Raw genomic sequence first — 141,984 nt, forward strand, 5'->3', positions numbered from 1 at the left:
TCCCAGGTCACTGAATCTGACTGTGCAGGTGTCAGAGGCCGCTGAGGCCCCTCATGGACACACACCCAGTTAGCATCCACATCGTGCATCCTGCCCTAGATGACCCATGGCCAGGGGGCCACTTCCAGACCTTATTAAGGACTGCACATACTCAAGCAGGTTCCTCAGTCCTCTGACCCCTTGTCTGGGAGTCAGGGGCAATGACAGCATCCCTCTTGCAGAGTTCTGGTAGGCTTGACATGAGACAGAGTGACACACAGATCAAGTGCGGGCAGTCAAGGAAACCAGCTTACCCCACTAGCCTGCGACTTGAGGGTCGTCCTGTATCTCAGCATATGTGCTGTGCCAGGCTGGTGTCCCACTCAGGAGGGGTTGAATGTATGATGGGTGGATGCAGAGTGGGGGAATGGGGGGATGCAGGGTGGGGGGATGGGAGGGTGCAGGGTGGGGGATGAGTGGATGCATGGTGGGGGATGAGTGGGTGGAGGGTGGGGGATGGGGAGATGCAGGGTAGGGGATGGTTGGGTGCAGGGTGGGGAGATGGGGGATGCAGGGTGGGGGATAGGTGTGCAGGGTGAGGGGATGGGTAGATGCAGGGTGGGAGATGGGTGTGCTGGGTAGAGGGATGGGTGTGCTGGGTGGAGGGATGGGTGGATGCAGAGTGGGGGATGGGTGGATGCAGGGTGGGGGATGGGTATGCTGGGTAGAGGGATGGGTGGATGCAGGGTGGAGGGATGGGTGGATGCAGAGTGGGGGATGGGTGTACAGGGTGGGGGAATGGTGGGTGCAGGATAGGGGGATGGGTGAGTGGAGGGTGGGGGGATGGGTGGGTGCAGGGTGGGGGGACAGGTGGATACAGGGTGTGGGGATGGATGGATGGATGCAGGGTAGGGAATGGGTGGATGAAGAGTGGAGGATGGGTGGATGCAGGGTGGAGGGATGGGTGGATGCAGGGTGGAGGGATGGGTGGATGCACAAACAAATGGATGGGTGCTGGTGGGTGGGAAGGTAGATGGATAAACTAGTCAACTACTTTGAAAAAGGCAATTTCTCAAAAAAAAATAAACAGAATTTCCATATAATCTCTCAATGCCACTGTCATCAGGTCCATACTCAAAAGAACCCGAATTGATATCGACACACCCATGTCCAGAGTAGCATTATTCACAAGAGCTGACAGGTGGGAACAGCCCGAGTGTGCATCAGTGGATGAATGGATAACGTGCAACGTGCGGAGCCAAAGTTTCACCTCGACCCTTCTGACTGGGCTGAGAATTAAATTGGCATAGTCAGAATAAGAGAAAAATGTATAAATATCTTGAATTCGAGTTTTTCCTGGCATAAGAGCCTTCATAGGGAAATGAAGATCCAAAGAGAGAGGCAGCTGAATTCTTACGCACTGACGGTGAGCATGTGATAAGGCAGAGGCCGTGTCTCTGGTTGAAAGACCCCAGCCCAATAACTTTAGGCCCAGTAATAAATCACCAGGGCTTGCTTCCACACCTGCACAGACGTCAGATGTATTTTTCAGAAAATCAGTTAAGTGTAACCGATTAAGAAAGGACAGGATGGTTGGGAAAGGAACCAGCACGATTGGGCAAACGGGATCATACAATGAAAAACCATACAATGAATAACAAATGTTTTTTATGTGGTTTTTCCAGGAACCTATAGTGAAAAACAAGTTTACCCTTTAAGTGACCTATATGCTGGATTCAAAAGAGCCAATGAGATACCTGTTACTGTGCTAGGAGGGAAACTGACCACTGTACCCTATAAAAGATCTGTACCCCAAAGCCCGGTGTGCCAGTTCACCGAAGCTCCAGCTGAGGTTTCACTGAGCACCCGCAGGCGCCTGTGTATCAATAAATCGCCTCTTGCGTTTGCAGCCAGTGCCTCGTGCGTCTTTCTTGGACAGGGAATCGGTGGGTCTTTCATGGTGGCCACTGGGGATAAGGGTTGGTCTAACCGGGTTGGCTTGCACAGATGCCTCAGCCCCAGTTCCTATCCTTGGTGAGAGGGGTCCGGCTGTCCTCTGGGGTGGGCAGGACATTCTTTGCAGCAGAATATCATTTTCTGTTTTTAATGAACAGAACTAAGGTCAGAGTGATCTTTCTCATCTGCTGTTCGTAAAATGCCTTTAACTTAAAAACAGAGTGCCCAAGCAGGTATTTCAGAATGGTATGTTCTAAACTCTCCCAAGAAGCAAATTTGGCCCGTTGAAACAATGGACTTTATATATATATATATAGTTTTTTAGTTGGACACAATACCTTTATTTTTATGTGGTGCTGAGGATCAAACTCAGGGCCTTGCACGTGCGGCGAGCGCTCTACTGCTGAGTCACAACCCCAGCCCCCAAACAATGGACTTTTTCCCCCTGATTTTTGGTTCTAGGGATTGAATTCAGGGGTGTTTTACCACTTAGCTACATCTCCAGACCCAGACTTTTTTTTTTGGGGGGGGGGTACTGGGGATTGAACTCAGGGGAACTTAATCCCCTTTATTTTTGTATTTTATTTAGAAATAGGGTCTCACTGAGTTCCTTAGCACCTGGCTTTTGCTGAGGCTGGCTTTGAACTCGCAATCCTCATGCCTCAGCCTCTGGAGCTGCCCCAGACCTTTTCATTTTCTATTTTGACACAGATATCACTAGGTTGCTCAGGGTCTCACTAAATTGTTGAGACTGGTCTCAAATTTGATATCCTCCTTTTTTTTTTGGGGGGGGGTGTATTGGGAATTTAACCCAGGGACAATTTACCATGAAGCCACATTCCCAGTCATTTTGTTTATTTTTATTTTGAAACAGGGTCTCACCAAGTTGCTGAGGGTCTGGTTAAATTACTGAGGCTGGCCCTGAATTTACAATCTCTTGTCTCATCTTCCAGAGTCACTGGGATCACAGGCTTGTATCACTGCTGCCCAGATTAACAATGGACTGTTATTCAGCCTTAAAAGTGAAGCAAAGGACTGGGGCTGGGGTTGGGGCAGAGCGCTAGCCTAGCATGTGGGGGGCCCTGGGTTCCATTCTTAGCCCAGCACACATAACAAATAAAATGCAGGCATGCCAGTGCCTCTGCAACTGCAAAATACAAATAAATAAATAAAGGAGAAACCAGGTGTGGTGGTGCAGGTCTGTGGTCCCCAATGGGGTGTCTGAGGACAGGCCCCAGCGTCTGGGTGGCTTGGCCACCTTCTGTGTGAGTCTGCTCCTCAGCTAGGAAGAGCGCCCCATGCTTCCCAGGGCTGCAGGGGGGCGGGTGGTGGGGAGCTCTACTGCTACACCCACCCAGATCCTCCCTTCCTCTCTTGCCTTCCCTTCTCCCTGCTCCCTTCCTCTCAAATCAGACCCTCTGCTTGCGTTTGGCTTTCTTCCTGCCAAGTGTCCTGCCCTCTCCTGCAGTCCAGCTCAGCAGGAGCTGGACACAGAGCTCAGGCAGGCGGGCAGGCAGGGGCCACGACTTGGGCAGGGCGTCTTCTGGGTGTCAAAGCCCAGAATCACAACAATGTAGTTCAAGTATCTTATTTGGCTTTCTTTTTAATGCTAGAATCAGGCAACACATTCATTCCATAAAACAGGTGGAGTGTACCAGTGAGCCCAGCAAAGGAACTTGGCTTCACTGACAGAAGGACTGAAAGAGGCAGAAACGGGGTGGTACATACCTGGGTTCCCAACTACTGGGGAGGCTGAGGCAGAGAATGGCAAGTTCCAGGCCAGTCTGGGCAACTTAGTGAGACCCCCATCTCAAAATAAAAAGGGAAGGGGTATAGCTCAGTGGTAGAGCACTTGCCTCCTGTGTGCGAAATCCTGAATTTAATCCCTAGTACTACAAGAAATAAAATTTTTAAAAATGAAGCAGAGGGGCTGAGGCTGTGGCTCAGTGGCAGAGCACTTGCCTAGCATGTGTGAGGCACTGGGTTCGATCCTCAGCACTGCATATACATAAATAAAAAATAAAGGTTCATCAACAACTAAGAAATATTTTTTTAAAAATGAAGCAGAAACAAATTACAAAGAATAGATTGGTCTTCCCCCCCCCCCCCAATTTGGTACTGGGGATTGAACTTGGGGATGTGTAACCACTGAGCCACATCCCCAGCCCCCCCATTATTTTTTAATTGAAATGGGGTCACACTAAGTTGCTTGGGGCCTCACTAACTTGCTGGGGCTGGCCTTGAACTTGGGTTCTGCCTGGCTCAGTCTCTAGAGTTGCTGGGATTGCAAATGTGCACCACGGTGCCCTGCCTGGATTGGTGATTTCAAAGTGACTTTCCATATGAGGCAGAATAGGGACACACAGAACCACAGGAAAGTGAAGTTTGGTCAGCATCGGGTGCTCCAGGTTTCTTTTTTTGGCTCCCAGCGAGCAGGGAGCCCATCGTGTGATTGGAACTGGCCTGTCCTCTCTCTAGTCCATCTTGCCTTCCCTTCTCCCTGCTCCCTCCCTTGTCAGATCAGACCCTCTGCTTGCCTTTGGCTTTCTTCCTGCCAAGTGTCCTGCCCTCTCCTGCAGTCCAGCTCAGCAGGAGCTGGACACAGAGCCCAGGCAGGCGGGCGGGCAGGGGCCACGACCTGGGCAGGGCGTCTGTCTTTGCTGACAGTGGATGGAATCAGCTTCTCTGCGGGTCATGTGACAGCTTGGAATCTGGTTTGGAGATGTGAAGCTTTAGCACAGAGACAGCAAGAAAAAAGTATTTTTATTGCACAGTCACCAGAGAGGCCGAGAGGATGCTGGGAGAGAAGTGCCAGAGCCAGGAGTCTGGTGGGGTTTGGGCCTGTTCTTTCCATGGTCTCTGGAATCTCCTCCCTTCCTTATCTCCTCCCCTGTCCATGTGATCCTCACTATTATGGATTGGTCCTCCTATGTCCATGCATCTGTTTGAGTTTTCTATTGGAAAACTAAATAGAAAAACCTTTGTATTTTTCCACAGAGGCCCAGGGATTCTCCAGAAGCCTTTGTTCTCAGACTAGGGTAGCACCGTTGGTCCCTCCTGTTCTGGGGCTTCAGCCTCTTGGACTGCGCAGCTACTCCTTCTCCCTGCTCTCCAGCCTGCAGACGGCCACGCGGGACTGTCCAGCTTCTGGTCGTGTGAGCCAGCCTGATAAGTCCCCTTTTTATAATCATACTTCCTGTTGATTCTGTCCCTCTAGAGGGCCCTGAGTAACACAGAACAGCTGTGTGCTTAGAGGCATGAAGCCCGAGTCCCTGGCTTTCAGCCTCCTCGCAGCATCTCCAGGCTCCACGTGCACCATAGCAGCTGCGCTGTGGGCTGAGGGGCTCCCTCATGACTTTCTTTTTTCGTTTCTGGTGCTGGAGATGGGACCCAGGGCCTCACACATGCTAGTGAGCAATCTACCTCTGAGCCACACCCCCAGCGCTTTTTATTTCATTTGATTTTGAGATAGCATCTTGCTAGGTTCCTGAGGCTGGCCTCAAACTTGTGATCCTCCTGCCATTGCCTCTCAAGATATATTTTTTGAGCAAGGTGGTCTTTAAGCACAAGTCAGGAATTTCTTCTGGTGTTCAACCAGAGGATCTGTTCTGCTCAACAATGAGGAAAAACTGTATCTGCTGGACCCGAGGAAGGTGCCTCCCCAAGGAGCCCTGAATGTGCGTCCCCAGGTCCTTATGTTCTAAGCCACACCCCAAGGTAATAGCATCAAGAAGTGGGACATGTGGGAGCCTCGAAGGATTAGGGCCCTATCCCTCAGAGGGACCTCAGAGATGTCCTCACCCCTCTATTGTCATTTATGAACCAGGAAGTAGTCCTGACCACAAGTAAACCTGTAGCACCTTGATTGTGGACTTCAGCCTTTAGGACGAGGAGAAATTGATTTCTGTGTTTTTTGTTTTTTGTTGTTGTTGTTGTTTTTAAACTGGGGATTGAACTCAAGGATGTTTCATTACTGACTTTTATTTTGAGGCAGGGTCTCACAAAGTAGCTTAGGGCCTAGCTAGGTTGCTGAGGCTGGCCTCAAACTTGCCATCCTCTTGCCTCAGCCTCCTGAACTGCTGGGATCACAGGTGTGGCCCCTGCACCCAGGAGTTCAGAGCATTTTGTTAAAGCAGCCCCAACAAGTTAAGACATCTCCCAGGGCTGGGGTTGTGGCTCAATGGTAGAGCGCTTGCCTAGCATGCATGAGGTACTGGGTTCCATCCCCAGTGAAAGGAAAGTGACCACAACACTTGGAGCAACCAAGAGATCTTTATTGCAGCAGTGCAACAGAGGAGAAAAGAGAGAGAGAGAGAAGAAGAAGAAAGAGAGAGCAAGGGAGAGCGAGAGCAAGGGAAAGCAGAAGCAAGAGAGGGAGACAGAGCAAGAGCAAGAGTGCAAGAGACAGAGAGCAAGGGAGAGAGGGGCCCGGCAGGAGGGAAATTTTATAGCCCAAATCTAATGGGGTCTCGGGGTCTGCAAGCTGCCTTGTTGGCACAAGGGGGGTTAAGTGTCCAGCCTTGACTGGGGGGGCGTGTTGAGTCTCAGCCTTGAGCAGGGGAGTGAAGTGTTCAGACTTGATGCAAACAGGTGATAAAGGACCAGACGGAGGGGGGTTTGAGTGTGTGGGCCATCCTGTAGCTAACATTCGTTCATCCTGCCCGGCAGACAACTTATTCAGCCTGTCCTGCACCTAACATTCCTCCCTTTTTGTTTTTCTAGGTGACATGGGGGCGGCGTTAAATCCTCTGGCTACTTCCTGCTTAATGGTGGGCGGCGTGGGAGCTAGGAGGGAAAGTGGAGGGATGTTCGGGGGACAGGTCTGAGAGCACCAGGGCAGCCAGAAATAACACCCAGTGGCTATAGACAGTTATCTCAGAAGGGGCAAAGTCCATAAAGTTCCTTGAAGCCATAGGTTGTCAAAGGCATCAAACCATTTCTGAGTGGAGGAGATCTTTGGCATCAGCCATTGGTCTGTTGTAGGGACTCTAGGAAGTATCGGAGGTGGCTTGGTTGAATTCAGTAATGGTAAGGGTGACAGCCCGATTGCAGCCAGTGGAAGGACAATCACCTTGACCCATAAACTGAGAGTGGGTGGTGTCATCCTGGTGCCATGTCGCTTGGATGTAGAAGTGGCATCTGTGTTTTCAGATAAAAACTTGAGAGAGATTGATGATTAGTAAAAGAAGAAGAGAGTTGGGTGTGGAGGAAGTCTAGGACTGGACATTTGGAACAGGTGCTTTTTAAAGATGGGAGACATGGTACCAGGGAGAGTGTCTAAAAGCTTGGTCACCATTGGGATAGTAAGTATGACTGTAGGGGGTCCCGTCCAGGGAGGTTCCAACGATTGAGAATGCAGTTCCTGAAGTAAGACTGTGTCATCTTGTTGAAGAGGGTCCAATTCAGTTTGTGGTTATGCTGTGATTGAGGCAATGAATGGTGCAGGAAGGCACCGGTCTGAATGTTCCCTTAGGAGTTTGCATAGAAGTGTTAGATTAGGCAGTGTTATAGTTAAAGCTTCGCCCCAGGGTTTCATAAACTGACTTCCAGACCACTCATGTATAATCGAATCAAGCCTTTATTGAAGCACACCAGTGGTGGCTGACCAGAACATAAAGCTGTTCCCTTGATCAGCCCCGAACAATTGCAAGGGCACTCCTTATAAGCCTGAAAACCGCAAAAGGGATGTTTGGGAGGTCTAGCCAATGCAAGCAAGACAGGTTATAGAAGCGGGACAGTGCAGTCAAGCAGGGGGAAGCCTAACCAATCACAGTTAGCCCAGTCACCCCAGTTACAGAAACAGAGCCCCGTTACCCTAGTTATAAAAACAATGCCCCATTAGGTAGTTCCATATTCTTAAAGGTTTCTATAGCAAAAGGAGAAGAACATCTTGCTCCAGTCATGACCCTTCTACTTGTCCTGGTTGTTTTACAGGAGGAAGTCATAAAACAAAATGGAGTCACATTTGCTCCTACTATCACAGCAGGTAGGACACAAGGGAGGAGGAGTGATGGGAAAGCTTTGGTTGGTTAAGAAAGGGCACCCACAGAGTTGCTCAAAGGGGCTAAGGCCTGAGGGAGCTCCAGGGGCTGCCTGAATTCAGATGAGGGCCAACTGCAGGAGATTGGGCCAGAAGAGCCTGAGATCAATAGCAAGTTTAGTGAGATGATCCTGGAGAATGACATTAGGCCTCTCAGCCTTACCTGAGGATTGGGGTTGGTGGGGGATGTGGAGCCTCTAAGTGACTAAGTGACGTTGAGGCCTTTGGAGACTAGTTGAACAACCTGAGAAGTGAAGGCCCGACTGTTGTCTGACTGGGTGGAGGTAGGAAGTTCGAACCTGGAAATATCTGCGAGAATGAGGATGGAGGCTACAGTGTTAGCAGTTTCCCTGGAGGTAGGGAAGGCTTCTCTCCAACCTGAAAAAGTATCAACCAAAGTAAGTAGGTAGCGAAGCTTTTTGTGCCTAGGCATGTGGGTGGAGTTGATCTACCAGTCTTCGCCTGGCTGGTGGCTCCTCATCTGAGGTGTGGGGAGCTTAGGTTTGATGCTTCCTTGTGGGGATGCTGTAGAGCAGGTAGAACAAGCAGAGTGGACCTGCCGGAGAGTAGTTCTCATTCCTAGGAAGTGAAAGAGGGGTTGTAAAATCTGGAAAAGGGATTAGGGAGGGTTTTAGGTGGGGGTAGAGTCTCTGGAGCTAGAGGAGTTGGTCAGGAGTCATAGGTCTCCATCTTGGGCACCAGGGCTGGTAGTCTTGAAGAAGTAGTTAATTGACTGACTGGTTGGTGAATTTGTGTATGTGATCTTGCAGGAACTTCTGTAGGCAATTTAATAGACATGGTCCTATTAGGAGAAGAGAAAGAGGACTAATAGGGGTCCTGCGAGGCGGAGGAGCCAAGGCCATACTTGACTGAACATTCCCCATGGAGCCTGTTGTCTTAGTTGCTGTCTCCTCTTTTCTAGCTGTTCTTGACCTTCATTACTCCCAGGAATGACTGTGTTTTGGCTTAACTGTTTTTGGTAGGTGTTTAAGATCAAGCTGGTCAAAATTGACTTTGTTTCTATCTATTGTTAAGAGTCAGCCACGTTCCCATAGGGGTCAGTCATGGGGGAACTTGAGAACAGCTTCTTAGTTCTGCTAGTGCCATTTGTGGATGGGTCCAGGTCTTGCTTGACCTTCCCTTGGAAGCATCAGGGATGTCTCCTGTCTCCAATGACCCTCCTATTCACAGCAAGTGCACTGATTGGCTTTTCATTCTCCAGTGGTCTCATTAATCTCCCTGATCAGGAGGTTATGTGGCCCAGGTTGCAAAGCTCTTTAGAGAAGTTCCCTGTTCCCTGGATTCAGACTGACTCAGAGGGCCAGAGCCAAATATTGGTTTTCTTGGCCCTTTTAATTTAACTTTAAATCTTGATCATAAACAGCCAGCAAAGTCATTTTGACATGTAGTAAGATGGGAGGCAGAGCCTTATCTCTGGTAAGGCAAGGCTCTTTATAAATCTTAGGTAAAGTGTTTTAGTATTGAAGTTGATCTTTGTTTCTTAAATATCATTTTATAAAGTTTATATATATTGTTGCTTGAAGTCATATGAATACTAGCTAACACAATATGATATTACATTTAAATTGTACCCAGTGTATAGAACTGCATATTTATCTTATTGATAACAGGTCCAGTTATAGAAAATTAAATGATATAAATAAATCTCCAATATGTTATTTTTATAAGCCTAAAATTACCATGCAACCTTTTGGAGAACACCAGCTTGATATAATATTTTTTTTTTCTCTGTTCTGGGCAAGTTAACCCTTCAAGGACACCTGGGAAGAGGAGAGCTTTTCCTTCCCTTTCTTTCCTCCCCCTCCAGCTGTTACCATGGAGCCCAGTTGGTAACTTCCTTATCTTAGAAATGGAGCCATCTCTGAGAAGCCCCAGCTCAAGGCCAGAGGCCTACATATTTTTGTGAAAAACTAGTAAGGGGGTGTCCAGCACCTGGAGTGCTGATTTTTCCAGCCAGTGACCAAGTAAAACAGGGCAACACGAAAAGAGGGAAGTTTATCTACACTGAACTCTTTTGTAGAGATTCTTTTGCTGAAAGTCCTAAAATCAGACATGGTGAAGATTCTGGAGAAGGTCAGTTAAGACTTTTCTGTGGCCTGGGTAGGGAGTGGGAAGAGGGGAAGGCGGGGCTGAGAGCAGCTCCGTGGATCTGAGAATGAGGAAGGAGATGTGAAAGAAGAATGGGAAAGGGGTTTGGGATTTTCCTAGCAAGGAAACTTGAGCAGCAGAACAGGTAGAGCAGAGGGGAAGACGGGAGTGAGTATCCCAAAAAGCCTGTGAGGGACTTTAATTCTTAGTAACCTGTTTTCAGTGATGACAAAGCAACTTTAAAGGCCATTTTCACCAGATCTTGGATAGGGGTCTGAGGGCTCTCCTCAGCTTGTTTGAGCTTCATTGAGATCTCACTCCCGGGCAGAACTCGGACCCACAGAGGGGACAGGGGGAGGGTCTGGGGAGAAACCGCATGGAAGGTCGACCGGACTGGACTTTTATGGGTTTTACAGCAGGAAGGGAAGGGCTTGGGACAGGAAAAGGTGTCTCTAGGGTCCCTTGTCCCCTTGGAGTTGGTCAGGGGAGTTGGCTGAACTCCAGGATTGGCCAGGGGGTCCTGCTGATTGACAGGCATTAGTCAGGAGATCTGGCTGATTGACAGGCATTTCCGCTGGCACCTGATTGATATGTCCCCCCCCCACACACACGGGCTGCTTTGTTCTAAGTCGCCCTCAAGTCACCACCATCAACCTAACAGTTACCAGTCCTTTGAGGGAGACCTACAAAGCCTATGCTGGCAAACTACCAGCTGAGAAGGGGAAGGGGAATAATTTTGAACCCAAGAGTCCAATCTGCCCAAGGAAGGAGTCCCTGAGGGCCACCGTGGCCTTACAGGCTGTGGTGGGTGAAGAGGTTTGCCGGACAATCAACGGTCAGATCCTCCCGACGCCACCATTGAGTTTCCAGGAAGGGGAAACTCACCAATTGAAGGCCGGGGTGGATGGAGTTCTGGCGGTCAAGAAAATGGGTTCAGGCCGACCGGTGAGTGGCACTTCCGGAAGAGGGACCCAAAAGTGGGTTTTAACCCTCTTCCCGGGTTTTGGCACCAACGAAAGGAAAGTGACCACAACACTCAGAGTGACTAAGAGACCTTTATTGCAGCAGTGTAACAGAGGAGAAAAGAGAGAAAGAAAAAGAGAAGGAGAGAGAGAGAGAGAGAGAGAGAGAGAGCAAGGGAGGGAGACAGAGAGAGCAAGAGCAGGAGTGCAAGAGAGAGAGAGAGAGGGAGGGGGTGAGCGCGACAGAGACCAACAGAGAGGGCCAGCAGGAGGGAGTTTTTATAGCCCAAATCTAACGGGGTCTCTGGGTCTGCAAGCTGCCTTGTTGGCACAAGGGGGGGTTAAGTGTTCGGCCTTCAGCAGGGGGGAGGGGGTTGAGTGCTCAGCCTTGAGCAGGGGGGTGAAGTGTTCAGCCTTGACACAAACAGGTGATAAAGGACCAGACAGAGGGGGTTTGGGTGTGTGGTCATCCTGCAGCTAACATTCCTTCAGCCTGTCCTGCACCTAATACCCAGCACCACATAAAAACAAACTAAGCGAAGTAAAGGTATGTGTTCATCTACAACTAAAAGAATATTAAAAAAAAAAAAAAAAAAAAGACATCTCCCAAATACCCGGCTTCCTAGCACCATCACTTTGACGTGAGATTTCAATATGGATTTGGGGACACAGACACTCAGTCTGTGTTCTGTAGGATTGTCTGTGGGGCAGGCCTAGAGGAGATTCTGGGGATTAGAGCTGGTGAAGAAGCAGGGAGCAGCCTCCTGGCCAGAGGGCCCCCACAAACAGGTCACTGATCAGGGTGACACCCTGGTGTTTTGGGAGCAGAGGGTGAGACGGGTGCTTTGAACAGGGTGTGGGTGGGTTTGGGGCTGAGGGGAGGCAGACATTCTGAGGCTTGTTCAGCATGTTGAGAAAGTGGTCACAGGAAACCGTGGAGTCCTGTCTGCCTGGGCCCCACTCGGTGGCATTCTTATCAGTCTGTTTCCCACAGGAGTCTTAAGATCAGGTTACCTGCTCAGTGTGTAAACAATAGATAGCATTGAGCAACCACTTGTGGAGGTGGGGCAACTCTCAGTAACAGAAGTGAGTCTCCGGGGTCAACAGAGGAGGGGGCTGCCTTTTCAGAGTTACCGGTGGCGAGTCCTGCTCCCCACAGGTTGAAGTACACCTTTGGAGAAGCACCGAGGCAAGCAGATAAAGCAGAGTTTATTTAAAAAGGGGTCACATATTCTCCTGGGAGCGAGAAAGGGGCCACAGCTAGTGTCCTGGTACCCCAAAGTGAGAGCGTCTGCCTTTTGTTCTAGGTCCTGGGCTTCCTTTGTTCTCCTCTGCCCCCACCCCCCTCTCCCTCCTTCCTGCGCAGGTGACCAGGCCCAGGGGACGCTCAGCGGGATGGCCAAAAGGTGAGGAGCAGATGGCTGGAGGGGCCAAGGCGGAGTGATCAGGGCAGGAAGGGGGTTAACAACTCCTGTCGGGAGGGACAGAGCCTGGGACAGGTGACCTTAGCCACAGGTTGGAGCAGGGCAGGTTACCTGATAAGGGTGGAGGGAGAGCTGTGAAGACAGGAGCATTTCAGTTCCTCAGGGGCAGTCTCCAATTCCAGGACCCAAACTGGCCTCGGTTCTCTGAATCTGACTCTTGCCTATCTGCACTGAAGGCCTGTCTTTAATTCTGGCTTCATTATTATGGAGAGTGTGAATTATCTGCCAGTCTTCAGAAGAAGGTGCTGTTGAAACAGACTCAGAGCCGGTCACTTCTGGTTGGTTGTATTTTCAACTTTTATTCTTAAAACCCCAGGTTGAGAAATAATTGCAGGATTTAAAGACCTATGTACCCAAGCCTCAGTCACAAGGGGATGACTAATACCAGCAAGAATTGCAGCAATTTTTAGACTGGGTTCAGAAAGGCAGCGAGTCCCAGGAACAAAAGGCAAGTTCAAAGCTCTGCGGGGAGTGAGGCTGACCTTTGCAGAACTCAGTGACTAGCCCACCTGGTCCCTCTTCCTCTGAGTTCAAGGTCCTGTGGGTTGCCTCCCCAAAGGAAGCATGTCGCCTTCTGGGGCAGTTCTGGAACAAGGGCCGGTCTTCTTGGGCCCCCTGAGTTACCTGATGGAGGGCAGGCGAGGCTCCCTGCTTCAGCCCACCTGGAGGCCCCTGGCTGCCCTTTCCTACAGCCAGGTCACCCTCCTGGCCTGCTGCTCCCTGGACAGTGCCTCTCTGGTGCTGTCCCCCTGAGGGGAACCCTGAGGACTGACTCTGAAGCAGGCTGTCCACTCTAGAAGCCTCTTGATCCCTAGAGAAACACGCTACATATAGACAGGTGTGTCCCACCACAGGTGACCCATGAAGACACTGAGGAGCAGAAAACATGGCAGCAGGGAGGCAGACACTCTGGGGACCCACGTCCTCCTTCTCCTCTTTCTCCCACTCTTGCTGGGTCCCTCCTTCCCCAATCAACCAGGAATCTGCTCCCTTCACTCTGTGGAGCTCAGAGGAGCCTCAAGTCCAGCTATTCCTCTAGCCTACGGCCATCTCCACTTGCCACTCCAACTGTCCTTCCTGCTCCTAGGGCACCCACTGACCCAACCTGGCCTCCAGCTGTCCCTGAAGCATCCCACATGTGGCCACAGGACCCCCAGGCCCTAGTCCCACCTGCACTTTGTGGCGTCCCCACCTCTGCCTCTGCCTTGGTGGTGCCCTCTGCTGAGGTCCCCACCCCAGCTTGGCCTTGGGCAGGTTCCCACCTTGGTTTTCAGTACTGGGGGTTAACATAGGGGCCCTCTGGCCCTCGAGAAAGAAGTTTTAGGTAAGGCCTCACTAAATCGCTGAGGCTGGCCTCAAACTGCCTGGGCGTCTTGGATTGCTGGAATCCCAGGCATGCACCCTGTGTCCCGCTTCCCTGTCTTCAGGTGTGGAACAGCCACGGTCAATGTCACAGCTGCAAGCCACGGGTGGCTGCAGCACTGGGATGGGACTGGTCCCCGGTGACACTCGTCATTGGTGTCATATGCATGCTGGGTGTAGACTGGAAAAAGACCCTGTAAAACCTCTCTTATACTGATGGTGTGTTTGAATAACATTTTGGATTTATTGGGGTAAATAAAATGTATTATTAAAGCTTTTTCCAGTTTCTTTTCTTTTCACCAAGTTGCCGAGGCTGGCCTGGAGTTCCCGGGCTCACGCAACCCTGGGGCCCTCTGACTACAGATGCAGCCAGGAGCCTGGCTTCTCCTTGTTTTTATTCTATTCTACTCTATTTAGTTATTTATTTATCTTTGGCACTGGAGACTGAACCCAGCAGTGCTTAGCTACCGAGCCATGTTCCCAGCTCTTTTTATTTAATATTTATTTTGAGACAGGGTCTTGCCAAGTTGCTTAGGGCCTCGCTAAGTTACTGAGGCTGGCTTTGAACTTGCCATCCTCCCGCCTCAGCCTCCTGAGCTGCTGGGGTTGCAGGCGCACTGCCATGCCCGGCATGTGTCACTAGAGTGGACGGTGCAGTGGGCTTGCATTCCAGCTGCCGGGCTCTGCTGTTCTACTTCCATCTCAGTGTGCCTCTGCTGCCTGGAGTCCTCCCTGCCTATATCCCTGTGCCTGGCACTGCCCAGACACTCAGCAGATGCCAGGTGCTTGCCAGAGAGCTAGGGAAGCCCTTGATTTACACCCTCTTCCTGCTGGGGGTCATCACAGCAGGTGGGCTTGCTTTCCTCGGGTGCAGGTGTCACAGATGAGAGTGCTGCTGGGGCTCTGTGGGAGCTGGGTCTTCTGCCACCTTTCCTGTGCCCTGGGGCTCTCTAGTGGAAGAGCAGGTCACAGCACTGTCCTGGCTCTGGCAGGAAGCAAACCTGAGTTCAGTTATTCTGTATTCAGCAATGTTTTTTAAACGAAACTTTGGCGTATGTTCCATTTATAGAAAGTGATACTTAGTTGTGGAGTCAGAGAGACAATGAAGCTTGTTCCAGAGCTCTGTGGTTTTTCCCAGCAAACCAGCCACTTCTGCTGCCTGTGGTGCTAACCTGTGAATTCACAGGCTCCCAAGGTCCAGGTGGTCCACAGCTCTAGGCCAGTTGGATGACCCTTTGTCCTTGAGAAGCTGTAGGACCTCCAGGGAGAAGAGGGGTGTGCCTCAGCCACGTGAGAACAGGCTTCCTCAGGTCATATCCAGGCAGAACGTGCTGGCCCGCACTGCCCCTGTGCTAATGGATTTGGGTCCTGGTGTTGGCGAGGAGACCTTCTTTCCTAGAACTGAAAATCAAGCTCTTCTCTGGGCCAGCTGGAGGTTCAGGCTGGACCTGTCATGGCAACCCCCCTGATCCATACATCGCCTGGCTCAGTGGCAGGCCTTGGGCTTCCAGGACTCCCCCTGCTGGGGTCCTGGGACAAAGTAGAAAGGTCAGGACCCCCGCTGGACCATCCGCAGGGCAAGTGGAGTCATTGGTGGCGCTGTAGTGTCGAGGTTAGACACACTTTAAAGGTGCATGGTCATGAGGGAAGGCAGGCAGTGAGGTGGGCGCTCCAGAAGACAAACTTCAGACGAGTCACTGAAGGTGATCTGTGGTTCTGGGGCCAACAGGGAAAAGCTGAGCGTGAACTGTGAGTGAATGGGGATCGACCTCCTCTGGCTGTGGGGAGGAGGCCACTCTGGTGCCTGCAGTTTCGTCAACAATTGACTCTGAGCTCAGTCTAAAGGAATGAATAGCCAGGTGCAGTGGCCACACCTGTGATCCCAGAGACTTGGGAGGCTGAGGCAGGAGAATCACTCATTTGAATCCAGCCTCCACAACTTAGTGAGATCCTGTCTCAAAATAAAAAAATAAAAAGTGTGGGAGACCAACATTACACATGACTGAGTCACACTCCCTGGCTGGGTGCTGAGGTGTTCAGTCACAGAAATGTGACAGAGCTTTCCCCACCCTTCTTGGGTCCGAGGGTCCGTGTCTCGTGCATGGGTGTGTCTTGCTACAGCCCCATGAGTGAAGCTATGCTCACCTGTTCCTTTGTAATATAACCCCTTGCCCTGTTTAGGATAGAATCTTCCATGGAAGTGCCTTGTGTGTGTCCCCTTCTCTTACTGTGCCTTTGGGTGTGGCCTACCTAGGTGTCAGTCAACCTGCTGACAGTGGACATCAAGATAGACTCAGCCCCCTGAACCCTGACCCCTTGCCTCATTTGAATAGCTTCTCCTCAATAAAAGGGGTCAGCAGGGTCAGCATGTGCTCTAGCTCTCTATTCCTGCCGACCCTTAAGGTCAGAGGAGCTGTCACAGCGACCCAAAGAAAAAGGTATCTGTGTCTCGTGTGGTTATTTTGCGCAGCCCAGTCAGCCCAGTTCAACTGGCTCAGTAAACCCTGAGCCTTTTAGTCATGAGCCAGAACAGAAACCCGGCAAAAAAGAACTGGGGATGTGGCTTGGGTAAAGTGCCCTGGGTTCACTCCCCAGTACCACAAAACAAAACAGGATAAGCAGAAGGCAAGGTGTGGGAATTGGCTCTTGACAGAAGGGGGTTCTGCAGGTGCCCAGGAGGTGAGGCTCCAAGGAGGAGTCTCTTCAGCTTGGACCTCATGGGCACACAGCCAAAGAAACCCCTTTGGACGTGCGTGTGTTCTGTGTGCGCAGTGCTGGGGATGGAACTCAGGGCGAGCATGCTGGCCAACTGCTCTGCCACTGAGCTGCATTCAGTGTGACTCAGCGCAGGCTTGTGGAGGCCTCCTGTGCTGAGGCTCGGTGCTGAGCTGCAGCCTCTGGACCAGCCTCCCCCAGTGCTGCCAGCCCTGGGGACGCTGGGTGATGAGGTGGGCCTGGTGGCCACAGTCAAAAACCAAATACGAATCTGAGGGCAAAGACACCTTTTTTAATAGGTATGCAGCTTTGAGGACTACTGACAAACCTTGAAGACACGGATACAACTGGATCGTAAACAGCATCCTTGCCAGCACAGGTAGGTAATTGAGAGAAAACACACACAACAATCTAAGGACAGACCCAACTTCATAGTCTTCCTGACAATAACAATTGCTTCCAGGGTTTCCTCATATTCATTTTTGTGCTTTTAGTCTAAGAAGTTAGAAAGGATAATAAATCTGTCAAGTCTGATACCAAATTGTACAAAATTGTCCAGACCTATGGAGGAGGGGCGAGATGATCATTTTACAAAACATTGCTGCTATGATCACCAGCATCCATTTACATTTTCCTTTGCTAGACTTTCAAGACTCCTTGGCAATTTTACCAGGAAAATAACATGCATCAAATAGAAAACACATATTCTTTATGTAGCATATTCTTACTGGGTGGTATAGGTCATGAAAGTTAAAAAAAAAAAAAAAGTTTTTATCCTTCCTTGTCAAAATATAGGCATTAAAACAAACCACAGGAAGCCTATTTGGCCAGCACACACGATGGAGTCAGCCAGACCCTGCAGGACAAAGGACACAAGAAGCGCACAGCCCCACGGGTCTGACGCTGGCAATGCGCTCAGGACAGGCAGGCCTGTGGACATGCTGAAGGCCTGGCGAGTCCCCAGAACACGTGCACCACCACTGCCCTGGTGCAGCTCAACATCTTTGGCCATACGACCTATCTTTAAAGCTGAAAACTATTAAAAAATATTTTGGCCAAGAATAGTGAACATTTTAAAACGAAAAACTGAAAGCGTTTGTTCCCTTCACCTCATGGTTTGTGATGCTGGTTTTGACTGTGACCTTAGTGAACACCCTGAAACCATGCAGCTACAACCCCTTTACGCTGTGCGGGAGGGTCTCACCACATGGCTACTTAACTGCAAGACGTTAGCTTTCTCTTCTTCCATGACTCAAATCCCGACAAAGCCTTACTGTCCTGACAGGCCCGTGGCAGCTGCTCTTCTGGGCAGAGCCTCCTAAGCCTAGGCACATGAAGCCCATGTTCTAGACATGGCAGTGGACACCTGTGCACTGTCCCAGGACTGCCTCAACATCCAGGGGACTCCTGAACAGCCCCACTGGCTCAGTGAGTGGCACAGGACAAAGGGATAGACACCCAAGGAACCCTGCTTCCTTCTCTTTAGGCCATCAACTTACCCTATTTGCAGATGAAGCCCCACCCTACTTCTGTGAATGAATGAAACCCAAATTAGACCAGTTTTCAAACCCCAGGGGGCCTCTCAGCTGCACTAAGTCACAGCAGGACCATTAAAGCCACCAGGGGGGTCCTGTCAGGGAGCCAGAGTGGAGGAGGGCACCAGCCAAGGTGAGGCCTGAGGTCCCTGAGCAGAGCAGGATGAAGGGCAGCCCAACCATGTCCCCTGACTGCTTTTTACCTAGGATTTATAATTGCATAAACCACGAAGAAAACCTGGCCTCATGACAGTCATTCCCAAATGGCCATCTCTCACTCATGGTGGTTTCCTTAAGAACAAGTCTGGCTCTAAAAGATCAGCCTCTCCAACTAAACGGAATGCCTTCCAGTGCTGCTACTGGAACTACCTTGTCAGGAAAGCTTTAAGAGGACGAAAAGCCCGAGCGCCTTGTCTAGGCAGCAGGCAAGCAAGCATGTACTCAGGCCTTCCTGGGGGCTGCTCCCCACCCAGCAGAAGCTCAGGATCTAGACACTGCCCCTGTGCCTGGGGGCCCGTTAACGTAGGGCAGCAGCTGGCTTTGGGCTCTCACACAGGTCCCATTCACAGAGGGGTTCAAGTGTGGGTGGGGTTCTGGGTGGGAGCTGAGGACCTGGCCCTCCCTAGAAGACACTTGGGGCTTGCTGTAGAGGTAGAAAGACGTGCAGCAGGCAGGGTGAGCAGCCCTGAGGGCAGAGGAACCTGGCTGGTCCACACCTCTGCTGATCACAGGTAGGAAAGCCTGGGTATTGCCGATTTGGTTTGGAGAATCATACCCATCAGAACTGTCAAATGCCCACAGGACGCGGGAATGGAGTCCACAGGCTTTTAAAAGAAAACAAACCATGAGACTGAAAGTAACCAAAATGCAACATGGCATGGTGGCCGGTGATGGGCACTGAGGTTCTGAGAAATGGAGGCTGGCCACAGGTGCCAAGAGAATGTGTGGTAAGGGAGGGACACACGATCTTAGTTCCTATGTGGTGGCAGCCCCCGAGGGCAGAGTGAATTCTGGAGAGCCGAAGCACAAAGGCAGGCAGCTAATGGTCAACCAAGGCCCAGCCCCGTGTGAGCCCTGGGCAAGCTGCGGGTCATCCCAGGATCGGGACGTAACAGGATTTATAAAATGATAAAAAAGCCCATATTTTCAAAGATATAATTTATAGAATATTCTGTACAAAAGCAGTCTTTAAAAGGGACTCTGTTCTCAGAAGAAGTCCGCAGCCGTTGGCCTTCTCTTTTGAGTGGCGGCCAGCGGCTTCTTGGTTTCCAGGGGAGTGCTGGCGGGAGAGCTGGTGGGGGTCTTCAGCACTCCATGGAGGGGTCTCTGCTCAGGGTTGAAGGCCACTCGGGAGAGGCCTGTGGGGCTGACCAGGATACTCTTGTCCGTCTTCTTGAATTCTGTCCCAAAGGAAGGTTAGGCCACGTTAACCAGGTGATGCCTGTCCTTCAACCTGCCTTGGGCTGCTGGGTGGTCTTCCTGCAGGCCCTGAGGACGCAGAGGCAGCAAGGTGCTCCAGTGCCAGGCAGCTGCCAAGGGAGCTCTGGGGGAGGCGGCTGGAATGCTGGGCAGTAGGTGCCTCTGGGAGAAGCACAGCTGCGGGTACAGGAGCAGCCCTCCTCCCCACTCCACAGACCAGGCTGGGTCACAAGGCAGGCACGCGTACTTGTGGCCATAAGAGGCAGGTCCTTTTATTCTTTCTTTTGGGTACTGGGAGTTGAACCAAGAGGCGCCTGACCACTGAGCTATATCCCCAGTCCGTTTATTTTTGAGGCAGAGTCCCCCCCTAAGTTGCCCACGCTGGGCTTGAACTTGTGACTCTCCTGCCTCTGCGTAGCTGGGATTATAAGCGTGTATGAGCCACTATGTGCATTTCATGATCAACTTTTTAAAACATGGTTTTGGCTGTGGTGCAGCTCAGTGGCAGAGCACTTGCCTATCACACAGGAGGCCAGGCTCCAGTCCCAACAGTGCAAAACTGAACACCACAAAAAAACTTGCAGCCAGCAAGGCGGGGCCATCCCTCCTCCCTCTCCCAGTCTGAGTAGGACACGGCAGTTGGCCTCTTGTCTCGCCTGCGCCCTAGCACTTGGCAGCCCTGAAGGTGGGGGGCACAAAGTGGGTGTTGGCAGAGGTGAGGAGGGGCCTCCACCTCAGCCCCAGCCCTATCTTCAGGGGACCCTGGGCTGGCTCCAGCTGTGCCGTCCCGAAGAAATGTCTCCAAGAGGAAGCCCCGACTTACCCGCGGTGGTATTTCTGTTCAACCCAAAGGTGACCTTCTTGGCGCTGCTGGTTGTTCTGTCCAGCTGCAGGAGAACAAAAGCCACACTGTGCTGCAGCGGGTGCCGCCTCCTTGAATGAGCTCTTTGGGGCTCATCCAGGAGGGAGGCCCCAGCCTGTCTGCAGAGACCAGAGGGCCAGCAGCACCACAGCCCACATCGACACCTGCTCTGTGTCTGCAGACCCTGCCACCACTCATCCTGGCTTGGACTACTCTCTCCCAGCACACAGCTTGCCCAGCTGGAGGACGGTCACCTGGCTCAGTCCTGGCCACAAGGCAGTGTTCCCAGGGAAGGAAGCAGAACAAGATCAGGACATCTGAAGTCTGTGAGATACATGTTTGTGACCCCCACCTGTTTTGTCCCAGAGTTTGTAATTTTTAATTTGCAGATTACACAAAATCAATTAGAACAGACCTACAATGGAATCTAATGACATTGGGCAATGAATGCAAATTATCTAACTTCTATTCCTGAGAACTTTAGATCATCAAAATTAATGACATTCTTTCCTACTTGAAACTCCTAGAGGCTGCTCCATTCTGATTGTGAAGCACTGCCTCAAAGCCTTCCTAGAACCCAGCCTCCATGTTTCTCCTCCGTTCCCATCTCCCTATGCTCGTGTCAGGCTCCACTCATGAGGAGCATTGCGGCAGCACGCTCATCCCACTGGCACCTGAGCCCTGGCTGTGACCTCTCAGTGTGCTTCCAGACCCCAAAACCACCAGCTGAGGACACATGCCCCAAGGAGGCGCACCTGGACGGCTCGCTCTGCAGGGCGAGGGGCAGCACTGCTCTTGGCTTTTCTGAAGAAGAGGGGCTTTGGTAAGAAGTGGGTGTCAAACTTCACAAAATCCTTTTCTGTCCTCAGTGGCTGCTTCTTCAAAGGGGCAACAGTCCTGCTGCTTCCCTAAGGTGCAAGGGGCAAGAGGTCAAGGGGGGTGGGTCACACCAGAGAGCCACCTGTGAGGCCCTACACACAGGATGTGACTTAGGCCAGCAAGGCAAGAGCTCTTGGAACAGACTCATGTCAGTGTGCCAAGAGCCCTTCTGCCAGCATAGGAGACCTCACACGCAGGCCACAGCTCACCTTGGCACCACGCCACTAGGGGACAGAAATCTCTTCTCAGCAACTAAACCCACTTGTTCATCTGCATATCTAAACCCAAATTCTGGGCAGAGTGCTTGTCCTTCAGAGTTTACCTGCTAAACAGCAACTCAGTCTGGTTGCAGGTCTGGCATGGAGGGCAGGCAGTGCCAGCACTGGCTCTGCAGGTCCCCACAGGCATTATAGGACTCCCTGGGGTGGCTGTAGCCAGCAACCCACCGGCAGAGGCCTAGTTTGGCCCAGGGTAGGGGAAGCCCAGCATAGTGGGTGCCACAGGGTGGTTTTGGCATTGGTATTCCTGACTTGAAGTAGGCTGTCTTCCCTCAGCAGACCCAGCAGACGTGGGCCCCGTGAGCTCCCCACTTCTGCTGGCACAGGCCCTGGGAATTACTTAGCAACTGTGCAATCCTAAAACTGGTTGCTAAGGGTGTGAGCCACACAATGTCTGGGCTGTTCCTGGAGAAGGCGGGTGGCACAGCTCAAGTAGGCAAAGGGCACGCTACCACTTGGGCAAGCCTGCACTACGAAGAGACTCCAGTCCAGCTCAAGCCCTGCTGTCTCTCTGAGGCGTCTTACCGACCACAAACTCACTCCCTCACCTGGCCACTCAGGAGGCCTCAGTGTCATGGCACTGTCATGTCATGGGTCTAAAGGCTTGTGCTAAAAGCTTAATAGGTCTTTCCTCTGAAGGGCCAGGGAGCAAATATTTTCTGATATGGACCATTAGATCTGTCACACCACTTAATTCTGTCACTGTGGAGTGAAAGTGACCACAGACAGTGCAGACATGAATAGCACAGCTGTCCCTACAAAACCACATGTCCACCCTCGTGTGGAAGCACAGTGTGCACCAAGAGACAGGGTGAGGGCAGGCCCACAGCCGGGCCCCTCCTCTAGACCTGACTCAAAAGATCAGCAGAGAGAAAGTTCCTCTCACGGAAAACCTAATACATGTAGGAGAACTCTGGGTTCCCTCCTTTGCCAGAGGCCCCAGATGGACCAGCTGGATGAAGAACCAAGCCCAGCACTGGAAGGAGACCTGCACCTGCCTGTGAGCACTCAGGGGGTCTCCCAGCCCCATGCCCACCTTTCCCTCACCTTGGAGCGTGTGACCTGGGTGGAGGTGGTAGCCGGGAAATACCTGCACTTGCCACTTGGACAGGCACCTGTCATTTGCTTGGGTGAGGAACGTTATAAATCACAGCGCCTTCTAAGCAGGTCTGACCGTGCCCAGCAACCCCCAATCCCTGCCACAAGGGGGAGCAGGGCTCCTCAGTGTACACTCCGAGGGCCTCGGCACCCCTGCCTCGGGCCCTGCCCACCTTACCAGAGCTTGGAGCTGTCTAACTCTGGATCCCAGTATTCCGTTGTATTCTATCAAGCTTGACATTTCTTTCATCTTCTTCCTCTTTTTCAAAATTGTCTTCTGACTGGACAGACTATAGAGGTCAAGGCTGCTGGGCTCTGCCTTCTTTTTCTGTGGCCTCCTGCACTGGGGCAAGGTGGTCTGACCACTGCCATTGACAGGGTGCACTCCAAGCTTCCTCTTCCTTTTTGGGACTTGGGTTCCATCTGTTGGGGAGCCTCTGGCAGCAGGTCCATGAGGATGGCTGCTGCCAGGGCCACTCTGGGCCTTGTCCTCCAGAGGCAGCTCTGTGGGGTCTCGGATCTCTCCCTGTGCGCCCAGGCTCTTTCTCTTCAGCTGACTCTTCCTGCCACGTGTGGGGACGGAGGCGGGGTGCTCCGAGCTGCTCTCCTCCCTGGTGCTGGACTCGGCCGCTCGCACTTGGGGGACCTGCCTCTGAGCAGGCTCAGGCTCCCCGCCCCTGCTCTGTGCTGAGGGTGAGGCTGTGTCCCTCAGGTCCAGAGTCTCAGGCTGGGGGTGGCTCCTCTTCTTTTTTTTCCTTTTTCTTTTCTGAATGCGGCCTTCACTGTCCTTTTCCTCAGCAAGAAAGACTCTGTTTCCTGTAAAGACAGACAGCAGTAAAAAAGCTCCCCAGGGCTGGGGACAGCCTTGCCTGACTGGACTGGCACCCAGGGCCTCATGTATACAAGGCCAGCTCTCTGTCACTGAGCCACACCCCAGGCCGTGCGTGGGTTCTGTGACATCTACTTCTAGAAGAGTTCTGACCTCCTGGGTGCACCTGGTGCCTCCACAGGCTTGTCTCCTTCTCCCCTTGCAGCTGTGACTGCAAGCCTCCCCATCCCTTTCAGTGGAAGGGGACTGAAGGAGCCAGGCTTCTAATAATGTGATGGCCGTAAGGTAGAAGCCACCATGAAAGCCCTACTCCAAGGCCGAGGCAGGAGTCTAGAGAAACCCTGGCACATCCCTGCTCCACAGGGCAGAGGCTCTAGTCTCCACATCTTGTCCTCGTTTTCCTTCGCCTGAAGATGCGGCCACAAGTGGAGGAGTTGAGCTGGTGCCCTGGTTCCATAGAAAATAACAAAACGTGGGGAAAAAACTGTTTATGCTTTAGCCATTTAAAATGGACACTCTGCCAGGCACAGTGGCACCTGCCTGCAATCCCAGCAGCTCAGGAGGCTAAGGCAGGAATAAAAGCTCAAAGCTAGTCTTGGCAACTCAGCGAGGCCCTGACCCAAAATAAAAAATAAAAAGATCTGGGGTTGTGGCTCATTGGTTAAGCACCCAGTGTTTAATCCCTGGAACCAAAACAAAAACAACAATAAGAAAAGGGGGGGGGGGAAAGAAAGAAAGAAAGAAAAAAGAAAGAAAGAAACAAACACACACCAAAATGAAACTTTCTGCTGTGCCCATGATTTGTGTGCTATCTCAAGTTCTCTGGACCTCAACAGCACACCCACTCCACCACCCTCAGCCCGGTGTGCCCTGCTCTGAAGCCCTCCAGCTCACCTGTTTCCTTCTCCAAGTCAGCTTTCTCTAAGAGCTTACGTCTTTTTTTCTTATGTCTTCTTTGACTGAGAGCTTGATCACCTTCATCAGCAGCAATGTCCTCAGGAAAACTGAGTTGAGATATACCACCTGCGAGACACCAGAGCCACCTCTCAGCTTCCTGAGGTCTTCTGCCCTGGAGTCTTGGAGCTGGCCCCTGCCCACGCTAGCCAGATGAGACTTTAAATCTTGATGTCTGCCTCATCTCCACCACCCTAAACCTGGAAGCCGCCGACACAGTAAGTACACACTTAATAAAGCTTTGTGGATTTTTATCAACCGTGGGTAACCCTCTGTGGCTCAGTCCTGGGGGCTGGACTGGGCCAGGCAGTCTCCTGACTCCACTTGCTCTTTGCTTTCCCCAATTCCAAGCGTCCAGTGGATGAGGGAGGCTTGGGTTCATCACTCATCCAGAGGTAACCCACAGCACAGCAGCTTTCCCTTGGGGACAAAAGGTCATAATAGCATAGTAAAGGGATCCAGAGGCAGACTTCCTTCTTCATGAAGGACCAACTGGAATCTCCCTAGCCCAACAGAAATCTGCCTGGTCAAAACGTAATAAAAACCCAAACAAGGGGCAGCCTGCTCCCTGGCATTTATTTATGGGGTGCCCAGGGCAAGGTGGGCAGGTTATAAAGGGTGCTACACTTGCATTCCTGGCCTCTGTGTCAAGTGCTCCAGGAAGAACACAGGTCAGGGCTACCAGCTCCCAAGAGCTTTCAATAAGTGCCCTGTCCAACCCCTATCCCAATGCCTGGCAGAGATGTTCAGGAAGAACATCCTGAATTACTATGCGGACTCTCCTCACCTTCAGAAAGGCCTTGGAACCTGAAAGAGAACACAAAAGTTCATAGAGAAACACTTCCTTCTGTCTTGCACAGACTCATGCATTGAACTCATAACACAGGCAGGCTTCAGCTACTCTTAGCCCACTCCCTTCTCCAGCAGGGGGCCAAAGAGGAATCCCAGAACATGTGTCCAGACAAGGGAGAGACCCGGACGAAATCACCCTTGATCACCATGCACATCAAGGACAGTGTCTGTCTTGCAAGTGCTCTACCCCTGAGCTACATCTCCAGCCCTTTTTGTATTTTATTTTGAGACAGGGTCTTGCAAGGTTGCTCAGTCTAGCCCACACATGAGATCTTCCCACCTCAGCCTCTCAAGTGGCTGGGATTAAAGATGTACACCACAGTGCCCAACTGAAACCCAATTTTCCCTCACTTGTTTCTGAAGGTAAAAGAACTTAAATCTCTAATTATGTTTAACTGTCCCATGGAGATATGCCAAGTGGTGTTCTTATACAATTTTGGTGCATTAGAACAAGAAAGCCAGGGCTGAGCGCTAATGCTGTGGCCTTCAGTCACCCAGCTATACAACGGGGCAAGTTATAGAAGCTACCTTCTGGGGGTCTTTTTTTTTAGAGCGAGAGAGAGAGAGAATTTTTTAATATTTATTTTTTAGTTTTCGGCGGACACAACATCTTTGTTTGTATGTGGTGCTGAGGATCGAACCCGGGCCACACGCATGCCAGGCGAGCGCGCTACCGCTTGAGCCACATCACCAGCCCCTGGGGGTCTTTTTAACATGGAAAAAGAAACGACAGTGCTCACATCAGTGCCCACACTATAGAGTGTGATCAGACAGTTGTTACTTGTCTTGGGTCATAATGTGCCACAGGCTCCATGGTGCATGACTGACATGCCTCTGTGCACTGACACCAACTACTAAATCAGTGCACCATGTTGGCCTAACCCCTGGAGGAGAAGGCAAGGGAGGCGACCCCCACCCATCTTAGCACAGCAACGTAGGACTCTTGGACAGCATTTGACTTCAGTCTCTTCACCCATGACTTACAGACACCAGCAGTCTTCTTTTTACATTGATGCTGTTATAAAACAGTGGAAAGCCAGGTGTGGTGGCACATCCCACTGCTTAGGAGGCTGAGGCAGGAGGATCACAAGTTCCAGGCCAACCTCAGCAACTTAGCGAGGCCCTGTCTCATGTAGCTCATACCACAAAACAAAACAAAACAAAAACAGCAAAAAGACATGAGCATGGCTGCATCTGAAGAATAGAACTCGAGGGGCAAGAGCCAGCTGTTTTCATTAGGTCTTCAGTTTATGTGTTTATTACATTGCTGGGGCTGGGGCTCAGCGATAGAGCGCTAGCCTAGCACGTGCGAGGTGCTGGGTTTGATCCTCAGCACCACATAAAAGTAAACAAATGTAACAAAATAAAGATATTGTGCCATCTACTATAACAACAATAACAACAACAACAAAAACCCCCCAAACCCCAAAGGACACAAAGTGATCACGATGACAGCTGCCTGTGTCACAAGACTCAAAGGAGCCCACCCGACCACTTACTTTTTGATGAGTTTGTAGAGACGTTTCCGGTTGAAGGGAGGAATGTTTTTCTTGTGGGTTATTTCCAAGAGTCGGTCCGCGACAGCCTTATAGTCAAACTACATCACAAAACAACAGCCTTATAGCAAAGCCACATGCTTGACTTTGGAAGTTCACATCTTCCAATAAGACCCCTAGGCACCAGAGAAAGGCTCAGCAATCTCGTGCTGAGGCAGGGACCAGGGTGGGAACCATCTTTGAAAGTCACCTCCCAGCTATCTTTCATCTAGGAGAAGCCAGGCAGTGAGCATTCCATACCCCCTTTAAACTGTGAGAGAAGGCACATCACCAAATTCTCCTAGATGTGCTTCTTTTTAAGTTTAATCTAGATTTCTAATCTGTACTTGGTAGAACAATAAAATCTTATTCGAAAAGGACTGCTGGAGCTGGCTCTGTAGATCTTAGCAATTAAAATGGGGACCGAGAGCTTTCAAAATTCCACACTACTTAAACTAGTCTCCAGTAAGCTCATTCTAAGGAAGGGAACTTCAGTGACAGACGTGATTAAGAGCTTCACACGCCAGGCTCTACAGCATGATTAGCTTTGACCCTAATTCTCTTGCCAGGCCACGCAGTAAGTCTATGTTCTATAAAAAGCAAACACCCACCTGGAGAAGCAGCCCCATGTCCTCCAAGGTACCACAGTCCTTTCTTCCTCTTTTATCACTGATTCCATCTCTCCTGGAGGGGCATTTGCTCAGTGCTGTCAAAATACACCCAAGGTCAAGATTCTTGATATGTCAGATATGCAGTATGATGCTTCCCCAGGAGCAGTGTTTACCCAGATGAAAACAAATGTTTCTTCTCAGAGACAACCCTGCACCTGCACTTGATAATCTCCCAAAGGGGTTTGGGTCATTTGGTCCTGGGAAGAGCACGAACCCTGGAGGAAGCACACTGCTCCTGGCCCTCCTCCTTGAGGTGACACCACAGACAAACCCACATAAGTTGCTGCTACCTCCACTTCCCTGCCATAGGCTGTCCTGGCTACTGCCTGTGGCTGAGGGGAAGGGAAGCTCTTGGGGCACTCAGGCAGATGGACCACAGCTCTGTGCTGCTCTTGACTGTGAGGAGGTGAATGGACTTGAGAGTCTGTGGTCAGTTCTAGGTGGAAATCTGTTCTACAGCTTCAGAAGCTTTTACCTTACATGCGGGATCAGACGCATTTCAGATTTAGGAGCTTTCTGGATTTTGAAACATTTGCAGACGGAACTGCTGAATATTCCTAATCCAAAAGTCTGAGATGCTCCAGAATCTGAAACTTTTTGAGTGTCACATTGATGCTTCAAAAGTTTCAGATTTGAGAACATATTGGATGAGGGATGCTCAATCTGTACTAGATTGGCAATTTTTCCTGAGGCCACACTAGGACTTGCTCAATCCTGCCACCTGGGCTACTAACACTCCAGTCTATCCTTGTTTTTTGATATTGGGGCACTCCAGGGGCACTTAAACTCCGAGACACATCTCAGCCACCCCACCCCCCTTTTTGGTGGTGGTGGAGATTGAACCCAGGGCCTTTTGCATGTGAGACAAGCACTCCACCAACTGAGCTATATCCCCAGCCCCCACATCCCCAGCCTTAAAAAATTTTTTTTGATACCAGGGGTTGAACTCAGGGGCACTCAACCACTGAGTTACATCCCCAGCCCCATTTTGCATTTTATTTAGAGACAGGATCTCACTGAGTTGCTCAAAATCTCACCATTTTTGAGGCTGGCTTTGAACTCACGATCCTCCGGCCTAAGTCTCTTGAGTTGCTGGGGTTATAGATGTGCACCTTCCAGATCTTTTTTTTTTTTTTTTTTAAAAGAGATTCCTTTTTTTTTTTTAAATGGGCCTTTATTTTGTCCATTTATTTATACACAGTGCTGAGAATCAAACCTCACATATGCTAGGCAACTACTCTGCCACTGAGTCACAACCCCAGCTCCCCTTCCAGATTTTTTTAAGGCAAATATAATATTGATTTTCCACAACAAATATTGGTCTTTTAAAAAAAATAATATTGAGCCTCCTTTGCTAGGGGACGGAACACAGGACCTTGAGCATGCTAGAAGTGTTCTACCACTAGGCTGTACCTTTAGCCCCCAAATTTCCTTCTTTTATTGGTGCATTATAGCTATACATAATAGTGAGATCTACTGTTACATGTTTGTACATGCACACAATCTAACAATATAATTTGGCCAATATCATTCCCCAACATTTCCACTTCCTTCCCTGCCTCTCATCCCTGAACTTCTGCTTCTCAATGGCAACATGCATTTCAAAAGGTGGCAAACTCTGGGGTTGGGGCTGTAGCTTAGTGGCCAAGCACTTGCCTAGCATGTGTGAGGCACTGGGTTTAATCCTCAGCACCACATAAAAATAAAATAAAGACATTGTGTTCACCTACAACTAAAAAATAAATGGGGAAAAAAAAAAAGGTGGTGAACTCTGACCTAACCATTTACTTCACACCACTGTGGGGGTTTTGATGGCCCACAACCTCAGAACCTCAGGACACAGAACAGTATAAGAGCAGTGTCAGTCCACAGTGAGCATCTAAACATCTAAAGACAGGAAATAAGAGCTGCTAGAAGGGGAGCACATTTCTGACCACCTGCAGAGCTCTGCGGAGGAGGCTATAGCAGACAAGTGTCCACACCAGGGTGTTCAGACACATCAAATGAAACACAACCAATGAGAAGACCCCAAACATATGGGCAAGGACAATGATGGAGCCCTCACAGAACTCAGCTCCCAGAAGATACAAAAGGTGTGGGCTTGGGGCTCCCCAGGTCCCCAATGGGAGCAAGTGTCTTCACGCACCCGACTCTCTGACTCTCTTTCTAGGGAGGGGTCTGGGCAGAGGCATATTCCATGAGCCAACTCTGTATTATCTTCAATAAGAAGCCACCAAGTGTTTTATTATTTATTTTTTTTGTACTGGGAATTGAACCCAGGGGCACTTAACCACGGAGCCACATCCCCAAGCCCTTTTTATATTTTATTTAGAGACAGGGTCTCACTAAGTTGCTTAGGGCCTTGCTAAATTGCTGAGGCTGGCTTTGAACTTGTAATCCTCCTGCCTCAGCCTCCAGAGCTGTTGGGATTACAGGTGTGCACCACTGAGCCTGGTTAGCAAGTATTTAAGAAATGTTTGCTTGATGAGAATTAAAAACAACAACAGAACCCCCAAAGACAGAAGAAAGACCACTATAGGAAGTCTCACCTGTCTTCTTTCTGCTAACTACTTTTTTCCAAGTTGCCTCGTTTTCAAAAGTCTCCTGTTCAGAGAGGTCACCATCACCCACTTTGGTTTTCTGTTCCTCCACTGTGTCTTCAGGTACAAGAGGAGACTGATCTACAATGACTTCAAAAACACCCCTAGCTATAGTCTGTACCAGTGTGTGGCTGAGGGTAGAAGCACAGCGGAGAGAATGCAATTAAAACACACCATCTGGACCTTGCACAAGAGGAGTGCAGCAGATGAACAGCAGAGCAGCACTGTGCGGCACCTGTGGGGCCACTACCAGGGGTCAGCAGGCACCTGTGAGGAGCCACCTACATGCCATGGGATGGTAGGCCATGAATGCACAGTGGGCAGAACTCTGGGTGTGGGAGGACATTCCAGGAACAAGCGGGTCAAACCCTGAAGCAGGAATCCAAATCACTACCCAGGGCTTCAAAGGCCTCATTAATGCGAATCGACACTGCGCATTCTTTGCTCTGGACATTCATCCTAGCTGTCCTGCACCCTGACTCAGAACAGGATCCCACCCACCTCTGAGTATCCACCGAAGCAGTACAAACACGTGATGAGCCACTTACTCCTTGGTCTTGGCAGCAATTTTGCAGAATGGGTCAATAAACTTGAGGTTCTGATCTGCCAAAAGCTGTAATTTAGACATTAAATAAGAAAAAACGATTGAAATAAAACAAAACAAAACTCCAGCCCCCTTTCCTTCCTGACACACTGGAAAGGGAACCGTTCTGTGCATCTGCAGTGAGAGATGCAGTGATTCCTGTCTTCCAGCCCCAGATGTGCTACGCCACAGAGGCCTGGTAGGCTCAAAGTCACAGCCATCCTCCAGCCTTCTGGGTACCTTAGTACAGTAACACCAAGCACCACTAGCCCAGCCAGCACTATCCTGCAATACACAGGCTTTCTCCCTACAAGAAGTTCTATGTGGGTACTACCCCAAAGTGTGAGATGAAGGCTTTCTTATTCTTTTTTTTGGTATCAGAGAGTGAACCCAGGGGCGCTTAACTACCAAGCCACATCCCCAGTCCTTTTTGTATTTTATTTAGAGACAGGGTCTTGCTGAATTGCTTAGGGCCTTGTAAGTTACTGAGGCTGGCTTTGAACTTTTGGTCCTCCTGCCTCAGCCTCCCAAGCTGCTGGGATTACAGGTGTGCGCCACTGTGTCCGGCTACGGTTTCTTTTAACAATGACGACGACGACAACAACAACAACAACATCAACAACAACAAAATCTCTACAGAACATTTGTAAAAGAAAAAAATCAAAATTGTTCATCTTCTCAATGTTAGATAATTATCTATATACTAAAAATACACTTCATACCATTTGTATATGTTATGGTTTGGGTGTGAAGTGTCCCCCAGAGCTAATGTGAGAAAATGCAAGAAGATGCTGAGAAGAATTAGTTGGATTACAAGAGCCTTAACCCAATCGATGAATTCATTACCTGATGAGATTAATTAAATGGTAACTGAGGGAAGGTGGGGTATGGCTAGAGGGGATGGGACACTGGGGGCCTGGCTTTGTAGGATATATTTTGTTTTTGGAGAGTAGTCTTTTTCTCTGCTTTCTGATCATCATGTGAGCTGCTTCCCTCTGCCACTCTCTCCTGCCATGATGTTCAGCCTCACCTCGAGGCCTGAAGAATGGAGTCAGCCTTCTTTGGACTAAGACCTCTGAAACTGCGAACCCTAAATAAACTTTTCTCCCCCTAGAATTGTTCTGGTCAGATCCTTTAGTCACAGTGGTGAAAGAGCTGACTAAAACATGCTTTGTCTGTTGCCTTTTCCCCCTGGTGCTTTGAAAATCCTCACTATATCCTGAGGATTTCTCCTCATTCCTGAATTCTCTGAAGGGTATTTTTAACTGTTTCTTTTCCTTTCTGTCTCTCTCTTTTTTTGCCATCAGGAATTGAACCAAGGGGTGCTGAACCACTGAACCATATCCCCAGTCCTTTTTACTTTATTTCTTAAAAATTGAGACAGGGTCTTGTTAAGTTGCTTAGGGCCTCTCACTAAGTTGCTGAGGCTGGCCCTGAACTTGTGATCCTCCTGTCTTAGCCTCCTAAGCTGCTGGATTACAGGCGTGTGCCACCATGCGCAGCTCTCAAGAGTCTTGCTATATTGGTCCTGAAATCCAGGGCTCAAATGACCCTCCTGCCTCAGGCTCCAGAGTCACTGGGATCACAGGCACGTAACACTGTGCCTGGCTCACTTCTGTTATACGAACAGGACTGCCACACGCATCCTGGTGCACATTCCCTGTGGGGAATGACTCGGAGAGGCTGGACCCACTCTGCTACTAATGTCACTGGTATCAAGTGCCAAGGGGCGGCACTTTGCAGACAACTCTTCCGAGCACCTGTGGTTTTGTCACACTGCTGCCAGCATGCCCAACTGTTTCTTACCTCTTTTCCTCCCACTTTGGATAGTTCGTCCAAATAAATATCGATGAAATGGAACCTCACTCCATCAGGAGACTGGCTCTCAGGACACAGGATCTCCTTCATCAGAACATCCAAAAAAAGCTTGATTCGGCTAAAGAAAAAAAAAAAAACCAAACCATATAATTCTTTTAACGACAGCATGCCAACACTCTTATCCCCAAGAGAAAACAAAATTACTTAGGTGAGAACTCATACTGCATAACAATAAAGACAAGGCCAAGGAAGATGTCCAGGGAAGGCAACCACTAAACCAGCATGAAGTATTGCCCGCCACACCTGCCAGGTGCTTTGTGCCTTCACAGGGCTTGGACCCCTCCCTGAGGAAGGACGCCTTGCTCCTCACATCACTCTAGGGCATGACTGTACACCAGACAATTCAGGAGTTCTGATCAACTGAAAAGCTTTAGAAAGCACCCTATTATCTTACAAGTGTTTTCTGGTGTCACTGAAGATCAGCCAGGCCTTGTGTGTACCAAGTGTGCTACTGCTGAGGTAACCCCGGGGCTTTCTTCACTGGTCTCGAGGGTCACTAAATGCTAACTCAAAATGTTCACCAACCTTTCCTCCCAGCCATTCCGTTTCAGAACTTCAAAAGACTGCCTCAGGACCAGGCGAATCAGCTAAAGAGACAATTTTTGTTACAAAAGGCAAAGAAATGTTAATCAGTTTGGCAGAATAAGGAGATCAAATGAAATTGGTGCATTGTCTGGATCCGAAAAACAAAACAATATCCATAATAAATATAATGATATATTTTGTTCACTAATGATCCCCAAGTGCTTCCTTGACAGCTAGAAGAGCTGCAGAGAACCTTCTATAAATACCTGATGCTGCTCTACTTCAGACAAGCGCTCCACTGTTTATTAATAATTTTTTTTCCCCCCACAGCACTAGTGATCAAACCCAGGTCCTTGTGCACAGTGGGCAAGTGCCTGGCCACTGAGCTAAACCCTAACTCCCCTCTATTGGTTTTATGATGCAGAACATTCTTTTTGCACAGGAGCCTTTTCTTCTCAGTACTGGGGAATGAACCCAGGGCCTTGTGCATGATAGGCAAGTGCTCTACCACTGAGCTACATGGCCAGACTATTTTGAGACACTGTCTCTCCAAGTTGCTGAGGTGGGCCTTGAATGTCTGATCATCCTGGCTCAGCCTCCTAGGCAGCTGGGATCACAGGCTTGTGCCACTGCACCTGGCTGCACATGAAGTCTTAAAGTTAACGTGGACAAAGGCATGCTGACCTTACCATGTAGTATTTGTCCAGGCGCAGCTTGTCTATTCCCTTCCATTCTCGATTCATGGTTTGCCAGAAGGTCTGAATGAACAGGTGCTCTGCAGGGAAACAAGAGGCTCTGAGAGCTCGGTTCCCATGTTAGGGTAGACCACATAGTAAGAAAAGAGTGAGGAGAAACTAGGTTATTTACTTCTCTCAAAAATTCTTGTGAAGTTAAATAATCTGGTCAATAACTGAATACACTTGATAATTTCCTTTACATTAAGATAAATAGATTAAAATACCAGGAGGCTAGTGATACCTCCCTACCAGAGCATTCTCTGGAGCACCTTACCTACTGAAAAGCCACGTTTACATAAAATCCAAATTCCCTGATCCACACTGCAGGCCCTTTCTATGGCACCCTTTAAAACACACACTCATCCTGATGAGCACTCACACGATCCTCGCAGGCTCCACTTTCCGTCTGTGCTAGGTATCATTTGGGAAAGCTTTAGCACAGGGCACTCTAGTCCTCTCTTCTGAGCCTTGATGCTAGCACGTTCCCACTGGAAACTCTTGCTGGTTTCTTTCTTGGATTTACTACTTTTCAGAGTAAAATTCTTTCTTAATACATCAAGCCTATACTATGCATGATTCAATTTCCTTCACTGTGAGCTGAACCCAGAACCACTGCGGTTTCTCAAGCCACTGTGATGGTTTTGCTCTGGGGCGTGCTAAGCAGAACACACTGTCATCCTTTCTTCCTTTATAAATAATTCAAGTCTGTCTCAGCAATCTTAATTTTCCCTCTGCCTTCTTTTTGGTAGAGAAGTTTCCTTGTAGTTTGCTACCAGTGTTGTCCTCTATCTAACCTTGGGGAGCATGCACCTGCCAGAGGTGACCAAACAAGCTGGCGTGTGAATGGACAGCTGTGAGAGTGCCCAAGTGACTCAGAACCTGGCTGAGGCGCTAGTCTTTGCGTGTCCATTGACTGTACACAAGGTGCCCCCATACTGTCTTAGAAGTTGCTACCTCCGTCTGCAAGCTTTTAAAACAGGAAAGGCTTGTTGCCTGATGCCCATATAACATAGCACCAGGCTCATGTTAAACCAATGCCCTGGGAAATGGGGACTCTGAAGGAAGGAAAAGAAACAACACTGACTAGGTTTCCCAGGCAAATTACCAAATGTGATGAACAAGGAAGTTTTGAAAGTCATGAAAACATCAGGACTTACGAGCCTCTGAGCTGTTAACAACATGGATGAGTTGGGAAATAGAGTTCGCTAGCTCCTCCTGCAAAGGTGGGGTTGGGGAGAAACATCGGGGTTATTACGTGTTGTACCACCAAGGCAGCACTGTGGCCTGCATCCTCCTCCCACCCTGCTGGCGGGAAAGCCTGTGCCTCCTGCTCTAGTGGCTGCCACCAAAGGGGTGAGGCTGTGAGCACCTGGTGTCTCCAAGCATGAGACCTCAACTGTGCTGACTTCATGTGTGTGTGGGAACAGGCTATGCTGTGGGTTTGAAAGCATGTAGTAAGCTGTTCAACGACCCACCAAAGGCCCACGCTAGCTGTCAATCCCTGGCTTTAAAACTGTAATCAAGCTGAGATTGTATCAAAATCTTTAAATGCTGTGAAAGACAGAAAACACAGGGTCCCCTCCCTGGGGGCTGAACACTGGGGTTCTCACTCCAGAGACCTAATTTGTGGGACAAAAAAGTCTGGTGAGGCCAGAGTGGGTTGGAAAATAAAGGTTAGATAGGACCCTCCTAGGCTCCGCTCTGCCAGGAGTGCCCTCTGAAGACATGCTCGCCAAAGCACAGCAGGGCCTGTTTCGGGAGAGCGCAGTGGGCGTGACCTGTGGAGAAGACTGCCTGGCAGCAAGCCTTCTGTCCACGAGGTCCCTGGGCATGAGTGGTCCTCAGTGATACTGCTCACACTTCACCTAATTTTCCTTCCTTTTAAAATGGACTCCAGACTTGAAAATGTTGTTGTTTGTTGGTTCTTTCTTCACTAAAGCTGCTGGTTGTTACTTTTGAATGAATTTAAAAATGTTCTGTCCTGCTAACCTACTCAAAATATGTTGAGTAGAGTGAATATGAGAATCCAGACAAGCTGATACCCGGCATGGGTGCAGTGGCAGGGCTGCACGGGAGGAGCCCAGCAGGAAACTGTGCAGGAGGACCTGACAACAAAGGCTTGCACATTTCCGCCACCAGAGGCGCATCTGCTTTCAGAAGGCAGTTTTCTATGAGCATTCTCTAACTGTAGCACTGGCGGTGGGGCCGAGTGTACTCCACAGATGGGCACCAAGGCTCACACAACACACTTGGTGAGTGGCGCAGTTTCCATGGTTAGTGGTTAGAGAGGCTTTAGCCACAAGGGCCTGGTCACATGCTCTGTGAAGGACGGAAGGCGAACAGGTAGCTACCTTATCCCCAATACCAGCCACACGGTGGCAGAGGCAGGCGTGGAGCCTACACCTCGCAGTTTCTTAAGATTAGTGCTTCCTATCACACTTTTTTGTCTACAAGGAGTAAACTCGAGAGAGAAGAAACAGAAACTTTAAAACACATAATGCAAAACCTACCATGGAATCTATGAAATGATGACAGAAGTTTACGACTTAGAATATCCATTGTATTTGAAAGATGATTAACCTAAAAGCTGGTGCAGCATCCCTTTCTGTTCAGACGAGCTGAGAAACCGGCTCCTGGAGGCACTCATTCCCAATCTGCTTAGGTATGCCAGGGCACTGACTGAGGGTCAAGATCAAGTCTCTCTTAGCCAGCGTGCCAAAGGTCCAGGAACACGACAAAGGGGCTGTGTTACCTGCAGAAGGGGTTCGTCCTGCACCCACATGCAGTAGAAGAGTCCTTTCCATATTTTTAGGAGTTCTTCTTGGCTGAAACCTCCTGCAGGGCAAAAGAGCACGCGCGCGTGCGCGCGCACACACACACACACACACACAAAAAAAACATCAAAAATCTTATTTTAGAGTCTATGTATTTCCTTTCTTAAAGCCTAAAAGGGCCACAGTAGTGGTGAAAACATTACCACATGCTTCTAATTCTCTTCCAACCCTAAGCCTTGTTTCTTAAATTTGAACGACAGGTTTCCTATGTTACAATGAACACATGAACCGCACAGATAGTTCAGCCTTGGAGAGGGAGCTATGACAAGTCCTCAACAGTCAAGAAACACAAGGAAGCACTTGTGATCACAACAAAATCAACCCCCCGGGCTGAGGGTGCAGCTCAGGGGTACAGTGCCTGCCGGGTTTGATTCTGAGGTCCTGGGTTTGATCTCCAGCACAACCAACTCCGTCCAAACCAAAACCAGACAGAGCCCATGAGGTGGCCATTTACAGAATCAGCACCCGCCTCAAGCACTGCCTGCTTAGTACTGCAAATCTGACAAATGATGCAGGATTACCAGTCACACGAAGTCTAGCAATTGGCAGACCCACTGAAGAACAGAAAGCCAGACAGGCTGAGGATGCAGGGGCTCTCAATAACAGACCCGAAAGTCAAAGGACTAGGAAAGATCCTATGGAAACTGATACGGCTTTGAGGTATTTTTGCAAAAGTACCCCTTAATTTTTTTTTAAAACATTATTTTTTAGTTGTAGGTTTACACAATGCCTTTATTTATTTTTTAAAATATGGTGCTGAGGATCGAACCCAGTACCTCATGCATGCTAGGCAAGCACTATGCCTCTCAGCCACAACCCCAGCCCAGTACCCCTTAATTTTAAGGATCCTACCGTGAGGTTAAATGCAGCTGTCCCTAGTCTCCTTCCCCAGGACAGCTGTTGCTTGCTGGGCAATTTTAGCTGATATTGAGTGTAGCCCTGGGTTGGCCTTATTCTCCCTCTAGCTCCTCAGAGGCCCCACCTCTGCTTTGCTACGTAGGAATGAACCACCAGGCTCCTTCAGCCTGTAACCAACCCAGGAGCCATGAAACATTCTGAGCCACACAAGGAATCAGAAATGAGAGGCAGGTGCCCACTCCTGGATCTCAAGACCATGGGCCAGAGAACCAATATCCTTAAGTTTCCATGTGCTACAAATGGTCTTCACTGATATCTTACTAGGAATAATGGGGACAATCTTTGGGAGTAGCAGACTGGGATATAATAGATGAATGTAAAAAGTAGCATGGATTTGGAATCGGTGTGATTGCAACACTTCAGAGATAATGATGGACTGATATTTGGTGTATTCAAAATGAGTTTACTCCATTTTATTAAAAATAAAAATTTCCTCACATCAATAATTTTAAGATGATCTTGATTCTTTTTTTTTTTTTTTGAGGAGAGAGAGAATTTTTTAATATTTATTTTTTAGTTTTCGGCAGACACAACATCTTTGTTTGTATTTGGTGCTGAGGATCGAATCCGGGCCGCACGCATGCCAGGAGAGTGCGCTACCGCTTGAGCCATCCCCAGCCCCTTGATTCTTTAAAAAAAAAAAAAAAAAAAAAAAAAAAATTTAGATATTGATGGACTTTTATTTTACTCACTTATTTATATGCAGTGCTGAGAATCAAACCCAGTATCTCACATGTACTAGGCAAGTGCTCTAGCACTGAGCTCTAGCCCCAGCCCTGGTCTTGATTCTTTTGTGACAGTTTCCCACTTAACATCAAAATATCAGAAACTATAGTGAAATTCAAGTACATGCCCTTCAAGAGCTACACAAAAGAGGTAAGGGCTGGTTTTCCTCCCTTCTGTTACAAATGAGTCACATGTAGGGATCTTTATTTTATTTTTATGTGGTGCTGAAAATCGAACCCAATGCCTCATGCATGCTAGGCGAGCGCACTACCACTTGAGCCACATCCTCAGCCCACATGTAGGGATCTTTACATCAACAACATAAAATCCACCAGAGCCCAGCCAACTGTAGTGATAACAGTAACATTTTTTATTTAAAAAAAAAAAAAAATTTTTTTTTGAGACATGGTTTCACTCAGTTTCTTTTTCTTTTCTTTTTTTTTAAAGAGTGAGAGAGAGAGAACTTTTTTTTAAACATTTATTTATTTATTTAAGTTTTCGGCGGGCACAACATCTTTGTTTGTATGTGGTGCTGAGGATTGAACCCAGGCCGCACGTATGCCAGGCGAGCGCGCTACCACTTGAGCCACATCCCCAGCCCAACATTTTTTATTTTTGATCAAATTCAAAGACTGCTTAAGTCCCTAGTGAACTAGTGGACCTGAGCAAGGATCATGACTGCTAAAATATTAGGCAAAATGCACTGAGGAACTTAAAACAAAACCTGAGTTGTGTTAAACCTACCTAGTAACACCAGCTTATAGAAAATCCAGGGGGTAGAGGAACAAGTTAAAGATGACCTTGTGATGTAGTTGGCAAAACCTCAAATGTGTGAGTCTACAGGACAAATGACCAGTCCTCCAACAAATAAACTGTATGGAAAAAAAAGATGTGTAAGACCTGTTGGAATTAGCAGACATCAGTCAAATGCAACAGGTGAGTCTTATTTGGATTCTGATTTGTCATAAAAATCAGCAGACTGGGTATTACATGCTATTAAGGATGTTTTTAAGGTATGAGGAGGGTACTCTGGCTATGAGTCCTTATCTTTCAGACATATATGTTGAGGTGTCTGGAAATGGAGTGAGATGCCTGGGCTTTGGTTCACAAGAACCTAGAGGGAAGGAGGAAAGGGCAGACAATCTGGCTGGGCACTGGCAAATGCCAAAGCAGAGAAATGAGGACATTTGGACTAGGGTTGTAGCTCAGTGGTATAGAGCGCTTGCCTAGCATGTGTGAGGCACTGGGTTCGATTCTCAGCACCACATATAAATAAATAAAATACAGGTATTGTGTCCAACTACAACTTAAAAAAAAAAATGAGAACACTTTTTATGTTTGAAATATTCCTTAACAAAAAGACAAAAAGGATGCCATAAATGTTAAAGAACTTACAAGCAAAGAGGATTAAAGGAGCTGGGTTACTGTGAGGCCAGGGCCCGGCACTCTGGGTTTTTGTGGCTGGTTCTGAAGTAGATGCACGGTTATTTCCTGCCCAATTTCAGGGCAGGGATATGGAGGGGGCAGAGGTTGGTGGGGTTCACCCTACACAGAGGGGAGGAAGAAGCAGTAGGGGCTTAAGTCAGATTAGCAGGAATTCTCTGGGCCAGGGGACTGCTCAACAGCAAATGGCCCTCTGCTCAGGCTCCAGGAAGTCTCTCTTCCACTAGGCTTGGAGCACACAAGTGTTTCCTGTGCTCAGCCACCCTCAAAAGAAGACAGCCTGCCTGAGAGTGGAGTCTCCCCAGGGAGCAGAGTCTCAGTGGAGAAACATGGGGCTCTGGTGCCACTGGCTGGCTGCAAGAAGCTGCTCTTCAATTTCCACTTAAAGCTAGTGTGGCTTGGAGGTTCTGGTGATTGGCAACTGAAGAGTCCTAGTAAAAACACACTTTTATCACAAAACATTCACACACTACCAAAGTTACATAGTCAAGAATGCCTTGTTCACAGCCTCCCAAATCCCGTTTCCTCTCCATAGAGGCCACTGCTATCTGCCTTCTGTTTCTAGATCTTTCCTATGCATGTGCAGAACAGTTACTTGTATTGTGGAAAAGCATGGCTACGTGTTAGAACGTAAGTATGACATTCTTCTGTATTCTGGCTTTTCTTACTTAAAGCTGCTTGGTGTATGTTTATCTCTAGATAGTTCTCAAACCAATGGTAAGCAATAATGGGGTACACTCAATATCACAGGCAAAGGAACAATATGATGTGCTACAGAGACCTATATGGAAAAACAGAAGATTCTAACAAAGCCAAAGTAACAGCAGAGCCCAGACAGTGGGCAGGTATGTGAAAGCACATTCTGACTCATCTCTCCTGAAGGAGGTCACAAAGTACAGCAGAGACCCAACAGTTGGGCAGGCCCCAACTGCTGTGTACAAGAGCATAGTAACAGAAAACTGTCCACTGACCTTTGGGACTTAGTCTCCTTACTGTACCAGGCATATGGTCAGGGTCAAAATGAAAGGCACATCAGAGAAGCATGTTGTGAGTGAAGTGTGTTCAACAGCAGGGTGTGGTTCTGATCAACTCACTGTTCAGCCATAGTTATCCAAGTGTGCCACCATGCCCATCTAGGTTTAGTTATTTTATTTTTTTGGTACTAGAGATTGAACCCAGAGGTGCTTTACCACTGACATTCCCAACCCTTTTTATTTTATTTTTTAAGAGAGAGGGAGAGAGAAGGAGAATTTTTTAATATTTATTTTTTAGTATTTGGCGGACACAACATCTTTGTTTGTATGTGGTGCTGAGGATCGAACCCAGGCCGCATGCATGCCAGGCGAGTGCGCCACCACCTGAGCCACATCCCCAGCCCAACCCTTTTTATTTTGAAACAGGGTTTTGCCAAGTTGCTTGGGCCCGCTTAGTTGCTTAACCTGGCTTCAAACTTGTGATCCTCTTGCCTCAGCCTCCCAAGCTGCAGGGATTATTTGTGTGTGCCATTGTGCCTGGCTAGGTAGTTATTTTAAAACAAATCAGGTGAACATGAAAGTGAGACATGCAGACACAGGATATAATGAATGGTAACACTATTTTCCCCAGGACACAAGCACAGAAGCCATTTATGATAGGAGCAGTGTCACACTAACTTAGCCCAGGGTCAAAACAACTCCTACTCATCAAGACTTCAGGTAGAGAGTTGCCTCATCACCATTAATAAATCTAAGACCACTTACCCCAGACACACTGTTGTTTTCTATGTCTCCAAAGAAAGCAACGATGTGAATGAAACCATCACAGGTTGATTCAAATGCTAAGATGTACCACAATTTTGGGGCAGAAAATTTTATGTGGGTGCAGTACTAGGAACTGAACCCATGCTCTATGACTGAGCTACTTCCTCAGCTACTTTTTTTTTTAATCTTTTGAGATGGGGATCTCACCAAGTTGCTGAGGCTGGTCTTGAACTTTTGATCCTCCTGACTCAGACTCCTGAGTAGCTGGGATGACAGGCACACACAATCCTGTCTGGCAGATGTTAACATTTTGAAGTTGCAGAATTGATAAGACAGATAGGGATTGCTGGGCGTAGTGTTGCATGCCTGTAATCTCAGTGATTCAGGAGGTCAAGACAAAAAAGACAGGCAGGGATTGACTGTTTAGTTCAGTGCCAAGAATAGGGTACATAATAATAGCACACACCTGGTGCTTCTCAAATGTTTGCTGAATATAGGAATTAATGACTAAATCACAACAAATGAGTTGTTATGAACCAAAACCATGATCACTTCATGTGAGTGAGGACTCACAGTTAAAGCACAAGAGCAATATTGTTTTAAGTGGTACAAAGATTTCCAACTTGTTTTATAGATTATAGAGCTATTTATTTATGTTGGTGAAAGTTAAAATACTTCCTAACAAGATGCAAAAAGATCCTGAGCCTGTCAATGAGAGTCAAATGTTGGGCTAAGCTATTTCCAAACTTGTGTTTCTATTTTGATGGAGCTTAGCTGTGGAAGAGACCTTGGTTTTTCTCCTCTATTTTGCTAAGACATCTACTGTAGTTATTTTTGAAGGCCGATTATACTAAATGCAATGTGCATATAGTGATGAACACAAGTAACTGGGTGTGATGGGTGCTAAGGAGGCAGGAACCCAGGACATTGGTGTCAGGCTACCTTAGCCTGATGCCAAATTTGAAGTTCTAGGCCTGTTCACAAAGTGGTGTGAGCAAGAGGCTGTCTGGATGTCTCAGGTCCATATGTACCACACCTGTCTTTGTTCTTGTCCACAGCCAGGACCTCATAAGTTGGATATGCCCCCACTTCAAGCTATGAAAACAGATGGAAGCTTACTGTATTTGGGGGAAGAATGGCACATCAACAGATAATTAAGAAGCAATATATCTAAATGCTACAATAGACAGCAGTGTTTAGTGGTGCTTAGAACCCTACAAGAGTGGGGGCAAGAGGGAGGAAGTGATATTGAACTGAATGGGAACGGAGAAGAGGTAGGCTTCTCTGCAGAGTGAGCAGGAGGCAGACAAGCAGCACTAAGTTTTGGGGGACTTTGCGCACTGAGTATGAGGTGCTAGTGGGACAACCATGCAGAGTGCTGGGCTAGCAGTTTAGGTTTAAGAGGCATTGGATTACAGATATGTGAAACCAGGAGAGTAAACTAACGGAGATTCCAAACAGATGTCAGGAATTCCGATCCACTCCTTAGACTTCCCACCAAAGCTTAATTTTTCTTTTCTTTCTTATTTGGGATATGTGTGTGTGTTTTGTGTGAGTAACGGGTGTGGGGAGTAATGCTCTTTTAAGCAATTTCAACTGTGCTATTATCAGCAGTAACTAAGCCCAACTTTAGCCACCTCGATGCAACATAAGCAGGCCTCCATCGCCCATTGCAGTCCATACCTTAAGTGCTCACTCAAGGGTCCCCAGAACCTTTTAGTCGGGTAAATAACACTTCCCCGCATTCCACCGCCTGCTTTCCAGCTGCACCTCGGGAGCCCTCCAGCCGCGCTTACGGTCTCCGCGCCCGTCTCGGGCCGCGCAGCTCCTGCCCTGCAGGCGCCGTGCTGGGCGCACCGCCCGCGGCCCGCGCTCGCTCGCGCACTCCACCTGGCCACTTCCCGCCCGCGCGCCTCCAGGCCGGGCCCGGCTTCTCCCGGCAACCAACGGCGATGTCCAGCCACCAGCCCCGGGCCAGTTCTCGGCTCCGCCGCTGACCTTCGGCACACCACCGGACTTGGCCGTTCCCGCCCAGCACGGCCCAGGCACAGCACGCGGATGGCTCGCCGCTTGCCCTGGCGACCGCGACGCCGGCCATGTGGCGCGGCGGACCCCGTGGACGCCCACCTGTCTCGCTCTGCGTCTTCACGCTGAGGTACTGGCGCAGCTTCCTCACCGCGCGGTCGCGGACGCCCTTCTCGCTGGACGCCAGCCGCTGAGCGAACTGGACCTCGGCGGGCTGCACGGCGGGGGCCATCGCGGCCGCCTGAGCCACCCCGCCGAGCGCCGCCGCCCGACCGCGCTTGCGCAGAGCGCGGCGCGCGCCGATGGCGTCATAGAGGCGCCGCGCGTTCCCGGCCCGCGCGTTCTGGGAGCGGCTCTGGCCGCGGGAGGAGCCGCCCGGCCCCACGACGTCGTGTCGGCGCTGTCTTTCGGTCGCCGCAGGTCAGGGCAGTCGGCGGCGAGGTTAGCCAGGGTCGGGTCTTGTCCGGAAAGACACAGACGGCTGGCTTAAGTGGCCTAGAATCTCGAAGCACACTTAGCAAAGCCCCGTCAGGCCAGCAGCTCTCCTGCGATGCGTACGCACCGCGTTTCCGTGGCGCGGAGCCCGGGAAGGCAGGTTCTCCTGGGGCCCTGCTTAGCCAGCTGACGGGCAGCCCCTCCGGCCGGCTACCGCGTCGTTCTGGCAGGGCCAGAGCACTCCTAGTGCCCAGTGCCCAATGCGTTGGTGCAGGGTTGGGATGTGGAGTACGGCGGGACCCTCGCCCCCAGCACCTGGGGCAGGTGCAGGTGTGTGCACTGCGAAGGGAACCAACCCATCCTCCCTAGTATCATGGGGCGGGTGCAGAGGTGTCCAGGGCACAGTGCTCCGTCTCACCTTCCCCCCCCCCCCCGCATCTGGTGGGAGGGGTGTGGGGTGCAAGTGAACCACCTGGTCTCCCATTGGGCATCCTGGGCCCAATGCCGGTTGTGGTGCGGCCAGAACGTCCCCTTCTGACCTCTCCCCCGGCATCCGGGGCAGGTTCTGGGAGCCATCAGGCCAACAGGTTGTCTGGCCTTTCTACATGCACTTTACGGGAACGGGAATAGTGCAGACCTTGCTAATCCCAGAGGGGAAGTCCTTAAAGTTGTGCTAACTTTGGGATCATGCAAGACTATAGGGAATTTACCGGTGTAGGGTGACTCCCCTGAATTTAGGGTGGTTATCTTACTGTCACCTGGAAGAAATAACTCTCTTGTGATCACAAACGTTCACCTCTTGAAGTGAAAGCTCCTGGAGCGGGTCGCTGGGTCAGGGCCAGAGCAGTATCTATCACCAAAAGAGAAGGGACTATTCGGATTTATTTTATTTGATATTTATTTCTGGGTTTCACGTTTCGTCTACTCTGCAGTTAACCCGGGCTAAACCAGAAGATCAGAAGTGGGACCTCCCGGAGTCCACCCATCGATCCCGAGGCAGAGGATGCTGTGCAAACTCCGGGAGCTTTGAACCTCGCAGCTCTCCGTACTGCGGACTATTCGGACCGGCGTGGCCTCGTTCCCGCGCTTTCTGGCGTGCAGGGGGTCAAAGAGCGCCGCGCAGGCGCACTGAGCCGAGGCGGTGGCCATGGGCGAGGCAGGAGGCGCTGAGGAGGCCTGCCGGGTCAGTGGGGAGGGCCCGCTTCCGGCGGTCGGCCCGCGGCGGGCATCGCCCAAACGCGAAGCGCTGTTCGCAGGCCCGGTGCACTGGGCAGGGCAGGAGGGGGCTGGGACGCGGCTTCTCGCCGCCCTCGAAGGCCTGGCTCAGGACGCGGCCGGCGCTTTGCGAAGGCGGCTTCATGGCTGCGGATGTGACCCACGCGGCCTGAGGGCGATCGGGTTCTCGGACCCAGAGCTGGTCCTGACCGTGTCCGGGCCGCGTGCCGCCGCCCGCGGTGTGCGGGCAGCCGAGGCCGCCAGGTTAAGTTGCAGCGCGGCGTTCAGTGGGTCCTTTGCGGCGGCCTCTTCGCCTTCGTGCGGCTGCACCGCCCGCCTGGGCTGACCCTGCGCTCTGCAGGAGCTACGCCCCTGCCCCTTGACCTTGCACTTGACCCCGGCGCTCCGCTGGAGCCATGCCCCTGCCCTTTGACCTTGCACTTAGCGACTGGGTCTCCCAGTTTCCAGGCCTCGAACGCGGCTGGGCCCCCAGAGCAGGGGAAGAGGTGCGTGGCACGGCCCGACACTCTCGCGTTTTCACCTGCTTTACACACGTGTGACCCAGACCCGTGTCCCCTAGGAGAAGACACCTAAAGGCGCTGTAGAAACCGTAGGAACAGAGGGGCACTAAAAAGAAGCAGGTCGGCTTGGGCTGCTAGTTTTAGTCATCTGAAGAGAAATATAATAATCTTAAAGGTCTTCATTTTTTAGCACATGGGAACCAAAGAAGAGTTCGTTAAAGTCAGAAAGAAGGACCTGGAACGGCTGACAACTGAAGTGATGCAAATACGGGACTTCTTACCCAGAATACTAAATGGGGAGGTACTGGAAAGCTTCCAGAAATTAAAGATTGTAGAAAAAAGTGAGTCCCACCTTCATTTTTAGCAGTCTGATTGGTTATTGGTAATGTAATCTAATAGAGCAGATTTATCTTAGGTACATAACTGTAATTGTATATAAATTTTAACGTGTTGGCTATGGTCCTTGTAATTACATTAGGGAGAGTCAGATAAAATGTGGAGATCTTCTTAAAGAGTAACTTGAGAAAAGTGTGTTGGTGTTGGAGGAAAGGCTGCCAGTTTTTTGTAGTGTTTATTACTAGCTTCTCTTTCTGTTCTGTTCTCTTCCTTGGAAGAAGAATTTAATGGTTTTCATTCTGAAAAACTCCACTCTGAAAGTTAAGGCCTTTTGCAAATTAAAGATCCTGCCATGTTGCAGCCTCAGGTGGGATTAATGGAGCCGTAGAGATAACTGAATGTGTGTGCGCTTGTCCCTGGGTGGATGGGAAGGTCAACTTCTAGCACTGAGTTAAGGCCAGGATTTTGAGGACTTGTCCATTCACACTTTTGAGCTTCAAACTGAGCTGTCACGTCAAGTACCAGTGTAGGACCCTTTTAAAGTTCTTGAAGATAGTTCGAGATTGATCAGTACATGTCTGGTTGAGGCTGCATCACCATCAAGTCAGCCTTTAAGGGTTAAGGCTAATTCCCCATGATCATTTCAGATTCTTAAATGTTTGTCCTAGCTTAATGAGACTGAGGTCACTAGGAATAGGCCTGTAGTTTGACTAGGTCAGGTTTATGGTTCATTGCAATATGGGAGACCACATTCCAGAGGAACTGGGAGGCATCTTACCAAAGAGGAGTTTCGTATTGTTACAGGACTTGAAGAGCAGGGTAGGATTAGGGTGGTGTGGAAATGAAGCAGTGGTGTTTTTTTTTTTTTTTAATAAAGTTTTTGGTGTGTGTGTGTGTAACTGTAATATGTTTATTTTTATTTGTTTATTTTTATATGGTCCTGGGGACCAAACCCAGGGTCTCACACATGCAAGGCAAGCACTCTACACTGAGCTACAACCCCAGCCCTTGGTGTGTAGTTTTATTTTCTCTTTTTTGTGGTGCTGGGAATTGAACCCAGGGACCTTGTGCATGTGAGGCAAGCCTTCTACCAGCGAACTATATCCCTAGCCCTGAAGCAGTGAGTGTTTTGATGGCTCAAAGCAATGTAGAGCTTTGTGTAAAGAGGCAACGTAGGTCTTACTGAAGAAGTTCCTGGTTCCATTCACTTAAAAAGTGCAAAGTTCAGATAGACTGTGTAACACTGTCTAGAAATCCCTTACATGAAGCTCTCTGGCTAGCAGAACATGCAGGCTGCCTCTGTTACAGAGGCTCTTTAGGCCAGGATGTGGTGTTCTTTTTTTTTCTGTAAAATCTCAAAACACAGCAGTTTCTAAGAGTTGGATTTTTCAGAGTGAGACTTCTAAGTGAACAAGTCCGTAGTCCCTCAAAGGTTCATTGTGACCCTTCTCGGTTGCAGGGTCCTTAGGAGATATATTATTCCTTGGCTTTTTCCGTGTCTGCTCTTCTAGCCTGACAAATTGCAGGATGGGTTTTCATTTTTTCAGCAAACTAATTTTTACTTTCTCACATCTGACTCAGGATAACTATTTCTCTGTCCCCATCTCATACTGGCCAGCCTCAATCTCAGAGTAACCCCGCCAACCCCCACACACTGGAGACTTTGTGGCTACCTGTCTGTCCTCCTCAGCTGTTTCCCAGTGTACCAGTGAGTCCTGTACATTTTGCTTCAGAGAGGCAGCCTTACTTCCACCGGCCAGTGGAGACGTGAAGCTCTCTGGCTAGCAGAACATGCACCTAAATCCCGTGTTTGCCTCCTCCAGGCTGTGTTGACCCCTTTGCCAGCCTGAGTGATCTTTGGCAGTTCAGTTGATCACATCATTCCCCTGCTCAAGTCTTTTACAGTTGCTCTTTGCTCTTAGGATAAAGACCAGCCAACCAGTAAAACCACTACCACCCAAGTACCTAAACCAGATCAGACCAAGGGTTAAAAGGCTTCATATTGCTGGATACAGCCCCTGCCCAGAGTCGTTGTCAACTCTGGCTGTTCAGATGTGGCTTCCCTTGCTGAAGTCATAGTTCTCTGTTTTGCTCCTTCCTACTCTGTGGTTTTTCCCATTTTACTTTGATAGTCGTAAACAAGCAGGGCCCTTGTTTTTGTTTACTGTTATTTTTACCTGGCTGGATGTTTATTCTTGTAGGATTGCTCTCCTGTCTGCATGCTCCTTTTTCTGAGTTGCAGTGTTATATGATGCTTACATGTGCTTCTAAAAACCTGATGTTAGAAAGGAAGGACCAAACTGACCTGGGTTATTGTAGAGGGTTCACTGTGGACTTCCAACTTGAGCTATTGAGGAGGACTTTTGCTTTTCTGGCCTGGCCTGGCCTGAAAGGTGGCCTCCTAAAGCACCTGTTGTCTAATTTTTGCTTTGAGTTCTTACCGTTTGGGAAAGGTCTGAAGGAAAACAGTATTCCCCCCTCCCCTTTTTAAAGGCCTACATTTGATAGCCTTGGCCTTCCTATGGACCTGTCTTCAGTTGAATCACTTGTAACATGACTAAGAATGAAGCCACAGAGAAAATCCAGAGATCACACTGTGGCAACAAGAACTGTTTGGCATATGGATTCTTCTTTCCTTCCACCAGCCCTGTGGTCCAGTAGGGTTATTGGCTTTGCTTGGTGTTGGTTATTTTGCTTCTAGAAGTGGGTGTGTGCATCTAGTCTTAAGCAGTGACCATGGGCAACCTGAAGGTGGAAACAAACGTCAGGGAAGGGAGTTGAGGGAAGTTGTGTACCTCTTTTCAGAAGTTTCCTTTAGAGTGCAGGTGAGATTCTGTTTGGGTGCCTTCTGTAGGCTTAATCTATAATGTAACTTGCAAGCCAGCTTCAGGGCCTGAGTTGATGAAGAGCGTAGGGAGAGATTGATACTAGCATAGGACCTACCTTGGGAAGCTAGTCAAGGTAAGTGGTGTTTTGGAATACTACTGATGATGTGTTACTGGAGCATCTTTAGGGACTCAGCTCGTGAGTAGAGAGGGAAGATGTTGAAGTCTAGGGTGGTGGCATGTATGGAAGTCTCAAATGGGAGTGAGAGGGAGGATTATGGGTTCACTAACTGGTTTTTCCTTCTTGTACAGAGTAAGAATTAGAGTATCGTAGAACTGAGGACAGTAAATCTGAGTCGTTTATACAGGACAAGTAGTCATGGATCGTTTTTAGTTTAAGTGAGAAGCGCTTGGAAGTTTCTACATAGAATTAACTTCCAAGTAGTGATTCAGGTGATATTTTCAGGGGGATGGCTTTTGCATCTGAATATAGGATAGGTTGGAGGGGTTGGGTGGGAGATGGAGAGAAGCAGTGATAGTTCCTCAAGGGAGCTTCTGGGCTCTGTTGAACTTTGAGTCTGGATGGAGCAGGAGGGACGGGAAAAGAAACCACTAGTCCTGGTGATGAAGCATGGACACACAGTCATGCTCAGATCAGCCAAGCAATTGTGGAGTGAGGGGAGCCATCTATCCTACTGTCAAGCTAGTATCTCAATGTGTGTTTCTGTCTATTTAATAGGGACAGTAGTGTTTACTTCATAGGATGTGGCAAGTTTAAGTTGAGAAAACTCTTCCAAAGTGCTTGGTCTATTCCATAGATAGTATCTCCCAGCTGTGGGAACCACTTGAGCTTTGGGGTAATGCAGAGTGTGCTCCAGTTCACACCCTGGCAACTTTAATCACCATTGCTTGGTGAGTTTGGGAAAGGTATTGGAAGATTTGAATAAGAAACCCGGGTTGATCCCACTTCTGTCCTTTATTATGTGTAACCCCCCACTTCAGGTTTTTCTGCCTGTAAAGTGGGGGTGCCCACAGTGTTCACAGTGACAGCTTACTCTGTATCTTCTCTTATCCCTTCTCATCCTTTATTCATCCAACAGAAGGTATCAAAAATTTATTTTCACCTGGGAGAATTCTCTTTGCTTTTAAAATAAATTTTCACATAGTATATGGTGGTTCTATATCTAAAATATGTAAAAATTGTATTTTTTTTGCATTTTTTAATATTTATTTTTAGTTTTTAGGTGGACACACTATTTTATTTTTACGTGGTGCTGAGAATTGAACCCATTGAATTGCATGCTAGGCGAGTGAGTGCGCTACCACTTGAGCCACATCCCCAGCCCTGCATGTTTTTTTTTTTTTAAATATTTTTTAGAAGTAGTTGGACACAATACCTTTTTCTTTCTTTCTTTTTAATATAGTTGGCCCTCACATCTGAGAGTGCAGACTCCACCAACCATGGATTTTTTTTTTTTTTTTAGAGAATTTTTTAATATTTATTTTTTAGTGTTCAGTGGACGCAACATCTTTGTTTGTATGTGGTGCTGAGGATCGAACCCGGGCCGCACGCATACCAGGCGAGCGCGCTACCGCTTGAGCCACATCCCCACCTGGACACAATACCTTTATTTTGTTTATTTATTTTTATGTGGTGCTGAGGATCAAACCCAGGGCCTCACATGCTAGACGAGTGCTCTATCGCTGAGCCACAAATCCCAGCTCCTGCATGTTGTTTTTAAAAATTGAGCTTTAGAACATTTACTTATGTAATCAGGAGGTACAATAAGGGTGTTGTGATAAAGACAAAAGTTCAGTATTAGGGCTTTTTGAAGACAATTGCATTGTTATCGTCTGCATCCAGTTTTCTTTTTAGTTTTAGCAGTAAAGTAGCCAGAAAGACAAATTACAGAGACAAGGAGTTGCAGATGGTAGTTTTCAGAGAGCTTACCTGGCAACAAGGGCTCTTTCCAGTTAAACTGATCTGGGTGTTTTGTTTTAATATAGCTAAGCAAGATGCTTTCCTTCATTGGTGAGTGTTCATCTTGGGGAGAGATGATGAAAAAGCCTGTTAAATCTTCATTATCAGATTGAAAATGCTTTCCATGTATTATGCTGTATTTTATATTTTTTTGGTAGTAGGTACAGGGGATTGAATCCAGAGGGGCTGTACAACTGAGCAACACCCTCAGCCCTTTTTATTTTTTATTTGAGACAGGGTCTTGCTAAATTGCTGAGGCTGGCTTTGAACGTGATATCTCCTGCTTTAGCCTTCTTAGTAACTGGGATTACAGGCATGTGCTACTGTGCCAGGCTGCATTTGAAATGATAAATGACATAATTGAAAAAAAAAAAAAGTACCACTTGACAACTTGTTGGTAGTTTATTAGATATTCAGAGTTTCAGGGGTTTTGAACTAATTTAATTTTGTTTGTTGACATCAAACAAAATTTCAGGTTCATTTCTGACATACTTTGGTTTCAGCAACTTAAAATTTATTTTAACAAGGGGCTGGGGTTGTGGCTTAGTGGATGAACACTTGCCTAGCATGTGTGAGGTCCTGGGTTCGATTCTCAGCACCACATATAAGTAAATAAATGAAATAAAGGTCCATCAGCAACTAAAAAAAAAAAAAAGCTTAAAAGTTTTATTTTAATAAATATATTTAAATGTTATTACTGTAAAATAGGCTTGTTGTGGTCATTGAAAATATCAGCGGTGCATATCAACTGTTGCATGATACACAGGCAGAAGATTTGACAAAACTGATTTTCTTTAGGAGTGAAAAGTTATCTTTTAAAAATTTTAGGTTTGTCTACCAGCATCTAGCCTCTATCAGCTTTGTCAGTAGAACTTTCTGTGATGATGATGTGTAATCCATATTGTCCATGTCTTTTTCAATTAGGACTTGCCTGTGTGGTCAGCTGACCTAGCACTGTTTTTGGACAGGATGTTTTCCCCCACCCTCCCCATGCCCATTGTTGTTCTTGACATAAGTCATAAGTGGCCATATATGTGTGGGTCAGATTCTGGATTTTTTATTAATTTTTATTAGTATCATTATATATTGTTTAATTTTTTTTTCTAAAATTTTTTTTTGAACCCACTGAGCTACATCTCCAGCCCTTTTTATTTTAATATTCATTTTTTATTTTGAGACAGGATCTCACTAAGATGCCCATGATGGCCTCAAACTTGAGATTCTCTTTTCTCAGCCTCCTCTGTAACTCGGATTACTGGCATATACCACCATGACTGGTTTTCTTTATTCTGTTTCTCTGATGAAATTCTCTTGTGGTCTGTATTCTAGAACATACTAATCAATTATTTTGAAGTCTATATCTGGTAAATATGAGTTATATTAGGTTTACTTTTGTTGTCTGCTTTTCCTCTTGGTAGGCCTAGTGATTTTTTTATTGGTTAACAGTTTTTTTTTGTGTGTGTGTGTGTGTGTGTGCAACTGAGGATTGAACCCAGGGCCTTGTGCATTTGAGGCAAACACTCTACCAACTGAGCTATATCCCCAGCCCTTGTGGTGTTGTTGTTTTTAAACATGAAATCTCACTTTGAATGATGGTGTTTTTTCCTACAAGGATTTTTTTTGGTGGGGAGGGTTCTGCCAGACAATTAGAAGAAAGTAAGAGTTGATCACTTTCATTTAACCAGAGATTAAGCTGATTCATGGTTGGCTCTATTATCAGTTCCAGCTGCCCTGATTCTAATTCATTCTCTCTTGTGGCAAGAATACTTCAAGGGAGTTCAGTTTACCACAGTCTTCTCACCTTGGTAGTCCTTAATTAACATTTTTTTATCTCTTGCATGCCATGGGCATAATTGTAGCTCTGCCAGGCACCTTGGCTTCTTTATTCACTGCTTGCTTCTACAGTCTCTCTGTGTCTTAACAAAGTGCTGAGTGCTGTAAGGGGAGAAGTGGTACCAATGTGGGCTCATTTGTCTATTTCATTTTTCTCCAGGATCATGGCATACCCCTACATTTTGATAGCCCTGCACTTTAGTCCCCCAGTTTCATGGGACTGTTAGATGCTCTGTCTAGTTTTGCTGTTTCTTTGCCTGTATGGCTTTTGAGTGTGCAGAGGCCTCAGGAAGAATTAGGTCCACATGCATTGAAATATTTCTCCTGAGTTTTGTTATAAATTTGAAGTTATTTAATTAAGTAAGTTTTAAAGATATTATAAAATGGACATATTAATTGTGTACAGAACTGTAATTTTGAGTCACTCAGGTTCTTGGCAGCAGCTTGAAATCCATTTCATGGTGTGGTTTCTGAAATGTTTCACCTTAGGGTGAACTTTCTGAGAATTTGCTCTAATGAGAAGCAAGGGGAACCTCTCTTTTAGCTCTGAGAAGAATTATTTCTGGTCCATAGAAGTATGAACTAGTGAAAGAAGTAAGTAGAGTGGAAGAGAAGTAAGTATGAAGAGCAGGTTGTTAATTTGACCTGGGCTTCATATGAATAAGTTCATGTCTTGGTGGAGAATAAAAGGAATAAGAGTACAGAGAAGTGGTGACTTGCAAAGTTGTTGCTGGGTCATGGGAGCCAGCATGTGGAGGGAAGCATCCAGGAACTGGCAAGAGTGGAGTGTGGTCACTCCACTGCCCTGGGCCTGGAGGAGCCAGAGCCTGAGAGTTACCCCCTGAGTGGGAGGTGTGCCTCTATAGGATGGAGTTCTGCAGGGAGAGTGCACGGAAGTTAAGAAGTAGTTGACTTATCCTGTTTTCTGCTGTCTTCTGGTTTCCTGCGGGGCCTGCCCTGTCTTCATACAGCAGGAAGCCAGCCCGGAGCCGGTTACTGTGGATGTTAACATCAACCTTTTAAGGCACAAAGCAGGGTGGACTGGTGGGGCTGCCTGGAATACAGGAGAGCGTAAAGAAGAAAATTGAAAGGGACTTATGCACAGAGAATGTGAAAGTTTGGCAAGATGGAGAGGATAGAGTCATGTAGTATGTGAAAATCACTCCAGATTGCCCAGTTATTTCTGTCACATCTGTTTATCGATAGATAAAAAGCAAAATCCTCAACTCTGGTTGGGAAACACTTCAGCAGAATTCATTTGAGATAAGCAAGATTAGTCTTAATTATATGCTTGATATTTGTCAAGGACTGCTAGGCAGTGAGGGAATATAAAAAAGATAAGATTTGATCCATTCCTTGATTTCTAGGTAAGTTGGGGAGTTTGATGTGAAGGTAAAAGAAGGTAGTGAAGACAGGTAGTGCCGTATACACTAGCTGTGCCCGTATGGGAACACATTCTGATTAGTCATACATTTTCCTCATTCTATAAAAGGTTAAGGCCTTTATATAGTTTTAGAAGCAGATTTTTTGTTAGTTCAATTAAAAAATTTCTATTTTCCCTCCCTCCCTTTGATTTGTTTAAAAATTTTGATAGCTAATTAAAGTATTTGGCTGGCTTAGGATGGATACTAGGACTTCAAGTGCATTTAAGTTTATTAACTGAGGTATTATTTCATTTTTAAAAAATAAATTTTGGAATATTAACATTTTTTTTCACCTTTTCAACATTTTTGGAACCTATAAGGAGTACACCAAAGGAGATCATCAAAGTTCTATTTAAATCACCAGCATTATTTCTGCGGTACATTTCATTGCTGGGTTGAGGGTTCTTTGTGGAAGAAAGGACTTTTGTTGTTGTTTCCAATTTTGAGATCTTGCAATTGAGACTGTGATATGGGGAAGAAGAGCGCATGACTATCTGAGAGTCCACCACTGAAGATACTGTAACCTTGCTGTTGTATGGGTACAGCAGTGGGGAGCTGCTGAGGATGGCATCACAGCAGAGCTGGCCTCCAGAAATTGCCCTAAGAGGTTGGGCACTCATGACATGGAGCAGGGAGCTGGGTAACTGGGACTGCAGGCACCACTGGAGGACCTTATGCAGTGGGATCTTCTCAGTCCTCTACTGAGTATATATTGGTTACTATAAAAAATTCACACGTGTACATGAGATGGTTGTAACCTGTAAGGAACATGAGAGCAGGGAAGATCAAGATATATACAGACAATGCAGCCTAAGTAGTACCTCCTAGAGGCCATATGACTGAAATGGCTATTAGTTGTCTGGGGCTGCCAGAAGGTGGAAGAGGAAGGAAGGATCCTTCCCTTTTAGGTTTAGGAGAATGAATGGCCCTGCTGATGCTTTGAGTTGGATTTGTAGCTTCTAGACCTGGGAAATAATACATTATTGTTGTTCTAAATCACTCAGTTTGTGGTACTTTGTTACCACACCTTCAAGAAACTAATAAACTACGCAAATCTCAGTTCAAAATAGAAATGGAACCCATCAGTAATATACTCTAAATTCTTTTCTGAACCTAACAGAGAGTGATAAAAGTTAATGGTTAATTAAAAAGCCTTTATTTTTGTTTTACGACTCATAAAAGTGAATATATTAATGGAAGATGGTTGGTGATTTGTGATAAATATGCCTTGTGTTAAAGGGTAGAAATTAATCCTTCTGGATGGTCTTCATTTCTTTGATTAGTGTTTTAGAAGTCTTGCTTTTCATTTAAAGCTCTCTGCCTTCCCTATGAATAAATTGAGCATTAAAAGAATTATTCTGTGGCTGGGGGCTATGGCTCAATGGTAGTACACTTGCCTGTCATGTGTGAGGCACTGGCTTCGATTCTCAGCACCACATGTAAATAAATAAAATAAAAGTCTACCAACAACTTAAAAAAAAAGAGTCATTCTAATATTGTTAAAACTATGAAGCTGGGTGTGGTGGTGCACACCTGTAATTCCAGCCACTCAGGAGGTTGAGGAAGGAAGATTGAAAGTTTGAGGGCACACAATTTAGTGAGACCCTGTTTCAAAATAAAATAGAAGGGATTGTGATATAGCCAAGGTAGTCCAAGGTAGAGAGCACTTGTCTAGCATGTACAGTGACATGGGTTCAATCCTCTGTACTACAAAAAAACTCAAAAAAAAAAAACAAAAACAAACAAACAAAAAATAGACTATGAAATAAGGATTATAGTTTTAGAAAATGCATTGGTGTTGAAATGGTTTGTGGTTTCTCTGTATAACAAATCTCTAAAGCCTTGCTTTCCATTTAGTTTACATAGTTAGATTGAGAGTTCATCTTCATTTTGAGTGCTGAGAACTAGCAACTAAAATACAGTTGAGACTGGGTGGCAGGCCCCATTTTAATTTCAAGGGCTGGGTAAGATAATGTCTGTTTTTGTTTTTTTTTGTAGTGGGGATTGAACCCTGCACATTGCACATGCTAGGCAGGTGCTCTACCACTGAGCTACACCCCAGCCCCTTATTATTTATTTATTTATTTACATTTTGAAACACGGTTTCACTAATTTTCTCAGGCTGGCCTTGAAATTATAATCCTTCCACTTCATCTTTTGTATAACTTAGACTATGGGAATGTGCTACCATGCTCTGCTAGAATAATGTCTTGACTAGATATAATGTATCACTGACTACTATATTATTTTATTCCCTGGGTTTTTAAAAAATTGCAAAAGCAATATAGTTTTTCATTTAGAGGCTACAGATAATAAATGGCTACATGTTTTTCTCTATTCGAGGGTGAGGAGGAATGATATATAAAAAAGTGAAATTATCCATGTGACAGATATTTAGGTAGTACCTGCTGCATTCCATATTCTTAGAGTTTAGTATAAAACCAAACAAAATCCCTGCCCTCATGGGGGTAGGTGGCAAGCAGTGGGCCAGGTTGAAAAGTGGGATAGTTAGGAGTGGGCAGCAGTGCTCCCATCTGGTCACAAGGTGGCGGCCTCACACAGTGCAAAGGGACTGCTGGCTCAGTGAGTGTGCTTGGGTGACTCCCTCAACATTGACTTGGAGTGGGGGTTACCCTGTGGCTTTGTGTGTTAATCTACAGTAAGGTCATAATCTTCCAAGAGAGCAAGAGATCATAAAGTTATCTTAGTGAAAGAAGTCTTTTGGGTGGCCAGAATTCCTATAGATTTTTACACAAAATAAAGAGGTAGAAATGTAATTTTCTGTTTTCTTTACTGTGTTCAAGTAATATGTAGCTTAATAGTAGAAGCAAACTTTAAGGGTTAACTACAAAGAGGAAATTTTAAACTACCGATAGTTTTGTCTTAGTTTTCTACATTTTGTTTTTTTGTCTGTGACTGCATGTGGTATGTATATCATATATGATTATGTATTTCTGCATGCGTATAAATACTATTTTTATTCAACACCTACAAATATGCAACTACATGGTTTTTAAAGCATCTTAGTCATTGATAGTTGATTTCTTAAGTTATCTAGGATTAGTGGGACAAAAGAAAAGAATTACAGTAAAAAGTCATGTCATAGCTCATCATACCTTAAGAGAGCAGAAAAAACAACTCTGATTTAGGAAAGAAGAAATAGCGCAAGTGATGGTATCCTAGTTTCTGAGAAACATATTAAGAGAAGCTTTGCCAGCTAGTTTTGTAATCTCTAGCTGGTCTGAATAAGAACCTTTAGGTTCTAATCTTTCTTCTTTGGCAGGAAAACTTAAGAGACTGCCTTAGTTTCTTCCTCCAGAGCTTTTGGAATGCCATGTAGTTCTCAGCAGTTCCTAGGAGTTTATTTGGGCTTTCTCTAGCCTTCTCAGACCACTAGGTTAAAGCGTTGCCCCCTCTCACTTTTTTCATTTTTTGTGGTACTGGGGATAGAATCCAGGAGCTCGTATATGCAAGGCAAGTACTCAACCACTGAATTATATCTCCAGTCCTTTTTTTTTTGATACCAGGGGTTGAACCTAGGGTCGCTTAACCACTGAGCCACATCCCCATCCTTTTTTATTTTTTATGCTGAAACCAGGTCTCACTAAGTTGCCCAGGTTGGCCTTAGATTTGTGATCTTCCTGCCTCAACCTCTGGAGTAGCTGGGTTTACAAGCATGTGACTCCACACCCAGCAACCTGCCCCTTCTCTTTTGTCTGCTCTTAAATGAGGACTTGTTTGTTATCCTTTTCTCCTTGAGGGTGGAATAACATTGTTTTCCAGCTGAGACTTTCCCTTATTACTGAGGCCTTCTTTACCCTCTGTGTTTGCTCTTTCACCAAGTGGTGGCTGAGTTCCCATGCTCTGCTGCATGTGCCTTGTGTTCATTTCGTTTTATTAGTGATGAGAGATGACGGCTGTTGTCCTGAAGCAGTTGTTCTCAAAGTGTGGATTTTCAGACATCAGAAATGTGAATTCTCAGGTCTACCCAGGCCCACTGCATAAGAAACTCCATGGATAGAGCCTAAATCCTGATTCTGATGTATGCTCAAGTTTGAGAATCACTGTTGAATTAGAGACATTATACCAAGTGTTTAGCACTGTTCTCCTCAAATCTTGGAATATGTGGGTGTAAAAATGGATGATTTTGCTGGATGTGGAGGTACACACCTATGTTGCTGGTTACCAGAGAGGCTGAGACAGGAGGATTGCAAATTCAAGGCCAGCCTGGGCAACTTGGTGTGACCTTGACTCATAATAAAAAAATAAAAAGGCTGGTGATGTAGCTCAGTAAGCACAAGGCCCTGAGTTCAACCCTTAGTACTGACAAAAGTCAGAATTCCCAGATGATTTCTCAACCCTTCTGGAAAAAAAAAAACAATTAAAAATTTATGTTAGGTATTTGATTTTTTGAACATTGGTATTTCTAAAATGAAAATATTTGAAGTTGTTTTTCTAGGCCATTTGTGACTCATCAACTAAGTGAATATGGTGGAAAGGAAGCATGACTAGTTCCTACCCCTCCACTACAGCATTTTCTCCTCTTGATCTCTGTTGCTTCCCTCCTCCATTGACTGCTTCTGCAGTTGTTCCCATTGAGTCAGTCTGCCAGTTGGCGGGACTTGCTGTATGAATCAGCCTGTGCTGGCACCATCGACTCACTGAGCTGCCTTCTGCTTCATGGGGAACCATGAGACAGTCGGCTTTTCTGCTCTGCCTTCAGGTTTTTAAATACCATTTTCTTGAAGCCTTGAGTTCATGTCTGGCAGTAAACTGAGGCCTTAAAAGCCCAAAACAAAACAATAAAAAGAAGCACTTTCTCCTCTGGACTAAAAACTGATAAGAACTTAACAGAGTATTGGTTACTCAAGGACTGCTTAGATATCAGAAATGTAACTACTGTTAGCTAAGAAGTCAGTGCAGGCTTTACCAAAGGAAGATTGGGCAAATGATGCTTAGGAGAGATTCATGATTTGGCATGTCTTGAGTATTTTATGTCTCTTTCTCCTAGACCTGGAAAGGAAGGAGCAAGAATTAGAGCAGCTGAAACTGGACTGTGAGCATTTCAAAGCCCGCCTGGAAACGGTGCAGGCCGACAGCGGGAGGGAGAAGAAGGTAGGGTGCTCGACACTGGCTCTTCACCAGTCAGGACTGTGTGCTTGCTGCCTTTTGCTCATGATGAGCAGCAGGTCTTAACAGTTTCTCTCTTAATCCCAAGGGATTGTATCTTTAAAAGTATGTATTCCTGGCCAGGCATGGTGGCGCACGCCTATAATCCCAGCAGTTTGGGAGGCTGAGACAGGAGGATTACGAGTTCAAAGCCAGCAACAGCGAGGCACTGAGCAACTCAGTGAGCTACATCCCCAGCCTTTTTATTTAGAGACCCTGTCTCTAAATAAAATACAAAATAGGGATGGAGGTGCGGTTCAGTGGTCTAGTGCTCCTGAGTTTAATCCCTGGTATCACAAAAAAAGTATGTATTCCACATGGGTTGGAAGGCAGGTGAGCAATTGGATTTTATAATTGTTTAACATGTAGATTGTTTGCTTGGAGCCTTTTTATTTTTGTATCTAAAAGTCTACTCTGAAGCATTAAAGACTCATAATGTAATACACTAGAGAAAATTGTGCACATCATGACTTATAATTGGAGATATTAAACCAGAAGTAGTTATAATTGATTTAGGTATCTTCTGATGATATATTAGAAATAACCAAATATATTTTATTCTGATATTAGGAGATGCTATAATATTCCAGATATTTTAAAAAATTAGTGGCATAAATTATTCTTCTGTAAAACTAGATTGATTGGGCGCTTATATACCTTTTAATTTAGAATAATGAAACAGTAGTAGTACTAATAATAGCAGCTACTGTGTTTTGGATGTTTACTGTGTGCTGGCAGGGGGTATACAGCTGTCCAAGTCTTGTGCTTCTCCCACCACAGGAGTATCAGCAAGTACCACTGCTGGTAGTTACATAGCTGATCCAAGCTCACACTGCCTGTGTGCTAACTTGGGTTTCATACCACCTCCTCACACAAAGGAATTCTGAATGTTTGTGGTTTCTGTAGAGGTTTCCAAAACTGAGCAAGCAGAAACCGGGTAGGAGTTTTATTCTTAAATTTGAGTTAGATTGAGTAGCTCATACTTAAGGTTGGAAGTTTAGTTTTGCCATATTCTATTTAGATCACCATAAACTAAAATGTCAGTTGGTTAGTTACAGACTAAACATTTCATGGTCTGAAAGAAGATGACCAGCAGGCAAGAAAGAATTTGATATATGTAAAAAGTGTAGTTTCATTAGTCCTGTCCTTCCGTAAATTGCTGAGATGCCTTGTTAAAGCCGAAGCTTAGATTGAGCAGAGTCTTACATTTCTTTCTTTCTTTCTTTTTTTTTGGTACTGGAGATTGAACCCAGGGACACTTAACACTGAGCTACATCCATAGCCCTTTTTATTTTGAGACAGGGTCTTACTAAATTGCTGAGGCTAGCCTTAAATTTGCAATCCTCTGACCTTGAACTCTTGAATTTCTGGAATTACCGGTGTTCACCACCACATCTGGGATAGATTTCCTTTTTTAAAAAGTCAGTAGCCATATAAAAAGTGGATGTTCTGCTGGCGTTCCAAATGTAATGATTAAAATAAGTCATTCCAGTAAATGCCAGTATCAAAGGATGAAATGAGCCTTGTAAACTACTTTCAGATCATCGGGGTACTGTTACTGTTGTGGTACTTTGATCTTAGTTAAAATGTGAGACTATTTTAGCTTAAAATATTTTCTGTTTTTGAGTTTTCTGTTTAATAAAGATGGAAGCCCCTGCAAGTTTCCTAGAACTAGGCCATTTCTCTTTGGCAGCTGTCACAGGTAGTTACAAAAAGTCCAGGGGAGGTCCCTATGTCCTTCTTCTAGTTCTTCCAGTGATATCTTGCGTAACAATAAAAAGCAGGAAATTTGTATTGATGTAATCCACACACCTTATTCAAGCTCACATGTTTTTCCTAGACTTTCTATCCCACCAGTTTCGTGCATACTTATTTGTGTGTGCGCATGTGAATGTAGTTCTGTGCAATCTCAGGACATCTGTAGATTTATATAACCATCAGAACTATTCCTTCACCATAGGCTCCAGTTGTCCTGTCACTTGTGACCACACCCACCCCCTCCCTATGCCCAGCTCCTGGCAGTCGCCAATGCATTTTTCATCTCATTGCTTTATTTTTTTCAAGACTGTCCAAAAAATAGAATCACATACTAAGTGACAATTGAGATTGGTATTTTTGCTCACGTCTATCTGAGTTGTTGCATGTATCAATAGTTAGTTCTTTTATATTCATAATGTTCCATGGTGTTGATATGTCACAGTTTTTAAAATTATTCCCCATTGAAGCACAATCCAGATTGTTTCCAGTTTTTTTGCTGACACTAATAAGGGTATTAGGAACATTCCTATGAGTTTTTGTATGAATATGTATTTTCATTTCTCTGGATAAATGCCTTAGAGTATAATTGTTTTGTCATATGGTAAGTGCATGACTAGTTTTGTAAGAAATTGCCAAATTGTTTTCCAGAGTGGCCGCATGATTATATATTTATATATTATGGCCAGCAATGTATGAGTGAGTCACATTCTCCACATTCCTAACCTACATTTGGTGTTATCACTATTTTTTTTTTTTAAATTTTAGCCATCCTTTTTTTTTCCCCCGAGAATGGGTCTTGCTATGTTGCTTGAGCTATTCTCAGACTCCTGGGCATAAGGGATCTTCCTGCCTCAGCCTCTCAGGTAACTGAGACTACAGGTACATGTTACCATGCCTGGGTTTTTATTGTAGACATTCTGTTAGGTGTGCTGTGGTTTTAATTTGTATATCCCAATGGTGAATGGCATGTCTTTTCCTGTGCTTGTTGGCTGTCTGTGTTTTCTCCTCTCTGAAATGTTTCTTTATGTCTTTTGCACATGCTCTAATTGGATTTTTTTTAAACATGAGTTTGAATTTTTTTCTTTCTGTCTTTTTATGGTACTTAGAAGTGAAACCGAGGCCTTACATGTTTTTGGCAAGTGCTCTATCACTGAGCTATTCCCCAGACTTTTTTAAAAAAAATTATTTTGAGTCAGAGTCTTGCTAAGTTTCTTGGACTGGCCTTGAACCTTGTAATCCTCTTGTCTCAGTCTCCCGACTTGCTGAGATTATAGAACTGTAACACCATGCCTGGCTGGGTTCTTTGAGTTTCTTTTGATGTTGTACTATGTGTTTAGCCCTGTGCTGGATTATATCACCTCAGCTGTCATAATGTGACCATGCGGGGACAGTCCTGCTTTCTCATCTCAGTGGTTCTTCTGTGGTCTTGTGGAAGAAGTGCCAAAAGCAGACTTATTGGAATGCAGACTGCTTTAATTGTGAGAAAAACTAGAAATCCAGATAGATAGAATTTTTGTGTGTGTCTCCATAACTTGAGTGACATACACCTGAAGTCTAAAATCTAGACTGCTTTAGGATAAAGCCCAGCATGAAAGCTCCAGGGTTTATAAATGACATTAAGCAGCATTAGCTTCTGTCATAGGCTCAGTGATCATGTTTGTCCTAAAATTAGTGTGTATATCTGTGTGACTGTGTATGAGTCTCTGTGTACAGACGTGTGGTCTTTAGGTGAATAGGAGTGGACCACCTGATGGAAAGTTTTGAGGTCAGAAGTATTTGACTCATGCCACAGGTTGGTTCCCTTTTCTCTCCCAGGTGAAAAGCCCTTTTCCTTTAGTTGGCCTGTGCTTACGTCTCTAAAAGAAACCTAACACATCCAATATACCTTAATTTTATGGCTTATTTAATTATGTTGGTGAAAATGAATTTAACCAGGTTTTTATATTTTTTTAGTTTCTCTCTCTCTCTCTTTTTTTTTGGTGTTAGAGGTTGAACTCAGGCCTCATGCATTCTAGGCAAGTACACTACTGTTGAACCACACTCCCAGGTCAGTTTCTCTTTTAAATCAGAAAAGGCTGTCATCTTTTAAGGGAATTCCAGCCATCGGGGAAGTATGGACCTGGTGCTAGTTGTTGGCGAGGGCAGGAAGCCCTGCATCAGCTCTGGCCTACCCAAAGGTAAATACTTGAGGCATGCTTATGTGGTCAGGGTCCATCAGGAGGGTAGCTCCCTGTCTTTCCCTTTGAAGAGAGCCTGGCAGAGACTGGAGGGAGGGTAAGAACCATCTCCTGGTCTTTGCTGTCTTGGTACACTGCATGGTGCCAGGGTGTCTGTGGGACACCCACCTTTACTTTCCCTCCTGCGCCTGTGCTGTAGCTTTCCTGCCTGCTCTTAGCTCTGGAATTTGTTCCTTGTTTGGCTTTACTGGTGTGTATTTCATATTCACCAGCACCTTGATCATATTCTCATGAGGATTTGTGGATGCGTTTGCCTGGAAGCAATCTTTTTATGGTGCTCATATTCCTCAAGTCCATTTGGATGAATGAGTACCTTTACCTCAGTGTCTGCTCTGGCAGGTGGTATTTAGTGGAGTGAGCCATTGGGAGGCAGTAGCACTCTTAATGGCAGTGGCTTGAACTTCAGGTTGCTACTTTGCTCAGACATCCTTGTGATGCTGTTCTCATTGTGGACACTTGGGACCTGAGTTTTGCCTCCTGTTTTCACTTCACTTAAAGCAGTTAGTTCAGATCTTTGGGTTATTTATAAACTGTAATGCAGTAGTATGTTTTTTTCTAGGACTGTTGAGTTTATCTTTTAGATGTGGATTGCAACTCTTTCAGGACTAGTTTTCATTTGCTGTTTTTTCCTATGATTCTGCATGCATTTCTTTAAAAATATCTGTGAAGAGGAATTTTGAAGTCAAATGCTAGTGTCTGTTTTTCTGATTTCATTTTGTTGTGAATTTAGGAGAAGCTGGCTCTTCGACAGCAGCTGAATGAAGCAAAGCAGCAGCTCCTACAGCAGGCAGAATATTGTACAGAAATGGGAGCGGCCGCCTGCACCCTCCTGTGGGGTGTCTCCAGCAGCGAGGAAGTTGTCAAAGCCATTCTGGGAGGAGTAAGCATGGCCAGTGGCTGTCCGGGTATTGTTTGAATGTGCTCGTGTGACTTGGAGGAGACAGAACATTTAGAGACTGAATCTATGCTGCTGTCCATTTGCTTTAGCTGCATTCTTAGTCATCACATACCTACTGTGTAGTGTCCCTTGTAACTTGGTGCTCTGGAGACATCTGATATGATGAAACATGATCTCTTTGTCTCCTGGCACCCACGGGCATACCACTTCAGTATGGTCATTTGATATGTGAAGAGCTTAACAAGGTTAAAGTTCTTTTATGTATTTTATCTCATGGATAATGGAGTACTTAATTTTTTGAATATTGTATATGTTATGTTAATTATCATGGGTGCATGTGTGTTTAGAAATTTTGTATAAATTTTTTTTTTGTATCTGTATATTGGGAAATCTCCAGAAAGAATTTGAAATGGGCTTTGATGAATAGAGATGGCAGAAAATGGGAAGGGCAGCTCAAGACGACAGAGCCAGTGTAATCAAAGACATGGGATCAGAAGTCTGTCTGTTGTAGGACAGTGAGGAGGTCAGTTGATGCAGTGGAGGGTAGTGGGAGATAAGGCTTTCCAGGTAGGTTGGAATGTGGTTTTGTGACCTGAGATACCAGGGTGATGAGTTTACCTTACAGGTAGGAGGACTAGGTTCTCAAAGGGTTTTGAGTATAAGAGTGATAGGACAAGAGTAGAATTTTAGGAAGATTAACTGGTAGTGAATGAAGACAGGTCAGAAGATGGAGTGGTGGAGCTTTGGATAGGACAGGAAGATTAGCATACCCCCTTTGGAGGAGATAGAAAGAGTCCCAGGTGAGAACCGTGTGGTTGAGGCAGAGCTGACAGCTGAGGGAAAGAGTATAGCATGGAGCATGGGGCTAGACCTGGGGATGGATTGGGCACAGAGGGAACAAGGGGGACGGGGGCCTTTGTCAGGGAACCAGAAGTGTGTTACTTAGCACTTACAGAAATAGTGGTGTTTGACTTTAGGCAGAGAGATGAGAATATATTTCAAAAAGTGTGTTGAGTATGTACGGTATGATTTCCATTGTGTGATTCATGGTTTTTAGAAAACTAACTTTGAGACCACCATAGTATAGCCTTAGCATATTTCTTTTAATCACCCAAGAAGTTCCTTTGGTTACCCAGGACCTTGCACATGTTGGGCAAGTGCTCTACCATTGAGGTAGATCCCCAGCCCTTTTTATTTTTTATTTTCAGACAGTTTTTTTTTTTTTGACAGGATCTTGCTAAGTTGTCCAGGCTGGCCTCAGACTTCTGATCTTGCTGCCTCAGCCTCCTGAATAGCTGGGGATTATAGGCATGTGCCACCTTACTTGGTTTCCATTATTATTATTATTATTTTTAAAATATTTTTAGTTATAGATGAACACAAAACTTTTATTTTTATGTGGTGCTGAGGATTGAACCCTCATGTGCTAGGCAGGCGCTCTACCACTGAGCTATAACCCCAGCCCTCCATTATGGTTTTGAGTCAGTTGGTTGGTCTTAATTCTCTCGTCCTTGTGTTAACTTCCTTTATTTCATATTGATCTATAAATATCTTTCGATGAGTCTTCAGGGTTATTTTTCTTGTTTTCACTTCCCCCAAACTGTTTTCTCTGAACTTTCAGTGGAGGGGTAATTTTTTTTTTTTTTTTAAATACAAGGGATTGAACCCAGGGGCATTTTATCACTGAGTTATTTATATCCCCAGCCCCCCCCCCCTTTTTTAAATACATTTTGAGAATGTCTCAGTAAGTTGCCAAGGTTTGCCTTAAACTTGCAATCCTGATTCAGCCTCCTGAGTTGCTGGGATTACAGGTTTGTGCCATCATTTCTGACTAGAGGGATAGACTTTTAAATATAGCTTCTATAATTAAAACTAGGGTTTTTTTGTATCTTGCACTTTAAAAATGTTTCTACACTAGTATCTGGGAAAAGATGTGACACTTCCATTTCCAAAATTTCAGGATAAAGCTTTGAAGTTTTTCCGCATCACTGGCCAAACAATGGAAAGTTTTGTGAAGTCACTGGATGGGGATGTCAAGGAGCTCGATTCTGATGAAAATCAGTTTGTTTTTGCTTTGGCTGGAATTGTAACAAGTAAGTGATTCTTCTCAAACTTAGTGGCTGTTATGTGCAGAGGTGGTGACAGTTGGGTGTGACCTCTCTGGACGTTTTCAGATATCTGCATGGGGCCTCAGCCTGGAGAATCTGACTGGCATTCAGCATGGGCATCCAAAAATCAAGCTTTTATCTCTATAGATTTGCCTGTTTTGGTTCTATAAATGAAATCATGCAGTGTGTGACCCTTCATTTGCTCTTTTTGGTCTGGCTTATTTCACTTGACAGGATATTTTTGAAGTTCATTCACATTGTAGTACATATCGGTGCTTTCTTCCTTTTCGTGGATGAATAATATTCCAATGAATGAGTATCCTGTATTTTGTTTGCCCATACATCAATTGATGGACATTTGGGTTCTTTCCACTTTTCAGTTATTCTGAATAAGGATTGTACAGATATGTTTGTGCAGATTTTTGTGTGGGTATATTTTCATGTGTTTTTTCTTATTAAGTATATAGCTATGAGTGGAATTGTTAGGTCAGTTCCACTGTTTGAAGAATTGTCAGACTATTTTTCCACAGTGGCTATACCACTTTACAATCCCACCAGCAGCGTGTGCAGGCTCCAGTTTTTCCATATCCTTCCCAACATTTAGTATCTGACTTTTTGATTATTGCTATCCTAGTGGATATAAAGTGGTGTATGATTGTGGTTTTGATTTTCATAGCCATGGTGGCTGATGATGTTGAGAACATCTTCTCATGTGCTCATTGTCCATTTGCAATATCTCCTGTGAGAAATATCTGTTCAACTCCATTGCTTGTTTTTAAATCGGACTTCTTTTTAATTATTGAGTTGTAAGAGCTCTGTGTATATTCTAGATATTAGTGCCTTGTTGAATATATGATTTGCAGATATTTCTCTGATTCTGTGAGTTCTTCTTACTTTCTCAAAAGTGTGTTATGAAACACAAACTTTTTATTTTTGATTATATCCAGTTTATCTTTCCTTCAGTTGCTCATGCTTTTGGTGTCATTAAGAAACCATTGTCACAAATGTTGTGCATCTGTGGATCTCAGTTAGGTCAGTGACTCCTGTTTCCAAAAAGCCTTAATCTGAGTCTCAGCGGGGTGGTACCCAACTCCAGGTTCCACTTGCTGTGGATGCAGAGATCCTGATCATGACTCTCGCAGCCTGAGTACTATGGCATTTGAGGCTACAAGCCCAGGTATCTCTAATTCAGGGAGAGACTAGAAGATGAATTCCCCAGCTACCTGTACGTCTGCGGCAAGGGACTCTCTAGCTCACTGGGTTCTGGTAGTTGGGAAATTAGTTCACTCTGAGAGATAATGGCTATGGAGAGCAAGTCTCTGAAGCAGGTGGCTGCCATCAAAGGCTCCTTGGCTCAGGGCTTGTGTGCCCAGAAGGCAGAGTCAAGGGACCTTGACCCAGCCTGGTGGAAAGCAGATGCTTTACTGCAGGAAGGCCTGAAACGTCTCTAGGATACCTGGTCTTTCATTGATGTTCTCGTGGCCTCTAGGGGTGGGGCAGAGATGGATGTCCCTGGTGTTTGCCTCTGGTCCACCTTCGCACACTCCCTGACTTCTCCCCTGTCCTGCCCCTGCCTTGCCCCCTTCACTTCTCTCCAGATTTGGGAGAGGTCCTGTCTCAGGCTTTCTTTGCAAGAGGAAACTGAGAGAGGTCGGAGTGGGTTTAGCTGTTTATAGCAACTTTGGCAGCAATTCACAATTCACAAAACATTGTTTAATTCAAGGTCATAAGATATTACTCCTGTTTTTCTTTGTAAGAATTTATTATAGTTTTAGCTGTTACATTTGGGTCTTTGATACATTTGAATTAATTTTTTATAGCGGAGGAAGGGATCTGGCTTAGTACCTGTGCACATGCATTTGTCGAAAAGATTATTCTTTTATCCTTTCTCCACAGAATTGTTGTGGCATCCTTGTGGAGAGTTAATTGGCCTTAAATGTAAGGTTTATCTTGGAACCTTCAATTCTGCCATTGATTGGTGTGTCTATCATTATACTAGTACTCTCTTATTATTATTTTAAATATTTATTTTTTAGGTGTAGATGGACACAAGACACAACACAATGCCTTTATTTTTATGTGGTGCTGAGGATCGAACCTGGGTCCCGCCCGTGCTAGGGAAGTGCTCTACCGTGGAGCCACAATCTCAGCCCCTCTCTTATTATCTTTATTGCTGAAAAGATTATTACAACCCAAAGCAAAAATATTCAGCATAATACATCTCAATCTACATATCTTTTCAGTATTTATACCTTACATCAGACTGACTTTTTAAAATTATATAATCACTACAGTAATCTCTAGAAATAGATTTAAAACATTTTAATGAAAATGAATCAAGAGAAAAACATTTTAATAGAAAATCAAACCAGTTTTTTATTTATGGTGAATGACAATAGTCAATTCTATAGGTCTTGAGTTGACTCACAGGTAAGTATTCCAGACAGATTAGATATTGGTAAATAAAGTGCCAACTATGATGTAAGATAAATGTGAATTCTGACAGGTTGATGAATCTTGGTACTTACTATCTGTAGAAGTTTATTCAGATTTTATGCTTCGGTTTGTGCTTAATTATTCATATGATATAGTGAAATGCAAAATTGGTATTTGCTATTACAGTACTGAATATGATATGGGACCTCATTTGCCAGAAAGTTTGGTGTGTTGGGAATTGTTGCCTGCTATGATAATATTTTTTTTTTTTTTTTGCTCTGCTATTTATTTTCAGTGATGAAGTAGTAGTGTTCCTGTTTTACTATTGCTATGTAACAAACCGCCCCAAAATGTCAAGTCTTAACATTAACAAAATTTCTTTTACTTGATCAGGACTGGGCAGGAAAATTTACTGCTACTCTCTAATATCTAAGCCCTCAGCTGGGATGTCTCAAGCTGCTGTAGGGTGGGACAGTGAGGGCTGGTGGGTGTCTTTTTTCTCTCTAACCTCGTGGTATCTCTGGGTCACATCAGTGTCCTCTCTCTGTGTAGTCTCTTCATCATAGCAGCCCCAGGTAGTGCAGGCTCCTAGAGCAAGTGGACAAGGGACCAAGGTGGGAACATGAGGCTTCATCCTACCTAGTGATGGGTACACAGCATTAATTCTGCTGTGTTCTGTGGTTACAAGTGAGTCACAGTAGAAGGGACACCTCGGCTCTTTATGTTGGGGAATGGCTTATCGAGAAGACGTCCTTGTGGGCTAGCTACTAGAGTTACGGCTGGCTGATGGTTCCTGGTGGGTTTTGATGGCAGTCTTCTGGGCTTTCCTGAATGCTGCTTCTCCTTGAAAAGTTTCTTAGATTTCCCTTCTGTATATTAATAATGCCAAATGCTTAACTGCTTCATTTTCCCTTAAAAAATATTTCTTTAGTAAAGCTGGAATGTATCACTGGCTAGATAATACAGTTGATAGGTTAAAATGAATTAAACACAGAAGGTAAGTTTATGTCAAGGAATGGTTTTGTCCTTGATAAAGTTAGGGCTATTGTGAAGTTATGTACCAAGTGACATAGCAATTATGAGGCCAAAATGCTGGAAATACAAGGAGAAATGGGAAAAGTTACAGTAGATTTGGAGATTGCCTCATCAGCTCTTTTCCTTAGTTCTCCTATATACCTCACATGGTTCTTCTCAACCCAGATAAACAAAATAAACAGGAACATGAAAAATCTGACTCTGTACAGTTGATGTGGTAGCATCAATGAAATTTTATATTTTGCAGTCAGATTATGATTAATCGAAGGCAGGATAAGTATAAAATTCTTCCTCCATTTTTTTATTATTCTTAGCAAACTAAGAATAGAAGAAAACTTCCTTAAACTGGTAAAGGATATTTACCAGCAGCAGAGGAGACATCCCACTTAACTGTGGACTTCTAAAACATCCCATTAGAGCCAGGAGAAAGACAAGGGTGCTGCCTGGCTTCTCCCTGGCTCGCTCATCCCATGTGCAGCTCTTAGTCACTTTGAATTTTGCTTTATTGTCAGTCCTAACTAAAGACAACTCTTTTGCATAGGTACATCATGTACTTGGGTCACAGGTATTTGGGGATGTTGACAGGGCCAGCATTAGCCCCTGGACCCTGTGTAACGACTTGGTCTGGTCTCTGTGCTGATTGGCTGGGACTCAGGCATGAAGAAACATGCTTACTGATCACAACAGACTATAACGTTTTGGAAAAATATATTCAGAATCAATTTTCATATTATTTTAGTTTTGTGCCATAGTTAAAATGCTCACAGGAGTAAAAGTGAATTTTAGAATGTTCAGACTCAGGACTGTCATGAACCCCCACCTTGTGTTTAGATCTGATAGCCAGCAATCTCTGCTATGGGGCAAGGTGCTCAAGCAGTGGAGGGGTTGCTGCTCACATGGACATTGCTCCCTGCTTTACTAACTCCGGTGGTTGTCCTTGGTGCTGGGATGACCGCTTTGTGAACAACAGTGGTTTTTAATGCCTCATCAGCTCTTTTCCTTAGTTCTCCTAGGAGAAAAACAGCAACAGGTCTTCGATCTGGACAGAATTTTGCAGATTCTGAAGCATGTATGATCTTGACACTTTGTTTCATCTCTGTTGCAGATGTTGCTGCAATAGCATGTGGTCGTGAATTCTTGGTTAATTCCAGTCGGGTGCTCTTGGACACGATGTTGCAGCTGCTGGGGGACTTGAAGCCCGGACAATGCACCAAACTTAAAGTGTATGTAGATAATAGCTAATAATTCCTATTGATTTTACATGTTACCTAGAATATGCTGATTTGGCCTCTCTTCAAGTAAATAGTTGATTTGGTAATCATTCTAAAAAATAGAAGAAATAAGTTGCCTGGAGAATTTAAGGGGTGCACTATACTTAAGTAGTATTTTAGAAAAATAAATTAAGAAAAAAGAATGTCTTCACCTTAGAATAATCAGTGAGTCCTCAATACTATCAAGTGACACTTCAGAGTTATATGAATGGTCTCAAAATGAACTTCAGTAGGTATTTGTTATGACAGTATCCTATTTCCAGGTACCAAAATCTGTATTTATGTTCTATTGTCTAACAAATTATGACAAAGTAAGTAGGTAAAGCAACACATATTTATTATCTCATAGTTCTGTAGGTCCGAAGTCTGAGCGGGCTTGACTGCATTCTCTGCTTAGGAGTCTCATGGGGCTGAAATCCAGGTGGTGCCTGGCTGGATTCCTTCCAGAGGCTTGGGGAAGAATCTACTTCAGACATCTGCAGGCTGCTGGCTGAATCCTACCCAGGCTGGCTGCGTTCTTTCTCTGTGGCCCCCAGCTTTGAGCCATATAACTCATTATTACCTTACTCTTTAAGTTGCTCAGATTCCTCATTTATCCCAGCCAGATGATGATACGCTGCCTTTGACTGACATGTGTTTAGAGTAGGAATACCTGGATAAACCATTTTTAATTAACTTAGTCTGCTAATTAGCAACCTTAATTATACCTGCACAGCCCCTTTTGCCAGATAATTTAATATAATCTCAGGGTATGGTATATTTATAGTCCCAGGGAGGATGGGGCCATTTTAGGGTTCTGCTGGCCACACCAGCATGTACTGTTACTTAGTGGAGTTTTTATTTTGTGTGTGCTAGAGATGGAACCCAGGGACAATTTACTACTGAGCTATGTCCCCAGTTCTTTTTATTTTTTGTTTTGAGACAGGGTTTCACCAAATTGCTAAGGCTGACTTTTTTTTTTTTTTTTTTTAATTTAAATTTAATGATAGCTTCTTTAAAATCTGTTCCAGATACTTCTAGCATCTCTGTCATCCTGGTTTTGGTGTCCCTCGATTGTCTTTTTCCTCTCTGAGTTTGGATCTCCCTGTTTCTGTATGCTGAGTTATTTTGCGTTCATCCTGAGCATTTGGGACATTGTGGTACAAGACTCTGGGCCTAACTTAAACCATTTAGAAAATGCAGTCACCCAGCTAGGTTTGAGTTGCAAGGTATAGCCAAAGGCCTTTTTGTGCTGCATTCACTGACTCCTGATTCTAAAACGCCTTTATCTGAATATCAGCACAACATAAGACAAAGCAATCTTCCTAGCACCCTTGTGTGTGTGTGCTGGAGGCCCATGTGGGACCTGAAGGATGGTCCCTCTTTTCTTTGAGTCCTTTAGGGGCTGTTTTTTTTTGGGGGGGGGCTGTTTTTAATGAGATCCACACAAGCACATATCTTGGGGAGAGGACAGGAGTTACACCTTTGTGGAGTCACTTTACTGAGCCCCTACCTCTTCACAATGCCTTTTAAACTGTGTGGTTACCTAGGACTCCCTCTTTCAGCTTCTACCCTGCAAAGCTGGGGCTTGGTGTGCCCTGTTGTGTGTTCCTGCTGCTGCCGCCCCTGCCACTCTGCCCACAGCTGCTCAGCAGGGGGCGCGCTGATCCTTCAGGGATGGGAAGAGTCCCTTTTTGCTGAGTGAGTTGCCTAGGGGCTCCCACGGCTATCACAAGGCTGATAGCAGACCCCTTTCTCTTTCCTCTGGCCTGAATCAAGGACTTTGTCCTGCTGCACTATGGGGCAGTGCTGCTGCTGGGTTTGGGGCCAGAGTCCAGGCCAGGGCAGCTGCTGTTTTTTTTTGAGCCTTCAAATTTTTTTTCCCCAATCTTCCTTTTACTGTTTACTTTTCAGAGACCTCAAGTAGCTGCTCCATGTGTTCTGTTCAGAATTTGTAGCTATATTTAGTAAAAACAAGTGAGCTTATGCCATGCTGTTTGGACCAGACTTCAGTTAATTTATTGTTTTGTATAACACATCTATGCACATGAGCAATATGTGTACTACAGTATAGCACGTACGTATGTATAGTTTTGTTTTGGCGATAGTTTTACAAATTGCCTGTGGATCTAGTTTATCTCATTTAGGTACCTAATGTCATACCAAAAGCAGAGATAACATTTGGGTCATCCTTTCCCTGACCGAAGGGCATTCGGTGTTCTCAGGTTTTACTCTGCAGCTGGAATGCTGCACCCTTGGCAGGTATCTCCTGGCTAACCTGTGTGAGTCCATCAAGGGTTTTCTTAGAAGTGTAGTGTTTGAGAAGCAGACCATTCCCATCTTCAGTACTGTGCAATGCTGTCTGTGTGCATACTTCCACCTGCAGTGTGTCTGCCCCGTGTCCTTGTCACTGCTCCAATGTTGTATCCCATAAAGAGTATTTATGTTGTCTGTCATACTGTCTCCTGCCTCTTGCCTCTTCCCTCTGAGTGAGAGTCCTCAGTGTCCTCACTGTTTAGGCTTTCCCTGAGTCATCTGCCCATGCCCTCTGTCCATTTCCTGTTGTGTCTCATGTTCATAATTATAAGCTGCAGTTCCTGGTTCTGGATGCTGATCCCTTCCTTGCCCTCTTTGCTTCTGTGGTCTCTACAGGGTCGGTGTTGAGGGGCCCCCCTGCAGCTTCAAGGTGAGGCTTTGTGTCAGGGTTGGGTCCTTGCCAGCCTCTGGGGTCTAGTCCTTGGAGTTCTGTGTCTTTGGGTTCTAGTAAGCTCCTGTCGATTGCAGTGGGCTTGGGAGGAATTGCCTGCCAAGCCATTTACTTTCTTTCTCAGCAGACTGCCAGTGTTGCATGCAGATGATTAGCCTCTAGTAGCTTGGGGTCTTGGCAGCACCATCCTGTGACATCTTCCTGCTAGTGGTTGGCTGCCTCCTGATCTGTGCTTTGATTGGTTGCCTCTCTCTTTTCCAGGGTGTCTCTTCTCCTGACCATCACCTGCACTGCTGACCCCCTACCTTGAGCCCTCTGGAACAGGACCTTTGCTGTGCTGTAAATAAGTGGCTTTACTGGGCCTCTCCTGCCTTGCCTAAACTGAAGCTTACTCTGCTCCACTCCTTTTTAGCAGCTGGTGCCTCAGACTGAGATGGAGTTAGCTTTCTCTAGTTGCTGGCTTTCTAAAGGCCATCTCTCTTCTACTCATGAAAAAATTCTCCTCCCAAATTCAAGCAACCAGTTATCTGCACATTCATCCTTTCTTCAAAGTTTATTTTTATTTTTTATGGGTGCATTATATGTACCAGTGGGATTCATTATGCCATATTTGTATAAATGCATAACATAATGAGATGAATTTCATCCCCCAGTACCTTCCCAATTCCACATCCTTTCTCATCACTGTCCTTTTCTTTTTTAATTTTTTTGGTATTTTTTTTTTGGTTGTTGATGGACTTTTTTTATTCATGTATTTATATGTGCTGCTGAGAATTGAACCCGATGCCTCACACATGTGAGGCAAGCTCTCTACCACTGAGCCACAACCCCAGCCCTCATCACTGTTCTTTTCTGACCATCAAGGCACTTCCTTTCTTTTATAAAGGATTGACTTATTAGTTTCCTCCTCCTGGATTCCATCTCCAGTGTCTGGAACATCCTGGGGGATGATTCCTTTAGCAATCTGACTCCAGGTCTCTTGCCTTCTTTGGTTCCCCAGATCTGATGTGGTCTTTACTGTGGTTGGTGCTCTTGTGACCTAGCTGCCCTGAGGTAGTCAACACTGCTGTGTGTTCAGCCTGCCCCTCAGTCCCTCTGCCTCCTCATCACACCATCTACCCCTGTGCATGCATCCCATCTCTACACAGGTTCAACCTTGAGCCAGGTCAGTCATCGACTTTCTCCTTCCCTATCACCAGGACTGCTATGTGATGCTTAAGAAGGTCCCCAAATGTGTGGATTTGTGTTATTTCACCCTCTCCTGGGGCTCAGCACTTTTTGGATCCTGTTTTGTTCTTACTGTTGTTTCTGCAGAGTCAAGGCAGACTTGGGGCACTCTGGGTGAGCTCCAATTCATCTCTGCTACATCTTCTTGATAGATGGGTGTCAAATGCATGCAGAGGACAGTGAGTGTGAGTATGGGCTGACTCACCCTGGTGGCTTCCTCCCTTGTGCCCACCTACCCTCTCTCTTCTCTCTTGTGTCAGGAGAAGTATGTGGAGCATGTATATGTCTGTGAACAGCTCTCCCTCCCTGCTTTTAGTTGGCTGTCCTCTGGGGTTGTGTTTAAGTCAGCATGTTCAGGTCTCTTTCCACTGGCTCTTCTGAGGCCTTTTCAAAACCTCCCTGTTGTGTTATGACGACCCATCAGCATGCTCTGAGGTCCACATCAAACTGTCTGCAGAGAAGAGTCCAAGGAATTCCCAGAGAGAAGAGGTCGGTATTAGTTGAAGATGCTTCTAGAAATGTTTCCTCAAAATGCCCTAGGGGAGTGGCAGTATTATAGAAGCAGTCATGGAGAGGCAGATACAAAGCCCAGGCCTTTCCGTGTCCAGTGTGCTTTGCTTCTTCCTCATGCCTTGCCATTCTGGGCAGCACTGCTGTGTTTTTGCACAGTTCTCTGTCCTCAGGCTTGGTACCCAGGGAGGGCCTGGGAGTGCAGTGTGATCAGTGGGGTCAGCTGCTCACTCAGTCCTCACACCTAAGGACCGAGAATCCCCCCTGTCCAGGCTGCTGGTGTAGCTTTGTCTTTTCTGTTTTATGGGTTATGGTCACCCATGTTTGCTGTCTGTCAAAAGCTGTCCCAAATCTCTCTGTGCCTTTTGGTATTCTCACCCCTTCTTTACTCAAGGACTGATTTGACGCCAAATGAAAAGAATCTTTAAACATGATTGTGTTTCCAAAGAATTTTAGTAAACACATCAGAAATCCTGACAGGAAAAGAAGTCTGCTTTTAATATCTGAATACAAGAAGGGTGGTTTGGATGGCAGTCTCTTTTGACTTGACAGGTAGAAACTTGATGCATTATTTACAGACATTTTTGGTTACATTGAAAGTGTCATATAGAGAAAGCACATGCACAAAAAACACATTCTGGGTTTGTGTTCTGCCAGCTTCTTTGTGACCTAGAGGTTAGTGGTTTTCTGAGAGGTATGACCTGGTGATGTGGGGTCTCAGATGGTACTATGTTTGCCTCAGTTACATTAGCTTCTTAAGATTAATGAGTTTTGATCAGATATGAAATTTTAAAGACATTTGTCATTTTGTGAGTTGGTTTTCGCACCCTAAAGCTAAATGACAATGGAGCTGAACTTACTTTCTGAGGTTTGTTTCATGTTACAGTTATCACCAGATAGTAACTTTGCCTTTTGACCTCTAGAGAAGATTGATTTGTCTTTTTCGTACTGTAAATCAGAAGTGGGCAGATTTTTTTTTTGTAAAGGGTTAGATAAAAAATATCTTGGGCTTTGTGGGCCTTTTGGTCTCTGGTGTAGTATCTTAGACCTGCTGTTGTAGCCTGCCATGAATGATACTTTTGCCTTTGTGGACCTCCAGCTGTGTTTATGATCTGAAGTAGGGGCCTTTCCCTTCTCGGAATTACTGCTTAGAGATCTCAGAAAATTAGTCATAGTACCAAATTCTCCTCATGAGCCCTTCATCTGAGCAGCCCTTAATACTGCCTCAAGTTAGTTAGTAAATTAGTTACTAGTGAGTAACTTTGGGTTACCTATAAAAGTCATCAGTGAGACCTGAAGGGGGGACTTCCAGTTTGGCTTGTTTTGTAACCTGTCAGAGGGCTGAGGGTCCTCACACCTTGAGGACTGAGAATCCCCTCCTCTAGGCTGCTGGTGTAGCTTTGTCTTTTCTGTTGATTGTGGCTGTTGACTTTGAAAATGGAAGTCTGGGGGAGAGGGTGCCTTGTCTGTGCATTGTGCCTGCTAAGTCTCTTGGTCAGTGGTGCTGATTCACTGTCTGGTACTGAGCTGGGGATTTACTGTGTCCTGTCTTAGTGTACTTATCTGTGAGATGGTAAAAATAAGTAATGAGCTTGCTTCTGACAAACTTGAGTTTAGTGGGGAAACTAGACACCTTAGCAAAAGACTCAACTTTTCTGTGGCATGCAGTTCACTTACTTAGTCTCTTATTAGTAGACTGGATCAGTATTACTGATTTCCTGGCATGGTACTGTTATCAATTCCATCTTTATTTGAAAATTTGCTATAGTGTTTGTTATGGAATTTTTGCATTAATTTTATTTATTTATTTATTTTTGTTTTGTTGGAGGTATTGGGGATTGAACTCAGGGGTGCTTAACTACTGAGCCATATCCCTAGCCCTTTTGATTTTAAAATTTTTTTTTTTAGATGTTGAGGGACCTTTATTTTATCCATTTATTTATATGCAGTGTTGAATTGAACCCGGTGCCTCACACATGCTGGGCAGGTGCTGTACCACCGAACCACAACCCCAGACCCCTTTTGACCTTTTTTTTTAATATTTATTTTTTTAGTTGTAGTTGGACACAATGCCTTTATTTTATTGATTTATTTTTATGTGGTGCTGAGGATCAAACCCAGGGCCTTTCACGTGCTAGATGAGCGTACTACTGCTGAGCCACCCTAGCCCTCCTTTTGATTTTTTTGAGACAGGGTCTCACTAAGTTGCTCAGGCTGGCCTCCAATTTGTGATCATTGTGTCTCAGCCCTCCTGCGTCATGGGGATTACAGACATGTACTACCACATCTGGCACATTAATTTGGATTTTAAAAAAATAATGAATTATTTTATCTTTGGGGCTGGGGATTGTGGCTCAAGCGGTAGCGTGCTCGCCTGGCATGCGTGCGGCCCGGGTTCGATCCTCAGCACCACATATAAACAAAGATGTTGTGTCCGCCGAAAACTGAAAAATAAATATTAAAAAAATTCTCTCTCTCTCTTTAAAAAAACAAAAACAAAAACAAAAAAACCATGGCCACTGAATATGTTTCTCAGCCCCTTAAATTTGTGCCCAAAGTAAGTGCCTTCCTTTTCCACTTCCTAGTTGTCTCTGCAAGTTACATTTTTGATGGTCTGTGTACTAAACATTGTGGGGACTCTGGGCTCTGCTGTCTTTTTCTCAGATAAAGAGAATTGGTGCTTGTCCCAGTGGGCCGTTAGCTTTGCCCAGAGATCAGTGGACTCACTCTCCCCTTTGGCTTCTGAGAGTCTGCAGTACAAGCTTATAAGATTTAGTGTCTTGGGCTGGGGATCTAGCTCAGTTGGTAGAGTGACTGCCTTGTATGCACAAAGCCCTGGGTTCAATCCCCAGCAGCACACACACACACACACACACAAACAAAAAAGATCATTGATTTAGTGTCTCATCTAGTGTAATAGTCACTCATCTGTGCCTTTTACTAGGAATATCCCATTGATATTTGCAGCTAGTGAGATTCTTGGGTTTATGTTTATTTTGTCCATGTTTTGTTTCTGTTTATTATGACTTTTTTTCTGAGTTCTTTTTCTAATCTCTCCAACCCCTTATTCCCTTCCTCCCACTTTCCTTCCTTCCTTTTTTCTTCTGTGGAATTCACTGAGATCTTTTTTGACGTATGTTATCTTTCCAAGGATCTTGAAAGTTACCTCTCTTTTTTTTTTAGTGATAAGCCCTTTAAAATTGTGCTTTGTTACACACCTGAAAGCATTAATGCCTCTCTCCTGTCCTGGTTGATGAAGGACTTTGGAATGCTGTAGTACCCGTGTCTTGGGCTGCATGCCTCTGTGCCTGCACCCAGCTCTGTTGGAGGAGTTTCGGAGTTGCACCCTGTAGACGTTGTTGTTACTGCCTTTGCCTCCAGTGCTGACTTCCTGGACCCACACCTCCCTTCATTTGCTGCTTTTCCTTATAGCTCACAGAGATCTTCTGAGATCATTTTCTTAGTTTCTGAAGTCTGTTCTTCAAATTCTTTTAGTTCAGGTTTGTTGGTGGTAACATCTCTGAGGTTTTCTTTGGTAATATTTTTACTTAACCTCATTTGCTGAAACTGCTTTTGGTGGGTTTACAATTAAGTGCCTCTGTACTTGGAAGCTGTGCTCTTCCTGTCTTTGGTTCCCGTTTTTGTTGTCAAGAGCACAAGTTCAGTGCACTTGCCCCATTGTAGGTCATGTGTCTTTTCTCTGGCTGCTGTAAAATCTTTGGTGATCTGTGGTTGAATTGTGATGTTTAGGTTTGCATTTATGTTTGTCTGAAATTTTTTGTGTGCCTTTTGAATCTGAGGGTTTAGATTTGCTTGTTTCTGGATGAGTTTTTGCCTTTATCTTTCTGAAACAAATTTTTTTCCTCCCCCATTCTTTCTGTTCTTTCTTTTCAGAATCCTAATTGGAAGAATGTTGAACATTTTCACTGTCCTGTCATCCACCTTTTTTCTACCATGTTTTTTGATTTAATATTTTCTAAGTGTCCAGTTACCCTTGAGTTTTGCAGTTTTATAATTCATTTCTGTGTTCTGTTATTTTTGGATTGCTCAGTCATTCATAATAGTAGCCCTAGCTTCTTGTTCATGTTTTAATTTCTTTTCTTTTTTTTTGGTACCGGGGATTGAACTCAGAGGTACTCAACCACTGAGCCCCATCCCAGCCCTATTTTGTATTTTATTTAGAAACAGGGTCTCACTGAGTTGCTTAGTGCCTCGCCATTGCAGAGCTGGCTTTGAACTCGTGATCCTCCTGCTTTAGCCTCCGGAGCTGCTGGGATTACAGGTGTGCACCATCACACCCAGCGATGTTTTAATTTCTTTTCATTGTTTTCATGTATGAAACATCTGTTTTCTGTTTTGCATTTGATACTTGCAGGAGCTGAGAACTTTTTTGTTCTGGTTGTCAGTGGGTCCTTTTGCTGACTGTTACTTGTCGTGTCTTGTTTTTTTCACAAGTTTTGCTGTGGTATGTGTTATGGGGATTCTGTGAAGACCAGGTGGAAGCTGACCTGGCTGCCTGATGCCAGGCTTCATAGTCAACGAATGGGAAGATGCTGTTAGATATCAGATGGCTGTATTGAACTTAGAGGTGCAATACACTTATGACTTGATAGTTACCTCTATACAAATGCAGGTTTGGTACTAAGAGAGTGAGCAATCAAGAAATATGGCTTGTGAGGTTTCTCATGGAATCCTCTCTGCTTTGTTTCTCTTGGCAATGTGAGCCTATAGGAGGTGGTGGTGTGGTGTCATTGCTGAAGTTGCCCACTTCACATAGATGAGTAGTGCTTCCTGTATTTTAAACTTAATGTATGCCCTATCCAGGAGGTGGAGTTGGGCATCTGAGATGGGAGAAAGTCTCTGGGTATGTTCAGGCCCTCTGGAATAGGAGACAGAGTTAGAGTGAGATACAATGTGGGTTTACCTGCATGTCAATACCATTTTCTTTTGCATTTCAGGTTGATGCTGATGTCCCTGTACAATGTGAGCATCAATTTGAAAGGCTTGAAATACATCAGTGAGAGCCCTGGATTCATCCCTTTGCTCTGGTGGCTTTTGAATGGTAAGTGGTGGTCAGCTTTTTGCACAGTTGTGTGCTCTGCTTCTGCAGGGGAGGGCTTATCAGTGTATTAGAAACTAGAAGTGATTATCTCAGTGCATTAGTTCTTTAACAAATGACTGCAAACTTAAGAAAATTCATTGGTGTGCTAAGTGGTTTTTAGTGCTGATCCTCAAATGTTCCTTTTGATTTAGTTGGGATGTGTTGTGAGCTATGATACAGAGAAGATTATTATATAAAACAGCATACACCTTCCCTTTCTCTGTGAGCAAAACAGTATTGCATGTGGTATCTGCAGCAGGAGAAGTCCTGTCATTATAAAGAATTTGGGAAAAGAGAAATTGGAGAAATATTGCAACTCTGAAGTTATATCTATCTATGTGTGTGTGTCTGTTCAGATTTTCTTTAAGGCTGGGGGTGTGGTTTATGCAAAAAAAAATTTGACTTTCCTTGTTGTTTCATAATTCAAATCTATTTTTGAGCTTCACTTCTACTTGGTGGTGACTACTTACTTTTTCTAAAAGGTTTATCGGGGCATGATTGGCATGCAGAAATTCCCATACATTAAAAGTTGAACAATTGGGGCTGGGGATGTGGCTCAAGTGGTAGCGTGCTCGCCTGGCATGCGTGCAGCCCAGGTTCGATCCTCAGCACCACATTCTAACAAAGACGTTGTGTCTGCCGATAACTAAAAGAATAAATATTAAAAAAATCTCTCTCTCTCTCTCTCAAAAAAAAAAAAAAAAAAGTTGAACAATTGATAAATTTTGATACAAATAGTTACCCATGAAATCATGACCATACTCAAGGTAATGATGAAATCCATCACCCTAGAAAGGCACTTTGGGCACTCTGTGGCCCCCTTCCTTCCAGAGAGCCATTCACTTTCTGCACTGTAGTTTTGTTTTTATTTTCCATGCTTTTAAATAAATAGAATCATAGTTTGTATTCTTTTCTGCCAGCTTCTTTCACTCAGCATGATTATTTTGAGACCCACCCATGTTTTTATGTGTGTTAATAGTTCATTACTTATTACTAAGTAGTATTGTCTTGTGAAGATGTATCATGGTGTATTTATTCGGCTGCTGTTTGTTGGATATTTGGGTCATCTCCATCTTTGGGCTATTGCAGGTACAGCTACTATGAGCATTCTTTCATGGGTCTTTGAATGACCATGTACTTTTATTTCTCTTGGGTAAATATTTAGGGAGTAAAGTGGCTGGGTTGTATGATAGGTGTATGTTAATTTTTCTCTTTTTGTTTTTTATTTTTGTGGTGCTAGGGTTGGAATCTAGAGCCTTGGACATGCTAAGCAAGTGCTCTACCACTGAGCTACACCCCCAGCCCTGTCTGTCAGTTTTTATGAAACTAGCAAACTGTTTTCCAGAGTGACTAAACCATTCTAGTTTAGCATATCCTCACCAGTGCTTGGTCCAGCCCTCTTGTTCAGTTGTGGACAGTTGAGTAGCGAAGTAGGGTGCTACAGTGGGCACCCTGCTGTGGTTAGCATGCATTTTTGTTGTCAGTAATGGTGTAAAGCATTTTTTTCCCTGTGATTCTTCGCCATTTGTATAGCTATTGCTGCTGCTACTTTTTTCTTTTTCTTTTTTTCCTTTTTTTGGCAGTGCTGGGGACAGAACCCAGGACCTAAAAAATGCTAGGCAAGTGCTCTTCTGCTGAGCTACATCCCCAGCCCCCTGTATCTTCTTTGATGAAATGTCTATTCCTGTCTTTTGACATTATTTATTTTTATTTAACACTATTATTTATTTAACCATTATTTATTTATTTTTATTTAACGTTATTTCTTTTTTTTTAACACTTATTTTTTAGCTGTAGGTCGACACAATGCCTTTATTTTATTTTTATTGGTGCTGAAGATTGAACCTAGTGCCTCACGCATGCTAGGCGAGCTCTCTTGCTCTGAGCCATAACCCCAGTCCCTGGGTTATTTCTTGTTATCAAGAATTCTTGGCATGTTCTATATATGAGTCTTTGTCAGGTATGTAGTAAAACACATTTTCTCACAGTTTATGGCATGCCTTTTGTTCTCTTAATGAGCATTTCTAAAGAGAGCAAAATCAATTTTGATTTTGGTAAAATTTAATATATCTTCTTTCTCTTCTAGGAATCATGGTTTTGGTGTAGAGTGCATTGCCCAAATCAAGATTGCAAGGGTTTTCTAATGGGTTTCTTCAAATAGTTTCCTGGTTTTACATTTTACATTGTGTATAGGACCTATTTTGAGTCGATATTTGTGTGTGGTGTCTTGTGCATAAGGCTTTCTTTAGCTTCCTGAGCACCTTTGGATTGAACTGTGAACTGCCTTTACCTCTGTGTTGAGAGTCAACTATTCATACACAGGAGGGGCTGTTGATAGACTAACTTCTGTTCTATTGATCCAGTTCCATATCATTATGCTATTACCACACTGTATAATAGTCTTGATAGCTTTGTAATAAATGTTAAGTCAGGTAGTGTAAATCCTCCAGATTTGTTATTCTTCAAAGTTATTCTGGTTATTTGTAAGCCCTTAGCCTTTCCATATGAATTTGAGAAAGAGTTTGTCATACTCTACCAAAAATTTTCCTGGAGTTTTTATTGTGATGGTGTTGGATCTATAGTTCTATTAGGGTAGAATTGATGTTTTAGCTCCTTGGAGTCTTTAACAGCAACAGTATGGGTCTTAATGTGAGAGAAAATAACTGCCAACCTGAATTTTACCTTCCCTTTCCCCATACCTTTCAAGAGTAAGGGTGAGATGAAGGTGTTTCAGGCAAATAAAACCAAGAGCATTGTTACCTATAACCCCCCCCCCCCGCCCCCGCCCACCAGTGGGCAGTTCTAAGGACATGCTTCTGGAGGAGTGTGGTTAGAAAGAGGGACAGGATGCACATCACGGTCAGAGAGCATCTTCTAAAAGATAGCTATGGAAGCACAGTGGGAGCCAAAGCCAGCAGAGTGGGAGCATCCACAGAGGAGCACTCTGAGGTCCTGTGGAGCAGGAATGCAAGACACTACTTGTGGGCTTTTGACATTCGCCGGTTGAATGGAGATGATACAGAAAAGGGCACATTCCTGTACCATTTTGTAGGCCAAAATGGAATGTGAAAATAATTTAAAGGATGACAAGCAGAGTGCTGCACATGGCATTACAACCTCAGGTTTTTATTTTTTATTTGGTACCAGAGTTTGAATCCAGGGACACTTAACCACTGAGTCACATCCCCAGACCTTTTTATTTTTTATTTTGAGGCAGGGTCTCTCTAAGTTGCTAATAAGCTGAGGCTGGCCTTGAATTTTAATCCTCCTGCTTCAGCCTTGAACTGCTGGGAATCACAGGTGTGCACCACCACACCCAAACCTCAGGTTTTTTTTTTTTTTTTTTTTTTTTTTTTTGAGGTTTATAACATATGTGTGACTCAAGGGCACTCGACTACTGAGACACATCCCCAGCCCTATTTTTTTGTATTTTATTTAGAGACAGGGTTTCACTGAATTATTTAGTGTCTTGCTTTTGCTGAGGCTGTCTTTGAACTCATGATCCTCCTGACTCAGCTTCCTGAGCCACTGCTATTACAGGCAAGCACCACTGCGGCCCGATGAACCTCATCTTTTTAATTGGAGTATTTAGATAAGTAATATGTAATGTGATTGGCAACACAGTTGGGTTTAACTTTATCTTGCTACTTGCTTTCTTGCTGTCCTCTCTGTTCTTTGTTTCCCTTCCCCCCTTAATTCCAGCTTTTTCCTGCATTAACTTAAGTATTATTTTGTGATTTCTCCTGATTAGCTTTGTCCCCTTTCCTCATAGTGGTGTAGGCTGGAGAGTACATTTAGCTGCTTTCTGTGAAGACGCACCTCTTGCTGTTGGCCATTGTATGGTCTTCCATCTTTTCACTGTTATTGTCACATACGTGTTGTAAACCTCAAAATGCACTTTTTTTTTTTTTTGCTTTAAAGAACTGTTTGTGGGCTGGGGATGTGGCTCAAGTGGGAGTGCGCTCGCCTAGCGTGCGTGAGGCACTGGGTTCTATTCTCAGCATCACATAAGTGTGAAATAAAGATACTGTATCCACCTAAAACTGAAGAAATAAATATTTTTTAAAAAAGAACTGCTTGTTTTTGGACGCATCATACATAAATGGGGTATAGCTTTTCATTCTTCTGGTTGTACATGATGTAGAGTTACACAGGATGTGTAATCATATAGGCACATAGGGTAATAATGTCCGATTCATTCTACTATCATTTCTACCCCCCCCCCCATACACCCTCCCCTTCCTTCACTCCCCTCTGTCTAATCCAGAGTACCTCTATTCTTTCCTGCCCTCCCATTGTGAATTAGCATCTGCATATCAGAGAAAACATTAGGCCTTTGGTTCTTTGGGATTGGCTTATTTTGCTTAGCATGGTATTCTCTAATTCCATCCATTTACTGGCAAATGCCATAATTTAATTCTTATTTAAGGCTGAGTAATAATACATTGTGTATGTACACCACAATTTCTTTATCCATTCATCTGTTGAAGGGCATCTAGGTTGATTCCATAGTTTAGCTATTGTAAATTGAGCTGCTATAAATATTGATGTGGCTACGTCACTTTAGTATGCTGTTTTAAGTCCTTTGAGTATAAACTGAGGAGTGGGATAACTGGGTCAACTGGTGGTTCCATTCCAGATATTCTGGTGAATCTCCAGACTGCTTTCCAGAGTGGTTGCACCGATTTGTAGTCCCACCTGCAATGTGTAAGTGTACCCTTTCCCCCACATCCTTGCCAATATTTTTTGTTGCTTGTATTCTTAATACATTCTAACTGAGTGAGATAGAATTTCAGTGTAGTTTTGGTTTACATTTCTCTGATTACTAGAGATGGTAAACATTTTTTGGGGTGTTTGTTGATAGATTGTATTTCTTCTTCTGTGAAGTGTCTGTTCAGTTCCTTTGCCCATTTATTAATGGATTATTTGTGTTTTGGTGTTTTTTGAGTTCTTTATATGTCCTGGAGATTAATGCTCTTTGGTGTGTGTGGTAAAGATTCTCTCCCATTCTGTAAGCTCTCCATGTTATTGATTGTTTTCTTTGCTGTGAAGAACCTTTCATTTTTATTCTATCCCATTCATTGATTCTTGATTGTACTTTAAAGAATTGCTTTTTTTTTTTGGTGCTGGGGGTTGAACCCAGGGCCTTGTGCATGTGAGGCAACCACTGTACCAACTGAGCTGTATTCCCCAGCCCCAAGAACTGCTTCTTAAGAGCTTGCAAAAGTGTGAAGGCGGCCCGGTGATGTAGCTCAGTGGTAGAATGCTTACCTAGCATGAATTAGACTCTGGGATCAATCCTCAGTACTCCAAGAAAAGAGTTTCCAAGAAGAGCTCTAGCAATGGCTCCCCATTGAGTCCCTGCTGATGCAGCACTTCTTGTGCCTGAGTGACCTAATGTGTTGTGGGAACTCTGCGCCTGATGTCCCTCCCATTTTACTGACTAGGAAGCAAGCTCAGAGAACGGGAATGCTGCCTTATTGGCCAAGGCCAGTCAGGAAGTACCGCATTTGGTGTCCCTAGCCTCACACCTCTGACTGAGCTTGTGACTTTTCTCCTGTGCCATGCTGAATTTCTAAGTTAAACCTGCATTTAACTTGAAATGTGAAACTTAGTTGCTACCTCCATTTTCATAGATGCCTTACCATTCTGGGGATTCTGTTTGCCTGTGCCACTTCTGCTGTTCCTGGCATCTGTTGACTTGCATGTGTTCTGTCATGTGTTGCAGTGGGACTACTCTGTTTGTGACTCAGACTCTGCACATTCATCAGAGTGACCCATCTGCCATGCCAATATGTTTTAAAACCCCCTGGGCTAAGTAGCACCTTTTCTACTTCCCTCTGTGTGATCTGCTGTCGACAGTACTGTGTTGAGAAGTGATTTCAGAAGAAAGAAATAAGGAATCAGTTGGTAGAGTAGAAGCCAGAACCAGATGAGCTCATGGAAGAAGCAAAGAGGCTGCCTTCTATTGTGAGCAGCTTTTAGTTCTTCTGTGAAGGTGGGAGAGATGGTGTCTTTTTTTGATTTTTGGAATTAAAAAAAAAAACAAACCTAGAGATATAAAATAGCCTACTATGTTAAGCTATACTAGTCCATTTCCTAATCATCTAAATGGTTAGATACATTATGTTTCCACACCTTCAAAATCCAACTTAAAACTACTCACCAGGGAACCTTGCCAGTTTTTCTGTCCTCAAGTCTGATCATCCCTTCTCCTGTGTTCCATGGCGAAATGGTACCAAGGATTCCTGCTGTACTGCTGACGGGGTGTTTGTTGATAGCCCCACACTAATGTATTGGGAGTCCTAACTGGGTGAGAGAGCTGGAATGTTCCTCTTGCCTCCCACAGAACATGTTGATGGAACTCCACATCCTCTCTGCATATCGCTGCTTTACCTGCCCCACTGGTGGGTGGTTGTGGAGGGCCCTCAACAATCAGAACATGAAAGAGGACAGCTCTATTGAGGACAGTGTTTACTGAGCTCCTAGCATGGTCTAAGGGAGGGCACTGAGGCTTTGACTCTCAACTGAAGAGGTGCCAGAGGGACTGCTGGAGCCAGACCACCTATGAATACGTGGATGGTATTCCATGATTAGAGCACATTCTGGCTGCTGTGGGGAGGCCAGTGGGAACGGTGATGGGATGGGAGTGGGGGTGGGGGGTGGGGGTAGGGGCATTGCATATTTTACCTGAGAGGGCCAGGGCATCCTGAGCCAGGGTGGTAGCAGTGGAGATGATTTGTGTGGCTGGATTCAGGGCACTTTTCAAAGGAAAGGGAGACTGTGCTGAGAACCTAAAAGATTTTCAGGGAAGGCCAGACTGAAGTTAACTGGTTTCAGAAAGGAAAGAGTGTGTGCGGAGAGAATGCAGTGATCACTGCAGTTCTTGGGGCTTGCTCTGGGCTGCCCCTGCTCTGTGCACCTCCAAGCATTAACTCCCTGACCCAGCCAGCAGTACTGAGCCACCCAGGGCCAGTTGTGGGAGGAGGGGTAGCAGGGACCCTGGATGACCAGCAGGAGTCAGGTTGACAGGAAGTGTGGGGCGGGCTTCTCTTGAAGAGCTTTGGCAAGCCTTATTATTATTATTTTCCCCTTTCTCTCCTCCTTGGTTCATCCTCTGTTCTTAGATGTCTTTTTTTTTTTTTTAATGAGGACAATATAATTAGTGAAAAGCACAAAAACATAAAAGTGAAGCTCAGAAAATGATCACAAAGAAACATTGGTTATCAGCCAGCTTGAGAAATGAAGTTGCTGCACACAGGAAACCTGTGCTTTTCCCTCATGGCTTCCCACTGTGTCCGTTTTGAGCATTATGTAACTGGAATTGCGCAGGCTGTTTGATCCGGCATGTCTGGGAAGCTCATTGTGCTGTTGCGTGTTGCTGTGTTTCGTGTTTGTTGCCTTATTATGGGGTTTCCCAGCATGTTGTCATTTGGGGCCTGATAAGTTCTTTGTAGTAGGACTGTCCTGTACTCTGTAGGTTGTTTAGCTGCATCTCTGTCCTCATCCCACTCAACATGTTTCCATATGTTCAAAATGTCCCACTCCCCAGGAGAGCCACTGGTGTACCAGTTCCATGGTGTGAAACAACCACAGTCCACTTACATTTACTGCAAGTGTATGTTTGGATTATTTCTAGTTTTTGGCTTTTGCAAATAGTGCTGCTCCACAGGCTCCTGTAAACATGCATTCTTGCCTGTTGGACATGCCTTTAGGAGGCCACCTTCTGGGTCTTTGTGAGTGCCTGTCTCTCACTGTAGCAGTCTGTGTTGGGCTGTTTGCCAAGTGTAAACTTTTACCAATAGCAGAGGACCAACAGTTGCTTTTCGTTTCACAGAACACCTGGTATGTCAGCTTGCTTCACCTTAGCTGGCTGATCTGATATAGCGTTATTCTACTGTGATTTTAATTTCCATTTCTTTGATAGGTTCTGATATTGGCTTACTGGCTATATGGATACCCTCTTTTGCCAAATCATGTTCCAGCCTCTTGTCTGTTTTGTTAGATTGTGTGAATTTTACATTCTGGATACAGGATCTTTCTTTTTTTAAGTTGTAAGTACATTTTCCCACTCCAAGGCTTGTTGTGTCTCTCTTAATGGTATCTTTGAATGTAATACTTTGTGTTTCCTGTTGAAGAAGTATCTGCCCACCCCCGGTCACAAGGGTATTTACTGTGTCCTTCCTAGAAGCCTCCTCAGTTGGTTTAGGAGTAGTCTGCCTGGTTTGCCTGAGGGCTGTAGTAGGACGGGCTTCCCACGTGGCACCCTCACCCAGTGCTGCCGTCGAGGACCCATTCTCTCCCACTGCTCTCATGAGCACCCTTGGTTCTCCAGCAGCTGCCCACACAGAATGGAGTGCTTCTGGCTGCCCTTTTATTCCTCTGGCCCCTGTCGTTCTGCAGAGCAGAGTGTCATTGGGCAAGTTTAGGTGTCTAGACAGACCTTGGCTTTCTTCAGTGTGGCCTTCATGTTCCTGTCTCTTTTCCATAGACATTTAAAAGTCTGCCTGTCATATTCCACAAGAGAGGCTGTCCTGGTTTTTTTTTTTTTAATAATTTTTTTTTAAAAAGAGTGAGAGTGAGAGAGAAGGAGAATTTTAATATTTATTTTTTGTAGTTTTTGGCGGACACAACATCTTTGTTTGTATGTGGTGCTGAGGATCGAACCTGGCCACACGCATGCCAGACGAGCGCGATACCGCTTGAGCCACATCCCCAGCCCTGTCCTGGTTTTTGATTGAAATTGCTTTGAATCTGTAGGTCAGTTTGGAAAAATTGGCATCTTTATAAAATGTTGAGACCAAGACCTCCAGTACACATAATGGTACATCTCTTCATTCTGTCAGCCGGGTATTGTTTTTTCATAGGTCTTAAGTATCTTGATCAAATTTGCTCCCAGTAGCGATTCTTATCTCTGTTTCTTTTTAAATATTTTTAAATTGTAGTTGGACACAATACCTTTATTTATTTATTTATTTTTATGTGGTGCTGAGGATCGAACCCAGCGCCTCGCACATGCTAGGTGAGCGCTCTACTGCTGAGCCCCAGCCCCAGCCATCCTGCAATCCTTATTTCTAATGGCATAATTAGAAATAGACCTTTGACTACACACTGTCAGTTCACCCAGCATATCTGTGAGTACCTGCACCTTCTCTGGCCACTTCTCTGGTCAGCACTGGGAAGACAGTAGCAGCTGAGCACACCCAAGCCTCTGCCACTTTGGAGCTGGGGGGTAGAGAGAGATGACAGAGACTGTTAATCAGTGAAACACACCCTGTTGAGTGGTACTTCATGTGACTGAGGGAAAAGGCAAGGAGAGGAACAGGAGGGCAGCTTTCTTTTTGAGTTTTAAAATGGTAATGGGAGGCCACTGAGCAGTGGACTTCTGCATGGAGACCTGAAGGAGGAAGAAGGGAGCTCTTTGGATGTCCAAGGAGGTGTGTTCCAGCCAGAGGGATGGGCAAGGGGGAGGGTCTGAGGCAGGCTCTTGTAGAGCAGGCATGAGGAGTTGGGAGGAGTTGGCATGGGGTTTGTTCTGTGTAGTTTGGCAGTGATTGTTCAGGGAGCACCAACTGTGTATTAGGCTTTTTTTTTCCCCCTTAGTTGTAGATAGATTTTTATTTTATTTATTTATATGTGGTGCTGAGAATCGAACCCAGTAACTCATACATGCCAAGCAAGTGTGCTACCGTTGAGCCCTGTGTACCAGGCATTTTGATAGATACTTCCACACATCCTTCCACTTGGTCTTTATAATACTGATGCAGATAATTCAAACCTTTAGTTTATAGATGAAGAACAAAGGCCCACTTGGGTTAAATAGCTTTGCTAAGGCATACTGGTGAGGGACTCCAGATTCCATGTCCTTACCTCTGCAGGTGCTGCCACACTTTGTCACATGCTGGACTCTCACTGTACTTCCTATTTTAGTTCATGTATTTGATGTGTGGCTTTTGAAAAATGGATAATCACCAGATAAGGAAAAAAAGATTTGTTTGTTCTCATTTTAAGATATGGTTGAGAATAGAGGAATCCTCTGAGCACATATTAAAGAACTAGTGCAACTGTCAGGATGTCCTTTGACCTAGTTGGTGAGTTTCTTCTTGTCAGTGTCAGGGTTTTGTGTGTGTGTGTGTGTTGGGGGGAGGGCTTCAGTGCCATTTCTTGTTCTCTGGTCCTCAGTTAGCCATAGCTGAATTCCCAGAATGCTATTTGTCCTTCCCTCCTGTCCCTTTCCCACTTGGATATGAGGGTAGATGGAACCCTGCTACCATCCAGAAGAACTAGTGTCCTGAAGGAACCAGTTTGGGAACCACAACATCAGTTCAGTGGTGACCATGGATGTGTCCTTGGAGAACAGGTGGGCCTAGAGGGACTTGGTAGGCCTTCCTTCTGCAGAGACTGGTCTCACCTTAGGGCGGGACATTTCAGCGTAACTCTGTGTAAAGCTTCTAATCCCTTCACTGAAGCTTTGGGTACACGTCAGCCTTCTGTTCTGAATTTCCCCTGCACACAGGGAAGGGTGTTGTTGCTGGCTCTCATGACCAGCCATTGGCCAGTAGCAAACCCTCTATCTGGTGCTGGGCTGGAGTGGCACAGCTTACACAATTTTGCTTCCAAGATGTTCTCCATGGATATGATGCAGTTATTGAAGCTGGGCCAGCACAGTTATCCAGATGCTGCTACTGGTGACAGCTGGGACCGAGAGAGCTGTGTGCTCACTGGAGGTGTTTGTCCGTGGTGAACACCACTGCCTGTGGCCTTGGAGCTGTGGGCAGTGCTGGCCTGGGTGGGCTCCATGCCGAGCTCTCATCAGCGTTACCCAGCTGTGGGACATGCTCTCCTCACTCTTGCTGCACTGCCCCAGTGCCCCGCCTTCCCACTCCCTGACGCCTTAGATGATGGGAACATGAACAGGGAAGCCTGGCTACTTTTGGGAAGAGCACTGGGAGCATTGAGAGGACTTTGTGAGAATAGCCCCAAAATGTCAAGAGGAAGCAATATGAAGAATGTTATTTCAGTTATTCTGATTTCTTTGAACTTGAGTAATGAAATAGCTCATTTTTTTTTTGGTTTGTGTTTCTGTGTGGTTCATTTATATAATTTTTAAGAATAGGCAGAAGAAATGAGAACGTGGTTGCTCTGGTTTGCACTGAGTGGAAGGGAAGAGATGTGGGGGCACTTTATGGTGAAGAAGTGTTCTGTACCTTGATTTGCTGTGTGCACTGGTCAGAACTGAAGTAGTTACACATAACGGGATTTGTGCATCCAAGAAAAACACTTTATTCATGAAGTTTTACACTGTATCTCTGTAGCGAACTGCTGTCCCAGTGCTGACACCTGCCAGCTTGATGCAGCGTGAAGACTTTGCTTACCACCACCTTTCCTTGTTTGTTGTGGTTCTGCCCTTAGTTTCTTTGCTCATGCTTCCTTGCTGATGTGCCAGGATTCCTTTTACTGTTTACTTTTCCAGAGTTATGCATGAGTTGTAAAAATAATGGAGAGAGTAAACCCTCACTCACTGTCCTCTACTCCCCTGATAGTTACATATTACACAACCACAGAATGGTTACTACATTGGTACAATATTATTACCCAATCTTAGCCCAAAGTAGAATTTTGGCATTTTTCCCATAGATTTTCTTTCACTTAGCATGTTTCAAAGGGACATCCATGTTGTAGCTTGCATCTGTATTTCACTCCTTTTTATGGCCAAATAATATTCCATTGTATGAACCTACAGTGTTTGTTCATTCATCATTTGATAGGCATTTGGGTTATTTCCATCTTGGGGCTGGTATGAATCTTGTTACAAGGATTTGTGTGTTCTAGTTATTAGAATAGGTTTACCACCCAAAATCCTCTGAATTTCCTCTCATATGAGAATGACTTTGATTCCTCTTCATTTAAAAGGCTGTTTCCCCTGGATGAAGGTTTCTACAATTGACATTTGCTTTCTTTAAAGAGATGAAAAAGGTGGGTCACTCCCTTCTGGCTTCCAGGGTTTCTGATGAGAAACCCAGACTCTGGATCATTTTCCTTGGTGAGAGGCCACTTCTTTCTTGCTACTGTTGAGATTAGCTTTCAGAGGATCGGCTGTGTTATGTCTTGGGGTAGATTTTCTTTAGGTTTATCTGTAGGCCTCTGTCTTTTGCCAGCTCAGGCAAAAGTCCAGTCATTGTTTTCGTGGACTGTTTTTCACCCTGCCCATTTTTCCTCTCCTTCCTGGAATGCCGTGACCTGAATGCTTGGTCTCTTATTTTGGTCCCATGGGGACTGTTCATTTTCATTTTAGTCTGTTTCTCTTGGTCATTCAGATTGGCTAATTTCTATTGTCCTGTCTTACAGTGCACTGATGTGTCTCACCTATCCCTTCCCTTCTGTCTCTACCAAGCTTTCTATCTCGGTTATGACAACTTCAGTTCTAATTCTTCCTTTTGTTGTTCCTTATATGTTCTGGTTTTTTGCGGAGATTATTTTAGAATTTGTTTCTAGTATAATTGCTCATTGAAGAACTTTTGCTTTAAAACCTATTTATTAGATTAGCCTGTTTTTCATCACTACAGCGAAATACCCAAGGCAGACTAGTATATAAAGAAAATTGGGGGGCTAGGGATGTGGCTCAAGCGGTAGCACGCTCGCCTGGCATGCGTGCGGCCCGGGTTCAATCCTCAGCACCACATATAAGCAAAGATGTTGTGTCCGCCGAAAACTAAAAAAATAAATATTTAAAAAAAAAAGAAAATTGGTTTATTTTGGCCCATGGTTCTGGAGATTCAGTGTCCCAACATCATGGTGTGAGCTCTGGTGAGAGACCCTCAGCTACCTCACAGCACTGCAGGAGATGCACGTGTATCTTTGTGTTTCTCTCCGTCTCTAGTGAAACCACCAGGATTCAATCATGAGGCTCCATCTTAATGGCCTTCACTGTCCAAAGGCCTCACCTTTTAAAACCATAGTTGGATTAAACTTCTACCCTCTCAATATCATTAACTTACACCTTTGGATTTAAACTCCTACATGAGTTTCTGGGGAAAAGTGGTATTCCGACTGCAACAACCGTGTCAGAATGCTGGTAGCACTATGTCATCTCTGTGCTGGTGCCAGTTGTTTCTCCCAGAACTGGGCCCTGACTGATGGGGCTGTGCTCAGTCTTCCACCACGAGGGTTCTCATCATCACACCTCTTGCTCCCTGTGCTGTCTCCCCTCCATGCTGTCCTGTGCCTGACTGCCCCCCTCCTGTGATGTCTTCAGTGGTCATTCCCCTTGGGCCACACTTGTTCCCTATCCAGCAGCCTGCCTTACTTACTTCACCCCTTTCTGGGAGGCCCTGTGGCTCTCTCTCCAGCACACTGTTTGTCCCAAATTTGCTTGCACTTGTTTTACATCTGTCTTAGCCACATAATATACAGGCTTTCCATTTATTTAGCAAATACTTACTGAGCCTTATTCTAAATATTAGGGTTGAAGTAGGGGAGAAAGACAGACAAGGCCCTGCTCTTGTGAAGTTTTCAGATTAGTGGGTGAAGGAAGAAAGTAGTAAGGTGATATTATTCAGAGAACTGAATAGGTGATGGATGAGAGAGTGCCTGGTGGTTAGGAATGGCCACTCTGAAGAGACAATATTTAAGCTGAACTTGGATTCATTCTTGGAGTTTCAACTCTCTCTTTACATCCACCTATTATTCTTTTTTTCTGCATTTTTAATTGGTGTATTATAGTTGTTCATAATGATGGGATTTGTTGTTACATGTTTGTATTTGTGCACAGTGTAACAGTATTGGCACTTCCCCCTCCCCCCCTACTTCCCACCCCTTGGTCCCTTTCCTCTTCTGATCTCCCTTTGATTTTCATAATATCTGCCCCCTCCATTTTTCTCTCTTCCACACATGAGAGAAAACATACAACGGTTGACCTTCTGAATTTGATTTATTTCACTTAACATGATGGCCTCTAGTTCCATCCATTTTCCTGCAAATGACATGATTTCATTTTTCTTTATGGCTGAATAAAACTCCATTGTGTATATACCACGTTTTCTTTATCCATTCATCCACTGATGGACACTTAGGGCTAGGTCTGTAGTTTGGCTATTATTACATCGACCTATTCTTGCATGTTTTCTACTTTTTTCCATTAGAAACTTTTATGGGCTGAATTGTGTCTCCCCAAATCCATATGTTGAAATCCTAATCTGCAGTTCTTCAGAAATATGAGTGAGTGTATTTGGAGATGTATTTGGGGACTTTTAAGGGGAGATGAAGGTAAAATGAGGTCATTAGGATGGCCCTCATTCATATCAACCTCACTGTGTCCTCATAAGGACACAAGACACACACCAAGGGATGATCACTTGAAGACATGGGGAACATAGTGTCTGCAAACCAAGGAGAGAGGCCTCAGGGCCTCCTGAGGCTCCTGAGCCCTGTAGTGCCTTGACCTTGGACTTCCAGCCTCTGGCATTGAGAGAGAGAATAAGTTTCTGTTGTTTAAGCTTCTGGGCTGTGGTGTTTGTTATGGCAGCCTGCGTATACTAATGCACAACCCTCAGCACATTAATCAGTTATTTTAAATTCCCCATCTGATAATTCCAAAATCAGTTATCTCTCTGGTTCTGATGCTTGGTTTGTCTCTTCAGGCTTTGCTTTTTATTTATTTATTAACAATACTTTTTGTTCTTTTCTGGTTGAAAGCTGGTGTCAATGTAAATAACAATGACACAGAGATCCTCCAGAGCATAACGATGTTACTTAGGCTAGCAGAGCACATCCGTAGCAAACTGGGTGAGGGGAGGTTTTTAATGGCAAAGCAGGAGGGTTACAAATGATGTTCTGGAACAATACTTCTTGCTGTAAGGGTCCATAACAAGGGTGGCAGCAGTCCAGGGCTGGGCAGACAGCTGAGCACATGTTCTGGGTAAGGTGGTGGTGGCCTTGTGCAATGCTATGGTTTTAAGAGAGTCTTTGGTGAATAACTCGTGTCATCAGGAATACAAGTGTGAGAACTGCTCCTTCATGTTGTCCCCAACATATGCATGTGAGAGCTTGATGGCTGGCCACTGTGGCTCCATCTTGATTTGGATGACTTTTACACTGGGCGTGATTGATAAGGGATAGGAACTGGGGGATAGGCCTTTTGCCTGAAGTTTTGGCCAGAATTTGTGCTGTGCTTAATGTAGGTGCCTGAAGCTTCACACCCCTGAAGTGCCTTTGTTTATTCTCTCCTGTTGCCTTTGGGTTTTCTGTGGAATTCCTCCTGAGACTGTCTGGCAGCCCTCTCAGTGTGGTCCCCTGTGTTGCTGTGCACTGTGACACCTGATGGTGTGCTGCAAGTTGTGGGATAGGAGTAGAAGTGCTGTCTTCTCAGGATCATACTCAGTCTAGAGGCTATGACCAGTGTTCCTTAGCTCTGCCCTGTGGGTGAGTCAGGGCTCTCCCTATCCTGGGTGACTAGACTCTAGCAGTCTGTCCTGAAGACCAGCCTTTGTGATGCTCAGAACCCCAATGTGTCACCTAGTGGTTGTTCCTCCTTCCACCTACCAGAGCCACCAGGGCACCTTTCTTGGCATTTCACTTTGAGAACTTGGTGGGGTTTCTAAAGCAAGCCCCACAAAAATGTGACCTTGGGAGTTTCTTACTGTCATGTAGCCCATGCTCAGCTTTCAATAGTCTGTCAAAGTGATCATTTAACTCTTCCTGTCAGTTACGACTCCAGTGGCTTCTCCTCCAGGGAAGTAGATCTCACTGTGACTCTCCAGATTTCAGGGTGCCATTTTGTTTTGTGACCTAGTTCTCCGATAGACCCAAGAAAAGTCATTGAGTTTCTTGCTGTGACAATAGGAGTTGTGATTTCCCAGCTCTTTGCATGTTGGAGTTGAAACTGCTAAGCTAAAATTTGAAAAGAACAAAGCACATGAAGAGTAGGGGAAGAATGCTCTAGGCACAAGGACCTAGGCATGTGTAGAAACTGAGGGCTGGCCATGCTCCTGCGGTGAGGTCAGGGGACCCCAGGGGGACAGCCAGGAGAAGTTAGGTGGGGCTTTGTCAGTGGGTGGAAGGCTTGGGGTTCTATCTTGAGTGCAGTGAAGCTCCTGCAGCAGGGAGGGACATATTCAGATTTCTGTTTAAAAAATTGTCATTCTGGCTATAGCAGGGCAGATGGATACGAATGGAAAGGGGCAAGAAGGCAAATATTAAGTAAGAAAGCCGCCAAAAGGCCACTGAGCCTTCTGTGTGAGGATGGGTAGCTCAGCTAGGGTGGTACCCTGGGCTTAAGGTGTGCTTGGATGTGAAGCTACAGGACTTCTGATGAGTGAGGGGACGGTTAACTGCACTTGTATCGTTGGGTGACCCTGTGCTATTTATTTACTGAGACAAGGATGGCAGTGACGAGGGGAGGAGCAAGTGGGGAGCAGCATGGAGACTTTGAGTTGTGCTTTCACCTTATGAAACCTGAGATGGCAGCAGGCTCCCAAGGAGAGCTGTCCATGCAAGTTTTTGCAGATACAAAGTCTGGAATTCCAGGGGAAGACTAGAATTGGAAAAGCAGTTGAGAGTCACTGGCAGGTGTGTGTGGTTTGAAGCCGCTCAGTAGATGAGGTCACCTAGGTAGAGAAGGGGAGAAGGATTCCGGGGCTCTAGAGTAGGTACCAGGAAGAAGAGCCGCAAGGAAGGAATACTGTGGAAATCATGGGAAAATGTGTTTCCAGGAGTCAGGGCTGCTCAGCTGTGGCCAGTGTGGTCAGGGAGGGAGAAGTGAGCAATGACAACTAGGAGATTCCTTGGTAGTCCTGAGAGGAACTGTCTCAGAGTGAGGGAATAGCAGTGTTATGGAGAATAAAGGAGCAATTCAAGGTAAGGCAGGGGTGGCAGCCACAGCAGACAGCTCCTTCTAGAATGTTCTGGGAAGAGAAGCAACAGCTGGGCAGTGACTGGAGATCGATTCAGGGTCAAAGAGAATGGTTTCCTTGCTTTATTGACTTGTTCTTTGAAGTTTGGAAGCACAGGGCTCATGTAGCTGCTGATCCAGTTCATGTTCCTGGGTGCCTCTGCAGCCTGGTGCATAGTCTCCAGTGTGGTCTGATGTGATTTAGTCTGGCCCAGAATCCACAGGTACCTTTGAAGTGGCCGACGAGCCCAGAGGAGGGAACTGCACTGCGTGTGCCCCAGAGTTCCACCATGCTCTGGAATCCCTGATAGGCACAAGTTTGATTACACTTGGAACACATTGGTCCTGTCCCAGGAAGCTTCAACAGATGAGGGGAAGATCCATTAGATTCTTTAAGTATAATTTTGACCATTATTCATTTTAGATGATTGAAAAGAATTTTAATTATTACCAGCATGTGTGAACAAAAACCATATTAGAGTGGTTGCCAAAAATTTTTATTACAATTTATTGCATCTTCTCAAGTAGGGATTGTGTGGAGTCATTTGGAACATAAAGTCTAATATATGTGCTCATAGAAATGAATTTCTCATAAATTTGATAATATTTTATTTGAAAACTGTACATAATTCATTATAATGCTTTGATTTCTTTTTTTGAAATGATGGGGATTGAACCCAGGGGTTCTTTACCACTGATTGACACCCCTAGCTAGCCCTTTTAATTTTAACTTGACACAGGGTCTCTATGTAAATAGGTGAGACTTTATTCAGGGAATTACATTGCTTTTAAATGATTACCAAGGATTCCACTAACTCCCAGTCTCTGTGAGGTACCTAGTAACATTCTCTCTCTTTTTCTTTAATGAGAAAATAAACACAGGAAATTAACTGACTTACTCATAATTAAAAAACAAATTCATGACAGAATCAAGAACAGAAAAATAACCCATCACCATTTTCAGCCAGCATTTTATAGTCCTTGTTTTATGAGGACAACCTGCTTTGTTGCTCAGTATACCTGAATAACTGAAAAGTGAATAGCAAACCAATCCTTATGTTGGGTTTCTCCACACGCAGCGTTAGGGCGTACGGGAGTCATGTGCTCTGCAGCAGGTGATGTTGTGACCCTCTGGAAGCAAGACGTTTGAGGAGACAAGGAAGAAGTGAGCATGATGCTGTCTAGGTAAAAGACCCAGCCTTCGCAGCTGCTTGTTCCTTGCCCCCAGCAGGTCCTTTGAGACAGGAGAGAGGAGTTGGCTTTAGACGCTGCAGAGACCACCGTTGTATCATTCTGTTTTGTAACAAAAGGTTCTATAAAACCCCCCTGGGGACAAGTACAGCATGGAATTTTTATTGCAAAGGAGAGCAAAAGTGGCCCAAAATGCCTATATGAATACACAATGCAAATACAGTATTTCAAACTCAGTAGGAAGAAGTTTTGGATCAGAGTGTGAAATTAGTTGAAGACAAATTTCTCAGCCACTGTTCATCCAAAGCTTAAGGGCCTAGCAAAAGTCTGTCATTAAATGGATGAAGTGCCTGAGTTTTTACTAGGTCATAATAATCCCCTTGGGGAAGAAATGCTTTATCTTTAAATTAATTGTTTCATTTAAACAAATATGTGGTTCATAACTTCTAAACTGCAGCTATCTTCTAGCTTGCTTACTATGGAACCATTTTAATGTCAGATAACAGCAGGCTGTCAAGATAACTCAGTAGATCTTTTGAGCTGCTGTTATGGGAAGAGCATTGCTGAGCTGCCTTATAAACCTTTATATTAACCATACAAACTTGAGTTAGTTTGGTGACATACTGTCCCTTCCCAAATGATCATGTTAGATAAATTTTTTTAATATTTATTTTTTTGTTGTAGATGGACACAGTACCTTTATTTTATATTTATGTGGTGCTTTGGATCGAACCCAGGACCTTGCATGTGCTAAGCGAGCACTCTACTGCTGAGCCACAATCCCAGCCCTAGAGGAATTCTTTTTAAAAGTAACTTTAAAATTAGTCCTTTGAGCAGTTAAAAAAAAAAAATCTTGATATAAAAGTCCACTTCTTTAATATATAGGAACAATTATTTTCCCTTTAAAAAAACTCATTTGTAAGCCAAAATAATTACAACTTGCAGAAATATCTTTTTATAAATGGCTTAATTCTTATGCCAGTCTATACAGAGCTATATTTTTTGCACATCTTCAGAAATTAGAGACACTGAAAACAGAGTATTTACCTTCTAAACATGAAGATACAGTCATGGCTCAAGGAACATATCAAGGAGCTTAAAGTCTCTGGAATGAAAAACTGATACTCATCATCCAGTCCATACAGTCTTATAGTATGTACACTTAACAGTCCTAGTCAGTGGAAAAAAGGGACAAATTTCACAAAACTATTTCCAGACTAAGGCATAAAAAATGTAAAAAATTTAAACATTTAATATATAGTCTATTCCATTTGGCAATGTGTAAATTATATCAAGAGATAAAAACCTATCTACAAATAGAATATAACAAAAGGAAAATGTAATTTAAGAAGTGATCTTAGGTTCAGAGCTCTTCAGTTCTTCCAAATTTGAAGATCAAAGTGCTAAAAAATATAAGAGCATTTTGAAAAACAACACAGCTAGTCCTGGATAAAGATCAGTATTTTGAGTAACATGCACCAAAAAGAATCCACTGGAAGCAATAAGTGACCCAGACATCAACGTGAAACCAATGAGGAGGCACTTGTTCTTCTTAACCAGCTGCTCCCCTAGCTGTCACTGCTCACCTGGGCGTTCAGTGCAGCACTTATCCTTCATGCTCAAGTAAGGAAAGCCAATGTGGAAACACACCACATGGGTGGGAAGCTCTTGCTTAGGACGCACCATGGTTGCATCAATCATGATCCCATCAACCTGTGAAAAACAACATGCCTGCACCCCAGAAGCCACGGCACCTCTTCTCTCACTCCAGTCCATACATTCACATCGGGCCAACAGAAGTGATCTAGGGGGCCTGCCATTTTCACTTCTTCAGCATGGATTTTTATTAAGTACTGTATTCCATTATCCTGCTCCACCTCAGCCCTCAAGAGTCTAGAGTTTTTTTTTTTTTTTTTTTAAAGAGAGAGTGAGAGAGAGAGAGAGAATTTTTTTTTTTTTTTTTTAATATTTATTTTTTAGCTTTTGGCGGACACAACATCTTTGTTTGTATGTGGTGCTGAGGATCGAACCCGGGCCGCACGCATGCCAGAGGAGCGCGCTACCACTTGAGCCACATCCCCAGCCCAAGAGTCTAGAGTTTTGAGAACAGGGTCTTCATAAATTACTGAGGCTGGCCTCAAACTTGCCATCTTCCTGCCTCAGCTTCCTGAGTTGCTGGGATTATAGGCATGTACCATGGCATCTGGCATATTAAAATTTTATTCTGCTTTATTTTAATTATATAGAATCGGGTTCCACATAGCAATCCCCAGATCCCTCCTTGTTTCTCTTTTTGTGTCTTACAAATAACTGCCATTTTTTATCAAGCATCAGGAAAAGGTTTAAGAAGCATTTCCCCAAATGACAGGCTTTGTGTGGGGGGTTGGTTTTCAACTTTGCCGCTGACTATGTTCAGGAGGATCATCTCCCCTCATTCTCCTTCAGTCTCCCTGTCCTCCAGTACAGTCATATTTTGGGTTAGGTTAGGATCCAGTATTTCTATTATTATGATTGCTCTTATTCAGAGCTGAGTCACAAACTGTTTCTTTTCCTTCCAATTTCTTGTTCCTCTCAGTTAATATTTTTCTCATTTTTTCTAGTTTTCTATGTGTTTATTATCCACTGAGCCCAAAACTCTGCACCCATTGTCTGGATCTCCTTTCGAGTTGTTTATTCACTCCAGGTTTGCTGGTGATTGCTTCTGTCAGTGGGCCACCTTGCTCAGTTGTGATCAGAGCATCCCTTGTCAACTCTCTGCCCCACGTCTCTTCCTCTTTGCCTTAGGTAGAGAAGGCCCTCAAGTACATTCTGGAAGTGAGCGTGTGGGATGTGAGATTTTGAGATGTTTCATATCTTTATTTTACTCTCACCTATGATGGTCATAGTTTGACTGTGATAATATTCTAGGTTGGATTTTGTTTTTATTTCTGAATTTTGAAGAAATCATTATTTTCTGACATTCAGTGCTATTGAATTTTGATTCAAGATTTTTTTTTTAATATTTTTTAGTTATAGGTGGACACAATATCTTTATTTTATGTGGTGCTGAGGATCGAACCCAGTACCCCATGCATGCCAAGCGAGCGTTCCACCTCTGAGCCACAACCCCAGCCCTGATTCATTCTTTACATAGTCTTTTTTAAGCTTGTAGAATCTTCTCTATTTCATTTTCTAAACTGAAATTTCACATTGTTGTGCTTACATGTGTTAATCTTTTGTGAATTTGGCTGGTAGCTGAAAGGGTCCTTTCAATTCTGGAAGTCATTTTGTAATTGTGTTATTTATTGAATTACTAGGGAGTGACTTAGAATTCCTTATTCTATTCTTTTCTTTGTACTGTTTTCCATCTCTCTTGTAGCACTACTTTAAAAAAAAAAACATTTAATTTTTAGTTGGACACAATATCATCTTTATTTTATTTATTTTTATGTGGTGCTGAGGATCGAAACCAGGGCCTCACACATGCTAGGCGAGCGCACTACCACTGAGCCCCAGCCCTTGTAGCACTACTTTTAAGACAGTTCCTCAACTGTGTTTTCCATACTTCCTAATGAAGTCTTCATTTCTACATGCTCTTAATTTCTGAGACTGCTGTTTTATGGGGGGAATGTCTTTAAAAACAGCATTCCATTCTTGCTTAGAACTTCTCTTATCTCCTCAAGGATGTTAGTTATAGCTTTAAAATTTCTATACACTTCACAGTCGCTTTCCTTTGCCTCTCTTTTGTTTCTGTTTCATGTGACAGCCACCTGTCTCTTCTCAGGTTCTGGTAATGTGAGGTTGTCTGCTAGTGTTGAAAGGGGGATTTCTAATGCCAACTGGAAGGGCTGAGCTTGTGAGGGCTCATGAACTTGCCTGCAATGTGTTTTGATGCAGAATTCATTAGGAACCCAGAGCTCAGTGTCTTTGAGTGTGTCCTTTTGGGATGGTCAGATGGTCCAGAGAGGACTTCTCCAGTCTGTATCTAGAGTATGAAGGCCCCAACCGAAAACAGCATGGAAAGGGGTAACATCGGTTAACTTATTGGTTTGTGATTACCTAATCCCTGTGTTAGCCTCAATTTTACCTGCTCCAGCAGTTCCTTCAAAAATAAGTTTCCAGTCCTATAGGGAAGGGGCAGTTGTCTAGGGGCAAGAACTAAGGAATGACAGAGAAGAACCGAACTTATTATAAAAAAAAGAAGCCATACTGTATCTTATAAATGACCTAAGTATAGAATACAGAATACATACACATACACAGGGGCAGTTGTCTAGGGGCAAGAAGTAAGGAATGGCAGAGAAGACCAGGGATCTAACTGATGCTTCTGTTGTTTTTTTATAATAAAGTTCGATTGGTGTGAGGGAATGGTGAGCCTTTTTCTTAAAGGACCTTGGGTGGGAAAGCAAAACCTTTTCCTTAGAATGGCAGCTATCACTTAAAATGGCCATCCAGTTGCTAATAATTTACGCAGGGTAGAATTTGTTCATTTGTTGACAGGTGTATGTACCATGTAATCACCACCATCATCAAGACAGAATAGTTCTGTCACCTGAGATATGACTCCTTTGTACCCCTTTGAAGTCAGCACATCCTCTAACCCACCAGTCTTGGCAACCACAGATCCTGTTTGCCATTTCTAGAATAGCATATAAACAGAATCATGCAGAGCATAGATTTTGGGTCTGTCTTTTTTCCTTAACATGATTTATTTGAGATTTGTCATGTTATTGTTTGTGTCATTTGTCTGTTTCCTTTCATTGCTAAGCACTTTTCCATTATAATAGTGGTTTACCCACTCAGTCAGTTGAAGGATGTTTTAACTATTTCCAGTTTTTGGCATTTTTGAATAAACATTTGTATGCAGTTTTTTTTTTGTAAATGTAAGATCTTTGTTAAATATAAGTTGGATTACTGAATTGTATAAGTATATACTTAGCTTTATAAGAAACTGTCAAAATTATTTTCCCAATGGATGGAACCATTCTAAATGTCCACCAGTAACGTACGAGAGTTCCAATTGCTCCTCATTCTTGCCATACTTTGTTTTGTCAGATAACTATTAATTTTAAAAAATTTTATCCATTTTGATGGGTATGTAGTGGTATCCTATGGTGGATTTAATTCACATTATCTTAATAACCAATGATGCTGAGCATCTTTTAGTGTGCTTACTAGTTGATTATCTTCTTTGGGGAAGTCCCTTTTCAAATATTTTCCCCATTTTTATTGGATGTTTGTTTTATTATCCGGTTTTCAGAGATGTGTATGTATTCTGTATTCTATACTTAGGTCATTTATACGATACAGTATGGCTTCTTTTTTCATTGCCTTAACTGTATCTTGTATCTGTATTTTTTTTTTTTTCCTTTTGTATGTATCTCTTATCTATTGGCTTGTCTTTTCATTGCCTTGTCTGTATCTTTTTTTCCCCCCCTAGTACTGAAGTTTGAACTCAGGGCCTTGTGTATTCTAGGCAAGTGTTCTACCCAGCCCTTTTTAAAATTTTATTTTGCGGCAGGATCTTGCTAAACTGTCTAGTTTACCTCCAACTCATGATCCTCCTGCTTCAGCCTCCAAATAGCTGGGATTATAGGTGTGTGCCACCACCTTAATGTAACTGTATCTTTTGAAGAGTACCCATTTAGAATTTTGATGTGGCTTACAAATTTTCTTTCCTGTACCCATACTTTTCTGTATGGTGCTTTGGTTTTATATCTTAAGAAATCTCTATCTCAAGGTCATAAAATATTTCCTTCCAGAAGTTTTATAATTTGGCGTTGGTCTTTTATTTTTTTCTGTATATAAGATAAGGTATGGATTGAAGTCCTTTGGTTTTGCATATGACTGTTCAGTTTTTGGAACCTAGAACCTAGAACTGCAGGTCCTCACACATTTTTCTTTTCTAAATTGTTTTGGCTGTGCCAGTTTATTTTCTTATCTAAATAAACTTGAGAATCAGCTTGTTTATTTCTACAAAAAAATTCTGCTGGTATTTTGGTTGGGATTACATTGAATATGTAGATTAATTTAGGAAGATTGAGGTCTTAACATTATTGATTGAATCTTCTTGTTCATAAACATGGTATATCTTCATACTGTAAACATGGTATGAAGATATTTTATCTCTTCATTTAAATTTTCTTTGAATCCTGGGCTGGGGATGTGGCTCAGGTGGTAGCGCGCTCGCCTGGCATGCATGCAGCCCGGGTTCGATCTCAGCACCACATACAAAGATGTTGTATCCGCCGAAAACTAAAAAATAAATATTAAAATTCTCTCTCTCTCTCTCTCAAAAAAAAAAAAAAAAAAGTAATGTGTTTAAAAAAAATTTTTTTCTTTGAATCCTTACATTTTGTATTTTTTAGCATTTGAATCTTATACATACAAGATTTTTACTTAAATGGTTCATGGTTTTGGTGCTATTGTAAATGGTATTTCTTAGAAGTATAATTTCAGTTTTAAATTTCTTTTTTTTAATATTTATTTTTTAGTTATAGGTGGACACAATATCTTTATTTTTATGTGGTGCTGAGGATCGAACCCGGTTCCTCACGCATGGTAGGTGAGCACTTGACCTCTGAGCCATAACCCCAGCCCCTCAGTTTTAAATTTCTGTTATGTAGATACGGTTGATCTTGTATCCTGAAACCTTGAAAAATTCAATTTGTTCTAGTGGCTTTCTTTGTGTATTCTCTGGGAGTTTCTGTATAGGCAGTCTTGTTGTTGTCAAATGAAGATATTTTATTTCTTCCTTTCTGATATATAAGCCTTCTTATGTATATCAACCTTATGGGCTGCCTTTCTAAATCCTGCCTTGAGGCAAGAATGAATTGATTTCTAGGAGTCACTCCTCTAGGCGAATTATAATCCCAGCTGGGGTCCCGATCAGGAACTGCTTCAGTGCCCATCGGATTGCAGGGGAGGTCTGATGTACCTCATCAGCATAATTTCTAGTTTGCTCCCAAACTTGCCTGCAGGAGGGTGTTTAGATAAGATCGAAGGGACATCATGGGAGGTTAAATTATATGATTGAGTCAGGTATTGAAACTCTTTGATCTATGTGGTGGAACTTGAAGTATAGGACCCAAGCCACTTTTCTATCTGTGAAAGATCTGACAAAGAGAAAGCCATATGAACCCAGATTACACTATTACACTACCACTATACCACTATTACACTACCAGCCACCTCGCGTAGAGGATGCAGAGATGCGGGTTGGACAGCGGCAGCCCATGAGCATGTGGCAGGAGGAAAGAGGGTGGAGGGACCATGGGGACAGTTGTTGCAGAGGCTTCATTAGAAAGAGAATTATGGTATGGAGAAGGAGTCCTGGGTAGGGTCTTCTGTCCCTTTGGAAGCAGGCGCAGGAGAGGTGAGAGCTAAGAGGTTGAAAAGATCCCTGATAATATTGGGATCTAGAGTGCCATTAAGCGGCCATTTAGAGTCATTGTCCAAAGGATATTGAGGCCAGATCTGATTGCACAAGTGGATAAGTTTTGTGGGGTTTAGGTCCAGGGTGAGAGAGCACTGAAAACCCAGGCCCCAAATAAAAGACCACCTATAGACTCAGTTGACAATAGGGATCAGCTGTAGCTGTGAAAGGTGCAGCTGGGGTGTCCCCAACCGCACACTAACCCTGGGAGTGCCAGATGTTTCAACGGTCATTTCCTGGTCATTTAGGTTGACCTTAGGATGGAATCCAGATAGGTGACTGGGGACGCCCAGTGACTCTCAAAGAGGGGAACGGACCAACCAGGGAACTGATCCTAGGTTTTGGCACCAAAATGAAGGGAAAGTGAGGAACGAGAGATGGGTAAGTGAGAAATCAAAAATGGAGACCAGGCAGAGACACATACCAGAGTTTGGCAGAGCTGATAAATAAAGGCTATCCCCCTATAGGAGAGAGAGGCAAAACAGGCTTGGGATCTGGGACTTTATGCATCAGGCTCAGGAATCAGAGCTCGGTGGGTCCTAAGCAGATGGTTAAGGGTTGGGTTGGTGTGAGGGAGTGGTGAGCTTTTCTCTTTAAGGCCCTTGGGCGGGAAAGCAAACCTTTTCCTTAGAATGGTGGCTGCCACTTAAGATGGCCAACCAGATGCTAAGCAGGGACCTTATAGTCTTTCTTTCCACTTTTTTCTAGGGCTGTGTACTGAGAAGGAGAGCAAGGGGCTGGGGGTGGGAAGCCCCTTCCTCTTTTTGTGTTCACTAAGCTGCAGCTGGAGTGGCCTAAGATGGAAGCTGGCTGAAGTAGCTCTCAGCTCCCTTCTCACCAGAATAGGGTGGAATGGGGAGGAAAGAATGTCAGGTGGAGTTTTATTTACACCTACCAACCGGATTGGAGCATCCCAGGGTGGGTCTGCTGCAGAGGAGTTTCTGAGGCTGGGACTTAGGTCTAATCCGGCCCCGGGGGCTTGGTTGGGTGGTGACTGCTCTGGAGATGTTAGAGCAACACACCCCTAGGGCCTGGAAGCTGCCAAATTCTGTCTGGGGTCTGGAACCCAGGAGCTTCCCAAGAATTCCACTCGTGGGGCCCAGGAGCCAATCCTCCACACCCTCTGCTGCCCATGAGCACAGCCTTCCCAGGCTTAATCCCTGAGTGTGGACACACCCTCCTGACCTGCTTCAGCTGTCCACATAAACTGCTAGACTGAAAGGGAAGCAAGCTGGACTCCCCTCTGACCTTCTGACTTGGATTCCCCTGGGTGCAGTCCTCTCTGGGCCTGTTTCACCAGTGTTCTGCTAGGTGTGCCCTAGGCTATGTGGAGGCGCTGGCTGGGACCTGACTCTGCAGCAGCAGCGGCAGCATAGCCGCCTCAAGGTGGCGCCACCAGCCAGTTGGGAAACCGAGCACTTTTCAGGCACCACTGCACAGTGCAGTCTCTGGCTCAGCTGAGTTCAGGCTGCTTTTCTGACCTCAGGTGTTTCTCTGCTACATCTGCCCGTCAGGTTTCTCTCTGTTCTCCCTCCCTCTGGGCTGAGCCAGTGCTGCCACCAGTGTGCAGCCGGCTGGGCTCCAGTGGAGTCTTCTTTGTTTAATGCACCCAGCTTTCTGAGTCTCTGAGACATTCTGAATGTCCAATACTGAATTTAGGGAAACCCCTGTTTCACCCCCCTCATCCAGAGCAGGCCTCCACTGCTTGAATCCCGAGCCACGGAGTAACCACGGCCTCCCTCTATTCTGCCATCTTGAGGCAGCTTTTTTTTTTTAATTAATGTTTGTGTGACATATGTTAATGTACTTTTACCTTTAACCTGTGTCTTTTAAATTTTTCTTGGATTTCTTATAAAAAGCATATAGTTTAGTCTTGCTTTTATATGCATTCTGTCTTTTGTTATGTTTATATTGTTTTCATTTGATATAATTATTGAAATGCAGATAAGAATGTAGAAGTATGTTTTTCCTCTTTTTTTGTCTGCTAGTGGATTATTTTAATCCTTTTTTCCCCCCTGGGTTGTTGGCTTATTACTTACATGTAAAAATATTTTTTCTCTTAGTACTTGCCTTAGGGTTGATGATGCGATCTTTAATTAGAATACCTTTAAATAATAGCATACTGCTTCAGGTGCAGCATAAATTCCTTATCAGTGTTTTCCCCAGTGTTAATCACACTTACTTACTCCTGCTCCTCAGGGTCATCTGAGTCTGGTTCTGCTGATTATCACTTGATAGACTACCCCCCTCTCTCCCAGTACTGGGAATGGAATTCAGGGCCTTGCACCTGCTAGGCAAACATTCTGTGCTGTGTCACATTCCTAGCTGTTTTTACTTCTATTTTGAGACAGGGTCTTACTGAGTTGCCCTGTGACCCTCCTGCCTGGGCCTCCTGTTTACTTGACTGCTCATTATAAGTGTTGATAAACTATTGGGCATTGTGTGTAGGGCAGTAGGGCAAGGGTTTAGCCAGCTTCTTTTTTAGAGGCACATGCAGATTGGGGAGAGCAGAGATATTCAAGGGAGAATGCGAGATGTGCCTTTGTGGTGCAGCAGGGAGTACACATCGAGGGGAGAAGCCAGGCCTTCTCGAGAGCAGGCAGTAGCCTCAGCCAATGCTTCTATACTGGGACAGATAGTAAATATTTTGAGCTCGGTGGCCACAGATGGTCCCTGTTGCACATTATTTTTTGTTTTCTTTAAAAAAAATCCCTTTAAAATTTTAGAAGTCATTCCTATCCCAGGGTTTATTACAGAAACAGGGCATTTGTTGCACTTGGCCTTTAGACCCTATTGTACCACCCTGTAGAGGAGACTGGTGTAGGTAGGTGGTGTTTACACCTGGGAATGGCCACACCTCTGTTCTGATGTCGTGTTTAGTGAGCTGGCTTTGGGTTTGGGCATTGCCGTGGTTACCATCTATTTGGCTGGAGTCAAATTCCTCTAGCCTTTCCTTGAGCTCAGGAGGAAGGCTGAGTGGTAGTGTCTTCACCCTTGGCTTGTTAGCCCTCTTTATTATCTGTGTCCCAGAGGGCCTCTTGCCATCCTTTTGCTCCTGTCCCAGGTACAGTTATGAGGTATTTGCTGGCCTGCTGAGGGAGGAGGACATGTTGTTTTGGTTCCTCTCATGGCCACTGTGCCTGTGTGGTGGGTGTTTCCCACCATCCTGTCCTGGTTTTGTGGTAACCATCCCATCCTGTGCCTTGGCAAGTAGAGAATGTTTCTCATCCTTCTCCCAGAGTAGGAGGACTCCTATGGTCTGGGCTCAGAATGGTTTCCTGCCCCTTCCTTAGGAAGGAGCAGAGTTTCTTTCATCTTCCCTCTTGTTCTTCAAGGGTGTGATGGTGTGGCAACTTTCACGGAGGGATTGTCCATCCCACTGGCTTCTTGAAATGTAGTTTTAAGAAGAAGTTGCTAGTTTTTTTTTTTTTAATTAGGTATATATGACAGCAAAATGCATTTTGTTTCATTGTACCCAATTGCAGCACAACTTTTTATTTCTTTGGTATACACAATGTAGCTTCACACCCTATGTGCAGCCTTACATGTATCTAGGGTAATGATGTCCATCTCATTCCACCATCTTTCCTGCCCCCATGTACCCCTTTGCCCAATCAAAGTTCCTCCATTTTCCCCATGCCTCCCCACTCCCTGTTTTGGATCAGTATCCGCTTACCAGAGAGAACATTCAGTCTTTGGATTTTTGGCATTGGCTAACTTCACTTAGCATGATATTCTCCATCTCCATCCACTTACCTGAAAATACCATGATTTTATTCTCTTTTTTTTTTAAAAAAATTATTTTTTAGTTGTACACAATACCTTTATTTGTTTATTTATGTGAACCCAGGGCCTTGCATGTGCTAGGCGAGCACTCTACCGCTGAGCCACAACCCCAGCCCCCAATTTTATTCTCTTTTAATGCTGAATAATATTCCATTGTGTATATATACCACAGTTTTTTTTTTTTATCTATTCATCTATTGAAGAGCATCTAGGTTGCTTCCATAGTTTTTTTTTTTTTAAAAGAGAGAGTGGAGAGAGAGAGAATTTTTTTTAATATTTATTTTTTAGTTTTTGGCGGACACAACATCTTTGTATGTGGTGCTGAGGATCGAACCCGGGCCGCACGCATGCCAGGCGAGCGCGCTACCACTTGAGCCACATCCCCAGCCCGCTTCCATAGTTTTAGCTCTTCTGAATTGAGCTGCATGAACATTTGATGTGGCTGCATTACTGTAATATGCTGATTTTAAGTCCATTGGGTATAGACTGAGGAGTGGGACAGCTGGGTCAAATGGTAGTTCCATTCCAAGTTTTCTACAGAATCTCCATACTGCTTTCCAGATTGGTTGTACCAATTTGTGGTCCCACCAGCAATGTATGAGTGTGCCTTTACCCCCACATCCTCACAAACATTTGTTGTTGTCTGTATTCTTGATAACTCCCATTCTGACTGGCGTGAGATAAAATTTTAGAGAAGTTTTGATTTTCACTTCTCTAACTACTAGAGATGTTGAACATTTTTTCATGTATTTTGATTGAATGTATATCTTCTAGAAGTGTCTGTTCAGCTCCTTAGCCCATTTATTGATTGAGTTATTTTTTTGTTTGTTTTTTGATATTAAGTTTTTTGAGTTCTTTTTGTATCCTGGAGTGGTAAAAATTTGATTCCTGTGTGACAAAAATTTGCTCCCAAAGTGTAGACTCTCTGTGCTAGTTTTGAGCCTGGCTCCAATATAGTACTGTCAAGGAGTGAATTCATGGCATGTCAGAGGTTTCCAACAGAGAAATGGCGGAGTTGGCTCCATCCTGGTGGAGATGATAGGCTTGAATTGCACTGTTGTCTTGGTCCAGCTGTTCTTTAGTGACTCTGGGAGAATTCACATGGAAAATAATGGAATTCGGTATGAATATTACAGCCCCTGATATTGGGTAACTCAGTGGCCCTGCATAGAATCTCTGTCTATATGTTGCCTCTGGGAGATTTACTGCAGTTCAAGTGAAAATGAAATATCTTTTAAAACAATTGTATGAATAGGCAGAACTGTAGCAAACAACAAGGAAAGTTGTTGTGTTAGTCAGCTGTACATCACTGTGCAAAATACCTGAGTTTATCAACTTTAGAGGAAGAAAAAATTATTTTGACTCAAGGTTTCAAATGTTCTGTCCATGGTCATGGGCCCTGTTACTTTGGACCTGTGATGAGGTGGTAAATCAGGTGGGAACGTGAGGTGGAGGAGGGCTGTTCACTCATGGCAGCTGGAGAACAAAGACAAAGGAAGGAGCTGGGGTCCCTCTGTTCCCTTTAGGGGCACACCCCTGATGACCTAACCTCCTTCCACTAGGCCCCTCTCCTGAATGTTCTCCCTCCTCCTTCTAGTGCTGTGGGAACCAAGCCTTCAACGTGGGCCTGTGGGTGACACTTCCAAACCCCCACAGCAGCCCTCATATTTCTAGTTTTAAAATTATAATGGTTGTCATATTTGAAGGCAGTTACTAAGTAGACAATGACTGTGTTTTATTGTGCTGATTTTACATCAAGAAGTGACTTTCTGGATTAGCCTGTAGTTTCCTCAGCTGGAAAGAACCCTTGTGGGGCAGGTTATTGAGAAGTTTTTACTAACCAGAAGTGACACCTTTTTCCTTAGATCCAGATGCAGAGGTGTGTCTTCACGTACTGAGGCTAGTCCAGTCTGTGGTTCTGGAACCAGAAGTCTTCTCCAAGTCGGCCTCCGAGTTCCGGAGCTCCCTGCCCCTGCAGCGCATCCTGGCCATGTCTGAGAGCCGCAACACCCACCTGCAGACTGCGGCCCAGGAGCTCCTGGAAGACCTCCGTGCCTTGGAGCAGGATATATAGGTGCACTTGGCCACCAAGGGGCTTGGTGAGAATGCCAGTGTCCCTCCCCTCCCCAGGTCCCTCACTTTGTATTCAAAGCCATCACCGTGTGCTGTGTGTTAGAGACAGCTATCTGCGATGGACTAGAGATGGACGTGAATGATATGTATCCCACATCTGTGCTACGTAGAAGAGCCTTAGAGCAGTGGCTTGCTGCCCAGTAGACTACCATGACCTGTAGGTCACTGCACAGATGGAGATTAGATAACCCTCTACCTCATGGTCAGCATTTTTCTAAGATACATTTCTTTGAAAAGCAATTCATTCTCTCTAGTAATTATAAAATCTCCAAAATGCAGGTTTACCTTTGTGACCTTTTGGTGATCTTGCTATTTCAGATGACATTGGACATTTTAGCTCTTTATTTTTTGTGCCTCTTTTATTTTTGAATAAAGAAAGTCAGATGAGTCAATGTGTGACTACTGTTATGCATTAGGAAGTGGGTCTCTTTGTATATCAGGGTGCATATACTTGCTTGGTACAACAGACTCCTCCTTACGGTTTGTTTGTCCTTTGACTGTTAACTGAGAAGTCCAGTTTTTCTTATAAAAGACATAGGAAATGGCGGTTAGAACACATGCGGTTAGTTGCGATTCTTTAAACGTAGCTCTGTTCCCCTTTGTATGGGTGTGTATGTACTAGGCTCCTGCTGTGTATGTACCCCTGTCTGTCTGCTGGTCACATCCAGCTTATTCGAGGCTGCTGGTAGAGGATAAAGGAGGACATTCAGCACCTCTCAGATCCCATGATGCCTGTGAGAGAGAGCTGCCATTTAAGTCAACTCTCGCAGCCACAGTAGGGGACATACTCTGTCTTTCTCCGGAGCTGCTTCCTTCAGTGCTTTACTGCAGGGTGCTGGGCTCTGGAATTCCTGTGAGAGCTAAAACAAATGCAGATGTCCCTTTGCAGTGGCAGCCTAAACACGCTTACAAGCTGTTCCTGCTGTGTGTGTTTGTAGAGGACCTTCATTTTCTTTTAGGTGGATTTTTAGAGATAGCATCCCATTTGTGGCTGAGGCTGAGTGCAAAGCATAGAGGAAGGCATAGTTGCTTGGATCTCACAAGCCAGCGAGTTGTGGAGCTCCAGCTTATCAGAGCCAGGAGATGTAAAGGGCAGTTTAAGGTGCTTGGCAACAGACAAGGTCCTTCTGTCCGGTGTGGTTCTGTAGGTCCCGATTACTGGCAAATAAAAATGAGGATGTTGCATCTTGGTACTTACTCTAGCATGGACTGTCATCTTTTTAGTTGCTGCTCATTTGATAGAGTAACCAGGGGATAGACTAGTGTAGTTAGTTTGTGCTGCCTCTAGAGCTACAGGGGTTTTCCTTTTAATAGTGGGGTCACCAGTGTGTAGAAAGGGAAAGGGCCAGGCCTGTGAATGTAGCATAGTTGGTAGTTAGTAGATGGATTCTGGGAAGGACTGTTCCTTCCTCTGATTCTGAAGTGCTGTGGATAACAAGAGTTCATTGCAGTTCTCCTCAGGCGGAGGCATGGGGCAAAAGCTGGTCCTCAACCAGTGTCTCATGGACTATGCTGGAGGCCAGTCTCAAGGAATGTTTTCCTCTAGTGTTCCTGTTCTTCAATAGGAAAACACAGCTTCCTTAAGTTTTCTGCATCTGGCAACCTAAAGACAACCTAAAGACACTTGGTTTAAAGAAAAAAAAAAAAAATCCATAGAAGCATGTGCTTTGTATCTTTACTCTTGTGAATTTTAAAGTCAGAAACAAAAGCAGAATGTTAGTGTATATATTTTTAAATTTGACTTTCAAAGAATTTCTCATATCTTTATTAAGTTAAGGAGCACTCCCTTATTGGCACTGTCACTTGGCAGGTGAAGGTGCAGAACCAGCTGGCCCTACCTTCCTGTGCCTTACCATCCATCCTGCTTTCTGTCAAGTACGAGAGCTGAGGTCCTTATGAAGATGCAGAGTGCTCTGTGTCTCTGTTGCCTGGAGACCTGGCATGATCTGGGATATGCATGGAGTTGTAGAGTCCTGCTAGCTCCATGCTGTGTCTTTCATTTATTCCAGAGGACTTCTTTGTTTCTTTTCCTTGGTACTGGGGATGGAACCCAGTGGCCTGCTACCATTGAGCTCCATCCCCAACCCTTTTTATTTTATTTTGTTTTGAGACAGGTTCTTGCTAATAAGTTGCCTTGACTTATAATCCTCATGAGTCACTGGGCTCACAAACACGCACCACCACACTTGTTGTTCCAGAGGATTTGTAAGTTGTGAAAGTACCAAGCACAGGTCTGTGGCCTGGAGAAAGTCAGGCCAAGGCAAGGCCAAGGAGGGATTGTAGAAACAGTTGTAAATGTGCCCTCTACACTGATTTCCCCAAGTTTTCCACTACTTATTTTTGCCATAACTCTACTGTGAATTGGAAAGTTGATAAATGTTGACTTATTAATTTTCTTTTTTTTTAATGTTTATTAATTTTCTAAGTGTCCTGTAATTGAAGTTTCCTGGTTTCTTTGTTTTGTTTTGTGGTATAGACGCATCTCAGAAGGACTCTTCTGTTCAGTGTGAAATCTTGGGTAAAGATGCACAGTGTCTGGCATCCCACAGGGCAGTGGCAAGCATATACCCCCTGAGAATTAATCTTGTAGACCCTTGACTGTCTCTGTTCTCTGGGAGTGTGTACATTTAAATTTATCTCCAGATGTAGAATAAGAGATTGGAGTCATTTGAATATGCTGGTACATGTTACAAAAGGAAAAAATGTTTTTCTGTTTTTTATTTGTGATATGTTACTACTAATAAAATATACCTAATGTAAAAATTGACCACCTTAAATTAACCATTATTATAGAATTCAGTGGCATTAAGTGTGTTCCAAGTGTGGAGATGTGAAACCTGGCAGGTCAGCAGTCTGACTCCACCCACCAGTAACCATCACACTGTTTGTTGAACTTTTTCTTCTTCCCAAGCAGAAACTCCATACCTATTAAATGATTTCCCATTCCCTAACCCTTTCTCCTTCCTCCCCTCATACTCCCTCCTGTATCTGTCTGTGAACTTGACTATTCTGAGCAGCTCAAGTAAGTGGAATCACAAAGCATTTCTCCTCCTGGGTCTGGCTGATTTCCCTGAGCCTAGAGTTCTCAAGCTTCACCCGTGTCGTAGCATGTATCAGCTTCACTCATTTTCATGGCCATATAGCCCATCTTGCATATGTGTCATGTCGTGTTTGTCCATTCCTCTGTTGATGGACACTGGGTTTTTCCCCACTTCCTGGCTGCCAACCATCTGAGTGTACAAATATCTGTTTGAATCTCTGCTTTGAACTCTGTAGGCTGAACTCAGCAGTGTGCAGTTGCTGTCGTACAGTAGCCTGTGTTTAACCTTTTGAGAAACTGCCAAACCGTGTTCCATAGCAGCTGCACAATTTTACCATCTATCCAGCAGCAATGCCCAGGGGTTCCGACTTCTCCACCTTTGCACCAGTACTGTTTTATCTTCTGGTTCATTGATAATGGAACAAGTGGTGGCTCACTGTGGGTTTAGTTACATTACCCTAGTGACAATGATGTTAAGCTTGATCTCAGTGGCCATTTATCTTCTTTGGAGAAAGGTCAAGTCCTTTGCTCATTTTTGAGGAGGATTGTTGCTTTTCGTTTTTGAGTTGCAAGAGCTCTTTACATATTCTCTATTTACCCCTTATCAGATATAAGATTTGAAAATTCCACCTACTGTGGGTAGTATTTTCACTCTGTTGATGTTACTCAGGAGTTGTAAATTTCGAAGTGGTTCAATTTATATCTTGTCTGTGCTTTTGGTGTCTGTGCTTTTATTATCAAATTCATGGTCATGAAAATTTCCCCCCTTATTTCTTGCATTTCATAAGTTTTATCTCTTCAGTTTAGATTTTTGATACCTTTTGAGTTAATTTTTGTGTTTTTTGTTGTGAGAATAGATCTCACTGTGTTGCCCAGGCTGGTCTTAGCATCTGGGCTGCAGTGATCCTCCTATCTCAGCCTCTTAAGTAGCTGAGTCTATGGTGCCATGGCACTGTGCCAGCTCAAGTTAATTTTTCTTTTGTTACGAAGCCAGTGTCTAATGTCTTTCTTTTGCATGTGCATATGCAGTTTTCCCTTCACCATTTGTTGAATTTTGTAATTGTCATTTTAAAATGTTTTTGCAAATATGATATTCAAAACTGAAAAAATCTTGTATAGTATACTCATTATATTTTCAAAAGTATTTTATTTCACAAGTAACTTTTATCCTGAGGAGTTTTAATTGTTCCAGAAGAGTTCTCTATGGTGCTGCTTATTCTTCCATAAAGGGTACCCTTCATGTTCTCAGAATATACACAGAGTGACTGTCAGTTAGAAAAAACAATGTTCACTCATTTACTCTATTATGGTTTTTTAAAAAATATTTTTTAGATGTTGATGGACTTTTATTTTATTCATTTATTTATATGTGGTGCTTAAAATCGAACCCAGTGTTTCACACAAGTGAGGCAAGTGCTCTACCACTGAGCCACAACTCCTAGCCCTATTATGGTTTTTAATTGAAGGCATAATTTGCAGCTTCAGTTTTAAGACTAAATAGTTTTATGCAGAGTATTTCTGTGAATATCATGAAGCTTCCCAGGAAGCAGGAAGAGGAATTGAGGCCTTGAGAGTCCTTGTCTGAGGTTGTGTCTGAGGTCGTGGGGAGGGAGCACTCTGGTGTGTGCTGGGAGGCTTCCTGTTGCCTCTCAAGTGGTAGGTAGCAGGATGTTGGAAGGTGGGGCCGGGGAATATGGAGGTACATTTTTAAATGTAAAAGAACTTAATTCCATTCTAAGATCATTAGATGGCACACTGCTTCTGTCCATGTTGCCCTCCCCAGCCTTCCCACTTAAGTAGTAGGAATCCATCATGCCAACACGGGCAGACGAGTCAGTCTCCAAATACATTTTCCCAGGGTAAAGCCTTTGCTCTCCCCACAGACTTGGGCCACACTCAGCCTGAGGCCCAGTGTTTGGGTTCCCATCGGATGGCCTCTGCCTAGCTGCTGTGCATACAGGTGTACTGCACAGTGGGTCCCTGCCAGAGGGAACGTGTTGCCCACCCACCTGCTTGCCCTGCAGGAAAGTGCCTCCTTGGGGTTGCCCTCTCTGTTGCTTGCACCAGCAGACTTATCTTTCAGTTGTGCCTCATATCTACTCTTTCCTTGAATTATAAATTCTTAAAACAGTATTTCTTGGCTCTTGTGGAGTGATAGGCCACTTTGAGAATCTGATCAATCTCCTCTACACAGAAATGCTCATAAACATGTATCCACCATCTCACATACAATTTCTGGGAATTTGTAGGATCCTAAGATTGCTAGCTTGCTGGTAAGCAGCCCTCTGCTCTGTACTTGAGAACCACATTTGTTGACTGTGTGTGGCCTGGTGCGGTGCCAGGAACATCATGAAGCACTGTAGCATTGAAAGCATTTAGTAATGTCACGACTTTTCTGACATGTCAGGTTCCCACATGATGTGCAGCCCGGTAGCTGGACATAAGAGTGCTGGTTTTCTTTTGGTAGCAGAGGGCCTGTCCTTGGTTTGCTACAGCTCACTCAGTACTCATGCCCACCCTTGTGATGTCAGCACTCCCAGCCACACGCTGCAGGAGGGGACATTGGAGCTTGTGCAACAGAGCTTCTCTTTGCATCTGCACTTCTCTGTGAGGACCCTTGGTCACACCTGATGTCACAAACCCCTTCCTTGGTCTGTGTCCTCATCTAGGCCACCGACCAGGCTCATGCTTTTGGTATTTATAGTTCTGCCAATGAGTAGTTTGGACCCTCTGACAGAGGGTCTGCAGCCTCACTGGCTGGCATGCTTACTCTGTTGCTACCAGAAGGCCATTGGCTCCAGAGTGAAGGAAGAAAGTATGGGGGCAGACAGTGAGCCCTATAGCAGCAGCCCTTCAGTTTCCTACCCAAGGCCTGGACTCGGCACGTTGATCCATGACAGGCTCCCATGGCTGCCTAGTCATATGATAGCATTTAGAAAAGATGGGAGACATGTAGATTAATCATCCATATTAAAAACAGGTTTTTAAAAGATTCTGTTTAATATCTACAGGTCAGTGGGAGAGGAGGGGAGGAGTAGGGAGGATAGGAAGGGCAGCAGAATAGAATAGACAATATGATTGATGTATGTACATTCCATGTATGTATTATATGTCAAAATACATTTTGCTGTCATGTATGACTAAAAAAAAATAAAAATAAATCGTATGGTTAAAAAAAATCCTTAAAAAAATATCTGCAGGTCAGCTTATAAAATTAACAATTTTTCCTGTTTCAGTGAGCTGCTTGCTCATGGGTTGCTACAAACCAACATATGTTACCTTTGCCTAGAAAAATCAAGTACGCCTGTCTCGGTGTTTTGTTGTTGTTGTTGTTTTTTAGATTCTGCAGAGCCAAGGCAAATGAGGCCAGGAGCAGGTCAGACTCCTCTCTCTATATTGGAAATACAGGGAGCTGCCCCCATTGCTGGACAGGCAGGCCTGGCCCAGTGAGGTGCCCAGGCCTTAGGGGCAGAGGTGAGATGCCCCCACAATGGCTCTGCTTCTGCTTTCTCTTGTTTTGTAACCAAATGCTGCTGAAGGAGAAGCGGAGGGCAGCGGATGCTCAGAAAAGATCACTTAGGGTGGATGGAACATGAAATTCATCAAATGGGCATTTTTCTTGGAGCTGAAAGCCTCAAAGCTGTTTTTGAGCAGGACCATCTTCATGGACTCCTTATAAAATGCACTGCATACCTGAGCCTCTGCGCACATGCTTGACATTTCCTGCCTCAATGAGTCAGTGCCCTGACCCCAACAGCCGAGCCAGGGAGGTGAGCTTTCCACATTTTGTGCGAGCACCACATTCTGGCACACAAGTACACTTCCTGCCTATGAGAGTAGCAGTTGTGCCTCACCTTTGGATGAGGTTTCCTACCTCTGCGTAACCATAGTTCTGTGTGGTGGTGGTAAAGGGGGCAGGGATGTGTATTGCATACATCCCCTGGGGATGTATACATCCCCTCAGTTTGCCACTGAGCAGGGGACAGGGAGGGAATCCCTGAATGTCTAGATTGAGCTGTGGTCCTGCCTAGAGTGCGGCTGTTGCAACATACGACTAAACCAGTCAGGGTCATCCAAGTGAATTTTGGTTGACTATTAAATAAAGACACAGACACAGAAAGTACCTTTTTGGGTTCAATGACTGCTTCTCAGTCACAGCTCCCACAAGGGGACCAAGGCAGGCATGAAAGAGAGGGATCACACCTCAAACCCGGGTTTTACTGGGGAGAAGCCATTCAAATGAGGCAAGGGGTAGGGTTACAACAAACAAGTGGGTGTAATCCAACCCCATGTGGTGGCACCCACTCCTGGAGCTGCACCTCTCTTATCTGGGCGGAGGTGAGGTCCAGTTGCATTGCAGTACCTCAGTACCTCTTGACTCAGAACTTAAAGGTGTGTACATAGCTCCTGTCCAGAGCTGTTCCTGACGCATGGGTGTGTATTGGGGGGGGCACTCTATTCTGTATTTGAGGTATGCTGTGTTAGGGATGTGGCTGTGCAGGAAGCCGAGGCCTGTTGGTTTACAGCAGGTCTTTCTGGTCTGTGAAAGGTGCCCTTGAGAATTGTTCAAGAGCAGTTGGGCACTAGATTGTGCTACCTGCTCCCCAGAGAGCCCTGCCCCATGACTGGTTTACCTTGGAAGGGAAAGCCACCAACGCCCAGGCTGGCTCAAGCTCTGCCACCCTGCTGGCATCCCCTTGGACCCGCCCTCCATGGCTTAGCTTGGCCCACCAGAGCCTGAGAGCCAAGAAGAAAGAAGCCTTTCCAGGGTGGATCCTGCCCTAGACGCCTCTGAGCTACTGCGTTGCTCTGTGCCTCCCACATCCATGCACGCCAGGGGCCTCTTCACAGCCCTAGTGCCTCTCTGACCCTGTGTGCTGGAGTCAGGAAGGGCCACAGTTCAAGCCTTTCTAATGATGTCTCTGGTGAATCAGTGGAATGAGCCACAGGTGTCTCTGTGTGCTGCCTTGGGAGATAAGTGTCTTTGGCCAGGGTACACTCTTATACCTGTTCTTAAATCCCATGAGACACTGTCAGGAATTTGCCACAAATAAGAAGGCCTGAGCTCCATGTGTAGATTTCTTTCTAGGAGAGGAGGGACACACACACAGACAGGACTCAAGAAGAATTTGTGTGTGGGAGGTGGCCTTTCTGAGAGGCGGTGGCCTCCAGGGCATGTTCTCACATCACGAAGTCACGTGAGTTGGGCTGCTGAGCCCATTGCCAGTGTGTGGTCCAGAGCTGCCCTTGCTCCTGCGTCTTAATAAGTGACCCGTGGCAGCTGGAGTATTTCCAGAGTTCACTGTGGTGTTCGGGAGCCCCAGCTAAAGCTTTCTGGTGTGCTGGCTTCAGGCTTTAGGGCTAGAGTTAGGGTGCAGGTGAGCATTTCCCCATCTGATGGGGCCAGAGGCCACTATGGCTACTGGACTCCATGGGCCCAGGAGATACACCTTGCTTTGTGGACCCTGAAGATAAGGCCAGATTTCTGGGACTGCATTAGCTGCTTAACTGTTTTTGGCTATAGACCAGATGTACCTGCTCAGGCATTTGGTCACGTCTGCAAAAGCCTATGACAAGTGACAGAGACTATCTCAGAGCCCTGTAGGACAAATCTGAAACCCCTACTCAGGAGAGTCCAGCTGAGTGTTAGTCAAATTTGCATTGCTCTCTTAAGAACAAACTCACAATCCACTGACCAGAGACCAGAGCAGAAGGCCAGCTGGATGCAGTCATTGCACCCTGTGGCTATCTTTGCTCCTACTTGTCTTTGGACCAAAAGCCCTTTTCTTCATTCTGTTTTCTCTGCCTGAAAGAACCCCATTTCTGGAAGCTGCCGGAATAAAAGCTCTATGTTCAGGTTCAAGGAGCTAGATTCACAGGGGAAAGGAACGCACCCTGTCCTGGGCAAGGTGTCGAGGCTTTGGGGTGAGAAGTCTGTCTCTGAGGCTCACACATGCCTGCTGACCAGCTCCTCTCTCCTCCCCATCCCATGTAGTTTCAGGGGTACTGTCTATGCCCAGCTGACGTGATCTTGGAGGCTCCAAGTAAGGAACAAAACTGCCTGTCCTTTTCCCAGCTCCTGATGCTATCGTCTTGTCTCATAGGAAACCCTGACTGATGTCTGGGCAGGTGAAAAGCCTTCCTGTTTGTCCTTTCAATTAGTCACACTCAATTCTGGGCCATGCTGTCTGTTCTTGGCACTGATCCCTGGCCCTGGAGGGTACGAGGCAGCCAGTGGGGCTTGCACAACACAATTCCAAGCTGTGATATGGGATTTCTTCCCTGTAATTTGCAACCTCTGCTGTTACTCAGCACACATTTCCTAATTTTTTAGTTCTTTCAGAACACTTTGACCTGGGCTATACCTTGTGCTGTTCTGGAGAGGTGGCCTTCACCTCAGAGGGAGGAGGCTCAAGAGCTGCTATGGTGGGGAGGGCTTGGCCCCCTTCCCAGGGGCTGCAGTTCCAGCCTGAAGCCCTGTCTCTCTGTGTGCCTATGGGTGAAGTAGAAGTCTGGCCTTTCCTTGTCCAGAATAGATGGCGCTGGGCCGCATGAGCCCAGGTCCCTCTGCCACGTGGAGTGTTTGCACTATCACCGAGAACAGGAATGGTGGGCAGCGTGATGCTACTTCAGGGTTCTCAGGGGTCAGGGAATGTGTGCACGGACTAGAGTTTAAGTTACTCCTGTTGTTTCAATGATCTGTTGCAGCAGGCTCTGAGCAGTACACCACGTGAAATAGAACATCTCTCAAGGCTTCCAGACCTGCTGCATACCCCTGGGCACTGAAGCTGTCCCCAAGTGCTCAAGCTTAGGACTCAGCCTTTGTTGAGGTGGCTCAGCAGGTGCTTTCCATGCTGGTGCATGTCTGGAACCCCATCCAGAGCAAACCCATGGAAAGTGGGGGATGAGGTGGTAGGTTTGGGTCCCCTTGAAGAGGAGAATCTATCTATTCCCACAGTGACTCCAATTGCCACAGGCCCTTCTTCCCTTCAGGTTTGACAGCTTTTCATCTGAGAAAGTCTACTTTCAGAGCAAGATAGAATGAGCAGGACTGTATTCAAGAGCCAAGTGTTCTTTCCCTTCTGGCCTTAGAACTTGTCATGACTTTTGCCTAAATTTTCATTTTTTTCTTCTGACTGCCCTTTGTTTGAGCTCCTGTTCAAATGCATCTACATGTCCTTCGCATCCCAAGCACAAAAGAGTGGGGAAGATTCCAGCCAGAGACATGAGTGTGCTTGCAGACAGCATCGAGTAGGGACACGTGGCCACCCCTACCCAGCAGGGCTCAGGACCTCCACACTGGCACCCCGGTTCTCTGCCAGCCTGCAGAGGATCTATCCTGAGATTGCACCTGGCTCTCTGAAGCTGCACTTGTTCTAGCCTTTTTCACTGATGCCTCTGCCCTCTACCCTCAGTCTTCCAGAGAATGCTGGTTGGGTGATGGCCAGCATTGGGCCTCAAGGCCTTTCTCTGTAGACTCCAAAGAGCCCTGTTTCTTGTGGGGTGCTGGTTTGAGCCCTAGACACCACCTTGTCCACTCACATCTTTTGGGTCAGTCTTTATGCAGCCACTGCTGTACGCAAGTGAGGCCTATAGCCTCTGTCCTGGGCTTCTTTCAGATGAGGCAGGGTGGGCTGCCAGACTCCACCTAGGCAGCTCTCCCACAGCAGGCTCATGTCCCTCCAGGCAGCTGGAGAACAGAACTGCTGATCCTCAGCTATCCACGGAGGTGGCCAACCCAAGAGTGCACCTTTGGGAGTGGCCCCCCGTTTTTCTCTGCCCACCACCCTTCCCTGAGGTTGTATAAACAATAGTGCGTCCTGCACACAGGTCTTGCCTCAGACTCCACTCAGTGTCCAGGTGGTCCAAGAAGAAGTCCTCTTGTGTCCCTGACCATGGTAAAGCATGGATGAGTAAGTGAAGGACATGCACAAAGGCAGATGCGACCCAGACTCCTAGGCCCCTCCTCCGCCCCACGAGGCTCTCCATAATGCTGGGCATGGCCAAGCATGAGAACCTCCATGCTTCTGCTCTGGCCAGGGCCTGAAGATTCAGGAATTTGGAAATCGGGGTGTTGGGCTCAACTCAGTCATCCGAATACTCAAGCAACCGACCACTTGTCTAGCACTTGCTAAGTTTGATGTGCCACCTGGATAGTCCTGTAAGCCTCCCCCAATCTCTGGGCAAAACGCTTTCCAGCTGTTACTGTCTCACAGGTGAGGAACCAGGGACTTTGAGGTCGAGTTCTAGAGTGGGTTGGGCTTTGCATTGGCAGTTGGATGGTAGATCCTTGTCACAATATAAGGATTTGGGGGGCTTAGAAGGGGTATAGGTAAGGGAGAGAGGGTCTCTTGCAGAAAGGGAGTCTGGTGGCCAGTGACATCAGCTAGACTCTGAAGGATACACATGGTCTTGCCAAGAGTAGGGAGTCCTGGGAGGAAAGATAGGGTGTCATGGGAGAGCCCAGCGTGGTTTCGTGGTTTCTGTGTCTTGCACCCTTGTAGACCATCATCTGTGTACCAGTGTCTGGATCTATTAATAAGCACCATGTCCATTCAGTGCTTCTGAAATCAAATGAAGGCCACTTCCCAGGAGGAGACGTCGTCCTGGATCAGGGCCTGCCTTGCTCCTTGTTGTACCTGCCTCTTAGAAGGTATGAGGCACTAAATGCCCATGGATGGGACAGAGGCACAGTGTGGGTGAGATGGGGTTTTGGCCTCTGTGGTCACCCAGTGTGGACGCATCATCACAGAAGAAGAATGATCACTCTGTGTCATCTGAGGGGTGACAGCTCAGGAAGGAAATGTCACTGCCCCCTCCCAACACCAATCTGGAAGGCTTCAGCTACGGAGCACTATCTGTGGAGCTTGCACTGGCCCTGGTGGCCTGTCCAGGTCACTTAGCCTCTTGGCCTGTATTCTTTCTCAAAGACTCCCTCAGGTGTCCGTTGCCTGTACCTTCCTCTCATCCTGTTCACGGGCTCTAGGGCCCTGCCAGCACACTGGCAGAGGGCCTGAGCCTCTGCCCATTAGCAGCAGCCCTGCTCCCAGGCCTGCCCTGGCCTTCCTCGCTAGGAGATTGAGAGTCACTCCTTAGAGGAGCCCCTCCCTCACTTATTACTGTTAGTCACTGTCAGGCTTGTCTGGCAACCCCCCCAGCCCTGGTGCCACTCAGCCTAGCTCCTCCAGAGCAGCCCTTGGCAGCCTGTCCAACCCAGAGTACAACAGGCAGCCCCAGTGAGTGTCCCCCCTCCCTCCCACTCCAGATACTAGCATCCCTTCTGCCCCCTACCCACATGCGTGCACTGGAATCTGCTGCCTCCTGCAGCCTTTGACCCCAGTGCACTCTCAGGGCCCCTCCCCTGCCCCACCTCCCTGTGCTTTTGGACCTCTCCTTCCTTGGGTGTTCTGAATCCCGTGCCCAGCCCTGTGTGAAAGGCCACCTAAAGCTCATCAGTGTGAGTCTTTCTCTTGAGCACACTTGATTCTAGTGAGGCAGTTCTCGGTTAATGTGGCCACAGCAAGGGACTGTTGCCTGCCACCGTGGGGCTGGTTAGGCCAGGCTGAGAGCTGCCGGGGGCAGGCTGGGAACTTAGCCAGAGCAGGGTCCGGGGCTGCAGGTGGATTTTCTCCTTCTTCAGGAAGGCCTTCCTATTTGGACAAGGCCCCCCTTACTGGAGGATGGTCTCCTTTACCTATCCTGGTGTTAGCTGCATCCGGGTGCCTTCCTAGATGTGTGGTAACAGGCATCTATGGCCTGGACATAGGGACTTATAAATGTGGCCTCCACTGTGCCCACCCCGCATCTCACCAGACCCTCACTCTTCCATGCCCATTCTCTGCCCAGCAGCCAGCTGGATCTTTGTAAAATGTGAATCTCACCATATCACAGTTCCTTGCTTTAAATTCCTTGGCGACTTCCCATGGCACCTCCAGCCAGGGGTGCAGTACTTGCTGCTCTCATCCTGGACCACTCCCCCGGGCTCAGTCACAGCCGACACTATTCTTTCTTTCTTTTTTGTTTTTAATATTTTTTTTAGTTGTGGATTGACCTTTATTTTATTATTTATATGTGGTGCTGAGAATCGAACCCAGTGCCTCACACATGCTAGGCAAGTGTGCTACCACTGAGCCCCAGCCCCAGCCCTTCCATTCTTGCTCACTGCTGTCCCAGCACCTAGCATGGTTCCTGGCACAGATTGATGGACACTAAATGTTGGAGGAACAGACAATGAGTAGCATGCTTATGGGTGGGCAGAACTCACGTAAGCAAATAGATCTCATGTTAGTGATAGGTCCTGGGTGGGGCAGTCACTCAGTTGTGGGCTCCTGCCTGTCATCCCTCTAGCTCACCCAGCTGGGCCTAGTTTGGGGCTGTAGTGGAGACAGGCCTGTGTTGCTGACAGGTACCAGTCACTGAACCAGACTCTGTTGCTGTTGGGGACCTCACCTGGACCCCTCACATTTTCAGCTTTGCATTTTGCACCCACCCTCTGCACCTTCAAGAAAAGAACATCCCCTGAGGATAGCCCCATGGCGGACCTCCACTTTCCCTGCCCTCCCCAGGGAGTACTGAAGGATTTTTGCTGATGTGGCATTAAGGTGTTGACTGATTCCGTAGCTCAGTTGGCTCCATGGCCAGAGGAGCCTAGAAGACCTGTGTCTCTCAGTTTCACAGCAGGTGCTTGCTGTGTTTCGCCCAGTGTACCCCAGGCATCTCTGTCCACCTGGCTGTCCCAGCCTGGCCTGGCCCAGCCAACTCCTCCTTCCTGTGGCGCATCACTTGGAAGTCACTGATCAGGTGGGAAGATGTGCTGCAGAGGAGGGTGTGCCCCAGGCTGCTGTATGGGCAGCAGCGGGCACTGTAACAGCCTGTGGAAGAACAAGGCAGGCGGCTTGCTCTCATGCCCAGGGGACAGTCAGGGCTGGAAAGGAACATCGTGAAGTAGAGCCGCTGGCCTAAGACTCACTGGGTAGAGGAACCTCATCCTATCTTATCATATTCTTGGAGATTTCTCACTGTTCTAGGGTTCTTAGCACAGTCCTGTAATGGTGACCATTGGTCCTGGTTGGTCTCCTGGAGCCACGGAGCCTCCCACTCACCCTCGACAGGTCTCCCATTGTTTGAAGAAGCTGCTGTCTCTCTCTCACCTCCTACCACCAACAACAGTGCTTCTCAGAGAAACCAAGGCGAAGGCTGGGAAGTGACTCTCTAGAAGTCATCGCTCCCTGTGGCATGTGGTCCCTGAGCCCCAGGGCTGCGGCTTTGATGCAGGAGGGCCTGGTCAATAGAGATGAAGCGTCTGTGGGCCCTGGCTGTGGCCCTGGCCCATGAGCCCTGTCCTCCCAGGCCAGCACCTTTTCAGGACAGCCACGTTGAACCATGTGGGGGATCATGGCGGAGGGGCTTGACAAGGGAGGGTATTCTTGCCATGGGTGTAACATGTATACCTTCCAGGAGGGACAAAGGGCCTCCATCTCCTCCCTTGAAATCTCCTGGAACACACCTATGGTGGCAGTTTTTGGGTGGCTAGGGGGCCCCTTCTCTCTAGGAAATGAAATGGAACACTAGGCATATAGGTCAGTGGTGAAGCAGCACGGTGAACATGGCACTGCTGGTCACCAGGGCCCACTGGGCACCCCAGCTCATAGGGACTTGGCCTGGGAGATTAAGAGCCTTGTGCATCTAGTTCTGCTTCTGGTGGAAGGGCTAGAGGGAGGGCTCTCCCCAGGCATTGCTCACTCAAGTGGGAAGGAACTGGAAGGGGCTGTGAAGAGGCCTCTCGAGTTCCCAGCAACTACCCACGCTGCGCCATGGCCATCTTCCCTGAGGATGGGAAAGCTGATTTGAACATTTCAAGTGCCTCAGCCCTGCAGAGTGCGCCAGAGCATTAATCACTGAGCCGTCGCCCTCTGCAAGGCTGGGGAGGAGGAAGTGAGTCAGTGAGCACTGTCGCCACAGCAGTAACTCAGCACAGGATCCAAAAGAAATCCTTCTGCTTCCTGCATCTCTGCTGGCGTCAGCTCCCCAACTGGCAGCAGGGGATGCTGTCAAGGAGGAAACACTTGGCACAGATTCCAAGTGTTGGTCAGGAACAGGAGGCTGTGTTCTGAAGGCTCCTCTGGCTCTCTTCTGCAGTGGTGTGAGGCAGAGTGGGGGCCTCATATTGTTCTAGGTGTCCGATGCCGTTTTCTGTGGACTACTGCCCCCCACCAGAGGTACTGGAAGATTTTGGTGTCCTGGGCATGACCTGGAATTCCATTCTGGCCCATTCAGCAGTGAAAGGGTCTCTTCTGCTCTTCGTTGAAGGTTCCCACACTGACCCAGAGCCTGGAGGGCTGGAGTACCTCGTGGTGAACAAGGAGCCAGCTCAGTGCCTGTCCTGTGGGTCGGCCCAGGGGAGGGTGTGAACGACACAGAGCAGGTGCCACGTCATGGGAGTGTTGGTAAGAATGCCAGGCCGTGTCTGCAGTACCGGCCTGTGGTTGCCAGATGCTCTTTCCCTGTCTGTGGGGTCCTCAGCTGGTGCAGAGGGTTCTGGGCCACACTTCCGAGGAAACACTCTTCTGCCCTTCAACAACTTGAGCTTGTGGGTTTGGGGCCTGCTCTTCCCTGGGAAGGGTCATGTGGACCTTGGTGAGAGCAGCAGAGCCCCTCCCCACAGCTCCAACAGGGCAAGGCCACCTCCCAGCCTGTGGACAGTCTTCCCTAGTCACTGTCACTTGGATTCCATATTACGGCTTTGAACACATCTTGTGACCCTGTGTACTAGCATGAATGTGTGTGCACATGTGAGTGTGTGTTGAGCTCCACCTGTGGGATGCCACAGACCTGCCCAGGATGTGGTCACATGTGCCTTCCTTCAAGAGCCAGGGGACCTTGCAGGCTTTGGAGAACAGTAATCTGGCTCCCTCTTGGAGGCCATGCCCACCCCTTGCCTCCCACGAGAACCCACTACAGCCTTCCTCGTCCTCGGGGGTGCCTCCCTCTGACCGCATTCCAGGGCTTCTAAGAAGATGAAGAAGCCTGAGGACATCTCTGGTGGGTTGCTCAGCCATGTAAACGTCCACACGTATTCATTGTCATCCCGTGAATGCCCGTTCGGAAAAGGAAGCAACCCCACTTCACTTGCCTTCCTTGTCCCTAGGGCTGCTGAGGGGTTAAGGACCTTTGAGCAGGGCCAGTTGACCCAGCCCCCACTCCATTTGGGAGCCACCATCTTTTTATCACCCCTTGAGGGTGGAGACCTCATGAGCTCATTTTTTCCCACAGGTTTTATTTCTTAGACACTGTCACTTTGAGGGGTAGGTTTCAACATATTAGGAATTTGGAAGAATGTCTTCCAGGCATGAGTCCTGCCTGCCCCAGGCCAGCTATGGAGGGGAGGCCACAAGGAACTAAAGGGCAATTGGGGTGGGAGGGGAGTAGGGGTGGGGAAGCTTGTCACTGGCTCGTAACATATTAGCAGAGTCATAGAGGAGCCTGTAGGCAAGGTGCTGTGACCTGGTTGGGAGTGAGGTGGAGGATGACCAGGAGACTCCAAGGACTACTGTCACCAGAGAGTGTCCAGAGCCTCCGAGGACGGTCCTCCCCCTACAGTAATGGGCCCAAGGCACCAGCGAGCAGGGAAAGCTTGCCTGGCTCAGTACACGGAGCCCCTTGTGGGGAGAGGCCCTGTTGCAGGGTGTGCCTGTGAGCACCTCGTCCTGGCCGTCTGCAGGGCCCTGGAGAGGTGGAGGGTCCACTGTAACCTAGGTGAGTGTCCTGGGGCTGCTGTCATGAGATGCACAGCCTGGGCTTAGATATAGCAGTTGCCTGTCATCTCGCATCATGGAGACTGGAGTTCTAGGTCGAGATGTCTTGGGGCCGGTCCCTCCTGAGCCCTGTCCTTGGCCCACTGTGTTGTTGTGTGTGTGTGTCCTGATATGCTTCTCTTATAAGGACATGGTCATGTTGGATCAGGACCGCTCCATGACCTCACTGTACCGTACTCACCTCTGGAAATACAGACTTTATCTCTAAATACTGTCACGTTCTCAGGAGCAGGGGGCTAGACTTCAACATAGGAGTGGTCTACAACGTTGCCCTCTGATGTGGGTTTTATTTGTCTTTCTTATGGCCCTGGGAGGTCCTGTTACCAGCCACCTAGGCTCATAGGGGGAAACTGAGGCTATGATGTGAAGAAGTGTGTCCAGAAACTATGTACCATCCCTAGAGGGCAGTGTGGATACAAATCACAGTGCCACACAAGTACTCCAAGTGCCACGGGTACTTGGCCACGTGTGCAGTGAGGGGTTCCTTGTGCTCCTAGAGGGGCTGATGCCCCACCCTGGCCACATAAGCACGTGCTCACTGACCCTCCCAGACGTGTGCTGGCTGCGTACCAGCGGGACCGTGTCCTTCACCTGTCACAGAGAGTAACAGTCCTGGTGGGGCGTGGCCGGCATCTCCCAGGTTGCTGGGAAGCAGAGCTCTGTGCGGCGCGGTGACTCTGGTAGGCTGTGACTGAGCTCTGGCCACCCTGCTGGGAAGGAAGGAGCTATGGGAGGCAGCGGCAGCTGCTCTGTCACATGGGCTACACCCTGCGTGACACCCTTGGGCCTCCGTGGAGGTTCACTCTGCGTCTCATTTGCTTCCCCACCTGTGTTCCTGCTGGCCACATGCCTGAGGACAGGCTGACTTTCCTACCTCCAGCTCTGACCTTTGAGGGTCAGCCCAGGGCCACTGTCCTCATAGCCACATGTGTGTCTTGCTCACTTTCCAGTCTGGCTTTGCAGTCACCGTCACCTGGCCAGCTCTTCCCTGCCTCTGGTGCACACTGGCCTCCTGAGTCCCAGGTACTTCTGTCCATCTGAGTCCAGGTCACATTTGTTGCTTTGTCCTGGGAGTCCCTTGAGGCCTTGCCTCTCTTTTGAGGTCAGTGTCCTTTTGGGGTCTCGTGAGGAGAGGGGTCCCTCAGAGCTTGTGGTCTGCCCTGAAGTCATTAGTGGGAGTCAGGGACACTCTCCAAGTGACACTCTTTGAAATGGTGTCATTCTTTGAAAGAAGAGTCTGTCTGCAGAGGGCTGGAGAGAGGGGTGGGGCAGCCTACCACAGCAACGATGACCAGAGAATACCCAGTGACTCTCAGGACCTGGAGCAGAAGGCTCTCAACATGATCCGAGAGCTCTGGCCACAGAGGAAAGGACAGGAAAAATCCAAAAGGTTCCAAAGAATACGGGTTTATCAGAACCACCTGGAAGAAGTGTGGAAGACAAAGCCGCAAACTTGAATGGGATATCTGTGACTCTCCAAACGGACAGGATAGTTACAGAAGAGATGGAGTTCCCACAAACAGCAGAAAGAGCACCAGCCACTGGAGAGGGGGCCCAGATCACCAGCAGGCACCAGGGGCTTGACCACCGAGCATGGGAAAGGTGGCCAGTTTCACTCATGTTTGGGGACACAGAAACTCAGGCCTAATGGGAGACCGTCACATCTGCTAATCGGCGGGAGCTGAGTGCATTGTCCTGGCAGAGGGGGTGCTGTGGCCCATCCCATGCTGCTGGAGAGCCGTGGGTCAATCACTGGAAAACCTCCTGGCTCTTTTCCTGGAGTGTCGCTCATATACTCTCTGCAGCAGGGGTCTTCCTAGGAGCCCCAGGAGAAGCGAGAGCCTGTGCTCAGGTGCCCCACTAGCTCTCTTGGGAATGGCCCAAACCAGACGAGCCTGTGCCCGGCACCAAAGGAAAGAGGGAGTTGAGGTACTGTTGCACACTCAAGTCCACTTGCGGTGACTGTAGCCACACGTCATAGCGCTGATGCCATTTGTAATGTAAGATCAAGTGGTGGGACCAGTCCCCAGAGACCTGCGGTGTGGACCTGTCCCCCGCAGCTCAGAAACAGGCAACGCCAGCCACACATGGATGTGTGATAAAACCATTAAGAAAAAAGAACATAATGCTCAGGACAGAGGCTGTGGGACAGTGGGACTGGGAGGGAAGGAGTTCCCTGCCACGTCATGTCACTGCTTTGGTCCTTGGACAGGCTCTCAGGCCACAATCACATTATGAAAGTGAGTGAGTGGTGTAAAATACAAGAGTCCTATAAGGACTCCCGAGGACCTAGGCTGGTGCCGTCACTCCTGAGCCCCTGGATCCTCCCAGGGGGGGGAAGGAGAGAGAGGCAGGAGCAGGGAGAAGCCCCGAGGAGATGCAGCTCCTGCAGCTTCCTGTTTCTCTTGCAGCCAGCTGCAGGGCAAGAAGTGAGCAGCTTGCTGAACAGCAGGGCTTGGCCCCCGGGTCCCCTGCTTGCCACACCTGTGAGGGAACTTGGGGCATTGGGGAGTCTGGGGTCAGACCTCTGCTCCTCATGGACACTGAGCTCTGTCAGGCCTGAGACTTCAACACTGTGGCTACTCTGGCCCAGCAACTGCTGCATGCTGCCTGGGAGGCTTCAGCTGATGGCCCTCTCCTCAGAGCCCTTGGCGAGGACGCTGACCCATGAGCAACTTAGTGAGACCTTGTGTCAAAAAATAAAGCCCTGCAAACTTGGACGAGGAGCAAACTTCTGCACCCACAGCCTCACCTGTGAGGTGGGGTAACAATGATGGAGACCTGGTGGATGTGGTGTACTGGTTGCCACACGCAGCCAGGCTCACAGCCCGTGGTCTGTATCCACCCACATGAGGGACCTGCATCAAGGGTGGTCCCCAGTGCCTTTGACCTGGCTGTACCTACGCAGCTGGGATCTGGGACAGGAGGGGCTGCACCTTGAGGGATGATGGGTGGGTCCAGTGAGTGCCCTCTTACCTTTAGGACATGCAAGAAACTTCTGAAAGTCTTACCAATGCTTTTGCCAGGCCCACCCTCGAGGCCTGAAATCAGTCCCTTCCAAAGCTCACATGAGGCTCTTGAATGGCCCGTGAGGAATTGGGACTGACAGGTTCTGCAAGCTCTTAGCCTTTTCTCTCTGGAAGGTTCTGGATCTAAGGATGGACATGGGGGAAGCTGGCTCTCTGGGGCTTGGCTAGTGGGGCTTGCTCTGGTCTGTGATTGTGGGAACTAAGGTGTGGGGTGCTGGTGGCCCAGGCTGCGTGGCAGGGCCTGTTACTCATCTGAGTTCCTGTGGTTCTGGGAACATAGGAGAGGAGGAGCTCCCTGGGAGGTGTCTCAGGGAACTGTGCTGGCCTGGCAAACCCAGACCCCATTTTAAAAGCAAACCTGGGGCAGCCTGACCTAGTCTCCTGGGCTGTGACCTTGAGGAGCAGAGAGAGGTGGCCCAAAGATGAAAGTGGCCAGTGAAATACTGCGCCTCCCTCTGTCTCCAGGGAGCTGCTGCCTGGTAGCAGCTTCCGTCAACACTTAGGCCAGCGACCAGGCTTCCTGAAACTGACCCAGGGAGGGGGCTCCAGCCAGGTCTTGGGGCCAGGCCAAGGCTGTGGGCGACTGGCCTTGTCCATTCCCCAGGAGAGATGCTTGCCTTCCAGAACTACGCCCAGCCACTATTGTTGAGATCCACTGATTTCCAAAGGAAGGATCGAATTTAGGCTCCAGCTGACTGGAGAAAGCTGGCTTCTGCTTGGGCTGGCTGGACAGCCTCAGGTCAATTGATCAGTCACCTATCAGGAAGGGCTAGTGTGGGGAGGGGGCTTCAGACATAGGACTCCCAACCCACCCCTGCCTGGTTGGGCCTTCCAGGCCTTAGTCTTACTCTGAGATGAGGCAGAGTCTCTGTGGTCTCTTCACCAGGTGGCCACAATGCAGAGGGACCATGAGGGTGGGGGTGCGTCCCTGGGTCCCACACCCCATGACCACCTATCCAGGAGGGTGCGCTGACTGGGTCCTGGCGGCCACTTGGGCTTTGCCTAGTAGAGGCAGCTTCTAGGTGACCCTAGAGCTTGGCCCTGCAGGTGCTGCTGGGCACTGTTGCCTCCCAGTGGCATTGTTCTGTGGCCACTGTCGGGGCAGTGTGGGGCAGGGTGAGGACTGACCATAGGCCTCCAGTAGTTGCAGGTTTCCATGAGCCTAAGGGTGAGAGAAAAAAGAACCTACGAGAGGGAAGGTTTGGGAGGAAAACCTTGGGGCACAGCCTAGGTGAGCCAGGAAGGAGAGGCCGGCTGCAGGGCTGGAGTCAGGCAGGGCCAGGGGGAGCTCCAAAAACACAGGGCCTGCCCCTCCTGGGCCTGTGGACACCAGGGCAGCAGTGGTGGCATCTCTGCAAGGACAGCTTTGTGAATCAACCAGGATCCTCTGTCCTCCAGTGCAGCCTCCCCTCTTGTCCTTTCAGTGTACCAGGCCTGGTGGGGAGGTGGGGGAGGAGTGGACAGGAATGGGATCTGGGGTGGAATTGGCAGAATCCAGATGGGGCAGAGATAAGAAGTCACTCAGCAGTGCACTCTTGCCTGGTGAACTCTGTGCAGGAGAGGGGACCCCAGGGCTGGATGAGGCATGGCACATGCTAAGGCCCTGAGGCATGAGAGAGCCAGCTGCACAGGGGGAAATGTGCTAGAGAGACAAGAAGGCTGGGGTGCTCAGGTTGCATTATGGGATTCAACTGAGGCTGGAGCGCACCATGGCTCTCATTGCTTAGATGGCAGATGGTCAGAAGCAGGTGGGTTGATGCCCTCAGCCCAGATGTTGGCTGTCTCAGTGGCTCCCCAAGGGCTGTGATTGGCAGGTGATAAATGAAGGCTCAAGCAACTGACCACTGGCAAGTGAAGATGGCCTCGTCCCCCATGCTCCTCTAGCTGGAAACTTGAAGGCGCAGGGGGACCCTGCAGTGGCTCTCTGCAGCTCCAGGCACGGGAGGGGTGGGGCAGGGCTATCTGCTATCCAGGGTCTCAAAGAGCCTGGGGCTGGGAGTTATAAATGGACAAGAGCAGCTGTCGCCACGGTGTCCAGTGTGATGGCGCCAAGAAGCCCCCACAGCCCTCGCCTGCCCTCCTGGGAGCTGGGAGACTGGACTGGTCTCAGCCTTTTAAGGGCATCTCTGGCCAGCACCTCCATTACCGGTTGTACTGGCTGAAATGTGAGCTTAGCGGGATCCCGAGGCGCTCATATCGAAGGAAGTTCTTCCTGGCCAGGCAGACAGCCGACACTGCTGGTCCCACCACAGGGCACTCCTGTTTGGGAGTGGGGAGACAGGCTGTTCTGCCCCAGAACTGCTGCAAGAGTGTCTGGGCCACAATGGCAAAGACACTCAGAGAAGCTGTGATCTCCGGGGCCCTAGTGGATCAAGATCAGGGTGGGGGTCAGGAAGATACTGTGACCCTCTGTGCACTTCTTGCTAGATTTAGGATGTCTTGGTCCCTCCGCTTGCCTGTACTTGGCTCTTTCCAGGGCCAGGAGTTCTTACCTTTGCAGAAGACCCCGAGACAGGGGAGTTCTGGCAAGGCCTGGTGGGAAGCTTCTGGGAGATCATCCCCAGCATCCCAGCCTCATGTCCCTGCAGTCAGGGACAAAGCATGGGGGTGGGGCTGGGTGAGAAGAGGAGGCCTCTGTCCAAGTCCTGCTGGGTGCCCCTCTGTCCAGCTGGGTCTCAGTTCTCTGCTCAGCCCACAGGGGGTCCTCAGCGAGTATGTGCTGCAGGGAGAGCTGCCTGTGCAGTGGGTTTGGTGCCCAGGCCTCTCCTGGCGTCCGCCTCACAAGGTACAATGGCGTTACGTTGCAGGCTGTCCAGGACCCTCTCCCTGTGTTTCATAGAGGAAATACAGACATAGCTGTCCAGGGGCAAGGAGCTCACTTGAGGGCCGAGAGGCCCCTCCAGTTTCCCTAATGCTGGGCCTAGGTGGGTGAGGACCTGCAAATGCAGCCGCAGAGGTCTGACCGGTGCCCAGGAGAAAGCTCGGCTGATGTCAAGGGTGCCCAGAGGAGGGCAGGTGCTCTTCCCTCGTTGGTTTCCTAGGGCTGCTGTGACAAAGTACACAGATTGGGCAGCTCAGATCAGACGGGCTTATTCTTTCAGTTCTGGAAGCCGAAAGCAGGGCTGGTTCCTTTAGAATCTGTGAAGGACAGCTGCCACAGGCCTCTCCTGGTTCCTGCTGTGCTGCTGGCCGCTGCTGGCCACTGTTGTCCTTCCTTGCCTTGCAGAAGCACCACCTGACCACCGCCTCTGTCTTCACATAGCTCTTTTCCACAATGGCGCAGATCACCCGACTCCAGTGTGGCCTTGTCTTAACTGTCAGGCCCGAGGCTGGACTGCAACTGCCCTGCGGGGCCACAGTTCCACCCATGCCGCCAGCCCTGTGATCAAGAGCAGAACAAGGACGTCTATTCTCACCACTTTGACTCAGGTTCATTCTGGTTGCTTCCTCATGTTGTAAGGAAGGGAAAGAAGAGGCGTCAAGGCTGGAAAGTGAGGAGACCAGCTCTCTTGATGCTCAGAAGACATCACCAATCACTGGGAGTCTATGAACAGAAGATTTCCTAGACCCAGGAGGCTTACAAGGCTGGTGCAGGGTTCACATACAGGGGGAAAAAAGTGTTCTGTTTACTAGCAGCAACTAATTCAAATTTGAGATTTAAAAAAATGCCACCAAAAATTATGGAACATTTCATCATAAACCTTACCAAAAAATGTGCAAGTCCTGGGCTCAAAATTATAAACCATCGCCCAGGTGATGTGAAGATGAAGTAAATAAATGGAAGGAGAGAGTGTATTCATGGACAGGAATTCATAGTACAGTTAAAATGTGACTCCTTTCCAGGTTAATCTGCCCGATTAAAACAACACAATCAAAATCCTGTCAGGGTCTTTTGTAGTCAGTAACGACGAAATGACCTCAGATTCGCACAGAAATAGAAAGGGCCAATACAATCTGATGAAGTGCAAATTTGGAGGACACGTATTCAGACTTACAGTACGGCTACCACCCTCAAACAGTGCCGTATTGGCCTCATGGTGGACACTGACCAGAACGGAACAGACCCTGTGACTAAGGGTGCAGGGACAGCTGGGCGAAGGTGGCCAGAAGTGGAGCTCTGATCCATGCCTCACACTACAGGCAAGGTGTGGCCCCAGGGCAGGTCACAGATCTAAGCACGTGAACTAAACTAGAACCTCCAGCACAGGAGAAAAGCCTCTGGTGCTTCTGTTGGGAAAGGATATCCAAAAGCACAAAGCATAAAAGCATGGATAGATTGGATTTCATTAGATTAAGAACTTTCACTCCTCAAAAGATACTGTCAAGAGCTGGGCGCAGTGGTGCACACCTGTAATCCCAGTGGCTTGGAAGGCTGAAGCAGGAGGATCACGAGTTCAAAGCCAGACTCAGCAAAAGCAAGACGCTAAGCAACTCAGCGAGACCCTGTTTCTAAATAAAATACAAAATAGGGCTGGGGATGTGGCTCAGTGGTTGGGTGCCCCTGAGTTCAATCCTCAGTACCCCCAAAAAATAAGATTAAAAAAAATAAAGATACTGTCAAGAAATTGAAAATAGCCGGGTACAGTGGAGCATGTCTATAATCCCAGGAGGCTGAGGCAGGAGAATCGCAAATTCAAAGCCAGCCTCAGCAATTTTTGTGAGGCCCTGTCTCTAAATAAAATATGATAAAGGACTGGGGATGTGGCCCAGTGGTTAAGTGCCCCTGGGTTCAATCCCTGGTACCAAGAAAAGAAAAGAAAAGAAATATTTATATGCAACAGATTAGGAGAAAATTTCTGCAAGGCTCATGTGTGATAAAGGACTTCTATCTAGAATACAACAGAATGAACTCTCCCAGCCCCAAAGCAGGAAAACAGTCTAAAAATGGGCAAAAAATTGAGCAGGAATTTCACCAAGGTGACCTGTGGGTGGCACCTGAGCAAGTGACTTCAGCATCATCAGTTATCAGGGAAATGCAAAGTGAAGCCATACTAGGTACCACTGCGTACTGAGTGGCTAGTGTGAGGCAACATGCCAGGTGTTGCTGAGGCTGTGGGTCAGCGGGCATCTCACGTCCTGTGGGTGGGGCTGTAAAGCGGTGGGACTGCTTTAGAAAACAGTCTGGAAGGTTCCTTAAAAGTTAAACAAAGGGACACATTCCTGTGGTCCCAGCTGTCTGGGGGGCTGAGGTGGGAGGACCACTTGAGGCAGGAGTTCAGGGTCAGCCTGGGCATCACAGAACGACACACGCCTGCCATGTGACACAGCCGTCCCAGTCCTAGAGAGACAAGTGTTGCCTACATGAAGAGCCAGCACGCGAATGTTGCAGCAGCCTTCTTTGTAACAGCTAAAACCTGGAAATGAGAGGCGTTCTGCCAGGAGGCGAGTGGGTGATCAAACAGCAAGAGAAGGGAACGGCCTTCCGCCTCAGGCGCCAGCAGAGCGCAGCGTGAGGGTCCAGGCGGACGCTCCAGGACAGGCAAGCCTGTCTCTGGAGGCTGGAGTGGGGCTGGAGGTGGAGCGGGACAGGTAGAGGGGACCCTGGAGGGCCTGGGGAGCCTCTGGGCGGTGGGCATGCTCACTTTCCTGGTGGTGACCTTTGGCCATATGCATTTATGTCAAAATGTATCAAACTGTACACTTTGAATATGTGCAGTTGGTTATGTGTCATTTATACCTCAGTAAAGTTCTTTATAAACGAAACCCCAAACAAGGGTAGAGTGAGTTTTCTCAGGGAATACCTCTGTGTGTGTGTGTGTGTTTATAAGTGTGTAGATATATGTATTGTATATCTCTTTGTTTCCCCAAAGCCTCCACAAGATTTGGTACATTGCCACCACAGAGGCACATATTTCAAAGAAAAGAAGGCTTGCAGAGAGCTCCATCAGCCACATGCACAGGGGCTGTGGAGCTGGGGTGTGCCGCCTGGCCAGCTGTCTCTCTGGTGACTTTGCTGTCTCTTCTGGTGACGTCTTCCTCGGGACTACAAGGAGCAAGTGCTGGCTGAGGGGAACTGGATTCAAATCCTCACCTGGTTTAAGCAGGTCGACACATGCACACCGCTTGCCTTCAGAGGCCACACAGTCTGGCTCAGTGCGGGGCAGAGGGGGCGTCACCTGCACACTGCTCACCGGACAGCTGAGCCAGGTGTCCTCCAGCTGGGAGGCCAGGCTCCCCGCCCAGCAGCCTGCACTCTGAGGTTGCCTCCCATGGTGCTTGCACGTTGGTTCTGTAAAGAGGAGGTGACAGCATTTCCCAGAACTGGCCCTCTGAGGAGAGCGGGAGAGGATGGCCGTTCACCAGTAGGGGCCCTGGGAGGGGGACTGCAGCTCACGTGGAAAACCCAAAACCCGAGCTTCCACGGTCCCTGGGAAGACACGCCAGGAGGTTCCTAGCAGCTGGAGGTCTGCTCAGATGCCTCCCTGCCCTGCAGTGGCGAGACCTGTGTCTCGGGCTTCCCGGGTGTGGGGGGGGTCCGCGCTCCTGCCTTCTCTCGCCGGCCCCACCCCACACTTCCCCGCCACTGAAATCTTGCAGGGGGATTGTGCGTGATCCAGGCAAGAGGCACGGGGACTGAGGACAAAGATGAGCCTTGTTGTGTGGTGTTCTCTTTGTCTCAGTGATGCGGGTCACACCATGTGCCTTCCCCCAATTGAGACCAGTGTGAGGACACTGGTTGAGGGGTGGCCTGCAGGAGGGGTGCACCGTGAGGCCCCCGCCCTTGCCGTCCAGCCTGCGAGGGGCTCCGCAGACGGCCTCTGGGCCCTGTGTGGCAGCAAGGAGCACAACACTGAGTCCCACGGGGAGTGAGAGGAGAGTCACAGGAGCACCGCCAGGTGGGAGGCCCCAAGAGCAGCTCCTACAGCAAGGCGCGGTCTAGAAACATGACTGGTTCCCTGGTGAACCCGTTTCCTCCACCGTCTGGAGTCCCTCCTTCCCTTGGGAATTTACTCTTCACGGGCTCACTGGTATTCTCCAGGGTGCTGCAGTCCCGACCCCCACGGCCTCCAGGGGCCCTGTCTGGAAGAAGGGTCTTCACAGATGCCCTTGGGGTAGGAGGAGGCCGGAAGCCCCGTGACTCGTGTCCACACATGGAGGAGGTCTGATCCGACCGGCAGGCGAGCGTGGAGAAGATGGCACGTGAGGACCAGGGTGGAGATGGGGCCTCCTGCAAGCCAAGGTCCTGGGGGTTGCCAGCGGATCCCCAGGAGCCGGCAGATACTCCCTCACGATCCGCAGGAGCCAGCCCTGCAGTCCTTGATCTCAGACTTCCGGCCCCCAGACTGAGAGCCTCTGTCTGTGCTGCTTTGTCCAGCAGCCCACGCTTCCCTACACCTGCTTCTCCTTTGACTGCAGGCTCCACACAGGCAGCGGCCGTGTCCATCCTGTCATGTCACTAAGAGCCCTGAGCCTGGCCTGGTCCCAGGAGGCACCAACAGAGTTTGGAGAGTGTGTGCGAAGGACCCTCAGTTCAGTGCTCAGACCCGAGGGCCTCTTGGCCAGGGCTGCCCTCCAGGGACTGCAGGAGAGTCAGCTGCTCCTGCGGTCACGTGGGCTGCAGGCCTGGGGTTTCCTCTGCTGCCCGATGTTGAGGGTGCGCTGACATGGCTGTTGGTCTCCGGCTTCCTGACGCTGAATGCAGGATGCACAGGCAGGCTGCTGTGCACCACTGGCTGCGGCCACCAATGCTGGGCAGGGACCCCAGCCCCAGTCCTGCCCTTCAAGTCGGGGGCCTTAGGGCCATCCTCGAGGCCCCATGAGACCCTGCTGTCCTGTGCACTGGTGTTCAGGTGGGTGCTGGAGTGCAGGGGTGGTCGTGGTTTCCTGGGCCGGGTTCCCTCCCGAAAGCTCCTTGTTGGCCCTTCCGGGCCACCATAACGGGGAGACCCACATTAGGAGAATTGGGGGACAGGGGAGCAGGAAGGTCAGGGAGGGTACTGGAAAGGTTTCCTTTCTGAGCAGTGTCCACAGGAAAGAACAGAGGCAGCCCCCACCTGGTCATGTCTTCCTGGCCACACCCCCACTTCTGCCCACAGCAGCAGCTGCTTGCAAAGACCCAGGTTCCCCAGGTCTGGCACACATCCCTCAGGAAATGTGCCATTGATTGAGAATCAATCCAGTGGAAACATGGCTCCACATGTCCCAAGGACAGGGCTGCTATGACTCCTGTCCTCTCAGGGCCAAGGAGTCTGGCTACCCCGCCCTGTGGGAGAACAGTGGGACTGGGAGCCAGGTGAAGGTGGCAAGGGGTCCTTCCAGGAGCCTCCCCCTGCCGAGGCCAGCCACATTGTTGTGCAGCTGCCATGCAGAGGGAGGAGGCCAGCAGCGGAATGAGGCTGACTTGTGTGTGTGGCGATGCTGTCTTGTGGTCGCCTATGGGCACAGGCAGGTCTGGCAGCTTTGCCTGGTGGAGGGATTTCAGCCACATGGTCTTCCATCTGCTGAGGGCAGGTGTGAGGAGCTGGAGACTGCTGTGGGGGTCTAGTCAGCTGGTACCCACTCTGGAGGCTGAGGTGGACAGACCCAGGGTTGGATCAGTGTCCAGCATCTCCAGCTCCTCTGATGTGCCCGTAATTACTTGGCATCCCTTATAGGCCTTGGAGTCAGGACTGGCTACCTGGTCATGTCCATCCTTGAGCAGAGAGAGCCAGTTCTTCCCCAGGCTGTGTGAGCAGACCCAAGCTGACCCTCCCTTGAAGGTCCAAACACATCCCTACCTCTGGTCTGTCCACCAGGGCTTCAGAAACAAGGAACACCCCACCCTTGGGCCAAGGCCTTCCTGCCCTGTGGAAGGACCTTGGTTCCGAGTTCCCCCCGGGGAAGTTTCCAGGCACTTGAGGGAGGGTGGAGAATGCAAGCAGGCAGGGGTGGTGATTCTGTTTGCCCTGAGGCTCTGAGCTAGCCTCAGGAGATGGCCACACTGGCCACACACCGTGTTCCAGAGCAAATGGCCAGCGGATCATCACCACTGCGGGCAGCAGGAAGACAGCTGCTGAGCCTGTCTCTGGGCTCCCCCAGAGCTGGGCTTGGGTCCATAGGGAAAAAGCTCAGACTGTCATTTCTGTGCACAAGGGTGATGTGGACACAGGTGTCCTAGCCCCGGCTCCCTGGTGGAGCCCCTGTGTTCCGGGCACTGGGGTGCTGTTCATGTGTGCTCAGGTGGCCCCAGCTCCCCAGCTTCCTGCTGCCGCCCCTGCTGGACCTGTGCATGCCGCACTTTCCCATTTGCACAGAGAGGTGCTAGGCATGCCCCAGTGAGCTCAGCTCCCCAGCTGGCCCTTCCTGACCTGTGCCCGGCCCCAAAGAGCCCCGGCTCCTTACTCTCCACTGCGCTCCCCACCTTCTCTTTTTCCTATTTTTGTTTATTTTTAGAAGTTTGGAAAGTCAGGCAGGTACAGTGAGGATGAGACACCTGCGTGCTTCTGCCACCCAGAGCTGATGGCCGCTGTGTCATGTGCTCACAGTCCTCCTGGCTCACTGTCCCTTCACAGGTTGAAGCCCAGGCTCAAGCCGCCCTGTTGCCTCCCTCCGCCCCGTTGCCTGGGACGCATCTGACTGCCCACTCCTTCAGGGAGGCGTCCTTTACCACTCATGTCCCCACCTACAGTATACTGGTGACACTTGCACCTTTCTGCCTGCCAACATCAATATTACTTCATGCTTTTTTGTTGTTGTTGTGGGAGCTTGAACCCAGGACCTCTGGGCAAGTGGTCTTCCTTGGAGCTGTGTCCCCAGCCCTGGTTCATTCTTCTGTTGGCTTTGGATGCCTGACACGCACACCCACTGAAAACTGAGGATATTCTAAGTAGAAACACATTGAATCCACCCAGCCCACATCCCAGCTCAGCAACCCAGCTCCTTGTACGGCGCCCATGTTTTCCCTTGCAATCAGGCTGATTGGGAGCCATGGCCACTGCCACCAAGTGTTGTGACAACAATTGCACTGCCTATCCTAGCCCGAGGAAAGATGGAAGCTCAGAATTAAAAGTGCAGTTTCTCTTGGATGTGTGTGTCTTGCGCCATCATAAGTCAGGCCATTCTGCATCAGGACCAAACTGTACATGAGCATCAGGGTTGTTTAATTTACTTTCCTGTGGGTGGGCACTTCAGCTGCACTCAGGCTGCCTCAAGTGTCCCCTTGTCTCCTGGAGCTGTC

At 46.6% G+C, this 141,984-nt stretch overlaps 2 protein-coding genes across 12 annotated transcripts; one reads left to right on the plus strand and one right to left on the minus strand.

Annotated features, from left to right (window-relative positions):
* Positions 1-16,879: 16,879 nt before the first annotated feature.
* Positions 16,880-43,792, minus strand: Rrp1b (ribosomal RNA processing 1B). Of its 6 annotated transcripts, XM_071614997.1 has the most exons (17): positions 43,630-43,692; positions 39,065-39,192; positions 36,595-36,677; positions 35,000-35,057; positions 33,795-33,880; positions 33,106-33,167; positions 32,509-32,638; positions 30,668-30,732; positions 30,069-30,250; positions 27,460-27,554; positions 26,813-26,910; positions 25,249-25,268; positions 24,402-24,530; positions 22,857-23,494; positions 21,179-21,331; positions 20,385-20,448; positions 16,880-19,542 (listed from the first exon to the last, which is right to left on the minus strand). In XM_071614997.1, exons 3-17 carry the CDS (start codon positions 36,622-36,624, stop codon positions 19,349-19,351), a joined length of 2,004 nt encoding a protein of 667 aa, XP_071471098.1. In that variant the 5' UTR covers positions 36,625-36,677; positions 39,065-39,192; positions 43,630-43,692; the 3' UTR covers positions 16,880-19,348. The 6 variants fall into 6 exon arrangements, with proteins under 6 accessions (XP_071471098.1, XP_027784875.2, XP_027784877.2 ...); XM_027929074.2 differs by lacking the exon at positions 39,065-39,192 and having other exon boundaries at positions 43,630-43,792; XM_027929075.2 differs by lacking the exons at positions 16,880-19,542; positions 39,065-39,192 and adding an exon at positions 19,549-19,630 and having other exon boundaries at positions 43,630-43,792.
* A 65-nt stretch (positions 43,793-43,857) lies between these two features.
* Positions 43,858-112,337, plus strand: Hsf2bp (heat shock transcription factor 2 binding protein). Of its 6 annotated transcripts, none has more exons than XM_071614999.1 (10): positions 43,858-43,947; positions 44,895-45,145; positions 45,889-46,039; positions 59,109-59,212; positions 63,992-64,141; positions 66,120-66,252; positions 70,844-70,961; positions 80,391-80,494; positions 85,173-85,240; positions 111,678-111,766. In XM_071614999.1, the coding sequence occupies exons 2-9, from the start codon at positions 45,110-45,112 to the stop codon at positions 85,223-85,225; spliced, it is 849 nt and encodes a 282-aa protein (XP_071471100.1). In that variant the 5' UTR covers positions 43,858-43,947; positions 44,895-45,109; the 3' UTR covers positions 85,226-85,240; positions 111,678-111,766. The 6 variants fall into 6 exon arrangements, with proteins under 6 accessions (XP_071471100.1, XP_027785046.2, XP_027785043.2 ...); XM_027929245.2 differs by lacking the exon at positions 85,173-85,240 and adding an exon at positions 98,501-98,606 and having other exon boundaries at positions 111,678-111,759; XM_027929242.2 differs by lacking the exon at positions 85,173-85,240 and having other exon boundaries at positions 111,678-112,337.
* Positions 112,338-141,984: the final 29,647 nt, after the last annotated feature.

The sequence above is a fragment of the Marmota flaviventris genome, chromosome 8, assembly GCF_047511675.1.
Source record: "Marmota flaviventris isolate mMarFla1 chromosome 8, mMarFla1.hap1, whole genome shotgun sequence".
Taxonomy (NCBI): domain Eukaryota; kingdom Metazoa; phylum Chordata; class Mammalia; order Rodentia; family Sciuridae; genus Marmota; species Marmota flaviventris.

Bases quoted from the DNA above. Each gene is read 5' to 3' on its own strand.
- Rrp1b (XM_027929074.2), bottom strand. From the start codon at position 43,759: ATGGCCCCCGCCGTGCAGCCCGCCGAGGTCCAGTTCGCTCAGCGGCTG. The intron at 21,332-22,856 runs GTAAGGTGGGCA...CTTGCACCTTAG, and splicing joins TTAGACAGCTCCAAGCTCTG to GGAAGCAGCAGGACTGTTGC. The intron at 19,543-20,384 runs GTAAGTCGGGGC...CCTTTGGGACAG, and splicing joins GAACAGAAATACCACCGCGG to AATTCAAGAAGACGGACAAG.
- Hsf2bp (XM_027929242.2), top strand. From the start codon at position 45,110: ATGGGCGAGGCAGGAGGCGCTGAGGAGGCCTGCCGG. The intron at 45,146-45,888 runs GTCAGTGGGGAG...TTCATTTTTTAG, and splicing joins GCGCTGAGGAGGCCTGCCGG to CACATGGGAACCAAAGAAGA. The intron at 46,040-59,108 runs GTGAGTCCCACC...TCTTTCTCCTAG, and splicing joins ATTAAAGATTGTAGAAAAAA to ACCTGGAAAGGAAGGAGCAA.